This window comes from Symphodus melops (assembly GCF_947650265.1).
Source record: "Symphodus melops genome assembly, chromosome: 12".
Lineage (NCBI taxonomy): Eukaryota > Metazoa > Chordata > Actinopteri > Labriformes > Labridae > Symphodus > Symphodus melops.
In genome coordinates, this window is record NC_136702.1 from 18644488 (window position 1) to 18788666 (window position 144179).

The 144179-nt window shown below is 39.7% G+C and overlaps 3 protein-coding genes across 3 annotated transcripts; all 3 read left to right on the forward strand.

Annotated features, from left to right (window-relative positions):
• Window positions 1-11836: 11836 nt before the first annotated feature.
• Window positions 11837-38509, forward strand: wnt6b (wingless-type MMTV integration site family, member 6b). The gene is made up of 4 exons (XM_079358104.1): window positions 11837-12519; window positions 23102-23322; window positions 34189-34496; window positions 35681-38509. Exons 1-4 carry the CDS (start codon window positions 12440-12442, stop codon window positions 36140-36142), a joined length of 1071 nt encoding a protein of 356 aa, XP_079214230.1. The 5' UTR covers window positions 11837-12439; the 3' UTR covers window positions 36143-38509.
• Window positions 38510-51941: 13432 nt separating this feature from the next.
• Window positions 51942-77831, forward strand: wnt10a (wingless-type MMTV integration site family, member 10a). Its single transcript, XM_079358103.1, has 4 exons — window positions 51942-52317; window positions 54189-54454; window positions 60411-60784; window positions 76994-77831. Exons 1-4 carry the CDS (start codon window positions 52256-52258, stop codon window positions 77540-77542), a joined length of 1251 nt encoding a protein of 416 aa, XP_079214229.1. The 5' UTR covers window positions 51942-52255; the 3' UTR covers window positions 77543-77831.
• Window positions 77832-140547: 62716 nt separating this feature from the next.
• cdk5r2b (cyclin dependent kinase 5, regulatory subunit 2b (p39)) lies at window positions 140548-143809 on the forward strand. Its single transcript, XM_079357395.1, has one exon. The coding sequence runs from the start codon at window positions 141153-141155 to the stop codon at window positions 142050-142052; it is 900 nt and encodes a 299-aa protein (XP_079213521.1). The 5' UTR covers window positions 140548-141152; the 3' UTR covers window positions 142053-143809.
• The last annotated feature ends 370 nt before the right edge of the window (window positions 143810-144179 follow it).

The window sequence follows — 144179 nt, forward strand, 5'->3', positions numbered from 1 at the left end:
CTTGGTTTTCCACGCATGGATGCATTCAACGTTGTAGAAATCTAGCACTTCGAAGTTCAAGCTGTCTTAATTAAATGTAGAAGACTTACCTTCAGTGAGAGCGACATGTAATGAAGAGGGGCTGCTACATGTAACAGAGGTGGCCTTCAGCGTTTGGTAACATGTTGTGTAAGATTACATGTGTTTACATGTGCTGCTACGCTGTGGTCACCACGTGAACTGCATGCCGGCTGCACGTGCTGGCTGGATGTTGAAAGAGGAAGTAGTGCAGTAAAGCTACATAATTCTCCTCAAATGTCATCTTTAGTAAAATAATAATAATAATTTTAAATAGCCAGACATAGGGACCACAGACATTAGTCTGTGGGGGTTATGTAATGTGAGCCTCCTGACTCCTGACCCATCCTACGGAACAGAAGGTGGCGCTAATGCGCTAATGACTGGTCGCCAACCGCCGAACAAATAGAAGAAGAAGAAGCATAAATATATATGGAACACTTTTAAATATCTATGAACACAACAGTATCATAATCTTACCATGTTAACATCTCCCACATGTGCAGCACAGCAAAGAGTACAGCATGAAAGAGTACACAACACGAGACTCCAGATATTCACTGAAAACAAGAGGTGGATTGAGAAACACAATGCAGGAAACCATTCCTTCTTAAGTAGGAAAAGCCTATTTTTTTAAATTATGTTTTGTGAGAACTTGCATGTCTTCCCACAGTGGGGCTGAACAAGTTTTCAGACATGACATAATTTCAAAAGGCTTTTCTCTGGTCTGAGCCACAGGTACTGTACATTTGATCCATTCAGAGCAGCCAATAAATAGAAAAGCTGTTTTTTTTCTGGACAGATACTTTTTTATGCAACCTTCTTTAGAACTGCTCTGCTACAAAGGGGAACTACCTCTAAAGCAACAGACCTTATGCTGACTCCACCGACTGGAGAAAGGAAGGGAAGACACCTTTCAAAAAATGGTATCAAGATAAAGCACAACATTTAGACTTTACAGAATACATTTATCAAAGTTGGAAAAGCCCGCTCTTGCAAGTCATAACAGTGGGCAGCCTGCACTAGTCCAGGAATAACTAAATACTATATGGCTGTTAATTATTTATCAGATGCCTAATGAAAAGCCATTTGTGACAGGTATTTTTTGTATTTTAATTAAAATTTGCCATTTTGAATAATGTTATTGATGATATTATTTATACATATTCCTCTAAAAGTGTGTATCAGAACAAATTTTGATTTTTTTTCAACTACTCCATGAAGTGTTTTGACATTATTGGCCCACTAGATGGTGCCATATACAAACAAACTGCCTTGCAATATGTTTGAAATTTCCTTATTACAATTACTCAAAGCTTGTTATGATATCCACATTCTCTGAGTAAGCAAGCTTTAAGTGGGAATATGTCAGAAACTTGAGCACGCAGTCAGAAAGATTTCATCTGTTAAAGAGACTTTTTTTGTTCTTATTTTATAAATATAATATGTTTCAAGGTACTTACTGTAGCTTTGATAATATCACTTCTGTTCAAAATAATCATTTTACTTTGCTTGCACAACATGTTTAGCTTGGAATTCTTTGCACATTCGCTTTAAATTCATGAAGCTCCTCTTTTACAGTCATGTTTAGTTTTATTATGTGCAACAATCTTCATGAAATCAAACCCCTTGTTTTTCATATTTCAAAGATTCCTGAAGTATGAAAAACGGAATTTATGTTAACTTGAATTCTAATTTTGGAATCTGGGGTCAGAACCAGACTGTGCTTCTGTTAGAAAAGAAGTGTGTCTGTGTGGGCATCTGTGTGGCCAATGAGACACAGAGTAGCTTATGAAAGTTGATCCACAAGTCATCTGCACTCCATATCTCCAAGAACAATCTGTGTGTGTGTGTGTGTGTGTGTGTGTCTGTGTGTGTGCATGTGTGTGTTTGTGTGTATTTTACCCATCTGGCTGGTTACCTCTCTATCTTTTTTTGCAGCACTACAAGCCCTCTGGATACGAGCTGGACAAAGAAGAAAGAGTCAAAAACCTAGAGCTTTAAACTCGTGAGCCGGGCAGACTAGATAAGATCTGTTATAATAAAGTTACTGCTCTGCCAGTAATGCTGATGAATCACACCGAAAAGTCATTTGAGCTGTGTGTGTCCCTGAGTGTGCTGGGAGAGAGAAGTGGAGGACTAAACATGAGTCAATTTCTTGAGAAAAGAATTTTAACCAAAAACATGTTAACAAACAACGCAAACTCAAAGAATATTTTTTTTAAAGTTAAATTGACCCTGTCTGTCATCTTGAATTTAAAAAAGGCTCATAACCTAATGGTTGTACAAGCTTGCTTGAACAGAACTACAGTTCATGAGTTTTTTTGTTTTGTTTTTTTTAACACTGGAAATAAGATAAAATATATTTAATGATGTAAAGATTTCCCTGTGCTGATGAGAACATATGACAAGGTTTGGAATTTTTTGAAACACAATGGGGAAAAAAAGGGAGTAAACACAGCTATCTAGGAACACACAAACACACTGCACAGGAATAACATCACACCCTGCTTTGGCAAAATCAAATCTAATAATCAAAAGTTCACTGGTCATGTTATCATTACTCACAAATAGATGTGACGCAATTGGAGAACATGTCTCCCCCATCCCCGTCCTGCTTAAATTATTTCTGATATTGGATTAAGAATAACAAATTATTAACTTTATAGAGAAATTAGGAAAGCAGTCGTTTTTTTTATCGCATGCAGGCTCATGTGTTCGGAAACTCGAAAGATGTTAAAGTTGCATCATCAGGACACCAGCAGTCAACGTAACACTTCAGTCAAGCACCTGAAGATAAGCTGAGTATCATGAATCCATTTGTGGATGAAAGTGGTCTCACCACTGTGACTGTGCACAAAACAAACAAAAAGGGCGATCCAATTAATAAACATTGCTACCTTCTGCTATGTTAGCCCAGAAATTCCACGGTCCCCATTAACTCTATTAGTTTAAAAATAAGAAGAAATGTCAGGCTTTCGAAGCTTGTCACATCTTTTTTTAATGATTTTTTAAAGGTGTTTTATCCTCCCTCAATCAATAAAATAATCCTCTAAGAATTGCAAATACAAATATGGTGCTGCAGAGGGATAAAGCTGAAATCCCTCTGGTAATCGAATTGAAATGCCACATCAAATGTAAGGGTTTGTGTCCATTGATGGCACTCTTTGAGCTAGCAGTGGTCATTTCAATACAAAACTATAGCTCAGTGTCCCACTCACAAAAACGCCCTCAGCTTCAGCTGTTTGTCTTTTTTTGCTGCTCTCATAAAGCTTCCAGTGGAAGCTGTTTTCTAAATTTTTAATTCCACCGCCCTTGTCAGTTTCACTTCTCCCTCCCCTAAGGGACTGGAAAATGCAGGTTGGTCTTGATCAGAAACTTAAGTTTCCACCCGAGATCTTAAGCACCAATATTACAGAAATGAAAAAAAGCGGAAGTACACCAATTAGGCTTTTGAGGCACAACAACAAGGCTGGCATACATGGGTGGAGGTTGGGTGCAGAGGATCCACAACCACGCTCCTGAAGGGGGTGGAAGTTAGGGAGTGACAGGCTCTCAGGAAAGCCATCAGATCATTGTCAGAGGCAGCAGAGCGAAGCAGCAGGTGGATTTGGATAAAAAGAAAGGACGCCAACTGGGCTACAAAGAACTGTAAAGACGGGTAAAAGCAGAGGGCGGCTCACCTGGGACGCCAAGTGTTGCCATTGAGCTCTCTGGAGGTGTAGTGGGCCGAGCAATGAAACATCGGGGAAGGAGGGTGCCCAGCTGATGACCCTGATGATGTCATTACCCCTCTCCCCACTTGAATCCAGGATCCTTTCACCAACTTTCCTCCTCCTTTACCTCTTCCCGTCTTCCTTCACCTCCTCGACTCCTCCTTTACCTCCTCCCCTCTTTTTTCCCCTTCTCCCCTCTTCCTTCTTCTTCTACTCTCTTCCCTCTCCCTACTCAAATCCAGGAAGTGCTGATTACTAAGGTTATTAACATCAATTCCTATGAGCTCCCCAACCAATTGAAATGAAGACAAAGCTACAAAAGGCGGAGGAGAAACTTATGTGATTCGTCTTTTCAAAGGTACAATAGCTAGTGCTGCTCCTAAAGCCAGGACAGGATTCCTTTACATTGCTTTTCTTTTTGTTTTTCAGAATATTTCATTGAATAAAAGCAAATACTAAGCATACTGAGCGTTTTAAAACAAACCAAAAGATCACTACCCAGAAAGGTGGAAGTTGAATTTTGTATATAAGTGCACACAGGCCCTAACTCTTTAGCATTGCTTGTACAATCAAAATGTATTCTTTCAGTAAACAGAAAGAACTGGTCACTTCATGCAGGTTGTTATGATCCAAATAATGTGTGTCCAATTACAACGGGGTCACTGGGCCAATGCTGGACCAGCCCTATGAGAGAGAAAAAGCAGGATATATCTGAGTCACACCAAATTATGATGGTATTTTGACAGACTGCAGTTGTTTTCAGTGAGAGGTAGGACCATGGAAGAAGGCTTTATTTTCATTACTTGCTGTAACAAGACAATCGTTTTGCATAACCTCAATTCCTTACTGTCCAAAAATACACTTTCTGCTTCTGGACATGTAAAATCATGTGGCAACGAGAGGTATCAATATTTTATAATACAACCTTTGTCACTCTTTCGGCGTGTGTGTGTGTGTAGGTGTGTGTGTGTGCGTGTAATGTGTCTGTGCCAGTTATGAAGGAATTTTATGAACATGCCTTTCTCCTGGGGATTCCAGGGATGACTGTGGTTTGTTTTAAAAATGCCAAGGCTGTCATGTGTTTCTGATTTGGTTCCGATTCAAGTTGTCACATAAAATACTCGCTCCGACAGGATTTCAAATCAATTTCAAATCAGAACCGCTCAGGGAATGTGTTTTGCGGACTCTGCAGTGCAGGGCGAGGCATTTTTCTGTGGAAACAAAAGGGCACACGTGTGGCACACTGAGAGAGAGAGAGAGAAAGGGGAAAGAGAAGGAGGGTGAAAGGGAATCACATCCAGAGATAGGTGGTGCATTCTGGCAGACAGTAGGAATCCATTTCACGCCCAGATGAAAGCAGTGTGATAGGGGGAATGTGTGTGTAGCTTGTGTATGATAGGTGTGGCAGGACAGGGGTTAGGTCTGTTAGCTTTTCCTGGGAGGAGGAGGGAGGGAGGGAACACTTCATAACACAGACTAATGCTCTTTCAGTTCAATCAGCGACAGATCACAAATAATTGCAAGTGATTGTTTATGTAACTTTTTCTGTATAATTATCATCCATAATCCATTACAGTTTGACAAAGTATACAGTATTTCATAAAGATACATGGTGACACTGTGACTAATGTGATATGAAAGTGGATTGGAGATGGTTTTGTAGTGCAGGTGGGACTACTCTGTGTGTAGTATAATCATTGCTTTTTATGATAAATTTCACCACGGCTTTATGAAGACTTCCAGCTTGAATCTGTTTTCTTGAATATCCAGATTGTAATCAGACCTATTTGACAAAGTCTTGACTGCTAAACGCACATGCTGTCTTTTTCAAAAATAGATTCCAAGCCAGATTTTGAGGGATTTTTTATTTTTTTTTAAATGGAATTTCAATCTGATTTCTACAAACAACTCAAATTGGATTTCAAACGTTCTTGTTTGCGTATATCTTACAATACAACACAGTGCATCATTAAATCGAGTGATGGAGTAACATTAGAATGAATTACAATAACTGGGCAAAAAAAAAGTTTCCTTGTGAGAGATGCATCACATAACTTAATTTCGCCGGCCAAGAAGATGTATATTTCTCATGCTACTGAAGTGTAAAGCTGTCCTATCAGCACTCATAGTTACAGACGCCTACATCGTTGCCACTGTTACACATGGACATACAACTCTGACTCAACCCTGCTGTCACTTCCAATGTTGGGCTTCAGGGGGGGTGATTTCTCACAGATGGGCCACAGTTAGCCATGTCAGCACAGTCATCCTAACTTAAAATATAAAGTGAAATAGTTTGTTTGATTAAAAAAATTATGAGATATTTTCACATCATCTACAGTCGTGTTATTGGTCAAAAGATAGTTGCCTGTGAGCTGAATGGATTAAGTCAAAGTGATCAGCATCAAGCCGGTGTGCAGGACACCCTTATTTACTAATGGAAATTAATGGAAGATTATTCTAAATTGTTGTTTATGGAGATTTATCATGTTTTCCAGTAACTACCAGGTGCAGTTGCTACTTCCACCAAAGTTTAAAATAATCTTAGTTATTTGAAAATCTTTATTATATAAGAAAGGAAGGGCTTAGTGCTGCTTTAGCCAATACTAGCTGTCCTTGGCAAATATTAAACTTTAGAGATACAGAGAAAGTTTATTGTCTTAGTTAAGCTTATTAGCATTTACCTATAAGCAAACAGTACAGCTCAGATGTAAAAGACTTGACATTTTGTAAGGCTGTCAGTGTGAACAGGCTAATCGTGATTCGATCAAGGTTGGAAATAAACGCATCCATTTTTTAAAATCATATAAATTGATGGTATCGTTCGATCTATCGGGATGTTTTGGTGCCATTTATTATTTGTTTTGTTTTCCCTCATCTTCAGTACAATCCAGACAATCCTTGACCTTTTAATAGTTTTCTGATGTAACCTTAAAATGGACACATACTTTGTTCGGCCTTTTGCTGCTTTGTTAGTTTAAGTATTTGCTCGTGCCTAGCATTAACTCGGCCCAAGTAAATGTGTCACGAGAGCGGGATATCTACATCTACCAAAAGACTGAGTAAGATATGGCACACCAGCATGGATAACCTGTACTGTATGTGCCACCTATACCCTTAAGAACAAGGCTGGGTGGGTACCATGTCTTTTAAAAAATGCATTTGCAATCCAGGAAACAGTTGTTTCTATTTCATTCTGGACCCTGCAACAGTATGCAGTGATATCAAGTTCAACCTTTGTTATGTCACTAGTAAATCCCTGTTTTTCCCCTGATATTTTTCTTTGTCTGTTATACAACCAGACATAGTTCATCTCTGTTGTTCTGCAAAATATCCTACAGAACAAAAATGATGTTAGAATTTCAATGTAATGACAGAAAAATGCACTGTTGGCAGCTCCCAGTGAAGCTCCTATATCTATTAGGGCGTTCTCTGCAACACTGAATCAAGTCCCTACGGATGGATATTACATGCTAGAAGGACACGTCACATATCTCCACTCTGAGCTGTGTGATTAAGAGGACACAGTCAGGGAATGAACAAGTAAGGGGACTTCATTTGATCACAAAGCTGTTTAAGGTCAACATGGCGTCATGGGAAGGGATGGAGGGAGGGTACAGAGACTTCAGTTAAACCAGAGAAATCTGGTTGCTGCTCCTGTGTTGGCCAGCATTGCAGAGACCAAGCGTCTTTGAGCAGGGGACTAAATCCCTTGTATTCGAAGCTGTTGAAGAAACACTAAAGGAACCATAATAATTTCCTAGCCAATTAACAGAAGCTGTTTCTCATTTTGGGGGTAGCACCCTTCAAGGACTCAGCCTAGAAAGAACCCTGCCTTCGAAGCCAGCGTTCGTAGTCTACCACAATGGAATGAAATGGTCAGGTCTGCAGAGAAGACTAGCCTGGCTTACCAGCAGTCCCAGCCCTTTGTTTCTTACCATTTCTACTGTTGCCAAGGAACCTCAACAACTTAACTGGAACAGAGGAATGATCTTACCTTTTCAAAAAAAGTGAAGCCATCCCTGGGTCAGTTTTCAATCCCCAAAACTGAAGCTCCCCTCCATGTATGACAAGTTCTCCTGTGTTCACTCTAGTTTTTGCGCGACACCAGGTCAGATTCTATTTGAGCTTGACACACTTCTACAGAGAAAATCTTTTTTTGTTTCTTGTGCTTTAAGTGGAGTCTGCGAATGAGTGTGTTGTGCTATAGGTCAGTTCTTTATTTGTAACAGCAGATTCAATCTCCATTCAGTCAGGTACAACTGTTGCTCACCATAAGTAGATCTGTGTAAGGAGGACGTCGAGAACGTCAATGCCTGCGGCTTTCGCGGAAAATCGAACACGGGTTTGCAAAAAACGAAAACGTTATACAGGCAACCCAGAGAGACAGTGAAAGTCTCATTTTTACATCAGTTAACCATTCTTTTACTATTAAGAACTAAAACACAATTTAATTATGTGACAAAGTTACATAATAGTATTCAAAGCACATTCACATTCCAGTATAGGTAGAGACAAGAAGCAGACATTTTTGATGGCACAGCAGGATATCAAGGTCATCAGCTTATTATTGTTCATGTTGTCCCATTTTTTCTCTCTGCATGTGCACTAAAATACAAATGTAAACTCCAGTGTCATGGACCACAACAAGTTAAACTATTTAAACTTTGCACTGCACTGCCATGCCATGTTATTGTTGACAGCCTTAAGAAACTAATGTAATCAGCCTGCTCTCTCCCAACAAAATGATTTCAGGTTCACAGTCTACCGTCTGCCAGACTCCATGTAAATTCAGCTGTATATTGAGTTTAGTTATTGACAAGATGACAGGATAATCACTAACCACCTCAGGAACAAATCTTCATCTGCAATGTCTTTTCCCTGTTTAACACATTGCTTATAAGAGCAATGCTTTTTGCTTTCAGTACTAGAGTGGGTACAATACAACAAGTATTTAAACAGTGATGCTAACAGTTTGAACAACATACATAATGTACATGAATCTACTGTATGTGGGCTGATCGCCATCTGGTCAGGGGCTGAGCAGCGTCTCCACCCAGCAGGCAACCAAAGCTGTGAGCCAAGACCCCATTCCCAACACCCTGCCGGACTTTGAAATCAGATCTTTATTGTCCATAAAGCCTCAGCCAAGTATGAAGAATCAGCCCTCCCTAACAAAACACACTCAGAGAGGGACAAGACGAGAAAAGAAAATTGGTGGTGAGCGAGAAACAGACAGGCTCTCAGGAAAGCCCTCAGAGATAAATTAGGCACAAAAGAGGGATCAATGTGTGACAAACAGAAAGAACAGGCAGTCCAAAGCATAGAACAATGTTCATGTGTTTACATCTGTGCCACAGTTATTTATAGGTTGCAGAGAGATAACTCAATTTTCATAACTTTCTAGTTTTGTTGATCTGGGTTATATATACAGCACTCTGTATTAACGCTTTGACAGTATGTTCATAATTTACACCCTATTTAAGACCTCATACCAAATTGGACACATGATGTAATAGGTCAACATGATAATGTTCTTTGAAATAGAGTAAATGTATATATATATATATATGGGGAAAAAGAACCTTATTGTTTCTAGTGACAGATCTACAGGAGCATGGACACCTTGAGGAATAGCAGGCACTGCAAACACTACTTCTCTGGAGGCGAGACAACAAAAGGGTAGATTCAGAAAACCCCGATCAGATGATAAACAGAGGCTGACTTTCCTGCGGGCCCAAGCTGTAATTAATGAATTATGAGAGAAGAAAAATACAAGTCTGTTCATATGACACCAAAGCTGCACAGACAAATCAATGAACTACTGGTTACAAGATGCAGAACGTACCACTTTTTTGTTGAAGACTTTGTCTTAAGCCAAAACATGTGGTAAGCGTACAAAATATGTTGAATTCATTTATAACATCTTGAATCTTGAAGAAAAGCCTACATATTTAACATTGTCATTAAGTGATCTTACTATACAGTCTGCAATGGCCTAGAATAACCAGGAATAACACAGGGAAAGTTCCCTCTGTGAAAAACAGCTTCGAGAGATCAGCACTCACTGAAGTCATATTACTGGAGACCTAACAAACGTGAGCTCAAAGCTTTTAATCCTGTATATTTTAGGTCTTAAAAACCACATAAAAATGAGAGACTTTAACCAGTTTGATTTGTAATTACAAAGTGTAATAACATTGAAAAACATCTTCGAGGTAAAAGAAATAGTGTCACTCTTTATTACAGACTGTGGCTCAGAGTGGAGTTAGAGTGGGGCGTCTCTCAGCTAGCAGGTCAGGGGTTCGATCCCCAGCTCCTGCAGCTACATGTCCGATGTGTCCTTAGGCAGGATATTTAACACCAAGTTGCTTCCACTGCATTGTCAGCAACTTCATGACAAAGCAGCCTCTGTCATCAGCGTTGGCGTGAATGAGTATAACCTGTGGTGTAAAAGTTCTTACTCTCTCTCTTTGAAATAGAAAGAAAACATGACTCGGGGAAAACAACAGTTTAGCCTTCAGTAAACCTCTAAAGTGAGGCGTTCAGGAGGCATCCAAATCAGATGGCTAAACCACTTCAACTGGGCTGCCCACTAGGGGCACTATAGCCTCTGTTAATAGGGCACACATAACCGCTTGGCCATCTACGCACCGTGTTGCAGGGTTGTAAACTGTAATCCTGCAGGGCTTCTGCGGGGACATGTGTAAAACGTTTTTGACCACAGGCTCTTTCTGGATCAGAGGATACCAGAGGCCACATTGAACCCTGGTGATTTACAGACCTCCTTTAAATATTTCAAAATTAATTTGGAAAACCAGAGAAGCAGAATGGAAATGAGTCTTTAGTTCAATTTTTGGGCATGCAATGAACTTTAAGTGCATGTAGATACAATCCAAGGTCCGCACAATATGTTTTCCTTACTATTCAGTATAACGGCCATTGCATTCTGACTCTTTTGCAGTCCACCATGACTGTTTTCCTGCATAAGGCTTTCCTGCTTAGTTGGACATAGTTCAGCAAAAACCGTTAATTCAACATATTTATATTATATTCAATTTATATCCTTTGTTTCAAAATGATTGATAGATTTCAATGCTTGAAAACAAGTCTATGAATGCTGAACCACTCATTATTCGTATTGCATTGCAATAATGAGCCTCGCCCTGCATTGCATATATTATCATTGACAATATATGAATGTTTATTTTAAAAAATAAATGCTGTCATTGTATCGACTTTTTAAAAAGTACATGTCAAAACCTAAAAGCCAGGACCTTTCATTGAGAAGATAAGTTAGAGGGCTTGGGTTTAGGTATGTTATAGAAGAGAGTAAATGCCATGGTTATGATTTGCGCATTAGTGAGTGTACCCAAGGCCCTTATGAAAGACAGTGGAACCTGACTGGATGCGTTGCCTTGTGTTACACTTGTGATTGATTGCATCACTGCAGTGGAACGAAGTTGGGTGTCAGGGCTTTTATGGGCGACTACAGTACTGTGGTGTTAGATTTCAATGGATATGCCCTTGGCCAGATAGGCGATATAATACCCAGTCCCTTTACACACACACTTTAACTCTAACTCATGACACACACACTCACCAACACATACTTTTTGTTATAAAGGTCATGCAAAATTATTTAACTTGAACTGTTTCATTCTATAGAGCACACAGTGATCATGCAAAACAGCAGTAGGCTAATTTCTCTCTACATGTGTGAAAGACACCAAACGATACCCAGCCACATGGCTTTAGAAAGTGCCAGTCTGTTGGCACGAGCCTCAAAAAGGTGCAACCACACCTGTGCTGACATCATCTCATTCCATAAGCTCTGATTTCGGGTCCACCATAAACACACTTTATGTCAGTGTGTGTGTGTGTGTGGGGGGGGGGGTTTTATCCCGTGCTAGCCTCAGCCGGGTCCTTCTAAAACTAATTGCAGTTTCTTTCTTTCTCCCTCTCTGAGTGACAGCGAGGATTTCTCTTCGCCCGAAGCAACGTCACAGCAAGGTAGAAGAAGAAGAAGACGAAGAAGAAGAGCGCATTTTTCCTCTCTGTATCATCCAAGGAAAACACAGCAGCAGAGTGTGGCACACAGACTGTACCTGCAGCCGGTGCGCACACTAATACTTCACGGGCTCATCTTCGCGTCATTTCACAGCGTGTAAAGAACTGCCATCATCCATCCATCCAATACATTTGTTGGACCGTTTATCCTTCTTGCTTAAAAAAAAGGAAACATTTCCCATAGACTCACACTACAGGACTGTTACATGCACCTTTTTGCGGTCAGAGGAGACCTCACTGCTTGGAGCAACTTTTTGTTCCTCCCGGAATCGTTTAGAGAACATGTAATGTGCTGCGACTAATAGAGCAGAAAGACAATGCAGAGGTTAACCACACCTTTGAAAGCGGACATCTCTTCTGTAGCCTCTTGACCAATTTTGTTGCGCATTAAAATGCGCCCGACAGAAGAGGAGTTAGACGATGAACTTTTTGCGCTCTTGTTGACAGACAGTTTCCAGTGAGCTTTTCCCCGAGTGCACCACCAGAAAACAAGGACCTCCTATGTATTTAAGAAATAATCCAACTCCGAGTCGGCTGAGCTCGTCAGTCTTTTAAACTTTGTTGGTGAATCTCCTGGAGGATTTGGTGCGTTCACCATGACGGCTCGTCTCTCGCGGATCCAGCTGGCCCTGTTCTTTATTTTGCTCTGCCCGGTCAATATCATCGGACTCTGGTGGTAAGTGCCCAGTTATTTACCACGTGTTTACGCTTTCACCGTCTCGTGACCATGACAGTTTTATTTATTCTCATTCAGTTAAAGCTTTTTGATTTATTCGCACAAGCATAAGTCGTCATACTTCTCTTTCTATATTTATCCTCAGCACGAGCTTACCCGGCTCTTCACCTAAATACTAGGGATAGCCTGAGAGTCCGTGTCATAGACAGATAATTGTATAAATGTAATACAGTTATAGCAATGTGTAAATCTGTAGCCTTCTTCTTAAAATGGACAAAATAGTAGCAAAAATATGGAATAAGAGACTGTATCTGTTGCTTATTTATTTTAAACAGTTTAAGGGTAGCAAAATAGTTCACATCATCTTCTTTAAAAATACCCATAGAGGTAAATTAATCTATATTTCACTTAAAACTTAAAATAGTGACAAATATCACCAAGTCAAAATATTGCTCAAAGAAGGTGGGAAATATGGGTCCCAAGGGTGAAGGACAAAGAGACAGAAACAGGATGATGAAAGAGGAGTCTGCTGCTCATTGCCTGCAGTAATACATGGAGGAGAGAGGAGAGGGAGTTAGGTGGAGTTGGTGTGTATGTGTGTGGTGTGGTGTGGGGGTTTGGAGTTAGGAATGTCAGGTGGCCCTTTAGGCGCAATGGATATGTCATCATAAAACAATCCATATAGGCTCAACTCTGTGAGGTGTGTGACAGTCGTACAGACAGACGGACAGCCCCTGCAGATCTGCTGATAACACACTATCTACCCATGTGGGCCTCTGTCTTTCTGTCTGTGCTCTGTGTCATTAGACAACATCGTTTTTTTTTTTCATGCTCTCTTGTTCTCTCTCTCTTACACACACAGACACACACTTGCTGTGAATCTTTGAGATTTTTTTTCCCAGGGAATCCTCCCACTGTACAGTCACAGTCAAGGTCAGTGAGTGTTGTAGTGTCACAGTGGCTGTGAAAGACTTCTCAACTTCCTTGTTTGACTGTCTGATGGTCAAGCAGCTTCGGAGGATGTGTCTTGAGTTTCAGCATGTGAGTTTCAGCATGCAATCACTCTAAATGTGAATACTTGGTAATGACCATTGCAAGGAAACAATTATCAGTTTTTGGCATTAGCTAAATGGAGTGGACATGGAACAGAAAACATATAAACTATGCCTTGTTTAATTTTACATTTGATAAGTTGGAAGCATCTGCAAACCAAATACATACGGTTAGAAGTCTCCTCAGCGTTAGCCCCGCTAGGACATTCAATGGTGCTAGCCACTTTACCCATACAGTGGTATGGGTGCCATTGTATCTGTGTAGTTTTACGAGTGCGAGCACAAGTAATTACAGATGGTATCGGACCAAATACGGTATCAGTATCTGGACATCCCTACTGCAATGATTCACATCCAGACTAAAATACTTAAATAGCTAGCACAACCAAATGCACACTTGATCTTCTCTACATTTTATTTCTTTTGACTTCACAAAATTACTCATTGGGTTTTGGCTCAGGTGTTAATTATTAATTGGACAATCTCTTTGCTGCAATATACTAAATAAAAATCCATATGGGTAAGTCAAGGTCTGTGTACGTTATTTAAAACAAATGATGATATTGTAGGTGTTCACAGAAAGAGGAAAATAACTTTGTTGTGTGTTGGACTTTTATGATGATTATCCTAAACCTCATTTTTTTTTGCTAAAAAACAAACAAACATAGGACTATACAAAGCAGTATTTCTGACAAAGCTTGAGGAGTTATCGCCTCTTCTGGAAGATGTTGCCTCTTCCCATTCCTCCACGACCCAGACCTGTTTTTTGTAGCTTTTTCTAAAACTGTGGGAGGGATTAAGAAAAAAACAACAACATAGATTTGACGTGAAATTTAGTCACCTTAAAATTGACAAAGACAAAGTGACTTTTAGCCAGAGGGGTGCTGGTCTGTTGCTGAACTCTGGTGTGACCCAGCTGTGGAGGGAAAGCGGGAGAAACACTGTCCCCCCAGGGGTCAGTCATATACATGCCCTCATGTCAACTAAAAGAGAAGGTTTCCCAAATAAGAAAGAGAATTTTAAGAGTATAGAACAACAAATGTGGCCTACATATCTTACATGTGAAACCTTCAAAGTCTGACTGATAAAATGTAAAAGTGTAACCATCCGTTGAGATGAATCCAAGTCAGTTGCACTTGGCAACTGAACTATCTGAATAATTTTGTTGGCAACCTCCCAGTTACTCAGATCAATGAACAGCAGTGGGTTGTGAACCTTTAGTGAAGAGTTCTCTTTCTCTCCTGAATAAAAGCAGTACTAATACCAAAAGCAAAGTCATGGTGAAAATCTACGTCTCCAGTTAGTGTTTGGCATGTTGAATATCAGAATGGACTGAGCCGAGCTGGTGCTTGCATCTTTATAAGCAGAATTTTGTTTTTTTAATTGGACAGGACAGCTGAACAGTGACTGGAAATATTTTGAGGTGAGAGTCGGGGATGACATGCAGCAAAAGGGTTGAGGCTGAATCCAAACCCATGGTCCATGCGACTGTAGGACCATAGCCTCTGTATTGTACATGACCTGTGCAGAATGTTACTTGTAGGCTACGATTCCTTAAGTGTTCATGATGTGAAAAGTTTTAACCTAAATCTGATTACCTCGAGAGATTCTGTGCATTTCACACATGGACATTGAATTAAAACTGTCAAGGATACTCCTGTCAGGCCTCAACCATAATGAGGGATTCTGAGCCTGCAAGCTGAGATGCTGCCAACCTCTTTCTCAGCCTCTGTTTTCAACATCAGAAAACTACCACAATCATTTACCCTAAGCAAAGTTAAAAATAAGAGTGATGTGACTTTGAACATTCGGGTATCTTTGAGAGCCAGGCTTATTAAAGACTGACAAATGTTCCTTATGCAATGCATGACTATTCTGATTTGTTGTGCGATTAATTGCAGGAGGAGAGAACAAACAAAAATAAAAAGAGTAAATAATTGGTGTGCCATTATTTATGGGGCTGATTTTGTTACAGAGAGAAAAACTACTTGGGCTAAAAAGAAGCCCCATGTGTAAAGATGTGTTCCAACTCTGTAATATTCATCTCAGCATTCAACTGGCAGCACATTCACCAGGACTCAGGACATTCATTTTAAAATAAAGCTTTCCTGGATTAAGGGAATCAACACTAAGAAATCAGCTACTTCCTTTTTATCCCCATAGACATTCGTTGTCATCTTCTTTCACTCACTCGCGTCTCTACTGGCTCACTTACACACTGACTCATGGAGACACACAAGAGCACACAATGGCGCACAGATTCACATACTCATACACACACTGTGGTTGAGTGTGTGGTGCAGCTATGGGTGAAGCCACACCTGCGGATAGCTCTGCAATCTTCCAGGACAATGATGTTCTCTGTTGAAAGCTGCTGGACATACCATCATACGTCTCTCTTTCTTTGTCTCAGGCTCGCTCCTCTTCGATTTCTCTATCTCTCATTGAAGCCAAGCTTGAAGCCATAGCCATACTCGCCTGTTGAAGGAGAATACTTATCTCATAGATAGGCTGTCGTTGAAGGAAAAGAGAGAGCTGCAGTGATAGACAGAGTGAAAGAGACGAAATGTGGTGAGATAAATGTCCTTTCAAAGCCTCTGCTGATTAGAGCACTTTAATCATTTGGCCTGGGACCACAGAGCACTGCTCAAAGACTCGGGGAGGAATGCCTTTGCTCTCTTATTCTGCTTTTGACTGCAGTGCGTAGCAGGGCCTACTTTGTTCAATGTGTGTGTGTGTGTGTGTGTGTGTGTGTGTGAGTGTTGAGCAGGCCTCAGTTTGGTGGGCAGCTGTCTCTGGATTTACCACCAGCCTGCAGGTGCACACACATTTTGTACGCGTGTGTGTTTTAGTTTTTTCCTTTGTGTGTTAATGTGTATGCCAGTCCAAATACAGTACATCTCTGATCCTGGTTAATTTGTTTAACATGCAGTCAGAGATGTACAAATGCACTCAGTCAGTCCTACAGTTATGGAAATATATCCACCTTCTGTACAGTCTAACCACCATCATCACTAGTGAGTTTCATTGTAACAGATCTTATCATGTCCACTCCACTGCTGCTCTGAAAAGCTAGATTAGTAATCAGGACCAGGGAGATGGGTACAGATAAAGATTGAATGACGATGTGGGTTTGGCATTAGGTAGTGAACCGAATTAAATTAAAATTGTGTGTTTGCATGACTGTCTGCACTTGCGTGCATTTATGCCTCCTACTTCAAGATGGTTCAAGTGTCAAAAATATACAGTGAAAAAGTAACAATTGTTCAAAGAAATGCCAAAATGTCTTTAACTTGATAAAGAGGATGCATCATAGTTTTCACAGTTTTGGAGTTGCCAAAATTCAGTAAAAGAAATATAAATGAAAGCTAACGTGGCCTTAACTTAGCTTGTATTGCATTGTTGTTAGCTTCATTTCCTTTTTTTCAAACCTCTGCAGCTCTTTCCTTTTTGTTCATGTCACTACACAAGTTCTGATCTGCTCGTGTCTGTTTCCTGTACAAATAAATGCAAGACAAATGAACTGGACACATTTTTTTATATAAGTCCAGCACATCCATCTGCCCGCCACGTCAGCTACTTTTTACTTCAATTATTTTCATGTTGTAGACTTTAGTTAACTTGTAAATATAGCCTTAAATTCAAATTAAAAAACATCTTCATTACAGAGAAATACCTGCAATGTAACCTGCCTCTAGATGCCAACGCAAAAGGCATTTGAAGTAATACTTGAAATAGCAGGAGACTAACGATAAAAAGAAGGGTTTGTGACGTTGACTCACTTACTTGAGTTACGTTGTTTGAGACCTGATTTTACACCATTCAAGACAAGGATGGACAGTGTCGGAAAAAATCTTGTATTTTCTGGACATGTCTTTGGCAAAGTTTACAGAGCATGTTACTCTGTTACTCTGCTTTTTGTCAGACTACAAATAGCAAAATGTCCCCCAAGTTCTTGCGTCAAGTGGCCTTTCTTGTCGACAATGTTTTCTCCTTGCTTTTTTGCTGGTAGGTTCAGCGTTTTCTTCTCTGTCGCTATCATTCGTTCTAGCTTTGTTTCCATTCTGCTCCAAACGCCTGCCTGTAAACCTGCTTACCCATGTCCCTGTGACATGATTTTCTTCAATGTGCCTTGGCAGCTAACATTTACTGAGCATTAGTTCATGGTGTAATAACAGCTTTAAATCTATCTATCTAACATTTATTGAATATTTGTCATATTTCAATAATTATCATTTTATCACTCAGGCCTAATTGGGCATGAAGATAAACTTTGACACTGGGGTATAGATTTTGAGTTTATCTATTTCTATCTTTGTTCCTTTTTAGTGCAAATCAGAAAAAAAACATTATATTTAAAATCACCTGCATATCTCTTCCACTTGATGATCAATTATTTATTTATAATATGTTTATACACCAATTCCCCGACTACCTCTGTCTCCAGAAACCAATCTTCAGCTTTCTCTCTTTGACCCTTACTATTTTCCTCTCACTCTCCGGCGTCTCAGACTAACTCTTGTCGTGACTGTCTTCATCTCCAGCATACTTGAGGGATTAAGGAGGGATGAAATTCACTCATTCGTGGGCGGAGAGAAAAAAAAGAAAAAGAAAGGCCCCGTACAGTACAGCACTTTATCTATGGTGGCGTGAGATTCTTAATGAAACCTGAGGTCACTCTGAGCACACATTTTTAATCTCTCTGATGCGCATGTCTAATAACATTGAATTCTTATTTCCAATATCATCACTTGAAACATTCATTACAGGTTGATTGAATATATAGGTCTAATATATTCTTCAAGAAACACTATGAGATTAAAGTGCAGTTGCAGTGGTAAAACAGCATTGACAGTACTGATATCATCATTTAGTTATGCTTGTTACTTTTAATGATTTTATCTCTGAATGTGCCCGCCCTACCCACCTCCCATTTCCGTTTTAGTATTTTATCTGAAGGAAAAACTGTTCATGCATAACAATGTTTCCTCACAGCCCCTGATGCTTTGAATGACTGTATGTTTCATCTGAGCTACCTGTTCTGTCAAATGACAGGCAGAAGAACAGCAGCACTTTCATAAGAAGGATCTGATTACTTCCTCTGCCTTTGTAGTTCCCTCTTAAAGTGTACTTCTGCTTTATCTCTGTGCATGCCTGCACAGATGCTTCTGCTTGGATAAATGTACATCAGGGATGAACTATATTGAAAAAAAGAAGTGTCATTGTCATATGTTTGCTTTCTTCTTTCTCCTTGAATTGCGATATAAAGGGTTAAAATCCAGGCTCAGGGAGCTGCACACACAGGAAGATCGCTCAGTTTTAAAATTGTTGTCTGCAAATCAGTGGTGATTGCAATGGTGAATGTGTGTTGTTGAGGCCAAAAAAAACCCAAAACACATTACAAGAAAGAGAGAGATGAGACTTATGCTGCATTCATGCTCTGCTCGGGTGGTCAAAGTTTCTAATTTGGGAAGTCTTTCTTCGTACTTTCATTGGCTTCACGTGATTTCAATTCGGAAAGTTGGAATGTTGTAGCAACAGCAAAAAACAACATTGAAGCCACAAAGACATTGTTTGGAAAGTATCTGTTAAAAGTTATATTTGATTTTCAATGCGCAAATTAATAAAAAAGTATGTTAACATTAACAAAATGTATTTTGCCCCTTATGTGATGACGATTCTAACGCCACGTTAATTCTTGTCAGAATTTCTCAATTGTTGTTTCGACTAGAACAGGCGTTCAGGTGCTTTTTACAACCCGGAAACTTGTTTTCTGATGTAGCCGAACCACATGAATGCACCAATAGAAGCTATCAGCCTGCCCACGTTCAGAACATCAAATTAAGTGGTTCAGCCCCTATTCTATGAAGGCAACCTGAGTGAGGAGAGATACAAGGCAACAGGAGGAGCACTGACACAGTCAGGGGTTGTCACAGAAAAAAAATATAGGAAGTTATTTCAGACAAATGCAGTGAGTTTCTATGCTTCAATATGTCCAATTCAAATCTGAATCTACTTTTTTTTTAACTATAAATCTGTAGGCTTGTATATTTAGTAAATGTGTGATTTCCACAATGTGCGATAATGATATCAAGTGTGACAAATAAGCTAATAATAATAATAAACTGATACATAAACACATTTGTCTTAAACTCAAAGTGCTGCCAAACATTCAGCTGCTTCTACCAGAATTAATAAATAGAAAACAATAGAAAAAACACATGCACACATTAAACAGCAAGGCACACACCAATGTTAAACATAACACTTTAACCATTGCACAGGATCTGCAAAAACACAGCATTAGAGGTAAGATAGCAAAGGTAAGAAAATATGATAACGTATAAACACCATGACACTATTTGCACAACCAACATAGCCTTACGAAGCAGTATTCAGAATTGGTAGCTGTTTGCAACATGTTTCTCGTGAATCCAAAATTGAATTTTTACCACTTAATCTGATCTGATAGTTTTTAGCTTGATTTTCATCGATTTTCACTGATTTTCACTTATTTATGGCAAAACATGCAGACCTTTTAGAAGTGTCTATTGCAAAAGATTATTTTCTAATAATGATCAAAATAAGTTTTTTTTCTGCAGCCCACATGAATTAAGTGTATACAGGGTACATGTGTTGGTATCAGTTAATTTTAAAAGTTAACCTTTAAGGATAAAGGTTATTGTCACAGTGGAGATACAATGTCACGTATTTATTCATCTATTTTTTTTCATTAAGGCAAAAGAAGAGGAGAAAAACCAGTGACAGCGGATGCTGCAGGGATTTTTTTTACAGAGATCTCCAAACAAGGGCAAGAAAGCTAGCTGCCTGCAGCCATCCTATTATCCAATTAATGCACCCCATTTTTGGGTATATCACCAGCAACGCGCTTTTCCAACTCAGTTCACTCCACTCTCCGATTCAGACCACATTCCCATCCTCCTTTCATCATGCCCTGTTTTAAACTTACAATAAATCATCAAGTGGAGATGATTACTTTTCTACCAAATTTCCCTATCAAAAGGGATACGTAATCCCTCCCATTTTTCCTGCAAAAGTTTATTCCACTACTCACAATGTCTTTGTCTTTTGTTGTCAGCATCACATTATTTACAGTATATAGGCTAAGGCATATACAATTGAAATGAATTCACTGGAATTATACGTTAGAATATGAAGTTAATATGTTGTATGTTGAAAGAAGTAAGTGAGCAAGGAAAGCAGATATTTCTTACACCAAGGTATGTGTCCAATCTAGATTTAATTGTTATAACAAAAAAAACAAAAACAAACATGGAATCAGTGAGTTTTAAACACAACACTCAGGGAAAGATATTTAAAACAAAGTTGATGCAAAATATCACTCGTCCTTAAAAATGTATCAGTACACACACTTTAATTGTGTTGCATCTGATCTCAGCCTAGTTTACTTTGTTTGGTGCAAACAGGCATTGGAGGGACAATTTTCTTGTCAAAGCCCTTAAACTGTCTCTCTCTGTTGCTTCCAGGACTTCATCCAAAACTTCTCCAGTATATTCACAAGTTTTACAACTCTACACCTCCCATTGTAAAAACCAAGCAAGCTATTGTAAGCTGCTGACAGAGCTAACTTCCCAGAGCACGAGAACACTCACAGATGCACAAACAAATACAGGTTCTATTTTTGACACCTATAAAAAGTCTACATTAACTGTATAAAAATACACTAGAACCCATGTAGATCAGTTTTATTTTCTTTCTTTCTTTGTTTTGTTCTCTCTCAGACATAAATACACACACTCACGCAAAAACACACACAAGTACACAAACAGCCCGATAGCATTGGGTAGATAATGATTGGTTGTTGAGAGGGAGTGTGTGTTGCTAAGTACTGTATATGTACCTGCTAATTAACACATACAGACTGTCTGAGCAATTTCATTATCTGTGCGAATACCCCACACACGCAAACATGCACACATTGTATTCTCATGCACAAATCGTACAGACACAACACCTGTATTGAAAATACAGAATGTTTCCATAGCGATGTTTTCAGTGTACTCTCAATAATCAAACAAGGAATGCAACAGTGGGTGTCCTTGGAGTCTGCAAACAGATTGTGTTTTTTGTGTCAGTATCATTGTTTTTATTATGTCTCTATGAGGCTAATGCGAGATTCACCATGAATAGTCGATTCATTAATTACACATTGACTTTGTTATAGCCTTACATTTTGTGTAAATTGTTACAAAGAAAACACACAGTATGTGTGTGTGTGTGTGTGTGTGTAAAGATGGATGTTCATCAATATCTTAGTGTGTGTTCAAAAGTCACTGTGTCAGACTGCCAGGAGAGGGGATGAGTGGAAAGAGCGTTTGCTCATTTTGAAAAAAAAAAAACCCTTAAAGAGGAAAGATATCAGACAGTGAAATTTAGAGGAAATAGGCTGATTAAAAATCTGCAATGATGAGTCACTGTTTTTTTTTTTTCTCCATCATTTGAACACTCCTATTTCGTGGTCAAAGTTATGACAATTATAACTCACTGAGATCTGGTGACTGAACTGTTGAGTAGTCAAGACAGAGAGAGAGAGAGAGATATGAAGTAAGCAAGAAAGTGGTATGTGAGTAAATGAATGCTCCAAAAGTAAAAAAAAAAAAACATAGAGGTTCAGTTGGTGCTTGGGTAACAAGAGGTGAAAAGAATGGAAATCCTAAAGCCACTTTGCTGTGATGCCAATGAAGTGGCCACAAGCGCTGGCAGCATCTCTGAGTAACAGAGCCAGGCCTTTCTTTCCCATTAGGAGGCTGAATAAACCATTTGATATACTTATCTGTCCATGTATTGTATTCATCAAAACAACACGTGTTTAATGTTTTAAATACATTTGAAGTACATTAGGCATGGGCATCCTTGATCTTGCCACACGTTAATGCCACATGCTCATTCTTCACTTTCCTTTTGGTAATATCATACGTATGTTTTTCTTTATTTAGATTGGCTAAATCTTGAATTTTTCTTTTTGTGCTGATTCTAAGTGTGGTTTAAGCGGTGAAGCTCCTCACTGATGCAAAATCTCCAGAAAAGCCTTATCACCAGGGAAATCTAGAAAGTCTGCCATATGGTTTACTGAAATCAACTCAGCATTAAGATCAAGTGACAGCCTGTCTGTTGAGAGACTTCCAACTGTTTCACGTCCAACTTTGTGAGGACCACACAGTTCTCTCTAGGAAGGTCCAAGAGCAAAATACAGACTTGGGAATCTGACATCGGAGCCGAGATTCCTCTGGGAAACTCAGTGCTCTGTTGTCTCTCACGTGTCTATTCAAGTAGCCTATTTACGCCACAGCTGAGACGAGGTGGGCAGAGTTGGCAAGCTTCGCAGCCACAGCAAGTAAACGTATACATAGTTTTTGACTGCAGATGACTTTAGGCAAATGATTTAGTTAACAGGTGTTGCACACCAAAGAAAAACTGTGAACTTTCAATTTTTCAGTTGCAAGCAAGTTTGCTGTCTTCGCTCGTTAACATTGTCGAAACTTTCGCAGGGCAGTTGGCAGTCCGCTTGTGATGGACCCCAACAGCATTTGCAGGAAGGCGAAGCGACTGGCGGGGAAGCAGGCCGAGCTGTGTCAGACTCAGCCAGAGATCGTCAGTGAGGTGGCCAAAGGTGCCAGGCTGGGAGTGAGGGAGTGCCAGTACCAGTTCAGGTACCGCCGGTGGAACTGCACTAGCCACAACAAGTACTTTGGCAAAATACTACAGCAAGGTGGGTTTTGGAGAAGGTTTTTTTGGTGTTTTTTTACAACTACTATGTGTGTCTCTTTTTTAAAAATACATACTTGATACTCGTCAAAAGTTAGATTTTTCAGTCTTCAGTATTAGTCTCTTCAGTATAGAGCTATAACCTCAGCAAGCTCAGCTAGCCAAATACTGAAACTCAGGGGAAACCGCTGGCATAGTGAGAAAATCATCTGAAAGCTATTCTACAGCACATTATCTTTTCTGTTTAGTCAATTCAGAAACGTATGTGTAAAAAACTGTATACCTGTTTTTTACTGGAGGCTATTTGTGGAACTATTCATTGACTATGTACAATAAAAACAGTTTGGATCAAGGCAACATGCCTCTGAGATGTTATGAATAAACACTGAATTGTTATCTATTTGGTAAATGGATTTGGGCTGGTAGAGCGCCTTTACACCACAGGTCACACCCTGATGGCAGTGCCTGCTATGTATCCGCCAGTATTAAGTACTCCCAGTCTTACACATTCAAACGCTGACAATGAAGCAGCTGGAACTACTTTGGGTCTTTATTGCGAGGCTTAGCTATCTGTTCCCTGGTTCTCCAAGATTACTTTGATTGACGTATCAGAGACTAATCTGGATCTTCTAATCCAGCTCTTGTAAAGAGTTTAAAAAAGGAATGATTCCCGAAATATTCAACTGTTTTATCGATGCCTATTTAATACAGTCAAACAGAAACTTTACCAAAAATGTCTTAACATTTTCCCAAAGGCATCGACTGAGTATGTGCATTGACAATAAGGATATAGTACTGAACAGATCACACCCGTTGATTGGATTAGATCAAGTGCTTGTTCAAAAATGCACAATGGATCTTTGACTCTTGAGTTAGATGTACAAAGCAGATGGAAACTTCCCATAATTATCTTTACAGCTTTGCATCAGTCCCTTTAAAAGCCTTACGCAGAGTTTTGAATCCTTGCATGAACAAATGGCTGTTTAAAAATACTGTCATGTCTCATTTCTCAGCCCAGAGTACCTTCAGCTCTGAACCCCTGACCTCATGAGCACAGCCAATGGCCTTACATCAACTTGAGGTCAGAAGCCTGTCTGATGGCACTCCAACAGACAAGGGCAGCCGTTGTATTTCAGACCAGACACAGTTGACTGACTCTCCTCTTCATCAGATTTGGGCACGCTTGAAATGATCAGCTTAAATTGCCTTTTCTCTTAACATCTCTCTTAAGATCTCTTAACATCTTCCTCTGACGCTTTGAAGTCTGTAATATAACTGCTGTAAGGTCAGTGCACGCTCTTCTCAAATTACTGTGTTATTTTTCCTCCGTATGATTAAATTCATAGAGAGCTGCCTGTTTTTTATACTTGTACCACAGAAAGTCTTTATATCAGTGTTTAGCCGACAAACAGGGAATAAGCGACACAACAAACAACACGTCAAACGTGTTATTAAACCCATTTTCAGTCTCAATGCTCAAAGATGTGTAAACAGTGTTTTATGCCTGTCATTAACTTCGCAAAGAAATTACAATTTGGTGATATTAAAGTCAATACTGAATTGAAATTCCCCAACTTTCATCAAAGTGTACTCATTTTGGAAAAGTTGTGATTGCTTCTGCCTAACAAGATCAAGTCTTTTGCAGTAAATACAAAATGTTAACTTTCAACATTTGTCTGTAACTTTAGACAAACTGTAACTTTAAGTTATGAAGTGACATTTTAGTGGTGCTTTTTAATTTTCCTTCAAGAGACAGGCAGAAGGAAATAGAGAGAGAGGACAGCTCCTTGTGGTTGTTACCCATGCAATTCCCACAATGTGTTCTATGTACAATACATAGAAACGCATGTACAGATGTACAAAATGCACATTAGCTGATGTGGGGTAGCAACAAGTAGGCAACTTTTCAAAAATCTAGTTTAAATCAAGTTGAAGACCAGTTGTGTTTGCACATCCAAATGAATGATTTAATACTCATAAAGGAAGAATTTGTAGTTGCTTGTTACTGCTAACTAATGTATGCAGCTTGAAGAACTGTTGCATGAAAGCAATTTCAAACTACCTGTTAAACAGAATATTGGCAAGCTGTCTTTTTGACAGAATCACATTAATAGAATAAGAGTGCTCCCAGTGGTAATAGTCAAGTAGATCCTGCAGACTGACCATCTATCTCATTTGAATGAATGACAATATTTCTATAATCTTTACTGAAAGAAAAAAAAGACAGAAAAACACAGAGAGGAAGGGAAGGGCAAGAATCTACCAGTACAAGACAGAGAAGCAATTAATCTTAAATTCCTGCCTGTCTTTAAGGGAAGCCAAAGTGCTCCTCTGTTTTGAAGCCTTTGTCCTCAATTACCTGGATCTGCTTGTAATAACTGTTAAACACAAGCAACCACAGGTACATGTCAATATTAAAGAGGGTTTTTGTTGCATTGCTCGCTCTCTCGAAGTGGTTCACTTAACCCCATTGGCCTTTAGAGTTTCATGTAAGAAAAAGGACTGTGAAATGATAATGACATAGACTTATATCATATTGAAATAAATCCAGGGGGTGATTTTCTTTTACCGTACATGTGATTTTTATCTGCTTTTTCTATGGAAACAGTGACTTAAAGGCTGGATGTCTGCGTCTTCTGAACTGTGAGCTACAGCCTAATAAACAAATGATTGCAGAGAATAAGAAACAACACGTAAATATTACTGGGTTTCATAATCTAGTTTTGGAATATGTCACTCTTAGCCACTTTTACATCTAATGGGGTTTCAATTTAATGTCAGCTCTACAAAAAATGTATTGGCTGCTGAAAATAAAATGTGTAAAATTGCTGGTAATGCTGCCAATTACCCTTCACCTGTCAGCTCAGACAGTGTAAACAGACTTGTTCATTCCTGTAAGACCCATATTCTTCTTTTTCCCTTTTTGGCCACTTTGAAAAAAAAAAGAAAAAGGGAGGGATATTTTATTTGTCACCGTAACGTTAATGTTATTTATAAGGTTACGGATGGGCTGTTGATGCATCAGTCTGATATGAATTTGAGTGCCGGTAGTTTATTTTTCATTATTATGGGCAGAAGAGAATTTTTAAAAGTTTTAAAAAGGTTCTTATATATACTCATTTAAAAGCTTTGGAAAGCTGCATGATGATAATATGATGGTTGTTTTGCTCCCTGGTTTATTTTCTAGAGCTATGAATAGTCTTTCTTTAATTTGTATTCCCTCTCTGTTTGTCAAGCCTGTTCTGCGCAATCGCAATGTTTCTTTTGGTCACTCTCTGTGCCTTGACCAGCATAATAATTGTCTAGTTCACTCTTCTTTAATCAGCTAAGCAATATAGCTAGTCTTAAACCCATTGTTCCCACAGCTCAGGTAGAGATGATACCTTTCTTGTCCAAAACATCTCTTAATTGTCTACAATTGGTTCAAAATGCTGCAGCCAGACTATTACCAGGTTCTCCAAAAGGTCACTTATCGCTCCAATTCTGTTTTATTTGGCTTGCCATCAATTTTAGAATACAATTCAAGATTCTTGTTATTTCTGTTTAAGCTCTATGTCGCAGAAATGTTGCACCCTTACACTCCGAGCAGATCTCTTAGGTCTTCTGATCAGAGTTTGCCAAACTGAAGACCAAGGGAGACTGTGCTTTTGAGGTTGTACACTTAGCAACACTTTGGAAAGCTGTACCTCTGAGTTTAAGATCTGTGGGCACTTAAAATCAAATTAAGACACATTTCTTTGGACATATATATATATACATCTGTATATTGTTGATTTATTTTCTGTTTGCTCATCTCATCACCTTTAGTAAATCACTTTGTGACCCTCTGTTCTTGAAAGGTGCTGCGTAAATAAAATTATTTTTATTCTAATAGGATTGCGCAGTTGGGCAGCTCTTCAATTTGTGAGTCTTGTTAAGAAACAGAAATTTGGCAGTCTTTATAATTCCACAATCAGTTAGCATGCTTACACACGTGTGTGTTGATGTTATTGTATTTTTGATTATGAAAATGATGTTGCATACATCACACGTCAAGCTTTAATCTGGTTAGAATCTCCTGAAGGCTATGTCTTCTTTTTGACCTCAACATGTTGTTATTAAGCAGATCGAATACACTGACAAGCTGGGGGGGGGGGTGTAAGCGTGTGTGTGTATGCGTGTGCATTACTTACGTAGGGGTTTTCGTTGATTTCACAACATAACTGAAACGCAAATCAAAATTGCAAGAAGTGAACATGTCGACACAGGAAATCAACTTATTTTGTATCAGGATTGAAATGTTTTCTCTCCTCCGTATAAACCTTTGATGTACAGTCAATGTCAAAAACATGCCAAATCTCTAGTTTCCTATCATTAATTGTTGGTAATTATGTTCTTTTCTAAATCTCTGCGGTGTCTAAATAACACACAGACCCTGGAGCGACCATTAGGGAGCCCATCAACATGTACTGATGCTAGTTATCACATTAGGGATGCTGCGGCTCTTCTTTGAAGTCTCAATAGACTGCAGTGTGAGTTTATGTTTGTATGGATACCGTACAGCTCTAGAATAAACAAGGACTCTTGCTCTGGGCTCTTAAATGCTTGGATAGTAATTAGAGCTATCATCACAATTGTCAAGTATTTAATTAATTTAATGAAATAAAATAATCTTCACTTTTACAGGTATACATAGTTTATCTCTTTGCACTCTATGTGATTTATTGTTTTCAGCTGGTGCTTGATTTTTTTCCAAACTGGTAGAGTTGTTTAAGGAAATAAACAGGCAAGTAAACAGCATGTATCAAAGGCAACATGGAAAGCTATAGGTTTAAGAATGAGTTAATGAATATTTGACTCTTCTGTTTTCCACATCCGTAATTTGGCATCAGTTGAATTATGGAAAGCCAATGGTATGACGATGACCAAAATGCATACATTCATTTATACACTCATAAAATATAAAAATAGATATGTGATTACATTTTAATCAAAAGACAGTTTGGCATGATTCATACAGACCTTTGGATTATTAGAGCCATTCCAAACATTGACAGGATTTGTTGCTAACAGACACCAATGCTAGCAGCGACACGATGACACAATTATCCTCTCCAAACGAAAAGATGGAAAATATTTTAGACCTGATCAGACCCCCCTTTCTAGGAATTATCTGGACAGTTGATGGGAGTATGACTGGTTGTATTTGTCAACCTTCTGATAGCCTGTTGACCCTTCCCTCCACCAGTGCCAAGTGGGCTCGGCTACAACCCCCTGTTGATCTGAACATGGAAACAGATGTTACAGTATGGAAAAGGTTTGCAAGTTAAACAATCCTGCCCTTTAAGGATACAAAAACAGATGTGTTTTCTTATCTGGCTAGAGGAGTATGACATTATAATTTGTCAGTAAAGTGACAAATTGCTGTTGAAAAATTAGGTTAATGAGGTTGCTCTTAAACACTGCATATTGCAGAAATATGCAGTGTCAAATAGCCCTCAGCTTGGCACTTTAAATGTGCTATACTGGATTGCAATAGCAATACCAAATGGACTTGGTAATGGTAAAGGGACTGGAGGCTGCTGTGGCTCACTTGAGTTCGTGGTTCCTCAGTTGGAAGATTGGGGTTTTAGTCTCAGCTCCTGCAGCCACATGTTTGATGTGTCCTTGAGCAAGGCACTTGTCCCTAAGAGCGCACTCAAACTAGCAAAGTTGTTTCGTACGGATTGCACTCATTCTGCTTCAGGACTAACCGGCCTGAGCACATTTGAATATTTTACATAACGTTGCAATACAAGACATGAATAGATTTACTTAATTATGAAGACTGCTTAGTTAACAAGACAGGAGGACTCGAGAAAATGAAAGGGACACTTGCCGGCAAGTCTGCATCCTACACCTAAGAACTACACAGAAAACATAACAGCTACTTTACTTACTTTGTAGTTTATTTTGAGTCATTTAAATCAGATACAGTCATAATCCAGGATTTCTCGATAATGAAGGTTGTCAACGGTGTGTACCCATGCTTGTGCTTATGCATGAACTGTATTGTGCAGGAGCAAACCTCTTCCAAGTTTGCCAGGGCCAAGAATGTATGGCTAGTCTTCTGATTACTCAAAGCATTTTTACTCGGTATGTCACATGTACCCATTTAAGCCAGATTTACACACTGACCTCATTGGCAGACTTGGCCTTTACGTAACAAGACTTAGCCATCGTTGTATAAATGCAAGCAAAGTTTGTGTAGTGAAGTAGTGAAAAATGCTTTCTGTAGGCTATAGTGCCATCCATTTAGCATTTATGCTACTCTTAACAGCAATCTTGCACCTCACTTCCCAGTCTCTGCTCTGCATTCCTCTACTGACTGGAAATATTAAAATGATGACCATGGACAGAAATGTTCTAGTAATTATGGACATGGCTGTATGTTTGTGTTATAGCAATGCTAGATTAAGGGGAAATGGAAATGCAAAACATATCCAGATCTTACACTGCTGCATTGTATTAGTCTTGGTTTAGTTTTTTGGAATATTAATTTTTAAGAAGTCATGTTGGAACTTTGTTTGTGAGAAAAGGGAGTGTAACATCCCTATTCCTGTCCTAAAGCCCAAATCCTTAGGCACGGGTGAGTGAAATGACCCCCATGTTAATCAACTTCCTTTTGAGGTTGCCATGACAGTGGGAGGGTCACCAGTTGATGAGGGCCTGGTATGAAAACAATCAAGTTGCAGTGCTTGCGGTCACCCTCAAAGAACACTTTTTTGTAATAACTCTTTGTGAAGAATGCCCTCAGGGTGAATAACCACCTACATACTCTGATCTTTGGATTCATTTGGAAACAGCACATGATGTGACAAACAGTCACTTTCGGTGTCAAAAATGCCTGATTAACAGTTGATCCACCTACCCATTTGACAAAGCACATTTTTATTAAACTATGCTTACCTTGACTTTGAGCTCTAACTTCCCAGTCTCCACTTGTATCATTCCCTAAAAGTAGGGTATTAAAGGAATATCTGCTAATTCCTGCAGGGCCTTCATGGAATTAGAAGCAGACATAGACAGGCCCAGACACCCACCATGGCAGAGAATTTGTTTGGAATTCATGTCTGCGAGGAAAATATGAAACAGGGTGCTTAAATCATTCAATTTTTGATAGCTTCTGTTACTAATAACAATACACTTCATTCTGTATTCACTTTTCAAGCCACTTCTCTGCCACTTTCTCTTGCTATAAACCAAACAAACCATGTCTATGATAAAGTCCAGGGGATATTTTTCCTGTGTCTAACTAAATCAAGACATGTTTCAGGGATAACACATCTTGATTTGAGACTGTCTGAGAACTATACGCTGCTGAAGAGCAGGATCTCTTTGGTGTGGTCTTAACTGAGCTGTAAGAGGGAGCTAGCAAGTGCAGAAATAATCTTCATGTACCACAATGCATATAGTCCCAAATACAAAAAAAAAGAGAGGCATCAATCACAGACAATGGAAAAGGAAAACTATGGCATAACGAATCAACAGAACATTTTTCATTTAACATGCATCCGAGGGATGTATCTAACAATACTTAACCACATACAGTTGACACAAAAAACATTGGTTTTCCTGCACTCAGGTTTACAGCTGGAATTGATAACACAGCGTTCCCGGGTGTGCAGGTTTCATTGCACGCCACCAATTCCATGTGTGTGTGTGTGTGTGTGTGTGTGTGTGTGTGTGTGTGTGTGTGTGTTACCACTCCTAATGAATCCCATTCACTGAATCATGGGATATGGAGTTGGCAGTGATGGCGGTGGTGACGGCACGCTCACCGCCTTCAAGCTCTTAGGAATAAAAGTCCCTACACACAAACAGTGGCTCACTTAGTGGCCTTTATTTTCCTTCCTCTCGTTCTCTCTAACACATACAAATTGACTTTGTCTCTTGTATCTCATCTGTCATGGCAGAGGTCTGCCCTTTAAATAACCAATGTTCCTTTCCCGCTGCATGCAGGATTAACACTCTCCTACTGTCAACAAAATACAGGAAAAAGATGTTGAACACAACATAAATCTGTCTGGCACACCTTTGTCAAACAGGAGGGACTGAGTACAGCAGTGGATTAACACATTATGTAATGCTTCTTTATGAAGCAGCAAGACAAGGGTATAGGGATTTGACTTAATACAGTGCCCATGTTCAATAGAATAACACAGCAGACATGTTGTGCAATGATGTTTTGTTATTAAACACTACTGGACAAAAATAATCTGCTCTATTACAAAAAGGAATACGATTTTCAGCAAACAAATAATTACCTTTAGCTGCCATTCTGTTTTTATTTTTTTATTTTGTCTTTCTTAAATTTTTTATAGTAGTGTAGCCAAATTTACAGGGGCACTGTTGGCCGAGTGGTTAGGCCGTACACCCTCTGTAGGCTGTTGTCCTTGAGGCAGGTGGCCCCGGTTCGAATTCTACCTGTGGCTCCTTATCCATGTCATTCCCCACTCCGACTCTATCCACTGCCTGGTCTTTCCAATAAAGGCACTAAAAATCACCAGATTTTTTTATTTAAAAAATAGGAGGTAAGTAAGTAAGTAGTAATCTAAATGTATATACTGTAGGTATATTTTGTATAATTATATTTTTACTTGGTTATAACAAAACACAACACCACAAATTAAAGTAATGTAAGCTATAGGTATGGGTGGATAAAAATGGATGGTAAAAATGTATTCATCAAATAAGACTTCATAAGAAGTGTTTTAACCACGCGGAAGAAAGAGTAATTTAAGTGAAGAAAACACTCACACTTCAGTGAGAAAACAAAAGCAAGAAAGATTAAAATATTTACTGTTATTTCTACCCCTGCCTTTGAGATTCTTTCATAGCTGCTCTTTTGATGTAGCATGAATGGATATAGCTGCAATAACTGAGGATAAAGACGTGTTGACCCCAGGGTGAGCATCTCGCCACCAGCGAAGACAGACGATCAATTTGCAGTTGTGGTTTTACATGCCTTTAGTCAGGAGTGTTAAGTCCTGCACCCGAAATAGACCAGCAGCTGTGTGGGCCTGTGTGTGACAGTGCATGTAAGAGGGACGAATAGACAACCTCTCAGCACTACAAAGCCAATGACGCCTGAGATTGTAGTAATGGATCAGGACTAAGAGAAAGATGCTTTCATCCTGTTCCATGTAGCTGCTAAATTGACTGACTGGATGGAGGGAAGGATGAAATGACATATAGATAAATGGATGGAAAACCACTGACTGTTGTTGCCCTTTCTCTTTTTCCAGTTGTTGCTCTGTAACTGATTGGCGAGAACTTGGTATGATTAACATGATGACAGACTGCTGAATGACAAAAAATAATGTTGGAATGTTGTGACGTAACAGATGTCTTTAAATGTCTAGATGTGCGCATGCGGTTTATGCAGTGCTGTCATTCATGTGAGCTGTGGGCGCACCGATGCTGTTTTTACACAACCTAAGCTCCTAACAGACAAATAAAGTTATATGAAATCTGAATTACATTTTTAATGTAATGAATGTGGTGTCGTTTTAATGGTTTAATGTGTGCAATTATTTCCCCGTGGTCTAACTAATCAGTCCAGGATGTGAAATGAAATTAAGACCAAATACCTGCATACCAACATTTTTTGGAAACTCAGTCTATTTTCCAAAACCAAACCATTATAATTAAAGGACTTGTTTTCAACCTCCTTGGTGAATTTTGGTTTCAACATTATTTTGGGAATATGCAAATTTTCTGTGCCTTTAACTTAAAAAGGCCCTATTTCATAGTTGATTTGTTATTTTGGTACACACTTTTCTTATGGGTGTTTGGGATCAATCCCTACTTCAGAGTTGTCTCAATTACATGATTTTGATTTAGAAAATTATTTTTCTCTTTTATGATACAATAGAGATGGAGGAACATTTGCTCAGTTGGTAGAACAGGCACCCCATGTATAGCAATCTCTCTTCCAACATTGTCACTATTGCTTTCCTTTCAAATACTGACCAAAGACCCCCCTGAAAAAAGTGGTCTTAAAATTCAACCTCAGGATTACAATAGAGACTTTACCACTGTTGTCCTACTATGGTCACTAGTTTGACCAAAAGGAAGATGTTGGCAAGTGCCATTCTGCTGAAATTAAAACTTTTCTAAGGGAGTTCACAAACAGATAGGAGATGATTTTGTGTTTACATTTGCTGCTTCTATATTCTGTTCTCCATCCTGGCCATTGTGGCGCTTCAAAAACATCTGTCTTTTTTCTCAGCTGTCATGTGTTTCTTTGATGTAATTTGATGGTTTGATTTACAACTATGACAGTAGCATCATAATCCTCAAAGTCAGGTGAATTTTAGGCATGGGGAAATCATAAAAGATCTCAGTGTGGCCCTTTAAACATCTTCCATTGTATCCCTCCTGAGTAATTGAACCACAAGGGCGGAGTAAAAGCTAAAGCCGTTTACTCAGGTCACATACCGGGGAGGTCTGGGATGCATTTGTCCACGTTGGTTTGCGAATGATTGTGTGTCCTATAGGATAAGGAAGTACTACCGCTGTAAACTGCAGCAGCACTATTGAATTTGGAGAACAACGCTGCCTCCCACCTGGAAAAAAAACGTCACATTTGGTATTTTCAAGCATATAAAATGTGCAGGTGCTTTTATATATTTTCAGCAGACAAGTGAGATCGTTCATTCAAAGTGTGAACGGTCTTATACCGAACTGTGATCAGATCATTGACTACAGGTATTTGTTGATACCAGGTGTGAACAGAGTCAATGGGACTTTGTGAACAAATGCTCCTGCACTGTAATTAAAACTACTGACTTGCATTTAAAATAACATCAGCCTGAAAGTCCTCTTTGCATGTTTTTTTGTTCTGTAGATATCCGGGAGACAGCGTTTGTGTATGCCATCACAGCAGCTGGTGTGACCCACGCTGTGACCCAGGCCTGCAGCATGGGAGACCTGCTACAGTGTGGCTGTGAGGCGACCAGGAACAGGGCACCTCCGAGGCCACCTTCATCCTCCTCCTCTTCTGGGGATGGAGTCAAGTGGGAGTGGGGGGGATGCGGAGATGATGTGGAGTTTGGATATGACAAGTCGAAACAGTTTATGGATGCCAAGAGGAGAAGGGGCAAAAGCGACATCAGGACACTTATTGACCTGCACAACAACGAGGCTGGGCGGCTGGTAAGAAGTAATATCAGAGTTACCATCATAGTATGTCGGTGCAGTCTGTGTTCAGAAAATAGCTGGAACGAAATTGCACTACACTTCAAAACACGCATTTTAACTGCTATTGTACGAAAGCCAAATCTGGTATTTCACTCCACTCTCAAAGATGTGGCAGCAAAGGTGTTGCTTGTCCTGTGGAATGTTCCATCATTCCATGAACATGCAAAAGAGAAAGACATTGCCTGCAGCCATATTTGTGTAGCGGGGTAAGCTGATATTCTAACAAGAATCAGGTTTCTGAAACACAAAAACAAGAGCGTGCCACACATTTTGTTTTCAAGCCTCCGAGGCAAGTAGCTTCTTAAATTTCCACAGCCCTTGTAGGAGTTTAAAGTTCCTCTTTGTTGTTCATTTGAAGCATGGCCTTGACAAGTCAACATGCTACTGAATGGAGATAAGTAGCATCTTTAGAAGTCGTTCATTATATCAATTTATGTTAGAGCTCACTAGATCTTGAGGATAACATTTCCTTTTCTTTTCTGTCTGTTACGTTGGTTTGTTTGGTACACCTACTTGCAAAAATGTTGGCACATGTACAAGAAAAACACAGGATTGCAAAGTTCAATTCAGTTGGGGTCAAAGACAGGTAGAGGGAGAGGAGGATTTTGGGATAAATTCTGACTGTAGCATTTAGCGCACAAACCATTTGAACAAAAGACGAGACTTGCACACAGATGCTCGGAGGTTATGAAATAAATGTATTGTGTGTGCAAATGTCTGTTTTTGTGCATGCATGCATGCATGCAGCCTACATGTATATAGGATTTGCAACTGTGTATGTGTGTCTGAGGTGGCAGGTGTGTGTGTTTGTGTGTGTGTGTGTGTGTGTGTGTGTGTCTGTGATGGGTTAATTATGTGCAGTATAAGTGAATGATCTGTTGTCAAGGCTTGTTAGATGTACGAAGGCCAGAGGCAACATGGAGGTAGAGGGGGGTTGTGGAGTTAAATTCCTTCTGAGTACCGTCTGCTTTATCTTACTTATCAGTGTGTGTATTCGTGCCTGTGTGACAGTGTGTGTATGATCCATTGACTTTATTTATCCCTTTTCTTCTGTTTTATTAATCTTTTTTTCTCCTTTTCTTTTGCTTATTTACCATTCTCTCCTTTGGCACCCCCCCAACCATGCTGTCTCCTCCCAGGCAGTGAAGCTCTACATGCGGACAGAGTGCAAGTGCCATGGACTGTCAGGCTCTTGCACCTTGCGCACATGCTGGAAAAAGATGCCTCATTTCCGGGAGGTGGGCGACCGCCTTCTAGAGCGCTTCAACGGCGCTTCCAAGGTGATGGGGGGCAACGACGGCAAGACTCTGATCCCTGTCGGTCAGAACATAAAGCCCCCAGATAAACAGGATCTGATTTACTCTGACGAGTCGCCTGATTTCTGTGTTGCAAATAGAAAAACTGGTTCTCTGGGAACACGTGGTCGCATGTGCAACAGCACAGCTATGGACATCAGTGGCTGCGACCTGCTGTGCTGTGAGCGTGGCTATCGGGAGGAATCAGTAGTGCTTGAGGAGAACTGTCTGTGTCGTTTCCACTGGTGTTGTGTGGTCCAGTGCAAGACATGCTTGGTCCGAAAAGAGCTTAGTCTCTGTCACTGATGACGTTCTGAACTGAGGCTGAGAGCTGTCAGTATGACTTGGTTAACATAGTAACTTCTGTTTTTTTTGTGGTTTGTGATGTAGTTAGGCGAGAGTGAGAGAAAGGCTTTGACTTTTGTGTTCCATGTGTTTCTGTTTTTTTTTTTCCTTTTTTTTTGCACCAGTAACACTAAGATGATGTCCAACATTTCAAACTCTTGTGTGTCCCTGTTGATGCTGGCCAAAGTTTTAAAAGGTGTAAAACGTGGAATCAATCACCTTGGAGTAAAAAAAGCATGAGGGACTAGAAGAAGAAAAATAAAAAGTGAAATACATCCTTTTTTTGACCGACCTATTTTTTTTTTCTTGCATGTGAAAAAGGACCAAAGACGTTTTCCAACATCGGTAAAATTAGAGGGCAGCACATGATTTTTGCATAATTTCAACTACAACAGTTCAACAGCCTATTAACAACAACCTATTAAACTTGCTATCGAACCAAATCAGAGTTTGTGACAGCGGAAAGGGTTACGCAATAACCTTATTTGGCTGTTTGCGAAGCCGCCCCCGTTGAAGATTTCCTGAAAAGACACCTCCCAAGCTTCCCATTCTCACATGGAGAATACGCAGCATACAATAAGAATGTGGCAAATGCCAATCAAAACAATGGGTCTTTTGCAGACAGAGCAAAAATGTTATGTGTGTTGATGTGGGTGTTTTTCATCTGTCTTTTTTAGCCATAGCTAGCTGATAATGCTGAGTGTGTTGAAGATAAAGTTATTCTGTTTGTGTATTCCTGTTTCTATTTGGCTGGGCATGCTAATAATTTCAGCTTTCATAAGAGTGGACCTTAGTTTATTCAATACAGATGCATACAGATTACATTTGTTTTGTTGTATTGCCGGCTCTAGCATACAGAGGGGTCACACCCCATGAACATCTTCATCGCCCTTGGAGAAACACAAAGCTAAACAGAAGCTAAATCATGTTTCGACAAAAACTGATGGACTAAAGGATTTAGCAAAAAGTCAGATATAAATGGCTCTAGGCTACAATGGCCACACTGACTATTATGAATTGACTGTCATTATTATGTTTGAGCCTTTAATGATTCTCTCCATCTGTTACTGCAATTATGCTGGAAGTTGTTAGAAAGATTAAGGATCCAACTATAAGTCTCAATTCAGTCCTTTAATTAACTTTGACGTCTTTTCATAAAAAAACACTGTAACATTGCAACACCACCATAGACTGTATATGCAAATGGGCGAGTGTGTCTCGGCCTCTTCCAACTGAACAAAATGAAGCCATACCATCAAATTTAACAGACAGAGAAGACAGCCAAAACCCCTTTAGGTGGGTACACAGCAGGACAGGAGGAGAGATTTTTATGTCGGTTCTGAAGTAGACGTTCACGATTACAGAAAATTCAGTGACTCTTTTGCTGGCGTTTTTTTTTTACTATTTCTCTCACCATTTCTGCTGTACTCTGCTTATTCAGTGCACGTAAGAGCCGTGAGCTGTCAATCATGCCATTCTGTAGTGTCTGATAGCAAACCAAAAACTAATCAAAGTGGAACGGTGCCTTAAAATGAAACGGCATGGTAATAACAGTCATGAGGAAACTAGGGTTGAGTAAACAGATTATCTTTTGGTGCAGTTTGATTTTAGAGTTTAAAACCCATGTCCTACCTGTTTACATAGAGGAGGCAGGGTTAATGACCTATACTGCAGCCAGTCAGCAGGGGGAGCTCTAAATCTGTAAACTTCACTCCCAGGCAGTTGTTGCTCTGTCCATCTAAATATACAGTCTATGCACAACACTCTTATTATGTTTTGTATTGATATTAATTGAAGCTTCTTCATACAGCCCAATATTTTTTACAACATGGACATGTCTGTCTTTGCTCACTGCTTCCCTGCTTTTGATAGCGACAAGCACAACAAATAGTGATGCTGGTCCTGAAAATTAAAAAAAGGGAAATGGTATTACATAATCTGTTTTACTGAAGAATTCTGCCAACACACTATTTTGTTGGTGTGAACTTAACCTGCCAGCAAAGACTTTTATTTATGAATAAAGATATGATGACAAGACTACTCACTTCCAACTCTCTCAAAAGCACTTTGGATAGGATGGCTGCAGTGGACCTCCTCTGTAGCTCTGCAATAGAACCTTCATGGTTGTCTGTTTCTATCTACAGATATTGTTTGGTTTCAAGAAAATGTAAATAATGTTTTTGATTTGTTTTATCTGTAATGTTTATACAGGGCTAATGTTATAATGCACTTTGGATGTTAGCTTCCACATGATACTGTATGAGTGTGTGTGCGTGTGTGTGTGTGCGCGCGTGTGTGTGTGTGTGTGTGTGTAAGAAAGTAAATGTTTAGCAATTGTTTGTGCAGGTTGGCCAGTTATCACAGGATCACCATGTTATATATATATATATATATATATATATATATATATATATATAAAATTTCCAGTTGGAGTCTGATGTTAAACGTCTTTTTATTGGTTATCAAAAGCACAGTTCTTTTCGACCCTCTGTCTTAGTGTGAGGCAGACACGATCTAAAATTTGTTTCTTTTTTTTAGAGAAAGAATGTTTCCCATAAACTATAAATCACGTCATCTTATTTTCTCTTAAAGTTCATTCGCAGAAAAAGTATCCTTTCCTATAAACCTCATTGCTTCCACTTGTCCTGTTGAGGCTGATAGTCTTTGAGGATCTTATCTGTAATATAAGGGTTTAAAATGATCCTCTTCTGTTTAAAGAGCTAATCACAAAGTAGTGGTTATCTCCTCTAAAATAGTTTAAAAATGTGTTTAACTAAAAGCTCTGTGTGTGGCTTTGTTTTTTAACAATCCAACTTTATAAACCTTTCTAATTTCCTTCCTCATTTAAAAACAATGGTGTACACAACTTTGGGTTCTTTCAGTCATTGTCCATACATCTAATACATACATACGTCTGATATGTAACACCTAGACTCTACTGCCTGTTATTGAAGCCCTCCATAACAACTGTGCTCTATTTTAATTAACACAGGGTAACAAACCCCAATGTAATACTTCATGCTATATTAATATGGTCATTTTTAATCTCATGATTTTTGCAGCAGTTGAGGAACTCGGAGTATTTCTGTGGTAAAAGTGGATTTGATACTAGAACCGGATTTGACTGCACGGTACAATTCACTATAAAAGTATGCTAAAAAAAACTTCATCTTATCACTGCATTTGCATTTGCCTACAAATGAGTATTAGACTTAGTGACTGCAGTTTTGGTCATTAAAGGCAGGGTAGGTTTCAAAAACTAGCATGATTTTAAAAGTAGCATCCCCTCCGTGCTCTGTCTTCAACCACCACCCCCCTCTGTGCTCCCTCAGTTGCATGCACCAGCAACATTGGTCCAAAAGTGGATTTCAGCTCATGCTTTGAGTGTGGGTTCATGCATCCATAGGGTAGAGAACAAACAGAGAGGCATGATTGGTTCATAAAACTCAGAGGGCAGACATTTGTCAAAGTTTTTACTTACTTACAACTGCTACATATGATAGATCTTCTTTTCAGAGCAATTTCTGTCAGGACCTAAAGACAATTTCAACCAAAATCTTAAAAAGTGTATCTGGAGAAAATTACCTACCCTGCCTCTAATAGAAAAGAAAACAATAGTCCAAAATCTTGGGCAAAAGCGACTCATGATGAAACAGCCATCGGTTAAAACTGCATCTGGCTTGAAAAATGGGATGATGGGATAAGATGCAGGAAGAAGGATTGGGACAAACGGGTGTGAGGGGTCCACGAACGATCCCTTGCAGTGTGTGTACATATTTATCTGACCAATTAGGTTAGGTAATGTTGACCTTCCAATTTGTACATGTATCAAGTAGTATCAATTACAGTATCATTACATTTTCTACACATACTATGTTTTGTGTGTGTGTGTGTGTGTTTTTTTTTTTGGGGGGGGGGGCGGAGTAGTGTAATGCAGAATGATATACTCCTTTTTTTCTTTTAAAATTTAAAAATGGTTCTTGAACAATTATAAAATTAAAGAGTACTTTTTGAATTCCTTGTCAGCTACAGCAGATCTTTGGCCAACCTGCTTGTGTAATTGTCAAACATCAACAGTACATTATTTTTTCATTTATTTAAAGGTATTTTTGTGTTGATTCTTTTGTTATGCTCTTTATCTTTAGTATTTTTCAGAAATCATTTCATATCTGGATGTTATGTTGGTATTTCATTTAGTGTTAAACTTTGTGACCCACATTCAAAACACTATGCAAATAAAAAAAAACTGCCATTGTCTTTGGTTATCAAATCCTTTTCATTTACAGTTTCAGATTTATATAACCTGAGAGTCGATGAGAATCTTGTGATGCGGTTTTACAGTTTATTTTGACAACTTCCTAAAATGTATCTGCTGTCCATATCATTTTCTGTATGCAGGAAAAAAATCAGCAAGCAATCTTTCTGAAGCATGTTATAGTTTTTGATGCCACAGCAAGTGTTTGTTTGTTTGTTCTTTCATTTAAATGAAGAGTTGAATAATGAAGCTAATGCTGAAGTGCAAATATCTGCAGTCAATCAAATGTCCACTTCAGGCGGGATGCAGAAGCACAAAGGATTCACATACTCATCCATTCAAAATTGCAGGTCTTACAGCAGAAATGAATAAAACTGAAATTGGTCTGATTCGCTCACATCTTTATTGGCAAACACTATACTGTACGTTAGGGGAAATATTCATATCACTTATCCGTTTTGATTTTACTGTACAATGGATGAGATTTCTTCATATTTGGAGATTTAGCTGATCGGATTGATGAGCCGGTGCGACGTAGATTAAGACCCACTCCAGCTCTCTACCTGTCATTAGGCTGACTGAAAGTAAGGCGGACACAGCATTTCCAATAGCGACAGCCATCCATGGGCTTCAACAGCCCTCCTACTAGGTGACATCATTCAGGTTTGGAAGATTAAAATGTACAGTCTATGCTTATGGCCCATACTGATGTCCTAACTTATGTAAACAGCAACAAAAAAAACCTCCCAAAAACAAACATATTTAAAGTAAATTTACATCTCTACATGTCATATCATTTTTGTCATGGAGTTGTTTGAGACATTTCGTGGTTTTGATATGTTTTTATGATTTTTTTTCAGATACGGGGTCAAGTGTGGTTTTCTCTCCGTGAGGATTTTTGATAAACTAAGTAACTCAGTAATGCTGCTTGTACCCATTCTTTATGCCACTCAGCAAAAAGAGGTGTTTTTTTTAAGGTATTTAGCTGTACAAATGAGCAGAGGAGGGTGGGAAAAAAAGGAAAGCGGGCCTGTATTAGTTTGAGTTGTACAAGTTGACACAAGTTCATATTTTCCTGGAATTTCTAGCACAGTGGTGTGCAGCAGAGTCGGGCCAGAAGTTGTGTTTAAGACATGGAAAGGTAGGCCAAAGAGCAGGAAAATGCCATGGGGCACTCATCTTCTCCTGTCTCCCTTACTCCAGCGTCTCTAGCCTTGTCCTCTCTTCTTCTCTGTTTTTAAACTGTGCAGATTTTCAGTGCTGCATGGGAACAGCCAGAGAAAATAGACAAGTGAGCAGATAGATTTATTAGAGCATTGGTATAAATACGGTTGCCTGTCGACATCTGTGTGCATGTGGCTGCATGTGTCTGTATTTGCCAGTCAGTATATTTGTGTGTGTGTGTGTGTGTGTGTGTAGGTGTGTAGGTGTGTAGGTGTGTGTGTGTGTGTGTGTGTCCGTGGGAGTGCACAGCCAGGTTAAAATTTTTCCATGTGTCCCTTTGAAAGACAAATAGTGCCTGAGGTATGCAACATCGTTCCCAACTGCAGATGAGCTTTGTCTCCACCTACAATCACTGTTAAGTGCATGCACACACACAAACACAACCGCACACAAGGCATTAATGAGGGGTTGCCACTGTAAATGGATGTATAGTGTTTCACTGCAGACAGTCATTTCCGTCACACTGTTTCTCAACTCCTACACAAGATTCCTGGTGGTCTGTTGCATTTATATACCATGCATTTCCAGTACATGAATGTGCATGTTCATTTGCAGGAATACAAAGAGAGTATAATCCGCTGAATACGGATTAAAACGTATATAAAATGAAAACAAAAAACTAGTGCAACCGGACACTTTAATGCTCTTCCATTTGTGTGAACTCTCCTCCAATCCTCCATCAATCCAACAGTTGCTTACACAAAGTGTACAACTAGAGATCAACTCTGTGTGGGGTTTCATCTGATACCAATGACTGTAATTAAAGGAGTGGGAGAGACAGACACATGCAGAGAGAAACATGTTTAACACAAACCGAGAAATGGAGGAATCTTACTTCTTGTGCTCTTAAAGTATAGTTTATACAGGTTTTCAAACAAGAGACATGCATATCGTCATCTACGCACACACACACACACACACACACACACACACACACACACACACACACACACATAACCTCCACTGTGGCAGTGTGTGTTTGAAAGAGACAGTGATCTTTATGAGTTAATGCAGGCCCTGAAGGTGATGGCTCAGCTGCTGCCTCAGTTCCAAAGCCCACCCATTGCGACTGCATTTACTAAGAGATTTAATAGTTCGTTTTGTGCTTGACATCTTAGGCACAACTTGCCTCAGGTCCCTTGAATTACATATACCCTCATACAGCAAAACACATCAGGAATAGGTCTTAACTTATCACGCAAAGGGTTGTTCCTGAGTATTTTGGCAAAATGACCCTACATGAGGAGGTTATAGGAGAAAATCTGAGTTAAATCCGAAAGTAAACTGTCATCATTGCAACATCCTGAAACAACACTTGCTGCCTCGGGATACACGTTGACCCACATCATTATCGTGGGTGGATAAACATTAATATGACCTTGTAATGTATCTAACTCATCCTTTACATCCCCACCCCTCAAATCTCCCCGTAAACACTCTCACGTCCCCCCTCTCACTCTGTCTCTCTTCCATCATTTCTCATGAATGTGTCATTTATCAAACTCCACAACTGTCTCCTCCCAACCCCTCCTCTTCTTCTCTGTCTTTCCTGTTTTGAGAAAACATGGCCGCCAGGAGACAGAGGGGATCTGCTGCCTTTTTGTGGCTGATTTGGCTCAGTGTCTGTTCCTGTGTGAAGACAGGGCAGGTCTCTCTTTATTTAGCACAGAGACAATAAACATGGCGGTTTATACAACAACAGCCATGCAAAGCCCTGATGTGAAGCAGACAAGTAGCCCGCTAATGTGTGCGCGGCAAACCTTTGACCAGTGCAAGAAGCATCCTTGTCAAGGGGAACCTACGTGAGCATTTATGAATTGATCTCATCCTCACGAGACACGCAGGCATTTTATCCTTCATCCTCTTGGAGTAGTAAGGGACTTGTTGAGTGTTTAGGTTATCCATGTTATCATTTAGAGTTAGACTGACGCCTTTAAATGAATGCAATGTTGTTATAACTAATTTCTAACTCTGTTTTGCAAGAGCTAACACTTTACATGCATAGATTGTAAAACAGATGTTAAATGCACTTTGTATTTTGAACACAAGATGGCGCCCTTGCAGCAGAAAGCAGCTCATCTATGACAGCGCTTCTATTCTACTCTGTATTGCAGGCTGTGCAGAGAAAATATCATAAGAGCAAGTCATAATAAAATAAGTCATCATAAAAATTATATAGGACAACAACGCGATCGAGACTGAATTATATCAAGTTATATCAAGTTAGCTGTCCATCAATGGTCTTGATTTTAGTCAGCGTTACTTCCTGCCTTTTACACTTAAACTAAATGTGTTTTTATGGGTGGATTTGGGTTTGCTTGTAAGTTAGCATTACCTTTAAAGTAGGCCAAAGAAAGAAAAAGGTTTTTTTTCCTTTCTTTTCTTTTAGCTCAGTAATCTACTATGTATTGTACTTAACTGGTCTTCATACGGCTCTTGTGCTCAGCTTTGATAAGGCTTTGTAAACACATTCTTGGATCGTCTGCGTCTGCTACCTTGCATGCCTTCCTAGTTAAATTACATGCACATATGCAAAAACGCATAAACAAGAAGCATCCACACACACACACACACACACACACACACACACACACACACACACACACACACACACACACACACACACAAACGACAACGATTTGAGACAACAGCAGCATGCAAACATGTTGTAATCATCCCCAATTAGGGATACCCAGGAGTAAGTGAGGCAGTAAGGAAAGCAAGCACTGCTTATCCCTCCACAGAAGAACAATGACGGAGTCACTGTGTGCACGTGCGTGTGTGTGCAGACATTAGATACACACAATTTCATTCTGAATGTTCATTTTTCAAAGCCTGTATGTTTGGCCTGTGTGTACTCCTGCTTTGTTTACACAGTCAAAGGGACATCCTACCAAACTTCTCGCTTCCAAAAACAAAACACAATAAATGGAACCCTTTGGTTGGTTGTCCTGCAGGGAGAGTTAGATAACTAGTTGACTTTAAACTAAAGGTGGTGGTTTAAACTCTATAAGTGTCCCCTTTGGCTTCAGTAAGTATATTATAGTGAAGAAAAAGAAGGTTTAGGACTGAAGGGGCTCCAGAAAGGTCCTGTACTGGGCTCATATTTAGGACATCAATGTCCCGCACACACCTCAGACCATCAGCACACCTCATTACAGTGTTTTTGTGAAAGATACAGAACCCCTACTGACTGTCTGGTTCCAATAATATTGAATTGTGGAAATAAAATGTCAATAAACACTTAAATTTAGTGCTTATCAACACTAAATACATAATTCATAAACTGGACTTATGAAAAGTCTGTATTTCCTGTTTTTTTTTCTTATATTTAAAAACCTCTGATAGAAAAATGTTCTTGACACCTAGTTGAAAGATAAGTTATTTTTTTTTACCAGTCTAACAATTACTGAAGTATCTTTGGTTCAGAAGTTCTTGAAGATGACTCTTTCACTTTCCCCCTCTCCAAAGACTTACAAAATATTTTCTTTTCCACTCACCAGAGGGAGAGAAAAAAAATATCGCGGAAGTTTAGGATCCCACTTTGGTGCCTGTTTTGCTAAAGGATCCTTCACAAAGTCTAACCTCCCCTCAGGCATGTGTTCTCTGGACGGTCTGTGACTCGTCAGGACCATCCAAAATAAAGTCAGCTCTCACAACCCTGGGATATTTTCGTTCTCCACAGTGATGGTTTAATTGATTAGAGCCACACCGGAGTCACAGCATGGGGATTGCAACACAGATTCAATACGTTAACAATAAGATACAACTTTGTGAATGCTCTAATAACATGCAAGTGTTACTGGCACAACCTGAGCATTGCATTGCACAGTAGGAATGGGTGTATGTTTTCTAGATTATTGGGATAAATTGAGATAAAGTAAGATTATGCAGCTGCACACTGAATGAGAGCGTTAGAGATATCATGTTGAATAAAATCAGAGCCTTTCTGATTTAGATAATGATGTAAAATAGGACTTTTTCATAGAAGTACTCTTGTTTTTAACTTTCTTTTTTTTCCAAATCTTATACCACAGATACTTTCTGCATAAACATACAAACAGCCATTCTTATGACAACATTGTAAAACCACTCTCTTTTGCTCTCTCCCTCTCTCTCTCCTTCACTCACAAACAGACATGCACGGAGCCAAGAGTTTGCTTGTTAGAAGTTTGTTACTAGAGTCGAGCCTTGTAATTGACTAACCTCTGCTCTGCCGCGCTCCCCTCTGCTTTGCTCATTTTCGTCAGCCCGCTCCAAAAATCTCCAAGAAACATGAACTTCGCCTGAACTCCCTTCTCATACAGACACAGAGCGAGGGTGTGACAAACATTATTTCTGTCAGTTAATGTACAGCTCATTTGGCTGCAGTACTGCCACAGGTCCATATGTGACAGACAGTAAGGGAAAGAAAGGTCAAAACATGCCAGAGACAGAGGGAGAAGCTCAGGGATTTTTAAAAATGGCCACAATCTATCTTTAAATTCCTGTACGTTATTATTTAACATCCATTATACATCCTAGCACAGTAAACAAAGTCAACTACTTGTTGCGATTTATGAGATCCATGGTTGACAGTAACCATGGTCTGGGTTCATGATAGTCTTGTGCATGCATTTAACAGTTTAAGTAACCATGACAATAGCTTTGCCATGTCTGCAACAATAAAGTCAGCCTTGAAAAGGTCATGGCAGTAAAGAAGGAATCCTGCAAGCTAATTAAAGTCCATTAATGTACTTTTTAAAATACACAAAAGTAGAGACACAATGGAAACCCTGAACAGTGTAAAAATAAGTAATAAACTACATCACCCTCCTTCTGAGTTTACAAGTTTGTCAAAGGTCAACTGACCAAACGTGTCTTTAAGCAGCAATGTGGTTGAACTTTGAATTAAAGAGGACACAAAATGATTATAATCATACTGCTGAAACCCACTTTTGATGAAACAAAATGAAAGCAAAAGTTTCACATTGAATCACTCGATAATTGGGAAATAAATTGAAGCCATGCCCAAAATAAGCCGTTGACCTGTTTCCTCTTGCTTTCACTCATTATGCTTAGTTAAATAAAAGGCTACTGGTAATAGCTATATGTTAAGCAGGGGAATAGTACTAAGCTAGTTGTGATTGATGTCTCAAAGACCTGTGGTATCAAATATGGGATTCCTCAAGGCAGCATTGTTGAACCAGTTTTGTTCTAATGTATATGATCAAACATCTTTATGAGCATGTGACAAATAAAAATCTTGAATCTTGATTTGGACGGATTAGCTCACATCAAAACGTCAAAAAAACTATTTATATGCTGATGATATTTGATTGAACGTATCTGTCTCGAAAAATTACCCACATGCACTGCAAGCTCTCCTTACATTTCACAGAAGTTAAAAGAGGGGTATAAAAAGAGTGAAAGACTCATATGAGCAAACAACTGAAATACTTTTTGTAGGATCCAAAATAGCCAGAGAAAAACTGCACTCGGTGGTAAGAATACAGTCCCCAGGAGGTGCTCCATAGTTGCCAAACTGAAAAATTACAACTTCCAAGTCCTTCATTTTAGGCAAACTTGCTGAAAAAGACGTATCCCCATACTTTACTTAAATATAAAGTAAAATAATAAGTTAACATGTACTAAACTGGAATAAAGATAGATTTCTGTGAGTCAATACATCACTGTCCAGTTTTTCTCTCAAATAAAGTTCTTTATCATTTTCAATGTAGAATTAGGGAAACGTAAATGATCTTATGTCATAGGTGTTTGTACAACAGGTACAATGGGATTTGTTCAATTTCAACAACTTCACAAAAATTTGCATTGTAGTAGTGTTATATTAAGAAGTGGTGTAAGTGACTTTATGTTGAGCCTGCTGTAAAGACCACCATGTTCAATGCAGTCCTAAACTTACTGTACTTACGTTATGAGGCTAACATGGACTAATGATTAACAGGATCTGTCTGACAAAAGACAAACATAAAGAAGGTAAAGGATAAAACCTAATATTTACATGTTCTGCAGTAAATCACTGCTGTTCCATGAAACTTCAATACCAAAAGTTAACTGTCTTATTACACAAGAGCAGAAACTATATATTCCTAAATTCTGTGTGACCTCATCTGTTTACATGGCACTCGCCACCAGACTGTGAAAACTTAGCTCGGCCGTGTCTCTCCCTGCAGGACAATAAAGTTTCAATTGAACCAGACTCTGCGACTCGATAAAAATATTGGGGCTGTTGGGAAAACCCTGTGTTTTAGTTTATTATTAAATTAAATGTTCAGCAGGGTCCTATTTCATATAGCTGAGTGAGTGAGAGCGAGCGGTGCAAGATAAATTTAATAAATGTTTTCAATAGCTGCAGGAAAATCATGTTAAAACAGAATAGATTAGGCACAAAACAGGGAACTCTGAAATGAACCTGGCATGAGCGTTTGACAAACATAAAGTTTGTGTCTCCAGACACGGGAGTTAAGTTGAGCTGAGACTAGCACTGAAAAGTTTCCCACATCATTTTTAATGAATGTAACTGAACAGAAACAAGTTCTCCAGTGAAGAATGGGAAACAATTAAAGGTGTGTATGTGTGTACGCGCACGTGTGTCAGATAGAGAGAATGGGAAAGAGAATGTGCAAGAGAGAAACACACTAAAAGAGAGTGAACGAGTAATACAGCACACCAAACCCCTTGGCAGAGGACTCCAGTCCAGATGTGGAAATTGTGTGTGTGTGTGTGTGTGTGTGTATTATGAGTTTTTTCTGTGTACAAGTGTGTGTGTGTGTGTGTGTGTGTGTGTGTGTGTGTATTATGAGTTTTTTCTGTGTACAAGTGTGTGTGTGTGTGTGTTTGTGTGTACAATACCCTTTCATTATGAATAATGTGGTAAAGGTTCATAGATTGAAAATGCAACATATGTGATTAAAAAAGTGCCAGTTGCCTGATGAGAACTATATGTGTCATTCAAAAACACGTGGGGCTCAAAGTCATCACGCCTGACACATTTTGAGAGAAACGCTTAAATAGAAACAGCTGGTGTTACGAGCTTGTACCAAGATTTGCTCAAGACATAGAAAGTGAGACATCTGAAATTTCAGACTTTGAATATCATGATCACGGCCTTTATAGTTTTGACATGACATAGACGAAGTTGGATTCAAAAGCAAGAAGCTGTTTTTAATTTTGATCTCCTTTCCTTGTTTTTCATTCAGTCACAAAGTTTGAATTAAACAATCTAAAACGTGGTCATGCTAATTGGATTAAACTGCCACCAGAAAATACTTATCATTTGACTTGTCATACTTTATAACTTTATGACATTATAAATTCATAAACAGTTCGTGCATGTGACATTTTGAAGAACATCTACCATTTCTCTAAAGTAAAAACAAAAGAGACAACATTTATCAGTACAACAAGAGGTGGCAGCTATTGTTTGTAATTTGGCCCAGAGATGTGATCTGTTTTTTTGGGTTTTTTTTGTGAAGCATCACTATAAGGTTCCGGGCAATGTTCTGGATCAAATACATCACAGATAACAATTTAAGTAACTTTTGAAAAAATCAACAATTCCATGGAGATATACGGTAAAATGCAGACTCTTAAATATTCTGCAATTTGGCCCCAAAAAAATCATTCTGTAACCTTTAAACCTTTAAATTGTATCATAAAGATGTTAAAAACCATAGCTTTTTTAACCTTGGGTCTAGACCCTGGACTCTCTAAGGCATAGAAATACTCCCAAACCGCTCTGAAAGCTGGTTCTACACGAAAAAAAAGTTACACTGTTCATGATTTGATCCAAAAACTTCCAAAGTGGGACACAAAAGAGTCACAATAAGTTCCTCTCTGCTGCTCTTTTTGATTCTCTAAGTGGTGACAGGAAAGAAATGCATGACTCCTGCTTCTAAGGAACTGCTCGACGGTAAATCGCGACGATGGCTAAGATCTTTAGTTTTGATGTGTGAAAAAGGGACAGACTGATCAGGATGACGGCATGAAACACATCCTGCTGGAGAACAAAGCTCAAAGTCACAAAAACCACCATGTCGACTAACCACGTTTGATACACGCTTTAAAATAAGCACAAAATTGCTGTCGCTGACAGATTTCCCAGATCGGGGTGCTGTGGGAGAAAGCTTCATGTGGTATTGTTTCCCTGATCTTCTGAATTGGTGTATGGCAACTTAATAAGGTCTGAATGCTAAACCCGTGTAGTGTTTTACTGCTCTAGTGACTCCATGCTGGCAGAATGTTTGCTTCTCTTCACTGGTGGGGGGAAGCCTTTTTATTTGTGGTCTCTGAATCTTTATTCTGTGCTACTCATAAAGCACTGAGATGAGTGGTATCGTGTGGTCTTCATCAACAAGGGAGCTTTCTGTGATATTTCATAGCCATTTACATTGACAGGTGAAGTTTAAATGGCTATAAAGATGAAGGCTGTGACACACAGGTGATTTAGACCAATTCAGCCAACACTTCTAACATGTTCTCATTTATCTTTATACTTTTTCTTTACTCGCAGAGCCCCAAATTCCTTGCATAGACAAAACTCGGACTTTAAGACCCCCCCCAAAAAAAACAACAAAAAAAACAACAACATTATAATAAGTTTTGGAAATAAAAGTGCATTTATTAAAATATACACCTTGATCATTTAAAACACTGCAAAACTCTTATCATTCATTTCTCAAACTGACACCAAAAAGTTAGTTCATGCATTTCAAATGCTCCATTTGTTCTAGAATCACTACTATTATTAGTCCTTAAAGCTCTTATTGGTTCAACTCTCAACTATCTTGTTGACAGACAACAACCCCACCCGCCCCTCAGTTCATCAGGTGGAGGTCTTTTAGCCGTACTCTGAACTACTGTAGCTCAAAGGACGGAGAGGGGACCTTTAATTACTGTGGTCCTTCTCTCTGGAACAAGCTACCTGTTGACCTGCAGTCCATCACAACTGTCTCTTCTTTAAAAGCTGAACTCAAAACCTGTGTGTGTGTGTGTGTGTGTGTGTGTGTGTGTGTGTGTGTGTGTTATGTGGTGTTTTTGATGATTGGATGCATGTCTTATTGATGAGATTTTTGTGTCCTGCCTTTTCACCCTCGATGTAAAGCACATTGAGCTGTATGTGCTTTTTATATCAAATTGATCTCAAATTGCGACTTTACTGCAACTTACTTGTGCTGCATGTGACAATAAGCTACCGTTTCATAATCTGTTGCTTTAATTTACATTTTTATCTCATTTTAACACCTCATTGTATTCAATCTTAAAGAGTTGTATCCTGTGTTTTATTGTTCCTTTCTAAATATGTAAGTCCAATGATTTTCTTTGCCTTTCTAAAGCGTTATAAAAAATCCTGGGCTGTACTTTGCAGAAAACTCTGATTTTATAAATCAAAGTCACAGAGCATCCAGAGTTTGGGTTTTTAATTATAGAAGAAGAAGAAGATCTAAAACTGCAAAGTTGAGGACACAGGGATAAACCAAATGTTTCTCTACCTGGTGAGCCAGAGCCATTCTATATTGGTCAGTTATGGAAGTTATATGCTATTTTTATAGAAGTCACAATGGTGGCCTTGCACATTGCTGTATAAACTGAGCATAATTGAACCACTCAAAAAGATCTGACTAACTTAAGATTTTAAGTAGCCTATAAAGAAAGAAATGCTGCTTTTTTATTGTAGGAAAAAAAGTGTGTAATGCTGAGATAAACATTCACTTTGTATAATAATCGTTTGACAAGAAGATGAAACAGATTATAATTCCACAGTCCTTTTCCCTTTTTCCTTATATGTCACAATAAAACGTGTCCCTGTTGTACTGGCTTCTCTTGTAACTCAAAAGAAGTTGAATATCCTCTGCCCTCTCTTCCTCCTGATCATCTTCACCATGAGCTTCTTCCTGTAGCTGATATAAATACAAAAGGTACAATTATCTAAAGTTTGGCAACTTAAAGTCCAGCTCATCCTCCTCATCCTCAGCATCTGTACAGTGAACACAAATGTCCTCCCTTGTGGAGGGCGCAGGCTAAGTGTTTCTGCTCCCCTTATCTAAAAGGATCTCTATCCTGCTTTAACGAGCCACTTGACCTCCCTCGGCGCTCCCCTACTCCCTGGGTGACGCAAAAAAAGTGGGCTGGCGAAGCGCTAAGTGCACTAGTTTAGAGGACTATCGGTGCGCACTGAAACATCACAGGCAGGCGGACTTCATTTAGAGCCTTATGGTGCTTCAGCTTCTCTCACTCATGTTCTATCAATACAAAGACCTTGGCGGAGATATCGGGATGTGCACGGATGTGTTAGACAAAGCAAACAGTGACTTTTCCTCCAACTTGTAGCAACCTCCTCCATTCACTAACTTGACGGGGCTGATGAAACTTTTTTTTTTTTCTGAATGAGTATCCCGCCGCTGGCTGCCACATCTGGACTCGAGATTCTCCGAGCTGTCAAGTCCCGAGCCAACGCTAAACCGGACCTGACCTGACCCTGCTCTTCTCTTTTGTCCTTTGCAAACTTTGAGGCGGAATATTGGACTTTTTTTTTTTTTATCTTCATCTTTATCTTTTCATTTCATTTCCTCCTCGTCAATTTAACGCTCAAAATGGAACATTCAGTCTTCAGGATAACCTGCGTCTTGGTGGTTATCTGTCTCTTGGATAAAAGGTGAGTTGAATTTAATAAAACAATGACAGAATTCTAAGTAAAGTTCAGTTTGTTTTATATTTAAAAGGTGAAGCAACAGCTTTCGTTTAAATTTCAACCTTTTGTTGTAAATAATTTTAACAATCATAAGCAATACATATAAGTTAGTAACGTAGGTTTATAACATTAAAGTTTGCTTTCTTTCATGTAAATAAAGTTATGTAACTCACACTCTTCTTAACTTGTCCTGAAAACTAAAACATAAAACTAAAAAATAAGAATATAACATTACTTTTTAAATACTTTAGAGTGTTTTTCTAGTAGCCTGCTCTCTACGCATTGTTTTTTTCCAAAACAATGTTGCCAATCAGCAGAAAGTTACCCTTTGGAAAGACAGTTGTTGGAACAGGTTTACTCTAAAAGCAGGAACACAACAGGTAGCAACAGAAGCCGTCCTGGAAATTACAGAAGCACACATGTAGGCTAATGCCACCTGGAAAGTAGAGTACAACCATGCAAATCCACAGTCATTATTGTCATGGCACGTTTTATTTTGGTGGTTACTAAGGTAAAAAGCTACTCTCTGCTTTCCTGAAGTGATCACAAGGTACTTGAGTGTGAACTTTAGGATGTGTTTTTGATTAAATAAAGAGACATGCAAAAGAAAAACTTTCAAGATCCTACACATCTTGATAACGCTTCTGCAGCTTTGTGTGTGTGTAGGTGCGTGTGTTACTGTACACTCTTTCCTACACCTGGTATTTGTGTGTGCATGTCAGTGTGTGCTTCAGCATGCGTGCATACAGATGTGCATGTGCCAACAGCCATGCATTTTCCTGGCATGTGCGTTTCAGTCACACTGAGACAACTTGTGTTTGAGTTGTAACGATATTGAAAAGAGCGCAGCCTGTGTTTTCCTTGTTACTGCTGTTACTGTTAAGCTATGACCGCCGTCAGCTGAATGACAGTTGTTCACGTGATTGATTTGCAACAGAAGCAGCAGACAGTTGAGTTCTGCGACACACCTTGCAGCAAAAGAGTCAGTGACTTTACATGTGGATTCCCTGAGGGGGTTTTTCTGTAAAACTGTTACTAAATGTATTGGAACCTTGCCAACAAAGTGGAAGCTGTTGCTCCAACCCCCACTGCAGTTCACCCTTTTTACTGTACAACTATTATCTAGTCACCATCAAAGGCAAGATCAAACAAAAGTTGTCTACACTAAATCCAAAATCAGCACATGAACATAAAGTCACATATATTGTTAGATATATTTTAAGACCCACATTCCTTTAGAATTACCCGAAGGATTGTCTTCCATTACGCTGTGTCAGTAAAAATGTGCTTTCTTCACAGCACAGTGTGAGTTTTTTTTTTAGCATCACAAAAGTTGAGACATTTCAGAATCGAAACATAAAGAAAATTAATTGAGACTGCTCTTACCTCTTGCCACCAAATAATCTACATTGCCACCATCAATTTGGATCATCAAGTCAGACTACGTGGATCCCAAAAAGTTGGTGTGACTCTCAACTTAACATAACTAAATGTTTTCACAGAAGGAGAAAGGTCTAAAGATACTTTATTGTCTCTGTATGCAACAAAACAAACTAAGAGAGAGATCAGCAGTAACAGAAGAGATTAAATAAAAGAAAATGTGAATAAATTAAAGACAAGGGTGTAGAAACAAGAGCAAACAACTCTCAACAAAATGAAAAGTGACTTTTGCACATAATTGTCCATGTTGCAGCATATATAAAGTGCACAGTGTCATCCTATATGAAAGAATATAGAGCAGCTGTTTAAAGATGAGCCATGTCTAAAAAGAGCAAAAAAAACGCCTGACTTGTATGTTTGTCTCCTCAATAACCTGATCTGTGCGCTCCATGCAGGGTAGACTCCAACGAGATCTTGGGCCTGAAGCTCCCCAACATTGACCCCATCCTGAATGCCAACACAGTGTGTCTAACTCTGCCGGGTTTGACGCGCCGCCAGCTGGAGGTGTGCATGCGTAACCCGGACGTGACCGCTTCAGCGATCCAGGGAATCCAGATCGCCATCCACGAGTGCCAGCACCAGTTCAGAGGGCACCGCTGGAACTGTTCCAGCCTGGAGACCAGGAACAAAATACCCTATGACAGCATCGTCTTCAAAAGAGGTTGGTATTTTGGTCAGAAATAAGCCGTATTGGTGCACAAAAAGCCACGTCATATCGACTTTTTTTGTAACAGTGCTGCATCTTTTCAATTCGTGGATGCAAATTTAGCAAATGCTGCTAAATGTTAACTTCAATAATGGGAAAATGACTAAACACCTTTCGGAAGTGAGGGTTGGGAGATCTTCTGATCAGTTCAAAAGTTCTGTCTTCAAACACGCTGTGGTTTCATCCTCAAGCACACTTTGATAGAATACCTTGAAAGGAAAAGCTTAGTAAGATTAGTTAGCACAAAGATACCTAAACATCCTGAACAAGCATTGGTATGATTTTCTTCTCCAAACACAGTCAAAAGATTATCAAAAGGGATTATTTCATCCCTTGGATTCAGCTCCTGTCTGATGTGAATGAAGTCGTCCAAATGGTTCGGTGATAGTTAGTAGCAGACTCTAGCTCCCTTACTGTATCTTCTCAATAGTCTGACAATAGAGCAGGTAACTTCAGAAGTGGTTAGTCACCTCAAGATTACCAAGACTCATGCAGATCATTTTCCTCTGACGCTTTGTAGTGCTAGGCTATTCCCAAGCCAGTCACAAAAGGTTGAAAGAAGATCTTTCTTCGTTAGCAAGCCTGTAAATGGAGTCATCCCAGGTTAATGACTGAAACAGGAATCTATTCATGACTAGCCAGAGTGCCTGAATGGAAGAGCAGCGCAAAATGTAATGCGCAGTTTGCATCTTGACCTTAGGTTTAATGTAACTATAAACTGCATGTAGAACTCTATGAAAATGGGATGACGCAAATGAATGAAGGTCCTAAATGTAAGAAAGCTAATTTTACTCAAATGACATCAGCATGTTGGATTGAATCCCTTCAAAGGGTTCTGAGGATACTTCTTGAATTTCAGATGTATGTGTGGCCCTGCAGTGCAATGGCTTGGCGACATCTTTCTCCTAAATTAATCAAAAGGTCTTGATTATTAGCGCATACAAAAGTGCACAAAGTTTTTAATAGTGTAGAAAATATTCAGTATCCTTAACTGCTTGCAGTTAACTGGAAAGAGAATTAAACACACTGATTAAATGTGTAAGATCGTATTTAATCATCGGAACAACAACTGATGCCATGATTTTTTTAATCTTTATCTTATCTTTGTACAATCCAATAATGAATCTCTCATTATGTTCCTTATCTCCTATATCTCTAAGTATTTGCTTACACACCTCTGGTCTTACTTTCACTCCTCACTGACTCATTGAAAGGCTGTTTGTCTTTATTAGTAGAGGCAGTTGCTGGTTGTCTGGCATCCCCGGTTTCCCTCGGGTGCAGAAACTCCAAACCACTGATATAAACAACCTCTTTAACTCAGTGATTCATCTGTTTAACGTTGATATGTTCCGCTTGATGAGAAAAAATTGACACAAGTTGACGTGCTGGGGCTATTATCGCATGCAGCTACTGGAAAAGGGCAGTGTTTTACTGAAGACACGTTTACAGTCATGGATTACGTGGAATTGTGAAGATTAGCCCCTGCTTGATGCAATAAAAGTAAACAATGGAGTCTCACACAATTGGCTTACATTGGCTGTACCAAACCGGTCAATTTTTCTTCATATTTCATCAACCATAACCAAGTATATTGCCTTGAAGTAACGTTTCCTTTGTGACACAAGACCAATGGAGAAAAACTGGTTCAGATGAATGACTTCTTTAGCATTAAAACTCCTGTTCAATAATCTGACAGACTTTCTCTAATCTTTGGATTTTGTTTTTTTGAGCTCAGTATCAGGGGCTTTACATCAAGTCAAGTCGAGTCAGTTCTGTTTACACAAATCATATCATAAGTTACCTTAGGGCTCTTCTCATGTACAAGTCTAGACGGAACTCTTTATAACATTATTAACAGAAACCAAATGTTTGTTTTTGGTGTTTATTTGCTACATTACAGCTTGCAGCTTGTCCTGCTCTGCCACGTTATCACTCTGCTGATGGATGCTGACAAATGTAATGGGCCCTTGTTCAGCTTGCATTAAAAACTGGGCTAAAGAGGACATCAGGCAAGACATGAATAGACAGAAATAGGAGAATCTCTCCCTCCTTTTTCCCTCTTTCTCCGTCACTGTGTCCTCCCTCGCTGGGCTTCTCCTAATGCTTTTACTTCCCTTGCCACAGTGAGTACTTGTGAATTTGCTCTCAGCACTTTCCCAACTCTCAGAGGCAAAAGCATAAACCTGTTTAGTTGGTTTCTGTAACACAAAGTGACAGTTTCCTTTCAATCTTTAATTCATTTTGTCACTTCCTCTGCCATCAGTTCAGCGGGGCGTGCCACAGCCGGTGAATTATTTCTTAGATTGATTTGTACCCGGTCTTCCGGGGGCCTGTGTGCGGAGCTCGGCTCAGAAGAGGGAAAGAGCTAAAACGGGCTTTCTATGTATAAAGATGTTCTAAGTGGGCCTAAGTGCCATCCCTTTTGATTCCCCAAGCTTGTGTGGGACAAGGTGGTTCTGGTTTTTTTTGTTTTTTTTGTTAAGGCATATTGATCTCTTGCATGTTCCCCTTACAACAGATATTGCTAACAGTGACAAACCAACTGAGAATAATATGACTCTGCAGTTTCCCCTTAGCTCTGCGGTGTGTTTTATAATCTCCCCATAGAGCTAAGGGCTCATTGTTTCATTTTATGGCCAAACAGCTTTATTGTTTTGATTCAGTCTTACTAGGGCTGTGTTTCCAAATGCATCATGAAGCTCTTATAAGCAAATAAAGATACTGTGATAAACGCAGTAAACACTACTTCTCCTGCACAAAACAAAATTAACAGACAAAACAAGTGAATAGATGTTGTTTATAGTGGGAACCTAGAGAACTCAAGTGTAGGCAAATATTGGACATTCAACAGGTAGGCATATTAAGGACCCAATGTAGATTTGCATTCACCATCAATCTGTTGGTTGTACCAAGTTTACCAAGGTTACACCTCAGATGTCTATGTCAAGTTTATAGTTTGTGCAGCTTTCATGCTGACTTTAAGCTGGCTCGACTAACAGGAGACCAGGTACCAGGATCCTAAGTCATGCATTTAAAAGGTCCTTTAAGAGGATGTCTTTCTGATAGTTTAAAGGAAGAGCTCAGTATTTTTGCAGGAGGGCTATATGAGGTACTCTTCAAAAGTAGATCTATTAGCCTCAGGAGATCTATGCTACTATACTACACTATAGAATCTATGCTTTATTGTAGGTAAACTTTTTCTTTTCTGCTAGCATGCTGAGGTACACCACAAGTGTTCCTCAGCCTGAAGCGCACCAATCAGCTATTTGGGTCTGTAGTATAAGAACTAAACATGAATGTTGCCAGGGAGACTAACTGTATAATTATGTTTTTAATTCTGATATTACTGCTAAGACCTGTTAGGGTTCACGTTTCCATGGGACGTTGCCTTGCATTTTCTTGAATTTCCCCCAGGGGATAAATAAAGGATTCATGTAATTAAAAGCTGAGTGTGGTTTATCTCTTTGTCACAACAAGAGTAGACCATCAGGTAAGAGCACCTGCGGAAGTCACCACTGGCATGCTATCTTTGTTTCAAATTAAGGGGGCTGCAGGTTTTCTACGAGGGCAAAGGTTGCATATTGTTCTGACTGCAACTTCTAGCCCACAGTAACATTGTTGGTGAATACATTTTTCATGTAGGTGTTCTGATAATTGTAGCTAGATATAGTTATGTTACAATGATTATAGGGTGACTAACTGTTATTTGAAAATGTGCAGCACAATTGCATGGTTCAGAGCATCGCCTCAGACCGTGTAAGTGTTCAGGGAAGTAAGCACACAGGTTCAGCATGACAGCAACTGTATCAAACTTTACAACATATCTTCGTAAAACTAAATAACATCAAGTTTACCAAAATATATAAATGAGAAAAGGGACATCAAACAGTGCTAAAAGTGGCAGTTCAAGTTAATAGCATTTTTATTTGACTCCAACGAGCAGCCTGAAACATTTCCCCTTAAAGCTGTGTGCTATAAACTCCTAAGTGGTTTCTTTTCATGTTTTCTTTACAAGTTTCCATTATAACCTTCAGGTTTTCTACAACAGTACATGACTGCCAGTGGGGCTACTTTTATAGACCCTGAGGGCACCATGCTCACAGAGATCTCACAACAAATGAAGTACAGGCTACGAGTGCAAGTGCCGCTGTCACACTCTCTCCGTCAAAATTCACAGATTCCACAATTAGACATGGATTTTTGTACACCAATATAAATCATATTAGCATGGATAGAGTGAATGTGTTTGTGTGTTTAAGCGTGTATATACATAGAGAAATGCTACAGTAACATTAGTCTGCAGAATTACAGATCCGTTGCGGTAGAGTTGTACTCATTACATGTGCTGCACACAAGTAGGACTTACTGTCTAGGAGAAAGGGATGTGTTTAGCCAAAAAGGCAAACGCAGTCACACATCGTATAGAGAGATTAAATTCACACAGGCATTTAACCATCTCCTCTATATGCAGAAGTCTGCCTGGGCCACTTTCAAGTGATCACAAGGCAAACAAGGCTTAATTAGCCTGTTTAAGCTAAAAACACGCACTTACAGTAACACATATTTTGGCTCTAAAATTTCATTGCAAGACAAAGACTGATAATATCATGTCTATGAGCATGAGGGCTGAGGGAGAGTCGGCTTGTGTGGAGTGCGAGTCCTCTGTGAGTTCTCTGTGTGATGGGAGTGGTGGGAGTCTGTTCATGTTCAGCTGGCCCAGTGACGAAATACGCAAGTGTTTGGAACACTTAATTGCTATTGTCCCAGATGTTTCCTTAGGTGATATGAGTCTCAGCATGTGTGTTTATAAAAAAAAAAAGTGTGAATAAATTCTCATGTGCGGCTTAATCAAAATAGACAAAGCTTCTATACTAGAACACAGCTTTGTCCAAACTCTCCATGTGTTTTACACATTTGGCCTACAGTTAGATTTTCAAGACACTTTTGTTTAAAGTTTTTAGCTGGATAAAAGCTTTTTTATCATTAGTATCCAAGATGAATCCAAAAGTTTTACAACATAACTTTAAGTGGGAGTGAATGCTGATTCGATTAACAAATATAACACTGAAACTGAAAGATGTCTTAAGATCTAATACAATTACTAAAGCTGTACACAGGAACAATATTAAGGATTAGATGTGTTGTAATCATCTCAATATTGATTGTGAGCTGCTTCATGTCATTCTTCATCCTCTATGTACATGGTTGTCTCCTGGCAGGTTTATATCACATGCATATTATTCTGCCCTCAGGTTATAGAAAATATATCAATCAATCAATCTTTATTTGTATAGCATTCCATTAATAACAAGTGTTATCTCGAGACACTTTACAAAAAAAAATGAGACACAAGCTCTGAACTTCAAACTACAATAAACAACGCACATTGATAAAATAAAAAATAACAAAATAACAATAACTGGATTTGTTACCGCTTTTCCACTCCAGGCTAGGGCTGTAAAAAGCAGGTAAAGGACCTTACTTTTTGCTATGTTACAAGAGCCCAGCTTAATTCATCATAGCGTGGCGAGAAAACAACTTCGCTTTAACAGGCAGAAATCCTCAGCAGACCCTGGCTCATGACGGAACAGCCATCTGCTAAACTGTGCTGGGCTTGAAAATGTGATGGAAGAGATGGGACAAAATATATGTGCATCTCATAAGCATTGGGGAATCAATATATTTTAAAGCCTACTCTTGCTTCTTTAAGAAACATGGTACTTGCAGAACTTTGACACATCCACGCAGGTGTATGTTTCAAACATTCTGTCATTTTGAGCTAAGCTGTGATATACTGTACAGTGACACTTTAAAGAGTTAACATCCTTTTGTCAGAAATTGCCTTTTTTAAAACATCCTTCTTGTCACTATCAACACAACAGTCCAACTATCATGTACTCTAATCCAACAGGTTTCAGAGAGAGCGCCTTTGCATATGCCATCGCAGCAGCGGGCGTGGTGCATGCGGTGGCCAACGCCTGCTCCATGGGCAAACTGAAAGCGTGCAGCTGTGATGAGAAGCGGCGTGGGGACGAGGAGGCCTTTCGCATTAAACTGCACCGTTTGCAGCTGGAGGCCATCCACAGAGGGAAGGGGATGGTACACGGCGTCATGGAGCACTTCCCGGCTGAGCTGCCGGGACCCCAAGACTCCTGGGAGTGGGGTGGCTGCAGCCCCGATGTGGAATTCGGAGAGAAGTTCTCGAGGGACTTCTTGGATGCCCGAGAAACCTACAAGGACATCCACGCTCGTATGAGGCTGCATAATAACAGAGTTGGGAGACAGGTGAGTGTGGATCCAAAGTGTGAAGTTATGGATATTTGAATGCATATGTATGTGTACCTCCTAGTTTGTGTCTTTGTATCTCTATTTTTTCGATCGCAATCTTCCCCTTTCGGTCAAAGTGAATCCTTTCAAACTACACACATTCAAAGGGCCAACATTTGACATACTAATGTTCTTCATTGGGTTTCTTTCTGCTCCAGCTTCTATATCTAATGGCTTTGATTTCATTTTTGAAAAAACTAAAAAATCCTCCTGCCATTTTTTTTGTGGCTCTACTCCCAAATTTAAGAGAAACTTCATCTCGAACTTTTGTGAGGTGTCATTTTTGGTTTTTTTGTGAAGAATTAATGATGTGATCAACTTGGAGTTGGAATTGAAGTTGATTGCTAACTGCAGTTGGAGCAAAAACTGAAAGTAATCCCTCATTATAATTGTTTTTTAAACACATCAAGAAGTATGTTTGCATCGAAAGGCCTACTTTAATTAAGTCAAAATACACGAAGAGACTTGTACAATGAACATAAATATGTTTTACTATTGTTAATATAATTTAGAAAAGAAAAACACTCAACACCATAACACAGGTGGAGGGTTGGGTGGGTCGAGTGCTGCTGGGCCAATAATAATGCTGCAGTGCAGAACCCAATCTGGTTGTAGTGGTGAGGTCAACACTGCTGTTTATTTATGCTGCAAAAGTCTGTGCGTGCGTGCGTGCATGCATGTGCGCGCGAGTGTGAGAGAGTTTCTCCTTTAGTAATGGTTTCTCTGAGTTTCACAGAGTTATATTAGGATTAGTTTTTCAATTGTCAAAGAAGTTGTATGGTACAAGATCTAACTCCTCATACCACTGAGCCTCCTTTTGACACTGGGAGTCAGTTGTTTATGAAGTCATTACAACTATTATATATACTGTTTTTATCTAATAACAGTTCTCCTACTTGGTTTCAAATCAGAATTTGAAAACTACTTCTATTATGTGTTCTGTCAGAACACATGAACTACTGCAGAGATTGGAAGCACTTTATTTTTGTTGCAGGGCAAAGAAGATATTCTTTCTTAAGAGGAAGTATTTAAAAAGTAATTCAGTGTAGTAAAGGCAGCCAATAAAAAAGCTGTTTGGTTTTGTATTTAATTCTGGTTTTCATGTAAAAGGAGGAAGACTGATATGTGGTCATTCCAGGAGTCAGCAGCTCTATTAAATATGTTTTACTATGTCTAACATAGTTTTGTTGCTAGGCTTTTGTCACAAGTTATGTATGGACTCCAAACCTGAAAAAACTGAATATATATAAATATTAAGAAAGTAGGTTTTGATGGGGTAAAAGTTATTTGTATTTAAACATATTCTAAAATCATTATTAGCTTAGTTTTCAAACAATCAATGTTACATGCTCAATTTAATTTCCTGTATTTTAATGTTGAGATAAAACCTTCACAATGTAACCTCTCTCAGTACACACCACAGAGAGGAACAATGTGTATTTGTTCCTGCCACCACAGAGGGAATTCCCATTATGATTCACCTTTTTGCATTGTGGTTACCTTAATAAACAACCTTTAGGAAACAGTAATAGATACTGGTGTCTGGAGTAGCTTTCAACTTCATTTAACTTTGATTTTCTGTATAATGTATTCATGATCTCAAGTTACGAGTGATGTTTTGATTGTTGATAAAGAAGAAGAACAAAGCTCTGGTGCAAGTGGATCTTTTGATGATTTATAAGTTATTTTTGTGATTTTGTCAGATTCACAGGTGTGGTAGGTACATTGCTTGATCTATTTTCTGTCAGCCTGTTACTTGTGTTACATCTTGTATTGTTTTGCTTTTGTCTTATTGTTTCTTCTGGGAAACTTCAGTAACTTCCCCATCTCTCGAGACATAAATAACTTTCAGATCAGTCAATATCTCCTTAAGGGATCGGGAAAGTTTGTACCTGTTGTGTTGTTAGGATGATGGTTCATTTGCTCACTGTGTCCCGTCATTTATTGATATGTCAGATCAGTCTCGATGTTCGAGTAGAGGAACTGTACTTCCAAGCTACATGTTGAATTCTCCTGTTTATTTGGAAGGTTCTCGTATTTTAAGGACATTGTAAGTAGTACAAAGCGGCATCATTGATGGTTGTTGCTGTTTTATTTTGGGTTGACTGTGAAAGTGGCAAACAGTATTTCAGGTTGATGTTAATTCAAATCAACCAAACCAATCCTTTTGTAAGTCAAATTAAGCATAATAACTTGTGTTGTTTTCTTAGTCATAATCTCTGTATCATATCTAACTTCTTTTTGACTTTCTTCTCCCTTCAAAGTTTGCTGCCTGGGGCAATGGGAGAGAAAGATGTAAATGACAGTGATAAGCCATTACGATATCCAGCTCTGTGGTGGAACAGAGACAAGAAGCGGCCGTAAATTACTCATTGTTCCCCGTTTCCTCTTGAGTAATTTGGGACTGTATCTTTCCATCAGTTTGCTTCTGGTTTCCTTGATTATGCAGTCAAAACACAAATGTGGAGCACGTCAGCTGGACTCTACAACAGCTGGACTCCCTGCAGTAGCTGTAATGGCAGAAGAAGTCATAGAACTCAGTAGAATTGATGACATAAATTCCGATCAGTGATGTGGATTTGGGAGTACACTTTGGGTGGGGGGCTGATACGACATGTGTAGCAATCCAAGTGATAGAAATCTATTGGGTCCTCTGCTTTTTGTTTGGATGTACAAAGTGAGGTCTTCAGCCTTGGTCAATAGGCAGGGTCCCACTGTGGCGTCATGCATGCTGTCTTTACTCTGTGTACTGTTCCTCCTGAGGCCACATGCAGCCAAAATGTTGAAACCTTAGAGGTCATTATAGCACATTTAAAGCATCCAAGGTTTCAACATGTTTGAGTACTTTCTTGATCACAAAAACACTGAAACCTCAGCACTTGTGAATACAGGTCTTTGTAAATAATATTGCACAGAGGGACCGTGTTGAATTAATAACTGTAGTGAAGGTAAAAGCTTGTCAACTTGTTTTGTTTTGCCTTCTTGTCCTGGTTGATATTGGCCATTTTGTTTATATAGTTTTGTCATCAAGGTCCAAAATATTTTCAGGCCTTCCTAATAACAAAGAAAAAGCTAAATGAGTGTCAACATGAATGTCCACTGTAAGTGTCCATCCTAATACCTAATCCCATTCATATGCCACCTGGAGCTGGGAATCCAACCCCCAACCTTCTGTTTGAGAGATGACTACTCTACCCGTGATCCACAGTCGCCCCTGTTCTAATCATGAACTTTTTATCTGTGTTGATCCTGGAGTTTTAATTATGCTAACATACCCACTCAATGAGGGAAGTTAATTGACTCTTCTGGCCTATCTGCAAAATATTTGCTTTGTTGGAATCAAGTCCAATTTATGCAGTGACATGCATTCATTAAACATTGTTATATAGAAGAAACAATCCTCACTCTGATGGTCTGGTTTGTTTTTATAGGTCATTTGGGGACACCTTTAATCAATTTAGACAATTTTATGGAAAAAAAAAAAATCCAAACCTAAAACTTTGAGAAGAACAAAAGCTAAACTAATTTCAAAAACTCAAAGTGGCACTTCTGAGATGTAATTAAATTGACAGTTTGATCATTTTTTGAAAGTTTTATGAAAAAGGATCAATAGTGTCTCTCAGGTTTCATAAAGAAAAAATGTTTTTACTTTACCAGGCTGCAAAGTTCAAGCCAAGCATCAAACAAGAGAAACTTTGACTCATAGCCATCATTATTTAAGAGATCAGAGCTATTACTGGAGATGATTGCTGTTGCCATCAATCAGGACTGGTGAATTTGATAACTAAAATCTTTATAGCGTTATCATTTATCTGGGTATCAAGATTAAGGGACTTTTTGAGCTATCTGCACAATAACATACCATTGTTTATATGAACAGGCTTAGAGGGATGTGGTTGACAATGGTTGCAAAGTACAGACGCTATCAATGGATGGAGGGGCGAACAGAGAGAGGACACCGGAGAGGAGAGAAAAACGAGGGAGAGACAAAAGGTAGAATGAGTCATCACATAGCTGTTGTACTGTAAAATACCACGTGCCTTGATGACTTCAAATAGTATAAAAAACCGCAACAAACCCCTTCTAAGACCTTGAGTTAAACACACACAAATGAACACACATACAAACACATGCACACTCACGGCCCCCAGAATCAAACAAAAAACATTGACAGGTGGGGCCTCAAAATAATGCCTACCCTTCCCGTATCTTTTTCCTCCCACTGATATGTTCACCGCCTCTGCCCCCCCCCCCTCACAGAGAAGTAGTCTTTAAGCAGAGGAATGCAGTGGTTTTTTAGCGGGTGTGCATGTCGCCTCATGCCCACCCCAGGGTTCTCACGGCGTCCCGTCTTGTTTTTAGCCCTAATTAGTGGCTGCTGGCAGTTTGGAAACAGATGTTTAAAACCCTGCAAAAGATTTTAGACTTCAAACGCAGAGGCGGAAAGTAGAAAGAGATTCGCCCTTCCTTCCCTCCCCTCTTTCCCCTCTGCTACTATGCCTCCACCAACTTCTCTCCAGTGGGGCTGATTACAGAAATAATACCGTACATGAAGGATGCACACGGATAGAAAGCACACGGGGGGTTAATTTACACAGAAAACTTCATATCACTCACACATTGCATATGTTAAATGCAAGCATGCCCAACACATACATACATTTGAAAACCTTAACTTCTTGATTAGTGTAAATTAGGAAGATTATAATTAAACAATGTTTATTAATTGAAAACCTTTGAATTGATTAAAAGTTTTAATTCAATATATTTAGACTTACAAATCAGTTCATTAGACTTCTGCATCACTTTTAATGTGCCAGTGATAAGTTCAGCCCCCTGTGTTGTTTTTGCAATGATCCAAAACACACTACTGTTCAGTAGCTATTAATGCCCGTTTAATTGGCTGTCTACATGTTTAAAGTTGCAGCTCGTGAAATGGAAACACTGCGCCGCTGCAGCCAATTTCTTGGCCAAGTTTTTTTTTTTTTTCTTTCTTTTCTCTCTGAGCGTTCCTCTCAATCGTTTGAAAAGCACACCTCAAAACAAATGCTTGGCACGCTTTCCTGTGTTCATGCTGCAGAGCTTACTTACTTACTTGCAGAGGTTCTGTTGAATCCTGTCTGTTTATTAGGTAAGTGGTGACGGTGTTGGCTTTGCAACAGATTGCCATAGTACTGGCAAGCGTCTTCTGCTAATTACAATTTACCATCAGAGCATGACTTCGGGGTAGAAAGGTGAGATCCCCCCTTTAAGGAATGAAACAATACTTTTCAACTTCTTTTGACCCAGCTTCTAGTGATGTTATGCAGCCAATGTGCGGTCTAGCTCTGCAAAACAATTCAATCCTTTGTTTAATAGTTTTATGTATCATTCAACATTGTCAGTGCAAAAACTAATTTCCTGTTATTTTATGTTATCTTGACACTTTTCTTTTTTACATCCTTTACATGAGATCCTCTGGATACAGACAGTCTGATTGGCTCACTGAAAAGAAATGTTGCCATGCTAGCTTTTTTACAACCCAGTAGCGCTTAAAGGGACTGAAACATGAACGTGAAATACATTTTGAAGTTGGTGTCTTTTTGGCTCATGTGGATGAAAGACAAAAACTCCCAGGATGCACAACACTGCAAGCCACTGAAGCTTGGGTGCATACAGCCGTTTTCTCAAATGATTCTGAGATGTCTTCCAGAGGGAATTGGGATCTTGGAAATTCCTGGCAGCAAAAGAAATCTATGTCTGTGCAAACGGTGACAGCGCCGACACCACCAGTCTGCCCCAGCTCGAGCCGGCCCAGGCTCCTTGTCCTCATCACTGCCAAAAGGCAGGTCTTGTTCCTTGGCTACTGCGGCTCCCATTCCTCCACCACTACTCCTCGCTATATTGTGGCTCATAGAGATAACCACATTCGATTCGAGCCAGAGACATTCAAAATCCCCTTCATCTATATCAGTTTGAAGTTAAAACTTCAAACCTTTTTCGCCATTCTCGGTTCTTCTTTGTTGTCTCCACAGAGCCTGTTAGCGTAGCTTCCAAGCAAGATGGCGGACGTTGCTTTCAGATTCTGGGAGTGAGGTCCGCCCGCTGCTCTGTAATAGGCCTGTAGCTTCAGTGGGTCGAAAACATGAGGAACAATGTATTTTCACCCCGCCTCACCAAAACAGCCTAATGTTACGTGTAATGTGTATGTCATTGGTGGCTCCTTTTCTGACAAGAAATAGAGAGCTTTCTTGTCTCAGGGGAAAATGAGGGTGGGATGCACAACAACTCAAAACTACTACCAGATTTCTAATGTTACAAAGCTTAATACAAATAGGTGAAGTATCCCATTAGGTGTGGTCCTGTATGTTGAGTATAGTAAGTCAGTCAGAAATTGCATTCAAGAACAATAATTTAAAGAGAAATAAGAGGTTTGGACGAGTACTTCTTTATTTTGGTTTTATGAGTTATCACATTGGCACTCTTGAGTGTCATCTGCAATTTAAATACTGCCATGAACATATCAACAACCTTTCAAGCAGCTGCATTTTCAGCTCAATATGTCAAGAAATGTCAGTCTACTGTGGCACATGGAAAAAATTGAAGAGGAAGTTGAATCTTCCCCAGCCTGTACCTTTACTCATGATGGACTGATTTATTTATAACTAAATGCCCTAAAAGTCCCAGAAAGGTGCCAGCTTTTATACAACACTTCATCTACTTGCTGACTCCTTTCATACATTTGGCATTTGTTTTGTTTCAGTCCTCATGAGCAAGCAAACGGCAACAAAATACTTTAACCCTCAAGAAGCTTATCTAGTTTAAGATGATGAGGATTCTTTTGTAGTTAAGCTGGACGTCTTGCACAAGATCTCCAGCCTGCTCTTCAAACAGGTTCATTCACTTGTGTCTTCACCATCTGATGTATTGTAATGTACTTTATGTAATGCTTTGGCGCAAAGAAAATGGCAAAACAAAAAGATTAATGGATTATTGGTCCATGAAACTATCACCTGAAAGAATTGTGACATAAACAAAAAACCCTTTGTAATACTCGCGAAGCTTGTGTTAATAGACAATTGAAGAGTTCTTTGTGCATTTAAAAGCACAGCGTTGCTTCATTAGAGTACTGAATCTAGAACAGCACTCCTCTATCTTGATCAAAATAGTGTAATAGTGGAACTTCTAAGATCCTTCCATGCCCAATTTAACCCTTGAGCGATGATGAACTCTCTGGAGAGTCCATTCAAGTTAATTCTTTGACTCAGAAGAACCCACACGAAAAGCAAAGTGTGTTTGATCAAAAATAGCAGCATTAATGGGGGGGTTAGTCCTGTGCTCTTCAGAGGCCATTTCATATCATCAGTGGTGTGCCGAGCATTCCAGAGTCCTGACAGTACAGGGGCAGAGCATTTGATCTGACCCACCACAAACTGTACACACACCATTGCACGTGCATGTATACACACACACACACACACACACACACACACTGAGTCATTACCACACAACTTTGCTCCTTAACTCAAACGCTTTCACATACACGTAAATATACAGAGGTGAAGGTTTCATAGTAAAAGCTGCAGCAGGTGGAAGTGCTTATGCTGGTAATGACATTTTATTAGAGTCTTTAAATGAGAGTGGTGGCCATTTAACAGTGAGTAAATGCTACATACACACAAACACTCACGTCTATGTAGTTCTCTCACTGTGTACTGTAGAAATGCATGTGCCCTGTAATTGCATGTCATCGTGTTTTGTGTGCCTGTGTATTTGTCTGCTGCCCTTAACTGTTCTTTTGAAGCGAGGCGTTTGATTTGTTTAAAGTGATGTCTGGGCTTAATGCGCTGCTCTTGGATTTTGTTTGTGTGCTTTGATATTGCCTTGGATTTCTGCTCGGCTTTAAAGGTCCTTTAGCAGATTTTCTTTGAACTGACAAACTTTAGGCAGCATGCAGACTAGTCTGCTGTTTAACTCAGACATGGGTTGCTTGCAGGACACATTAGATTAGGGTTTTCTCAAAAGCGTCTAATGGTGATGACACAGGGATTGGCCAATTAATTCATTCAATGTGTTCCACGAAAGGGAGGATGGAAAGACATAAATTATACCTGCACAGATTCAGTGTTGCTAGTTTAAACAAGCAGTAAAGCCTTTAAGTGGTTGTGTCTCCACCTAACAATGTCTAACGTTGTAGCCATACCGAAAAGTATTGATTACTGATGAGAATTAAAATAAAAACATAAAACTAATACATTTTAAAATGGTATCAGACTTCAAATGATCTCCTCTACCTTAACACTTTTAAAAGCAGGTTAGGTCATTTTTTCAAAATTTGGTTGAGATGTTCTTTAGGGCCTGACAGTAATTAATAATTAATGCGCTCTGCAAAAAGAAACAAAAAATCTGTCCTCTGTAGCAGTTGTAAATACCTAAAAAACTTTTAGGTGTCGGCACATGACCACGTTTTTTAAACCAATAAAGCCTCTCTACCCCATGCATGCACGAGCCCACACTCAAAACATGAGCTGAAATCTGCTCCTGGACCAATGGCGCTAGTGCATGTAAGTTAGGGGCGGGGCTTTTTAGGGAGCAATGAGGGGGAGGGGGTGAGTGAATACGGAGAGGATGCCGCTTTCAAAATCATGCTAGTTTTCAAAAATTATCTACCCTACCTTTAAAATAAAAAACAATAATAAAATAATTTAATTTAATTTAAATGAAAGTCCTCTACCGTAACACATTAAAGTTATTCGTAATATGATGTTTGACCCACACAAGCATGATATTACAATACACAACACTTCTTTTGTGGGATCCCTTGTATGTCATAGGACTTTCCCCCTCTAAAAAAAGCTCCACTGTCAGTCATCACCAACTCCTTCATTACAACTGAGTCATGGCTGACTCATGATATCATGAAATGTTGTTGAGGATGACAGAGTCATGTGTAACTTTAGGCTAACAGGAGTGTGGTAACCCTTTACCTTTGGCATACTGAAGACGTGGATCACTGCAACATGCACTCACATGCAGTGAATGAATAATTAGATGAATTAGATTTATATCTTTTTTTTAGATCATGATCTTTATCATTTGTGACTAAGGCTAAATGTCTTTTCTTCACCTCTAATGAGCTGTTAAAATGAGCTTGTCAAGTTTGTGTTGGAATTGTACCTATTTTCTGTTTACCCTAATGAATTTACGTCATCACATGGTGGAAACAAGGCCAGACGCCAGCTGTGATCTCCAGTTTACTTACACTCCTCTTCATAAAACACTTGTCTGTTCTGCTTCAGTATGCTTTTTCCTGGTCTACTGTATAATGTAGCCTGCAGTCCTAATCTGCCACCAACATGTTGTATTTGATCTCAGTCTGGGGTTATTTTATAGGCGCCCCTGTCTCACTCTTTAGGCCAATTAAAACTTGCCAGATGTTTCTTTCTAACTGTGGTACGCCATTGACTTGAAAGCAATTACATCTTTCAATTGTAAGTGCAAAGTAGGCCAATTAATATTACATGTATCATTGTATGAATACATGTCAGCAAATACAAGCAGGTTTAAGTTTGCTACCCCATTGCATATTCTCAGTAGACATAACTTAAGATCTAATCTCTAAAACTTGCAAGTTCTTGCAGTCTTAGAGATCGGACTGGGACATCTAGCGAATTATCGCATGCTTCATTTATAAAACATCACCTCTTTTCCTCGTTTAACATGGTAACCTATTTTACTGTCCTCAAATCTATTCAGCCCACTGCTTCAGAAGTCTCTGCACACATCAATGTACACTAACGATACGTGACAGTAAGTGAGTTATGCAAAGTGTTCTCTCCAAGCAAGCTTTTTATAGCTCAAATGAGGCAAGGTAAGTTGGGCAACATGTACAATATTTGTATATTTCCCTGTCCACATTGCCAAGACAATCACAGCTGGTGACAGCTTAAACTGAGTGTTTGATTCCAATCTAATCTATTAGGTCAATAAAAGCAGGCCATGATGACGAAGCCTCAGAATAGTATCAGGATGATGAACAGGTCTATCACAATAACAGCCACATACGCTCAGAGACAAAAAAACCCCCGCTGCTTTCCACCAAGAGATAGAGGAGCAGCAAAGATATTATCTAAGGATCATCTCTCCCTTCTGTCATCGTCCTTTTCTCTCTCACATCCCCTGCACCACATTTACAGTACTCCCCCCCCCTGCTGCTGTGCCAAGCTGTACCTCCTCCATCAGCTTTGAGGGATCAGTTTTCTTCCTCTTTTAAGTAGTCAAGTTGGGTATCATAAATACACATAAAGAGACAAACACAGAGCAGTTTATCTGTTGTCAGCCTTTCTTGTCTTTGTTACATGCAGCCGTAGCCCTGGGACAAATAGGAGGAACAAGAAATAATCAGATAGTTCCCACCTTTTATCTGATCAGACAGGATCTCAAAGTGGTTTAGATAAAAAAAATAAAAAATAAAAAAAAGGTCATTATTTTTGATCAGCAAAGGCTTAACATAATTTCTGACTTTTTAAAATAAACTATTTCCCCCCCCTCTTGTACAAAATGTTGTCTGCATGTGTTTCGCCTCAATCCTTTGTCAGATGGAAGAGTACGTTCCATCATTCATGTCCTACTGACAGACCACTTCCTATTTAGCAAGCTTAGACAGCTTCCCTTTTTCCTGGATTTGGATGTAGCTGTTTGCCTTTCAACCTCAAGTTAAAAGAATATTGAACATATCCCCCACCCCCACAAAGTACTCCTCACCTGGAGATATATTCCTTTGTTGCGGGTTGAGGAGTCTGAAAAGCTTGCAAACCCTCTGCAACATGTTTTATGAGATAAGTGGATAAATCCACTCTCACCCAGGTGTTGGTCCTCTGATGTTGAATAGGCAGATGTTCATTTTGAAAAGGCTGTTTGGCTCTCAAACCTGAAGGGCTGTTTCAATTCTTCTCATTTCGAACTGCAGCTGAGTTGCAACCAGTTGTTGGCCCATTTGGCTGTGTCTTGGATGCAACATTATCCAATTAAAGTTATTTAAAGCATTACCACACAACTAGACAGCCAACACATACTTGCTAAGCCCCGCATCCTCTAGTTAGTCCAATTTGATGTGTCTGCTGAAGTAACCAAACCACTCCAAACTCATTTGAAACAACAGCTCTCTAATTTTAACTTGTCATTTTTAGTGGATAACTAAAGCTGACATGATAATTGTGTTTTGCATTATTAGCAGTAGCTATCTTGGCTCACCAGCAATGATTAGCTCGGTTGGTCGGAAAAAAAAAACTTTTCAGCTACTCATTTAGGATGACAATCTTGAGCATGATTTTGAAGGTCGGAATAGGGCTAGACAATTAATTTAGTTTCAATTTCAGTTACTTTTTGTCTTCCAACAATCATGGAAACAAGATAATCAAGATTGAATAATTTCTGTGCTTCATGCGTGTTTCTTATCATATGTGGAAAATGTTTTAAACGGTTCTTGTAACATTTTTGCCACAAAAGCTTATCACAACTACCATAAGTTAATTTATTTTCATGTATTTATTATTGTATATACCGTAAATTCCGTACTATTGAGCGCACCTGGATATAAGCCGCACCGGCTAAAAATAAGTAAATAAATGTATTTGTACATATATAAGCCGCACTTGATTATAAGCCGCAGGTGTCCACGCTATAACAAGAGCTATTTACACAGACGTAGGCTACCGGTAACATCCGCAAATACTGTAGCGTCCGTACGGACGTTAAAGGACGACGAGAGCGTTCAAATAATAATTTTTAATAACCCGATCACTGTCGGCCGTGACCACGCCGTTTACAGCAGAGAGCAACACATAACTTGCCGTAACAATCCAACTCTCTCCCCCAGCGTTCTCTCATACAGCCACTCAACACGTTCTCGGTGGTGCATTCACTGACTCTCCACATAATCGGAATTATGAACACATTATCAACTACTGACTTTACAACATGAACCGTTACAATACGAAGCCTAGCCGACGGTGTCTGTAACACGGCTGATGAAAAAGATGACCGTAATATATTTCACAAGAAAAAGTCCATCCATTCACTGCCTCAGAATGACTTCATTACTCACTTCCTCAGTCTCTGTTGTCGCTGTCAGTGTCATCTTAACGTGCAGCAGCTCTGTTAGCTTTTTTGACAGCCAGGTCGATCGCCTTTAACTTGAAAGCTGCATCATATGTATTTCTCCGTGTGTTTTCCATCATGAGGGTGCGTGCATGAAGCGCAAAATGACTGATATTAAGATCCGACGTGACGAAGTCAAATGTTTTTGCGGCAGAAGCTCATTGTCCCCCATAAAAAATCCATGCATTAGCCGCACCGGAGTAGAAGCCGCAGTGCTCGAAGTGTGAGAAAAAAGTAGCGGCTTATAGTCCGGAATTTACGGTAGATTATTTATCTTTTGTTCAGAATGGTAAAGTGTTTAGAATTCACGTTTGATTTATTGCATGTGATGCAGATGTTTTTTAATCAAAGAGGGATGGTGTTAAATATCTGGAATCTCAATATCAATCAAAATAATCAGGCAGAGATATGAGTCATAACTTTGGTCTTCTAAAATTGATTAGCATCGAAGAATATAGTCTACACAAGGGGGGGAGAGAGGAAGAGAGGGGAGATCACAAATATGCCGGATTTTTAAAGTTTGTTTTTTCATGATTTGTGGCTTCAGAGAAGACAGTATAAGGACTCGCTGTCTTTCATTGCTGTAGGTATTTAAGCAAGTTAGCAAGAAACACTATCAATTTAATCCTATTTTTTGACTCTTAACTCTTCATAAACAGAGTTTTGTTTTGTTCTCACTATGGCCTTAATTTTCATGTAGAGAATACACCGCTGTGGACCATGTTGTACTTTGATACATAGACATAGATCAAAGATATATGTCACTGTACTTTATGATCCCCCACACACATACACACTAAATCATATAAAAGACAACACACACAACACAATTACTTAAGCTAATTTCATTACAAATACAACGAAAAAAACACATTTCAGCTGTTTTTGGAGTTTTACCATCCTTTGAAACCTCTATCCTGCTGGGAATGAATCTTCAAACAGTAGCAATGTGGATGCAGTCATGACTCCTAGGTCAGTTTGTGTCTTTAAGGTTTAAGTGGGTTTGAGAGTTTTATGATTACAGACTCTGCTGTGTGTTCTAGGCCAGCACATTTGTGATTCTGGGGTTGCAGCTGCCCCTATGTAAAAACAGAACCAAATGCTGCATTTTAAACTCAGTGCAAGAGCTTCTTCAACTTTTACATTGTAGTTTTAAAAGGCTTATAGCTCATCTCTTCAAAACGAATCTAAGCGACTTTAAAAATGTGTTTTCATTACTAATAATATCAGCAGAAATAGTTGGCTATATTAAAATGATGCACAAACAGGATGTTTTTAGAAGCAGCATCAATTTTCCTCACATTTAAATCTAAGATCATTTACATTTGGATTTGATGATGGAATCCATACAGATCATGTAATGAAGATCTTATTAATACAATGAAGATCTTATAAATGGTTTTATGTGTATATAGTAAACACACCTGAAATTACACAATTTAACTACATAGTTTTTAAAAAAATTTTGAGGCCCCAAATAGATTTGTCATCATCCTAGCATCGGTTTTGCAACAGGAACCATATTTGTTTTTTTTTTGTTTTTTTCACATCATTACTTTTTTTTAAGACTGTGACTGATGCCTATTAACATTGGCAAACACAACTGTTTTCTTTTGCTGCCCTTTTCACTTATTCATTCCTTACAGATGAGTCAAGTGGCTCAGTTTATCTCTATTTCATTCCCTCGTCCACCCTTCTGCTCATTCATGTCCCAGAACAAGGAAACGTGTTCTTTTTTTTTTCTCTCCTTCTTTTATCGGCATGGTTTGCTTAGTTGTGAAACCCCACTGCACAGCATGAAGTAGCTGAGAGCACGCAAACCAGAACCCTCTGAGGAATTGAATAACTTTTTCTTGGTCCTTTTTTTTTTTTACAATGTCCTGAAGCAAAAGAACAGCAAAAGTGAAGGATTGAATTTTGTCACTAATGCAAATCGACATTGGCTTTGGAAAAGTTAAGAACCGGATCATCATACCTAAAAAGGCACATGAGAGATCTCTCTTGTGTTTAGTTTTTCCCTGTATGTTTCTGTTCGTACTGCTGTTTTTTTAATGAACGAGATCCCTCTTAAATAATGGATGGGTTCTGTAATTTCGTAAAAAGGAAAGTACTTGATGCTTTTCTTGGGAGACTTTCATCTTCTGAATTAAAATAAGAAGAGACTACAGCGTTACTTCTGCCAAACACACACCCTAGTGCTCATTAAAACCTACATGCAGTACCTCAATATACACACATGCATTACCTTAAGCCCCGTGATCCACACAGTGATCTGATATGGATCAGTACAGTTTCTGTACGGTATGGTTCGGCAAAGCCTGATCCATTTGCATTTCCACAGCCAACCATGCCCTATTTGGTAGGCAGCGTGTAGTTCAGATGCCGATAGCAGCTTTAGCTACGTAATATTGTCACAAGATAGCAGCTAATCGCTAACAGCTATCTCACTAATACATTCAACAAAGGAGAAAAACGTGACACCGAAAACAAAACCAACGATGGAAGACATCCAGCGGTCCATCTACTTTGTCACTGACATGTGGATCTTTATTACGAAATTCAATCAAGCTTTGTTTTAGAGAAGGCTGTGTGCCGCCAGGAGAAATACAGACAAATAAACAATCGACTGTGTATTCAAACATGACGTGGTTGTGGTTACTGCTCTCACGTGGGAAGTGGCGATTCTTCGACCAGTCAACCGACTGCAGTGTTTAGCTCCACCTTTTAGGGTCAGATCGATATTCTTGGCACCTCAACGGAAGGGTCCCGTTCATTGGAAATGGGGGTTGATAGATTACATTTTACACATGCACACTAACCAACATGCACAAATGTGTCAATAAACTCCTGTCCCTAAAACAGCTAAACACTCACAATTTATCCCTCATTTGGTGTGGGCGACACTGTGTGAGTGGGTGTGTGTAGAGATTAGTATTATTGATAGCACATGTGTGGAATCTGTTTCATTGTGCAAGTGCCCAGCATGTGTGTGTGTGTATGTTGATAGGGGTTGCAACAGCAGCAGAATCTGTCAGTACTCTGGGTGGCCTGGTGTTCCTTTTGGTAATTGGATCCCAAAGTTTAGGGCAGGTGATGACTGATAAACACATGCACACAGGCACACGCGCATACTCAAATTTATTTACATGCATGGCTATATGAAGCCTATAAGAACCTATTACTTGGTTGGAATGGGAATATGTTAGAAGTTATATACATCATACTGTAGAATGTTTGTACATGGATGTGTGCTTTTGAAACCCCTTACTTTCGTTTTGCAGCGTTGGCCATGTGCTTGTGAAACTCCAATGTCTCTTTGTTCACACTTTAATTTACATTCAGATTAGAAAAAAGTTGCATCTGGGTCCATGAGTCTAGTTAGTCATGATTTTCCTTATCCTTTTTTAAGAGGTGACTTTTTGTGACCTTGAATTTCCCTCGGGATCAATAAAGTATCTATCTATCTATCTATCTATCTATCTATCTATCTATCTATCTATCTATCTATCTATCTATCTATCTATCTATCTATCTATCTATCTATCTATCTATCTATCTGTCATGCAATATTTGGCATTTGGTTCCTCTAGCCAGCATTAAACCATCAAAGTAAAATTCATAAATATTACAATGTTCTGATGCCTTATGCTTAAGGGTCTAGCTTGAAGGAATTACTTGACACCATAAGATTACTATTGGAACTACCCTATGTTCGGGTAATGCCTGCATATGTATGTGTGTTCTTTGATCGTATGTTTGACAACAGACTCCAAGTCAGACTGCCTGGCTTTGAAAATGCAGGTCCAGTGTACCTCAAGGATATTATGTGTCATTCACTATGCAGTTAAATATCCAAAGTTTAGAGGAGCAAAAAGTAAGACCAGTTTGATGTGGTAGTGTAAATGTAACCTGTAATTGAAAAAAGTCATTAATCCTTTGCATCATTTTCTTATTTCCGTCCCTCCTCTCACTTCCTCACTACATCCCCCTCTTTCTCTTTTGTCTGACTCCAATCTGTCTCTTCTGCAGGTGGTGCTGGACCACATGAGACGGAAATGCAAGTGCCACGGGACGTCCGGGAGCTGCCAGCTGAAGACCTGTTGGCAGGTCACCCCAGAGTTCCGGGTGGTGGGTTCAATCCTCAAAGAGCGCTTCCAGATTGCCACGCTTATCAAAGCTCACAACCGAAACACCGGACAGCTTGACCACTCCCACCACAACAACCACCACAACCATCACAACCACCACCATCACCATCATCACCATCATCAAAACAACCACCACAGTCACCACCATCATTCACACCGACGGCGGCCAAACATCAATGAACTGGTCTATTTCGAAAAGTCACCAGATTTCTGCGAGCGAGACCTGGGGTCGGACTCAGCAGGCACACAGGGCCGGATCTGCAACAAGACCAGCCATGGCATGGACAACTGTGAGAGTCTGTGCTGCGGGAGAGGCCACAACATCCTGCAGCAGACACGGAGCGAACGCTGCAACTGCAAGTTTCACTGGTGCTGCTATGTGGTGTGCGAAGAGTGCAGGATAACAGAGTGGGTCAGCGTATGTAAATGAAGAAACACACACTAAAAGACACAATCAAGAAAAAGACGTTTTTGAATAAACTTTTAATTTGAAAGGGGAATATGACTGTTATACGTGTGCCCCACATCTTTTTGCGGTGGACTGCTGTATTTCAGGAGTGCGGCGCAGTTGAGCCAGCAGAAAGATGGAAGTGCATGGTCGTAATGTGTATGCACGTACGGCATGTCTAAAGCTGCCATCAGTCAAAGAGCTGGATGGACTGCCCTCCTCTTGGAAAAAGGAACATAGTTCTATCAGATGGATGTCTGGGAGCTTCTAATAGGAAATCTTAGCTCTGAACAAAGCAAACTTCTGTTATTTCGAAAACATTATGCAGCATGACTTACTGCTGCACAACATTCAGGTGAGCTAAGAGGAAGTCAAGAGTAAGGAGTAGATTGCATGCAGAAAGAAAATAATATTGCTCAATACTTATAGTAATATATAAACTGAAAAGACTGATGCCGCTCATGAAAAAATATTTTCTTTCCAAACTAATCATGCATTTGACAGTAGTTCCTCCTTCCACTATATGATGTCATCTGTCTTACAGCATACAAACAGCCATGTTACACAGTACTTGCCATAACCCTTTTTGCTACTACATGCCATTCAAATATTCACCTCTCCGGATTCATAAAGCACAGGAGTAGATAGATCAGAGCACATCTCATCTTCAGATGGTAAGGATTCAGTGATTGGTTTAATTTGAGTTAATGTTCATAGTAATAATCTAAAACGCAAGGACATTGTCTGGCAAAACTAACACTCTATAAAGATGTATCAGATGATAATACTACGTCGTCTGCGTAATGTGCAACTTTGCTAACATTAGTATCTCAAAGGAAATCTATCACACACTTTGAATAAAATATGCATTGTGGGGTTCAAAAGTCCTATGGCAGATAGGAATATTTCAGTTTGAATGTTGCATTACAGGGGCAAAATTTTAAATAGATATCAGCAACTGGAAAGGATACCGCTTCATACTGAGGGACCGAAGCTGTACAGTCCGAAGACCGATCCAAAAGTCTGACTGCTCGTGCTGCTTCCTGGGAGTTCCCCGTCAGACCCTTAAAAACAGAATTTCTGTTGTTAGAAAAGAGTGTGCTGAAACAAAATCCACAATAAGATTATGTGAATCCATTTGAATATTGCTGTTTAATACCATTGTGACAAGTGTTTGTGCAGCTGCATCGTCCCGAGTTATCGTATCCGAAAAAATCTGTGTTGTCTGTGATATGTGATGTATGATGACTGTCAGAGTACAATGCACAGTACCCCATTAGGTAACAAGTACATGTCATCTTCGGCATTATCTGAACAGCATTGTAAATAAAACAGATTAATGCTGCACAAATAACATTGATTCATTTAAAAGTGCCACAAGAAGCTGAGTGCTCCTGAACAGGCTTCAGTTTCTCACCCTATAAACATCCTAAGCTGTCATCAAAGTATTCTGTGATGCAATGTACTGTGTGCAGCACTTTTAGCTTTCTTGTGATATATCAACACACTTCTTCACACACTTTCAACATGTGCAAATAGGGATATTCTGATTTCAAGTATTTAAATAAGAAAACTATGATTGATTTCTGCCTATGCACATTTTGAAGGTCAAATTTGATCTCAAGAAACTTGTATGAGTGAGGCTCCTTATCAGATAGTGTAATTTATTTTAAGCAAATGTGTTTATGTGTTGACAGTAGGGGGAAAATAAATGTGGAACTAAGTTTCTGGTGTAACAAGTTGTTTTGGTTCTGATAAGTAGTTTGCACATAAGGAACAGTGTCCAGGGAAACTCTGGGAGCTATCAGCAATATGCATTTTGTCATAAATGTTGTGTATGTATGTTTATGTTTTAATATGGTTATAATCTAAGTTATTTTATTTTTGTGGATAACTTAATATTTGTAAGACAATAAAGAAAGACGATGATGATAGAAGGGGCTTTAATGTGATGAACAATAAAAACAACAACATGAAAGCAGTGTCTTTGGCAAAAGAGAAGTTGTATGTGTTTTTGTTGTTGGTAAGCTGTCATCGGCACTCTTAAAGATAAACTCCTCATATTAATCAATCAATCATTTTTTGTATAGTGCCAATTCATAACACCTGTTATCTCGAAACGCTTTAAAAAAGAGCATTTGGGATAATATGCAGGAAGGATTTCTCCTTTGTATTCCTCACGCTCCTGTTGTCCACACTGCCATAGTTGGAGATCGGAGCAAGCCATGCATGGATAAGGGCGGCGGTAGTTGTGGGGACAACACAGTCTGATTAACAGTAATGTTACTTCAAATGGTCACTAGTTCCCCATCATGTTCCAATTGTCTTAGAACAGCTGTTTTACAAGTTTATTTCTCATGTTTTTTTAGGTAGAGAAGTAAAGTTACTTCAAAGTTTTATCATAAAATCCAAAATGGCCTACTCTTAGAAAACTCACATCTTAACGATACTACATTGAGAACAAGTACAATACTAATCTAAAATGATCTTGTATCACATTTATTAAATATGTTGTCTAATGCATTTTTTGACAGTGTAAGAAAATGAACTGGAGAAAGTCTGAAACGACAAAAGTATAGTTTGATATTGTGGTCCTGCATTCCTTTATTTATTTACAAGTAACATCACCGGCAAAGCACTAAGGTTTGCGGCTACGAAGAGCAAAACTAGATAGAGGCCCCCTTAATGAACCAACAATGTATATATTTTAACATTGACATCCAGGTTTTTAATGACACCAGGTAAGCATAGCTAAGCAGAGCCAGCAACACTCTGAAGGCAAAGGACTTTGCTAGTTAGCACGTGTGGGTGTTATGTGGGTGCCAAGGGATGGGCATGGCACAAAGGTTGTATTGAGTTGCTTGATTGTACATGGGTGTGTTTCAGGAGTTACACTTATCAATAAGGTTGTCGTCTCTCAGCCCTCCAAATCCTATTAAAAACACCATTTTAATGCATCAGAAAATGCACTTAGATTAAACTGTGTATTAGGTGCGCAGCAGGAAAATGAAGCTCAGTGGAAGTGTGTTATGAGCTGGCCCATCTTCCTTATACAACTTTTAAATAGGAAGAACCCTCAGTGCCAAAGTCTTTAGATGCTAGACCAGGTTTTTAACAGCATGCACCACAAAATAAGGCACAGTCGTTTTCTATCTTCTCAAAAATGGAAGCTCCACCTTAGAACCTGACCATATCTCCTTTTAAAACAAACACACATTGTAACTGGGAACTAACTTGGAAACAAATTAATTTGCCCAGGCACTGGGTTTTAAAATGGCAACCATGTTAGGTGGAAAATAGGACAGACTTGAGACTATAGGCTAGACTAGACACCCTGGAGTGTGTTAACACCCATTGTCTGTCTTAACAGAGTTATGCACCTGCTGCAGTTTGATCACTGTGACATTTTGTGAAAAAAGCTAAACAATCATTACTTTGTGGGAACATAATCACTATTCTATTTCAGGAACGAAAAAGCATCAACACTTGATTTAATCCACAGCTATATGCTAGCTTCCAATGCCAACTCCTACAGTTATTACAGACACATCTGAGCAATCTGTGCTCCCAGACTTGTAATGTATTTTTCTCTTAAGTAACCATAAGCCAAAATGATAGACATTAAAAAACATATATGGTACACTAAATACAGTCAAAGCATTGCCAAACAGTTGAGAAAGGTTATGTTCAGATGATTCATGTTTTTTTTTTTTGGGGGGGGGGGGGGGGGGGGGGTTTGCCTTGTTGTGAAGATTGCTGTAGTTCATTATGGCACCAATAGCCTAGCGGTTATGTTACAGGCCCATAATGCAGAGGCTGTAGTGCTTGTTTCGGTTCTAAGACTAGAATCTGACCTCAGCCCTTCACTGCGTGTCACCCCCCTTTCCTCCTAACATTTCCTGTCTTTCTTCAGCTGTCCTATCCAATAAAAACCTAAAACATTTTGTAAACAAAGTGTGATGGTTGTAGTCAAAAGATTAAGTGATTTAAATCAATTTGTATCAACTAAAGTAAAAAGGGGGTGTTTTCTGTTCTTACAACTTAAGCCATTTTTTGAAAGCATTATTTTTTTTACAAGAGCTGAAAAAAAATTAAAAAAAAGAGAACCTTCATTGGAATTGGTCACCACCATAATGCACTTCATTGATTTTCACTCTCAGCATAAATGCTGTGTTAGGGACATTGAGGTACATCCAGACAGGATAAGACCACAAGTCTTTGGTGGAGTTTAGACCTTCCTTTACCAGTTGCTGCTTGCGTGCAGAGAGAAATCCTGTTGAGCGTTCTGACTCACTTAAATATTCTGTGCCCCAAGGGAAGTGATGAAGTCACCAAGTCAAGTGTAAGAATGCAAGAGATACACTTTTAAAGTAAACAGATGTGCAGCAAAAAAAAAAAAAGGTGCTATTTCAGAGTCATGCGGTTCTATTCTTATCCAAACATTCAGGGAGGAAAAAAGGAAAGCTCTCCTGGGTCTCCCCTTGGTGCTCTAGCTGTATCTTAAGCTGAGCAAGTGTAGTGCATCTTTTAGTGTGCTGATTTAAGTGAACATGCTCTTCATCTCCCTCTCCACAAGTATAAATTATTGATGTGTGGACATGTTCTTGTGGTGACAACCCTTGTGTGAATTGCATGTGGGTGTATATTTATGCAAGCATGTGTATTTCTTTGCACAGGCACATGCATTGAAGTGTTTTTATGCATGCTTTTACTATTATGTGATGACAAGTAGCTGAGGAAAACATTTAGATCCCTGCTGGTTTATTTCTTTTGTACATTTCAATGGATGCAAATCAAAGTTCAGCTGATCCCCTCTATTGTATAATAAAAAAGTAATTGTGCTGAAGTCAATCAAATGGCCCAGGTCTCATTTTTCAGTTTTAATGATTTAATCTTGCATGGGAAAAAATATATGCCAATGATCACATAACTATTCAGAAGTTGAATAGATATTAAAATCCTTGATAAATGCTTGCTTAATATCAGATTACTCGAAAGAAAAAAACAAAACAAAACATGAAAATCTTCATGAGAATCGCTCTTGCATGTAAAGAAACACCAGGCCTGGACTTGTGCATTGAGTTTAATTTTGAACAGTGGCTGTTATTTTGATAGGGAGCAGGTCCCAAAGTGACTGGAGGTTTGAGCTGTAACAACAATATGCTGGTGAATGAGATTTATTATGTTATGATCCCTTGGCATGACCTAGCAGGTCTGCATCACTTGTTAAACATTCTCTAGTGTTTTCAAGGACAAGGTCAGTTAGTTTTTTGCTATGATGCCTACATGGACACTCACTATGCATGTAAATATCAAGTAGTGACATGTGTGCTCTCACTTTTCACGGCAGAACGGCTTGTTAAACAAATACATTGCCTTGTAAATCAACATCTAGACTACACTCTTTTCTCAGTTTTTCTGAAAATCAAAAATTTCCAATACTTGGCAAATGTGGTCCTTTGGCACAGAAAGATATTGAGGTGTCTTGGCAAAACAACTCTTAATTTGTTTTCATTATCTTCATATCTTAACCTGATATTAATTCAATAGTTGGCTTTGTTTTTGAGGCGACTTTTAAAGATTGTCCTAATAACTCAATTGTCAGCCAACTAATATAAGGCTTAACATGTAAGAGTTTTCCTAGAAACTACACCATGGAGTGCAAACTGTGATCACTGTTTATGTAACTGCTGGGAATGTCAGTGTAGAGGATGTGTAGAAACAACAGAGAGCATCCCTGTCTTTGTAGCATGTAGTCTGTTGTTTGAGCATTTGATGGAATTGTTTTGACATTTTTAGATATCCATGTGTGCATCCCTTTTTGAATAATCCTAGATTTATACCTAAAAAAGATCCACTGTCTGTTGTTTGGTCTGTTTAAGTATTGTTGTGGAATTTTTTCCATTACCAAAGAGTGAAAATAAAGAGTGAGAAGATCTATTCAAAAAGGAACCCCAAGATTGATCTGGTCTCAGTGAACATTTATTCGAAGGCAAGATAAGCGTTCGAAGACCCCTCTCTCACACGGTGAGGAGAGAAAGAGGCCCCGAGAAAAGGCAAACATGAAAACTTATACATTTCCATCACATTACACAGAGCACTTCCCCATCACTCCACATAGAGACACTGCCCACCTGGCAGGGCACAATCTATCCCCTCGTGTGAGAAAAGAGACTACATGACTATTTACCATCTCCCAAGGCTGAGAAGGAGATGGAGTCCAGTGAGAAAGAGCCTGGGTGACTCTTCCCACATGTACAGAGTGTGAGAAACAGAATAAAGGGAACAAAATGATGGGAAACAAAACACCCAATATGCTGTGCATGTAGTATTCTAAGACATTTCAGATACATTTCATATGACAGATTCTGTGAGACCTTCGTACAACACATATAGTACACATGGAGTAAAATTTTCCATAACAGTATCAATGAAACCTGCAGGTGCAGATCTAACTAAAAAACTAGGAAGTTGCATTCCCCTACTGAATGTTGTCAAAGCTCTTCAACAAAGAGTTGTAGAGGCAAAAAGTTTCAATAGTAGTAACAGTAAGAGCAACCAAGCAATTATAAAAATAAAAAGATGCGAAGATAAAAAAAGACATTTTGACGATAAGGAGACAGCCAGGCTGCTAGCTAGTACAAGCTTGATGAGGGATTATTGTTCCTACACATTTTTTGCTCAAGGGTGAATTGGAAAGAACAAATGTGAGGGACCAGTCCCTGCAAGTAATCTGAGGAGAAAGAACATTGGAAAAACTGCATTTTAAAATTAAATCAAATATTTTGTAGGTACATGCGGTATATGCAGTCACTCAGCAAGTTATGCAAAACATCAAGAGTAGTATAAATGCTCATAATGTGAGCCTCAGCTCAGGTGAAAGTTACGCAAGGTTTGGAAAGTTTGAGCAAGTTTCCTATGCAGTTATAGTTTAACCAGAGAATTGAACACATTTTATTGAAGTCCAACAAAACAGCTTTTTCAGTTTTTGTTTGAAATGATTGCTCTTTGTCAAAATGTGAAATTGCAAGTTCAGACATAGATCTTGTTTTTGAGTCTTAAAGAATTAAACAAAAAAAATGTTAATGTTGGTGTTATTTTTACTTTCTAAAGTTAAAAAGCAAAAAATATTGTATACTTGAACGTATAAGTAGATTTTATTTGTGATGAAAGTATAGGAAAATAAGTGATGATCCTTCATGTGTATTAGGGCTGGGACGAGATGTTTTCGTGCTGATCCAATTTGTTTTTTTATCACGATTCTAATAATCCAAGAAACTCTGAAAAACAAATAATTTATTGTCTGCTTTTTTTCAAGACAATAACGTGTATAAATTTGGTTAATAAATTAAATCCATGAAATATGCTGTAGCCATCACAAAGTAACATTGTATTGAAAACATTGACTTCCCTGAGGTGGAAGTAACAGGGGTTGTGTGACGCCTGTATTTGCTAACATGTTAGCAGTTGAGCAGTTTCCACAGTAAACCCCGAAAAAACTAGCTGATGAGATTTCTTGAAATGGTGGGAAATTATATCAGTTCTTGTACACTTTTACCACTCTTTAACACTGTCAGTGAGCGTTAAGTAAAATTTCTGTTGAGCATTTATTCTAGAGGAGCTGTGTCGATGTCGGCAGATCAAGAGGAAGTTAATAATCGAGTAAGTTTCTCTTGAAAGAAAATCAAATGTTGTACGTACGTTGGAATTGCAAGATTTTTGGGTGGAACGGGTTTTAGTTAAAATAGACCACACCCCTTGACCCTTACACCCAGTGACCTTCAAACACAACCAGGATTGCTCAAAGGCTGAATTCACATCATAATAAATAATAAGCTAGAGGTTGATGTCCAGATGTTGCTATAGAGGGATAGTTACTGGCATCACATATTAAAAAGATGGGCCAGGCTGCTGTTTCTGATAACTTTGGACTAGAACCAGTCTAAAGAAATCCCTGTAAAGGGAGCATATGCAACATAAATATAGCAAAATGAGTGGGACATCCAAGCCCTGCTATCTGTGATGTTGTCTGAGTCGTATTTACATTGTGTTTAAAGGGACAAGACAGTCGGCCAGCTCATCCCCTCGTGTATAAAAGTTGTTTAAGAGAGGGACTATTGAAAAGAAGAATGACACACTGTACTCATGCTTATTTAAGTGTCACATAAGCTTGTTTAGATCAATATCCTTTTGTGTAAACTTACAAGCAATGTAAGGCTGTGAGCGAACATTAACCTGCTTATGCAACAACAATGCAATGAAGCTCAAGTTATTTTCGTTTCATGCTGGTGCTCAAGGGTGACATCTACTGGATAGAAAAAGTTGCATATTTGTCCTTTATGAATCAATTGGCACAGATGTGATTTGTACATTTTTACCAGCTTAAGCCACAAATATCTGATATTGCTGTTTGAAAAGCAAGAATCTTGTAAATTGGTATGAAATGACGGGCTACACGTTTTGTAAACTGTCCAAAAGTTGTGGATTTCTGGATTATAAAACACACCAAAGGGGAGCCTGTGGCATGGCTCAATTTACCCCTAAGAGATTGCTCATGATCACTAATAGGGACTGCCTAAAATGCCTGTTTCCATAAAGTTTGACTGTCATTTCAGACATACCTTGTCAGCATGGATGGCTTTTTTGGGGCTTGATCAGAGAAGACCACACAAGTGTTGAGGTAAATCCAATTAGCTGAAGCCGACCAACTATCTGAGGTTGAATAAGTTCGAGGTTATCTGCTCTCAAGTGATTAGCTCACTGACTTGAATGATGTGAACAAACATTCTCCAGCAAAACGATGACTACTTTTTCTTTCCTTTTTCTTGTTGAAAGGAAGTTTGACACAGAATGAAACAGCTTTTTAAAACTTTTTTCCTCAGGCCGTTCCTGTCTAAAGATAGGTCTTGTGTTTCAATTACTTATTCATCATTCGTATACCTTGTAGAATTGCTCCATTCCATATGAAAATTAAATGTGACAGGAAGGTGGAACATGCAAGGCACATTCACATTATCTCATAGGACATCTCTTGTATACAGTCCTTTCAGCTTCTTTACAAATACTTGATCTGTGCTAACACTGCAGTTTGATCCATGTTACTAATTCATGTACTTCATGCACAAGGGAAGGATCGAAGACGAAAGAGGGATCATTTTTGTGCGCTCTCTCTCTCATGAATTATTAAGACCTGAGGCCAACGAGTACATGCTTTTAACACCACTTGGAACATGTTCCGCTCGACCTAAGCTGGCACTTGCTCGACAAGATTTGAGTTCCACTTTCTTGAAGCCTTGCAGGAAACGAGAATTGTGGGCCTTCTGCTGTATGCCTGCTGATGGATCCACTTTAACTCAAGCCTCTTACACACATGCTGTGATCACATCCTCACCATTCTGTAAGATGGGGAGTGACATGAGGAGCAATTTCCTAAAATATTGATCACTGAAGGTCAATCATTTCTTCACTAGAAGGGCTATATGTGGAAGACGGTTAACCGCTCTAGGCCAGCAGCTTTCCTCAATAAGCCTACTAAATTACTTTGAACTGGTTGAGATTGTGTATGAGCTCATCAAAGAAGTAAAGTTGAACCTGCAGCACAACAACAGAGGTTTTTCATGATTGCAAGGATTAATCAATGGACAGTTGGAAGATACAGAAAAACCAAGGCATGGCTCGATAATTATTGCCCTTTCAACAAGGGATGTGTGTGAACAAGTTGACTAAATGGTTAAATGATGTCACCCCGGCTCGTCGGCACCAGAATGACTAGTAGGTTAAGCAATATATTAGACTTAGACTTTTTTGTGCCCAAGAGTAAATTTGTCTTTCCAGCATTTTGCAGGTTTAACAGCAAGTTAGCCCTCTATACCAGTCAAATTCTATACTTGAGCTACAGCGCAGCCACCTGCCAAGCTTGGGCTGTATCTATAGACTGGCTCTAACCCAGGTTAATGGGCCTTCTCCTCTGGCTCATGTGCCCACATGTTAACAAGAACACAGCATCTTGTAGGAGCAGCGAGTCTGATATTGATCAAGACAACTTAATTAAAAATGTTTGGCCATTTTGGTCAGGTCAGGTCACCACCCTCCCTTCAGAACCCCAAACACACTCAGAAATAGGCTCCGGACATCTTCCCCGGAGCTGTGGATGTTTTACACCCACCCACCCACACATACACACAGTTAGAACTCACCCCTGGACTCGATACAATTAATTGGTCTTGGTACAATGATGGACTCTGTGCAATAATTGTGTTTTAACTAAAGTTATTTACCCCAAATAAATAAAATTCCAAATAAAACTTCTGAGAGAGTATAATTAGTAATTTCAGCTTTCATAATGACACATGGGAATAGCAGTGGTTGTCTTTAATCTTAAACTCTTCATTGAGATGTTTTATGTCCCTTCTCCCTTCCAATTCCTACCTTCATCTGTGCTTCCACTGATCTATGATAGACTTAAACCCACGGTTTTACAACCAACCACCAATTAATGCTGAAAGCAAGGGTGTGTATGTTTCTCAATACAGATCTGAAACCTAGTAGTTAGTTACAGTAAGGGTCAGAAAATTATCAACATGGTTTAGTCAGCACTTCTTTCAATCACATACCATTAACAACCTCATCAGACTTTTTTTTTATTATTTCTTCCTAGCATGTTTTATTTTGGGGCAACGGGGCAACGGATTTTAATGAATCATTAAAATGATTCTGAAATGAAAGATTTTAATGAATCATTAAAGGGAATGATGATGCAATTTTGCCTTGGAGGATAACGGCAACATACAAATGCTTTTTATTTTGCATTGTTCTATCACAGGGAGGGATGGAGGACGATTTAAAAAAAAAGGTGTAATTGTAGACCTTTGAAAAATATCTCCAGCTGTTGTTAATCTTCTGTGTTGTGTTACCATGGCAATACGAGCTTTAAATGACGAGATTTAGATGTTGGACAAAAAAAGTAACATGTTTTGTTGAGTTAGAGAATGTTGTAGAATTATGACAGCACAGAATTGTAGTCTGTTCGGAAGACTGGAGCTTTTACCCTGTTGGTCTACTTCAGAGTTTTGTGGGTTGAGATAGTGGTGAGAAATAGTTGTCAAAGAGAGTGGTGAGAGATTAGTGTATTCAAAGCGTTCTGTAGTTGTTTTGTCTTGTTTGTTTGTTGTTTTGTCTGTGTTGTTCCGTTTTACCTTTTTCTGTATTTTAATACAGAAACTGACTTATCATGGACTTCATGGAGGGAGGTAGAGGAGTCTACAAGTCAATTAGGGTGTTGTTCGAGACACCAATTTATGAACCGCCCAGCAGATCTGTTGGCACATTCAATCCTTCAAAGTGAAGGATGCAGTGGTGGCTGAACGTTTAAACCTCCTCCAGAAGAAGCAGCTCTCTTCTGAGCTTACTGTTGAAGCGATGACTGACCTGCTGATGGAAGAAAGTAAGAAGTCCCTGCGAGTCCAGCTCTGGGAATTTGAAATGGATGATTTTGACGAAGAGGAAGTGAAGCCTCTTCTCAAGCTGGTGTGGGAGGTAAACACCAGCATGCAGAGGAGAGATGTCGAGTTTCAAGCAAAATGACTGCTTGACACTACGGAGGACATTCCTCCCTCCTATAAACATCCGAAGATCCTCAGTCAGGCACACGAATACGCCAGGATCCTGGTGGAGCAGCAGGATCCTTCCATCTCCAATCTGTTGAGCCCACAGGAAGTGGTGCTGGATTTGGTACCTAGAGTCCTGCAGTGCCTAAAAAACCCCCACATCTAACAACATGCCCTCCCAGAAGCTCTCTGAAATATCTGTAAGCGTCACTAAAGCCGTTCTGGATGGAGTCTCCACCACCTTACTGTCTAGCAAATTCCTTCATGTCACCTATTCCCGACCAGGAATAGACTACATTATGCTCTCAATTGAGGGAAAGATCAAGCAGATGTACCCTCCGAATACTCTGAGGAGGAAGTTAAACAACTTTGAGGCAAAGGTGTTGAAAGTCATCACAAGTGTTGCAGTGGAACACATCTGTTTGCTATTCGAGCCTCAGACTTACTCAGACATGCCATCTGACGAACCTCCAGACATCGCTTCTGTCCAGGAGTCGTTAAACAGAGGCCAGGCTACACAAAGCCCAGTTCTGCCTGTAACCCTGCCATCTAATATCACATATTCAGTTCTGGAGGGTAAGGTAATGGATGTCAAACCTCTCAGAGAATCATCCTCTTTTTAGACTTCTTGAGAAAAAACTGCTCTTCCTCTGAGTAATGCTGGACTTCCTGGCATCATCAGCATTGATGAACAAGCACCACAGAAAATGCCTGGTCCTGAACCAGAGCATGCAATTGTGCAACCTCAGTCACTTCCTCATGTTACCGTGCCCACTGAAGCATTTGTTACTGCTTTAGTCCTGGGTAGTGACACTGTTGATGTCGAGCACCCTAATCAAGAACCAGAACCAATTATGACACTTTCTCCACCACTTCCTTCAGCTAATGCTGATAAACCTTCTGCCTTAAGTCAGGCCATTCAAGACGAGTCGCTACTAGGCCAGAAATCAAACTCTGCTGCAACACGTTTGCCACTACCTCCGGATATCCTGCCAGCTGAACCTCCAGCTATGATTTCAGTCTTGGGATGTTAGGTTGATGATAATCAGCCCAGTCAAGATCAAGGACCTGTTATTGCGCAAGCTCCAGCACTTATTGTAGAGGATAATGATGAACTTTGTGTTATTGCTGAGGCTAACCTTCAAGATCCTTTAACAGGCAATGAACCATACTGTGCTGCTGTGCAGTGGTCACTACTACCTCCTCCTGATACCCAACCAGTCATGGTGTCAGTCCTGGGGGGTCAGGTTTGGATAAAGCAACCTAGCCAAAAAGATGGCAGTTTCTCAGCCCTGCCACCAAAAGTAAGCTATGCTGATGCTGACAAAACCTTTGCTGTCACCCAGGCTACACAAGAAGAGCCTCTCCAAGTCCCTACTGAGATTCAAACTCAGTCACAGCATGTAACCCCACCAGCTGAACCTCCAGTAATGGTGTCAGTCTTGAGGGATGAGGTGATAAATAAGCAGCCCAGCAGAAGACCAGCTCTTCGAAACACCTATGATGTAGTGCAGGGAGAGATCCCGAAGTCCGGAATTCAAAGCTGGTTTGAATGGTTTGAAAAGCTTTCTACTGCTGCATCCAGCCTGAAAAACAAGACTGACAATTATTCTGTTCGACAGTAACTGTTGTTATATAGGAATAAATGTTACTGTCAAAAAAAAATTATGATTCCATTGCAGCCAATTTGCATCAACCAGTCTCATTTGTAGTGATTGTGATGTTCCTTAGACAAAGTGTTAAGAGTGGATGATGATCATATAACATTTATTGACAGCTAATATCTAATGTCAGGTTACCTGGTATGCTAGTGTAAGCTATTTTATGATGTTATTTGAGTTACCTGGTAAAGCAGGGTATAGCCTATATCGGCAGCTCTTATTTTGAAAGGTTCAATGAACGGGAGAGTGTGGTTCAGGACCCGTGCGGGGTTCTCCCGCCGTGTGCGGCAATAAAGGAGCAGACGTGCAACGTTCAACTCTATGAAGACTCCGTACTTTATTTTATATTTTCCCAAGTATATGAGTCATAAACACCCTCGGTTACACTAGCTCTGGAGTAAAGTACATTTCTTTATGTTACTTTTTTTTGTGTTATTTACTCCTAATCCTCCACTTGACAAAAAAACTATGTTTCATACAAACTGCTTTGTGTAAGATGTCACAGATACGTAGGTAATTTGGGTGTGAAAAGGTCAAGGAGACACTTTGCTGTAAGTGATGACTTTTGCTTTGGAAAGCCAGGGGGATCAGAAAAGTTACATACAACGTTTCTTTCTCTGTAGACATGAATGTTGACAAATATTTATTGCCATCCATCCATTGAGGGCAAAAAAAAGGAGACATTGAAAACAAGACAGTGAACGTCTTGGTCAAACTAAAAAAAAGTATTTTTTATGGCCATACATGTCTCTACAACATGTTTACATTTTGTTGTCGGGGTGAAGAGTAAGTATTGCACAGTATTCTTTGGTCACAACTAAATTTGTCACTATATGGTATGTCTTGAAATGTAAAAGTAAAGTAAACTAAATAAACTAAACACCAATTGACTGGATGTCTTTGGTTTTTTGAATAAATTACAGAAAATGTTGAAACCCTCTTTGTCTACATCCTGTAGTACAACAGGTTAAAAAAGGTGAGACCCCGCCGATGTGCGAATAACAGAAAATTATATGAAAGCCATAGAAAGATAACCAAGAATCAACAGAAGTAAAATATTCCTATTGAGTCTTGTGTCACAAGTATGAGACAATACAATCCAAACTAATATCAATTAATGAACTAGACAACGAGCAGCCAAACATAGAAATACAAAATACATCACAAATATATTGTGTAATTTGGTCCTGAAGTAAACTCGCCTGTCACTGCCTTTGCCTTTTTTACCTGATTCAGATGGTTTGTAGTGATCAGTAATTCTGTTTGAATGCTGGGAACTACACTATCCCACCTGCTCAACCTCCAACTCAAAAACTTCTCCTGTTCCTTGGATTTACATTTATCCAGCTCCAGAGAAATCCTGAAACACCTTCATGCTTCATTTCTGAGTCAGCAAATTATAGAAGTGGAAAAACTGCACAATTTCCGTCAAATTCTATACTTAAAGCAAAAATAAAGCAGATTTAGCTTTGAATGTGTTAATTAATTTAAAAAGAAAGTCTAAGAAATATTGCACAACATCCAAACCTCTGTCAAACGCAATCTCTGTCTTTTCACTTGAAACTATCTAATTTGTGGGTAACTGGTCACTTGTAATGCTTGTAATGCTTCAGACATAAACTTGTGACCTGTGTGCGTCAAAGGATTATAACTGAATCTAAAGATCAAAGGGGAGTTAGGATCTGCGGACCTGATTCTGTTGTGCTGGTGGTCTGGTAGTTTGATTTAATTGCTTAATATGTACAGTTAAGCTCACATTAGTCAGGTACTCTGATTTTAGAACTTGAAAAAATAAAATAAAATATGTCAAAAAGAGTCAAAGGTCTTTATCACACACAGAAAAGTGTTGCTTGTCAAAACATTGTTTTCCTATGGTACAGCACGCTTGCTTCTCTGCTGCCACACAACGCAGAGTTGCAGTGCTTGTCAATGTCACTTTGGCCAAAGCAGCCATTCAAATCAAATAGGAGGCCTTTTCGCCCACTTATTTGGTCACCCAGCCATACTTCACAGGCTCTGCAGGATTTTTTCCCCTGGTTGCCTGGTGCAACAGGTGTGATCAGGCCCAAAGCAGGTTGCATGATAACATTAGATAGTTTAGCATCTCATACCAGAAACTTTAGAAACTCATACCAATGTAAAACTGCACTCAAAGTGTGTACTAACACAGTAGCGATGTGCCATGCGCAAAATATGCTCTCTTTTTTCCTTTTGCTGTTCAGCTTTGACAGTGGGTTAACTACAGCTCTGCTCATTGGAGAACTTTGTTTTGATTGGCCAGCAAGGTGGCATGTGAGTTAGACAGCAGGTGATTGATTAAAGAGTTCTGGTTCTGTTCTGTGGATTTGTTCACAGTTTTTTGTATTTGCATTTTTGTATTTGCGCAATTCAAAAGTTTGATTGAAATATTTCACAAGAGTAAGGATGCTTTTGCAACAAAATCAATGCAAGGAATGAGGCAATTAAAGGGCTTCTCATAAAAACACTGAACGCCAAAGGGTTTTGAACACACAAACCATTAATTTTTGCAAAGTTAACCTACAAAATTAGGCTACAAGAGACCCTGTATTAAGAGCCGTTTGGAAGTGGAAAGAGCCGGCTCTATTTTGGGGGCTGAGCCAAAAGAGCCGAACTTCCCATCATTCTATCACTGAGCGCTGATGCTTCTGCCACTTTGCAAATGTGCCACTCAAACTACAGCTCCTTTTATGGCAGACTATCCAAACAGCCTGTGAGCAACTGTAATCATTTCTGCTCAAGGGCAAAAAAAGTGCAACACCACCTCTTTTTTACTTAGCTTTTCTTCCAGTAGGCTACATTATGAATTGGTTAAGACAGATGCCGTAAATGCCTTAAAAAGGAAAATCCAAGGGCAATGGATGGAGACAGTTTCAAAGAATGGGTGAGCATTGATTAGATGTAGGTTAATCAGTAGCAAGTTCTTTGTGCAGAGGCAGAGGCAAAAGATGTGTCCTAAGGCCATTTCTAGTACCTTATTTAGAGTTCACTGCGCATGCTGTCTCTGCACAGACCTGCCGGGCTGAGCTCACCCATCATTCCTCACATTCTTCCCTCCTTCTTTCCCTCCTGTCCATCCCTACTTGTTCCCCCCATGATCCCGTAGGGCAGCTCTTTCTGTAGACAGCGCGGTATAGTGAGTATACTTGATCACCTGGCCTTATTTTACTCCCTAAATCTGTCATGCTTTCGCAGTCACACAAAACAAAATGTAGTTGTATGCATTTTTTTTGAAAAGTACTTCATTCATGAGGAACAATAGGGAATGCAATTAGTTGTTATGTCTGAAAGCAGTTTGACACAGTTTTTATTTGATAAGCTCTGTGACCTTGTTTTTGCCGTCAGAAACAAACACGATCTTTGGGGTACAATTTACATGTCGATCCCAATAATTGCTACTCTTGAAAACACGTTATTGGACTCTTTTGCTCGCACAGAGGATATACAGTACATTCCATGGGTTTAACTAAAGGGAAGACTGTAAGGAATGTACTCTTAACTTTCACCTTCTGTTTCATACAGGTGTGACTGAAGCTCACAACTCCTGTTTCATGTCCCCCATTATACCATCCCTCTTACAAATCTGCAAATGTTGTTCCTCACGCTTCCAGTTTAGCTAGAAAATTGCTCTGGTATTAAATTATAGAAGGAAATTACACAAGGACACCTCCCTTTTCTTTTTGATGTGACAGACAGAGGTGATCAGGTTGCAGATTAAGTGGAGAATCAGTGATGAGGACAGATTTGAACATGTCAACAGGGAGTGCCAAGGCTTCGCTGCTACCATGGTGTTCAAACCTGCCCCATGCTTTAGGCAGGTGTGTGAGTGCACATTAATATGTGCATGTACATACATATACAACCTTTTCCAAGTATGTATTTCTGCAGACCAGAGACTTCCAAGTAGAATCATAAGTAACAGCTAGTCTCCCTATCCTTTTCTACATTGAATGACATTAAGTGATGGTCATTAAGGGTGGTCGGTGATGACGCCAAATGGCTGAATTCAAAAGGTATTTCCTGTAGCAGGATGTTTAGACTTATTTCTTTGGTCATTTCAAAATTTCTAAAGTAATTTGAAGTGTAGTGACCAGAAATTAAGTGTACTTGCGACATGAACTAATGTGTTAGCAATTTTCTGCAGAATATATGTTAAATTGTTCTTCAGCAAGAAACGGAACTCCAAGATGCTGTAAAAGGGTTTTTGATGATGTTAGAAAATAGTTGTCTGAGGTATGTGAAAACAGTATGACAGTTGTGTGCCAGGTAATATCTGTGGTAATCTGCAGTCATACTTTGTAAGTGTTATTAGTACAGCCAAAAAATGATGAAGTTACAAGAACAATTAAAATTCAGATTAATTTTATTTTCAACAACTGAAGAATTACAAAAGGATTAATGCCATTTTTTTTAAATGAATATAAACACAACACCAGTTTGATTGATGTTTCCTGAAAAAAATCACATAAATAAAGTTGTGGTGTGATGTGGGTGCATCAGTAACCTACAGTATGTGTTCTATGTGCACCCCATGAAAAGAGTATGTGGCCTTCCAGGCGAGTGAGCTGGGTTCATATACGACCTGCGGTTCCTTCCACTTATGTCATTCTCTGCTCTCTTTCTCTTATTTCTGACATCATGTCCTTTTTTACATAAAGGAATAAAAAGCTCCAAAACAACCTTTAAAAACAATGGTGTGACGTTTATAGAATGTAAATGTAAGGGAGCCAAGTCTCATACTGTAAGTCAGCTATGACTTTCTAGCCATGCTAGCAGCATTAAGCAGTCTTTAAGGTCAAATCAGGTCAAAACCTGATTATTTGTGGTAGTCTATATAGTTTTAGAAGTGTGTTTGATATTACTTTTAGCTGACCTTTTTTGTCCGTGCCAATGGTACAACAGATCACAGTTAATCTGTCACTCATGTTTTGCAACAAACAATCCTTGAGTCCAAATGCACAAAAGGTCTGGAAAAGATTAAAAGTCATTAACATAAATTCATAATCATGATTAAACACCTTCTGAGTTGGAGAAAAAGAGACGAGCTATGGCAGTCTATGCCATGCAGTTTAAATATAAGCTGGTCAAAGGTAAGCCTGAGCGAGCATTTAATATAAGCTTTCTGACAAATGGATGGTTTTAAGTAGAGAGGATGTCTTTGTCTCCAAATCAAACTGATACGACTGGAGAGGGGACTTATAAATAAAAGGTGTCCTCCAATACTTCTTCCAAGACTGTAGGAAGCAAAAGTAGGTCTACATCATGAGGGTGATGTTCTAGAGGGGCACTATTAAACGACTACAATCACTCTAATGTTTGATAGTACCTGCCTATTAAGGGTATTGTCAACACTGTAACTGCAAACCAATGTAAATGGAAAACAGGACTGCTTCTGTAGAGTGCTTTTCTATAGTCTTCCAACAATTCAACGTACAAATTCACACAAAGACGACAGAGGTTACAACTTCAAGAGGTTAACTTGTTCCTGTTATTGGATCACCGAAGGGCTTGCATACTGACAATGAATGAGGCAATGCATGTCATTGTGTGGTAAGTACTATGAGGTGTACTAAACATCCCCCTTCTACATCACCTGCACCTGAACACGATGACATAATATTCTGTAATATTACATCCCTACCATCACCAGATGTCTCTGTAACAGCATTCCTCTTTGTATGAGGCAACCACTGCGTGCACCTAACAACCAATCCAACACTGACATGATCACATCTCCTGGCTGGATATGTGTGAGTCTGTGTGTGAATATGTGTGTCAGATGTAGTGAGTGGCATTCATCTTAGGTGATCTATCCAACACAACAATACACACATCAGACGTCTGGAGGGCTGGCCTTTTATGGGGGCGATGACATAAAGAGTATTCTCTTACATGGATCAACAACGACATGTGCGTGTGTATGCGTGTGTTCTTGGAGTGTGTGTTCTGGCAGGTACTTGCATGTATTCATGTGAGCGCGTGCCAGTCTGCAAGGAACAAAGAGATCAGACTCTGAGAAGGAGCATTTAAGAGTGCGCCTACCTCCCAGTGTCACAGCAATAGCCTTCATCTCACCCAAAGAAACCACAACAGAGGACCAGGAAGGATACCTCACTGGCACATGACTGATAGCTCTAACCTAAAGGGAAATTCCACCCTAAAACAGATTTTGTGAACAGGTGGGATATATGACAGGCACCTTTTCTTTCCTTTTGGCCGTTGTGCAGCTGGCAACAAACTTGAATTCGGTTTCAGTGAATGAAAACACCATTGCAGTGGGGCAGCTGATGATGATTTGTCTTTAAATGCTGTTAGTCCCTTTACTTCAGCTAGTCTAAATATTTGCTACACAATTAGAGTTTTAACTCCTGGGTGGAGTGAAATACGCTTTTTAGACATCAACAAAAACAGAAAATGTAAGGTGCAGCTTTAAATTACGTGCATTCAGCCTGTTTGAGTTTACACAAGACTCTGCTGTACCAAGTCATCAAGGGAAAATGAGTGAGAATGGGTTTTTTGTGTATGGTTAACTTAAGTTGTTTTTGTGATGATTTCTTGACAGTCATAGTGTCTCAATAATTTTGCAAAAACCAAAACAAGATTAAATGTATGGGGAAAAGATCAAACACGTCTTTCCACGGGGCCTGTACCCTTTTGAACTAAAATAGTGAAAATCAATAGTATCTTAGTAATAAAGGCAGACAAGTCGTGAAGCTACATTTCAAACTGTATCGACATTCAAATACACAAAACTAATACAACATAATGTGAAAGTTTAAAGAAAATAATCTCTAAATAATCATGTTCAAGATGGAATTCCATTTACAACATAACAAATTTCTGACTACGGAAATGTTGGGACCTCCAATAGTATGATTTGAGCATAGAGTTTTGTTTTTGTATTGTAATTTAATTTTTGAAAACTGAAAGCATGATTTTTAAAGTAGCATCCTCTCCGTGCTCTGTCTTCCCCCCTGTGCTCCCTCAAAAGCCGCGTCCCTCACTTACACCAAGATTGGTCCAGAAAAGGATTTCAGCTCACGCTTTAAGTGAGGGCTTGTGCATGCATTGGGTAGAGAACGAGCAGGAAGACAGAGAAGCTTGGTTGGTTCATAAAACGGGTACAAAGTGCAGACGGTCTAAGTTTTTACAGGCTTACAGCAGTTACAGATGACAGATTTTTTTTTTTTCAGTTCTTTTTCAGAGCACATGAGTTATTAATTACTGTCAGGACCTAAAGACAATTTTAACCAAAAACTTAAAAACTGTATGTGGAGAAAATTAACAACCCTGCCTTTACATCTTGTTCTGTGAAATATTGCAAGTGAAAAAGAATCTTCTTTGTTATAGGTGATTTTAGCAGTCTGATGAGCTACCCTTATAATGTATCAATAAAACTACATGTGTTATGTTAGGAAAGTTCATGGCTAGAAAGCACTTGTTGCCACGTTAGTCTGCATACCATGTAACTAAAAAGCCAAAGCGCTTTCTCTTTCTTTTGTGTGCCTTTAGACTTCCAAATGAAGCTTCACTCAAACATTTAAAAATGATGACTCAGGGTCTAATTTTTTTTCTTCATCTTCTTCAATTTACAAATTGTGGTTTCGCACTCTGTTATTTTAGAAACAGCTTCTTAAACAAACAGGCCTGAATCACACACATGCTCAAGGAGAACCTGTGGACATGCATTGATGGAGAGATGTCTGACCCCCGTGCACAGGAAGCACCCCTTGAGCTGAAGGTGGTTCGGTGCCTTGCTCAAGTGCACCTAGGCAGTGCTCGAGAAGTGGTCTGGCACCTATCCAGCTACCGGACCAACTTCCATATTTTTGGTCGTCATTGGGACTCAGAGACCCTCCGGTTCCCAACCCAAGTCCCTACGGAATAAGCTACTGCTGCAAATCCTGCAATGTCTGATTCACACAGTTTCACGGTTTCAAAGCGAAAGTTTGGTCCATGGATATTTATCACAGATTAAATGAAATAAATAACTTCACACCACACTTACTTGGCCAAATTCATAACTTATTTCTCTGTTTTTTATGACATGAAATAACGGTTCCTGTCTAAACTGCTGAAATAATATGGTTTAGAGCCGTAATGTGTGTCATTGTCACATTAATAGTTAAATTAATTACAATGGATGGCCGACAGTTTATCAGTCTATTGTCTGGACTTTACATTTATTCTGGAATTTATATTCATTTTATTAGACACACTTTATTGCACCTTTTGTATATTTTGTGTTTTTTTTAATTATTCTCTATGTTTGAAATGTTTGAAATTCTATTTTATATATTGGTAATTACTTCTTATATTTTACTTTAACTTCTTGCTATTTTGGCTTTATTTCCCATGCTAACTGTTTTTGCACCAAGACACATTCCTTGTATGTGTGAATGTACTTGGCAATAAAAATATATATATATATTTTGATCAGGTGTTAAAATTGAGTTATAACTCAAAGAATGCTGTGGTACATGAAAACTGCAACCCCTCTGTTGTGTGATTGACCGGAGTGATCCTTTTAAAGACCAGTGAAAGATTAAGTAAAAGCAAGTAAATGGATCTTCAAGTATGGAGAAAGAACTGAATCTCTACACTCTATTAACTTTATTTAGTTTCACAGTCATCACTGATCAAACCGAGCTCACTGTGTTTTCATGCTCTGCTGTGTGTAGATAAATAGATAAATGTCCACAGTCCACTGTGCCTTTCGGAAATAATCTCCATGTCTCCTAAATTTAAGAGGATATTGGTCTGTTTTTACCCGGTTTATGCCATGTCCTGTATAATGCAGCTGTGTCTTGGAATTTTTGCCAACCGAGGAGGCATGGTCAGGAGGAAAAGTGGTACCCTCTATTTGGGAAATTGGAATAAAAAGTCTAAAATATGCCTGCGAAAATTCTCTTGAATTGTATATTGAAAGCTTTTGAGTGTTACATTTCCTACATTTATGATTGCATAGATGCCCTGCTAGAAAGCAAAGCTCTTAGAAAATGATCAGTTCCCAACTTCTCAACACTATTCATTCATCCATCTATCCATCCATTCATCCATCTGTTTATTCATCCATCCATCTAACCACTCACTCAGGGCATCCAGAGAAACGCAAGCCTCTAATCTGTGGCCCTGAGCAGCTGCTGCCTTGTGGCTGACAGGCATGCTTATTATTGCACACACATGCACTCACACACATGCAAACACACACATATATGCACATACACACATACATCTACCAAAGTCTTATAATGTGGTAGGCAAGTTGCCAGTGGCGTGCCTTCCCCTCACCAGTGTGACCCAAACATTGCTGCTGCAGCTCCTGGTGCCGCTGCTAAACTCAGGGGACTTTCCAGCAGAGCTGTAGAAGAGAAAGGGAGCGGTGGGATCAAGAGATGTGAGAAGATAAAGAGAGGAAAGCCACTTCTGAGAAATTACAAGGTGCCTTACAGACAAATACAATTAGGAAGAGCAAAGGTGAGTAACAAGAGCAGAAGATGAAACTGGAGGAAAAGTTCTGAAGCATAGAGATACATTTAAATCTACTCCAAATAATAGATAATATAACAAAAATTGAAAAAAGAAATGTCAGCCTTGTCAAAAAGGAAGGACCAGTTGCGTTATTTCATGAGTTGTAGATGTGATATGAGTACACTTGTTTTGTTAAACGCTATACAAAATGGACCACTACTTCATATTGATGTAGCCTCAACTGTGTTGTTCTGTATGCAGTACACAGCAAAGGACATTCCCATGAATCTCCTGCCTATTCCCAGATGTTCTGCATCTGGATCTCTGTCCTGCAGGAGATGCAGCCTCTCTACATCTCTCTCTCCCCTTATATAAAGTGTATGTCATGGTTGTCTGTCTTCACTCCATGTTTGTTTCCTTTCTCTCATATTAATTTATGATGTGCAGAATGTTTACCTTTTTGGAAGTTTGTTTATACTGTGTCCAATTTTTGGAGAGAGAAAATCTGGCTGGGATGGGAATATCAGTGTAAATTAATTAAGCCCAACCCTTCTCTGCCCATCCCTGGCGAGCCCAGCCCAGCCAGCAGGCTGCACATCTGTTGGTGAGGTCAGCAATCTCTTCCCATCGCAGTAACACGAGGATGATGGATGATTTGGAGACAGAGGTTTTCTTTGTGGTTTCCTCCTCTTTAAAGCTCTCATCTAGACTCACTCTGTCCTCTGATCTCGCTTTCTGTTATCATCCCGCTTGCCGTCTTTAGCGACTATGTCATTCTCGTTTATTAGTTACTGCATCTCCAAAAGCAATTCTCTCCCTACAGTATCTATGAGTGACTCAATCCTTTTTTCTTGTTTGGGTTTGGGACCATGAGGAAAGCTCAGGTCAGGTCCTGGCAGGGTTAGGTCTATATAAAGAAAGCATGGTAATACATGTTATGTGTTCTACCTTACCATAGTTTATCAATGACAGCTAAATGTTTTTAAACAGAGGGCTAAGCATTTTATTTGGAGCTGAAGTGTAACTGACAGTTAATCCAATTAAAGATAAATCAGCTAATATCAAATAATGGTTTAGTCCCTACTCTGCAAATATAGTCCTGAAATGTTCAATGCCCCAGAAATCATGTTTTTGTTGTCCAATTAGCAGTCCAAAAACTAATTCAAACATAAAAAGGAAAGGCATTATGCCTTCAATTGAGAAAGTCAGAGCTGATGTTTTATTGAAACTGTAAAGACTAATTAATTATCAAAACTTTTATTATTTAAGTTATTAATGCTGCTCTACAGTAGACTTCCACAATAAGAAATCTATTAATACTGATCTTAAATTACTTACCTTCTGTACGTATATATATATATATATATTCTCCTTTGTTGAGTTTATTAGTTAGCGGTTAGCTGCTGTCATATGATGCTATAGCAGCTATCGTCATCTGGCTTACACGGCGCCTAGCAAGTAGGGCACGGGTGGCTGTGGAAACGCAAACGGGATCAGGCTTAATCGAACCAAACCTTACCAAACTGTACCGATCCGTACTGGACTGCTGTGTGGAAACGGGGCTGATGAAAGGTGTAAATTGATTAATAGGCTATCTAGCTAGGTAAACTTAAGTTGTTTACAACCATAAGGTATTTGAGCTGGATCATGGCGTGGTGGCCACTAGTGGTGTGTTAATGGACTCTAAAACAAGCCTGTCCAATGCAATAATCAACTGATTTCCGTGCATCTGAGAAAGATGTTTTTGTAAGTCACATTATATTAAGATCTCAGTAGTTTATAACGTAGGTAATCTGTGTGGTTAGTTTTATTTCTCTCCTGCAGTGATGTGTTAAGCTGCTGCTGAAAACACCACATTTCATGATATGACTCTTCGACAATAAAAGCATTTCAGCAACATAATAGCTGAGGGTTTAATCTCTTTACAGCCACTCCTTTTACCACCACTTCCGGACCTTCAGGCATACGGCCTAAAAGCAGCGCAAACTGCCCCAACAGTTTGGGAGGACGGCCTGTAGGCCACCCAGACACAGGGATCAGTTCCGGAGGATGGTGATCGACTAGTGAAGGGCAGGACCTACATCCAACAAAAAGGAGCCGAAGGAACTTTTGAATGAGACACCAGAGTGGACAGATCCTCCCAAGGATGCACAAGAGTGGGCTGAACCTTCCACAGAGAGACAGGAGCCAGGCAGACTGCCAACCAGGAAACAGGAATCAACCACACCGTGAGGGGACGTCATGGAATCGGCTGGAACACCGACGAAGAAACAGGATTGACCTTTCAATCCAAAACAGGAGGTTGAAGGTGCAGCAGTCTACCACCAGTAGACTGCTGCACCAGTGTTCTGCAGGAACAGGATGCAGTCGGCGTTCCGCTGGGACTGGTAGCAGGCAGTCCTCTGCAGGAACAAGAACAGGATGCAGTCGGCGCTCCTCCGGAACTGGTGGCAGACGGCGCTCTGCAGGAGCAGGAACAGGATTCATTCAGCGTTCCACCAGGACTGGTGATAGACAGCGTTCTGCAGAGACAGGAACAGGATGCAGTCGGTGCTCCATTGGAACTTGTGGACGATGGAGCTCTACAGGAACAGGATGGAATCTGCGCTCTGCCGGGACTGGTGGAAGACAGTGTTCTGCAGGAACAGGAACAGGAAGCAAATGGCACTCCGTTGAAAGTGGTGGCAGACAGCACTGTGCAGGAACAGCAACTGGAAGCAGGGGACGCTCTGCGGGACCAGGAACAGGAAGCAGGAGGCGCTCTGTGGGAACAGGAACAAAGAGTAGGGGGCGCTCTGCTGGATCGGGAACTAATGGCTGACAGCGCTCTGCTGGGAATAGGAACAGGAAGCAGACAGCCCCCAGCCGGAACAGGTGGCAGAGGGCTCTGAGGCACAGGGAGGCTGAGACTTGAGTTGAGGCTTGAGCTGAGTACAGAGCAACAAGGTAATCCACAGGAACAGGGAGAGAAACAACATACCACGCCAACAGACTACAAACAACAATGAAGGGAAAAACAGAGGGTAAGAAACACTGAGAATAAAAAGAAATGGATAATCAGATACAGGTGAGACTAATGACACACACACACAAACACAGAGAGGCAGGAAAAGAGACACTAAAGACCAGAACTAAAACTTAAAACAGGAAACACTAAAGACTGATCTAAGAAACACACAAGAGAAAACACCATGGTAAAAGATGAGAAAATAAAGGCTCAACAGGAACATTAACACACACAGTAAAACTGGCAGCACTGTGGAATAATAAAACAACAGAACTCAAAACTCTGAATAACAACATTTGCGGAAACTTGGACAGCTGAGAATAAAAATTCAACTGATTGCTGTGAAACACTGTCATTATAAACACTTTCACCAGCTGACATGAGGAGAAGAGCTCCTTGGTCAGTGAGTATTTGAGAACGTCAAAAATCACTATGTAAATCTACTTTTATATACCGGGCGCTGTGACTGTTAAACTGATCGATAGGTGTTGCCTAATGTGTGCACCACAACCATGTTAAAATAGCTTATTTCTAGCTGTATCTTTAGTTTTCTAACTAAAGAAGCCATTGGTGAAGAGGTAAACGTTCTCTAAGATCCTCCACCAAGTCCAGCTGCCTTTGGATCAAGCTTTGATATAGACTTTAATTCTTAGCTAAATCACATTCATGTGCGTTTGTAGCCTGTTGGAGGTCAGCCAGGTAGGTCAGAGGTAGTGTTGGATGTGCAAGCTGTCAATCAGCTCTACTGGAGACAGACTTCAGTGCACTTTCTCCATGCTTTAATACTTTCCTTAAACTATGGAAGTTTGAGGAAATCCTCAGAAACTCTGTCAGAATACATATTTAGAAAGCAAGAGCAAGAGGCCCAAATTTGAAGCCAGTTTCAATTTTCTCATGCATTCACATTTGTAACTTTATGACTAAAATGTGCAAGCATTTCTTTTTGCAATCTTTCTACACAGTTACCAAACTGTTTATATGGAACCCTGATGTTGATCTAATTGAATTAAAATGGATATCCTTTGGATGTCATACCAATAAACAGACTTGATTTCTTCTTTTTGAGAAAATGTGAAAACAAATCTTTTTCTCCCTCTCCTTCTCGCTCCCTCTGTCACTTCATTCCCTTCGTGTATCCTTTTTTATGTATTTCATATACAGTTTTGTAATGTCTTTGATGGTTGTAGACAGTTGAAGTGTCTGTTGATGTCTAAGCATTTTGCTCTCTTTATTTTATATCATTGTATTTTGTCTTCGCTGTCCTCCTACACTGTTTTCATTTTTTTTTGTATCGTATGTGTCTTTTTGTGCCTCTTATGTCATGTATGTTTGTCACACTATTGCACCAAATAAAAGTAATAATAATTTTACATGTAGATCTCCACTGTTGTTTACAGTCTGGGTTGTGGCAGCAAATTGTTTGCATCGCCACAGTGTTAGTGAAGAATGTAGACTAAAACAAATAAAAATTGAGAATAAAACTGAGGGTCTGATACAACAAATGTCTCTGCACAACAATTTCGCAATGCCAATTTAGAGAGAGAGAGAGAGAGAGAGAGAGAGAGTTGGTTTATACCCGGTATTGAGGATGGGGTTGTTACTGATTAGATCACATGGTCGTTTTTTCCCCCATCTGTGATCAATGATCTCCAAATGCGTCCCCAGTGACCACTTGTGTTCGGATGCCACTTTCCCACATCATATCCTCCATTATATGCAAAGAAGTTTTAATGACAAACAATACTGAAAAATAGTGATGGTGAGGTGATAATGGAATTGGAATACTTTGTTGAAGCAAACAGAACTGTAACAGAACTGTACAGAGTCTGTAACAAACAAATGCCTCCAATGTGTAACACATTGACTCTGGAAGATTGGATAAAGTCACCCAAATTTGTCTGCCATCAGAGACATTAATAGAGGCAGTAAAGGTCTGACCCAGAACCATTACTAGATATGTGTTCGTCGCGTGTCAGCTCTGCCCCGATAGGGCTCCGTACTCCCTCTTCCACCAACACCCACAAGCTGCTTTCTCAGAGCGCATCTGGTGGAACTTAGGGGTCAGTGTGTGTGTGTGTGTGCATTAGCTCCTGCTGTGTGCTCACACACAGTATCACAATGCAATGTGAATCCACACACTGGGACACCCATATCACACAGTTTTGTATGCAATGTCAACGTAAAAGGGCTAAATGTCAGCAGAACTTTGTGAAGATGTATACTACAATCTTTAAAAGGCTTACTTTGCAACGTGAACAACTATGATGCCTTACAAGTGGACTGTAGTTGGAGAAACCTTTTTTTATTTTTAAGACAATCATATATAATATACCAATTCTAATAAGGTTAACCCATTTGAATTTGCAGGGTTCATTTGAAGGTGTAATGACCTGATAATGCAGCATTTGAGCACTGATGTGCTAACTTTGTGGTGGATAAAAATATATATATATATACTGTAAGAGTGCATGAAGCCTAAATTGAAGTTTAAAGTAATTGAATGTCTATGGACTGAACAAAACTTTTGACTTAAAGGGAAAACAAGGAATCTAAAGAGCTTTAGCACGTGTTTTTTTTAAATTTTGTATGTATTTCACATTCCAACAGCTAAATGCTTCAGCTATGATATTGTTGATAATGCAACAGACACCTCTGTATCTGTTTTCAGAATCATCACTAGGAGAGCAATGCACATTATAGAAGTAGGAATCACCAAGTGCAAGCTGACCAGAACAAAACTGATTTGAGTGGTAAACCTAAAACAACAGACCCATGATCATGAGCAAGAGAAATCAAACATACGTGCATACCGTTTGGACTTCATTCTCATGAAGAGGAACACATGAGTCAGTCCAGCTTCTTTTTTTATGACATTGTGAAGGGTCAATGGGTGTATGGGTAATGGGTACGTTTACTGTGAAGATGTCATACGCATTTTGCATGATACAAAAAAATAAACACATGGTACACAAATTATAAACCATCTGTGTCTGCTCATTGGAGGTGATGATTAGATCAAAGCAGTCATCTTGTCAACCCCCCCCCCCCACCACACACACACATCAGGATGTTGTTAATCTGTAGCAGTCGGAGCTATACTGGGTAGAGGAAGGAAAACTAAAGAAAAAAAGACTTTTTTTCACAGTGATGGGGGCCTTACAAAGTCTGCTGTTGTCTCAATGACTTTATTTGACTGACTATGACTATACACCAGGGGTGTCCAAAGTGCGGCCCGGGGGCCATTTGTGGCCCTTGAGTGGATTTTTTGTGGCCCTTGACTTTGTCAATGCCAGGAACCACAGGGACTCAAAAATGCAGACTCCAAAGACAGTTTCCAAAAAGGGTTAATTTATTCCAGTCCAGGTCGGTACACAGGGTCAATCCAAACAAGCAAACAAATCCGATAAGGGGCAGGCAGGGAATCAAAAACGAGAAACAGGCAGAAGGTCAAAAACACTAAGCACTAATCAGGAACAAGAAACGCTGGAACGAGGGTCACGAAAACACACTACGAACTGGCAACATGAGGAATGAAACACCAGGGATATATAGACAGACAATCAGGGAATGACGAGACACAAGTGCGGGTAATTAGGGCGGAGTTGACACACAAGGCAGGAACATGAGGAGCAGGATCTGAAAGACAGAGACAAGGGTAAGTATCAAAATAAAACAGGAACAAGAACAATAATGCAAAATAGCAAAATAAACATAACTTAAGACTACACAGACGTGACAGTACCCCCCCCTCTAGGGACGGCACCGGACGGCCCAGGCTGATCCGGATGAAGATGATGATAGTCCTGGATAAGGGAGGGGTCACAAATATTACTGGCCGAGATCCAGGATCTTTCTTCAGGACCGTATCCCTCCCAATCGACCAAGTACTGCCGACCTCGTCCTCGACGACGCACCCCCAACAGTCTATTAACGTTGTAGACAGGACCGCCATCAATAAACCGCGGAGGAGGTGGGGGTTTGGCGGCAGGAACCAACCTACTCTCTTTGACAGGCTTAATCCGGGAAACATGGAACGTGGGATGGACCCTCATCGTGCGAGGGAGTTGAAGTCGGACAGCCACGGGGTTGATCACCTTGGACACTGGAAATGGGCCGACAAAACGTGGAGCCAATTTCTGGGATTCCACTGGCAGAGACAAGTCTCGTGTGGAGAGCCAAACTTTCTGTCCAGGTGAGTAGGTCGGTGCCGGGGTTCTTCTGCAGTCAGCAGCAGTCTTGTAGCGGGCAGAGGAACGGAGTAGCATCTGTCTGGCCCCCATCCAGATCTTCCGGCAGCGGCGAATGAGGGCATGGGCCGAAGGGACATTAGCCTCCACCTCCAATGCAGGGAACATAGGAGGTTGGTACCCATAGGCGCACTGGAATGGCGAAAGGCCTGAGGACGAGCAAGGGAGAGTATTGTGAGCATACTCTACCCAGATGATATGTTTGCTCCAGGTGGAGGGGTTCTGGGCCACCAGGCAGCGAAGACCAGTCTCCAGCTCTTGATTGAGACGTTCTGACTGTCCATTAGATTGAGGATGGTGGCCGGACGACAGGCTAACATTGGCCCCCAGCAGAGAGCAAAACTCCTTCCAGAACTTTGACACAAACTGTGGACCCCGGTCCGACACTACATCCTTGGGAAAACCATGGAGACGGAACACATGAGATAACATAACCTCCGCCGTTCCCTTGGCGGAGGGCAACTTAGGCAGAGGAATAAAGTGGGCCATTTTGGAAAATCTATCCACCACCGTAAGGACGGTGGTGTTACCTTCAGAGGGGGGCAGTCCCGTGACAAAGTCCAGGGAGATGTCGGACCAAGGGCGCAGAGGAACTGGAAGAGGGCACAGATGACCAGAAGGAGCCCGACAGGAGGATTTACTGCAGGCACATACAACACAGGCTGCAACGTATTCCTTGATGTCCTTTAGCATAGCAGGCCACCAGAAGCGTTGTTTTATGACGAACATTGTTCTTTGAGCTCCAGGATGGCAGGAAATCCGAGCCGTATGTGCCCAGTGGATGACCTGAGAGCGAAGAGATACTGGGACAAACAAACGATTAGGGGGGCAACCAGACGGTGTCTGTATGCCAACAATGGCGTCTCTTACTTTCTTCTCCACTGCCCAGGTGACAGCTCCCACAAAGCAGGAGGTCGGAAGAATAGAGGTGGGTGTCTTAAGGACAGAGTCAGAGTCAAACTGCCTAGAAAGGGCATCTGGTTTAATGTTTTTAGAACCAGGACGGTAGGACAAAACAAAATTAAAGCGGGTAAAAAAGAGAGCCCACCTGGCTTGCCTGGAGTTGAGGCGTTTGGCGGTCTTGATGTACTCCAAATTCTTGTGATCCGTCCAGACTAAAAATGGTTGTTCTGCCCCTTCCAACCAGTGTCTCCACTCCTCCAGCGCCACTTTCACAGCTAGCAATTCTCGATTTCCAATATCATAGTTTGTCTCAGCTGCAGAGAGTTTCCTGGAGAGGAAGGCACAGGGATGGAGCTTGCCATCAACAGGAGAGCGTTGGGAGAGCACAGCTCCCACGCCCACATCTGACGCATCCACTTCTACTACAAACTGAAGTATAGGGTCAGGCAGGATCAGAATGGGGGCCGAAGAAAAACTTTTCTTCAGCTTGGAAAAAGCACAGTCAGCTTGGGAGTTCCACTGAAACTTGACATTAGAAGAGGTTAACTTATGCAGAGGTGCAGCTATCTGACTAAAATTTCTAATGAATCTCCTATAGAAATTAGCAAAGCCTAGGAACCTCTGAACTGACTTACGGCTGTTGGGTGTGGGCCAATCAGCAACAGCACTGACCTTAGACGGGTCCATTTGAATGCCCGCAGGAGAAACCACAAATCCTAGAAAGGACACGGTGGTAACGTGAAACTCACATTTTTCTGCTTTGACGAACAGGTTGACGAACAAGCAGCCGCTTCAGAACCTGACGAACATGTTGAATGTGCGTCTTCTCGTCAGGAGAGAAAATCAAAATATCGTCAAGATAAACAAACACAAAAATGTTCAACATATCCCGAAGAACCTCGTTCACTAGAGCCTGGAACACAGCAGGTGCATTAGTTAGTCCAAAAGGCATTACCAAGTACTCATAGTGACCACTGGGGGTATTAAAAGCAGTCTTCCATTCGTCCCCCTCCCTTATCCTCACTAAATGGTAAGCATTTCTTAAGTCAAGTTTAGAAAAGACTTTGGCACCCTTTAACAGTTCGAATGCTGAGGAAATTAGAGGAAGGGGGTACCTGTTCTTAATGGTGATGTCATTGAGTCCGCGGTAATCTATACAGGGTCGAAGGGTCTTGTCCTTCTTGTCAACAAAGAAAAACCCTGCTCCAGCAGGAGATGAGGAGGGCCGAATAATCCCTGCTGCCAGAGAATCATCAATATACCTCTGCATGGCCTGGCGTTCAGGTGGAGACAGAGAGTAAAGGCATCCTCTCGGTGGGGCTGCTCCAGGTAGAAGGTCGATGACACAGTCACGAGGTCGATGAGGTGGCAACGAGGTAGCCTTGGATTTGTTGAAAACCTCCTTTAAATCCAGATAACAGGAGGGAATCGTGGAGAGGTCAGGAAAATCAGAAGCCGATGAACCAGGGGATGAGTAGATGGCCGTGTAGGCGAAGCCACCCTCTGCAGGTCCATGAGGGGCTCGGGAGTGAAACCAGAGGAGCAACAGGTTAAAACACACTTGTCACTCCAAGACAATACTTCCCCAGTGGCCCAGTTCATGTGGGGATTGTGCAGAATAAGCCAGGGAAGGCCCAGGATGAGAGGGTGAAACGGAGAGTCATACAGGAAAAAACTAATAGTCTGTGTGATTACCTGTTGCTCTGAGCTGAACTGGTTGAGAACGATGAGTCACTCTGCAAAGAAGCCGACCATCCAGCTTCCAGAGGCTTGAGAAGTGACACTTTACTTATTCCCAGCCGATCAGCTAGTCTCCAATCCATAAAACTCTCATCCGATCCGGAATCGATCAAGGCCTGCAGAGAATGCCACTGGGAGAACACAGAAATCTCCACCGGAGTGAGACGTCGAGAGGAATAGTCTTGAGCAGAGGTTCGGCTCACCAGTGTCCTCTCCTTCACTGATGAGCCCGTTCTTTTAGCGGGCACCTATTAACAAAGTGTCCCAATTGTCCACAGTACATGCACCGTCCCTCTCTCATGCGGCGCTGACGCTCCTCCGGAGACAACCTGGCTCGACCCACCTGCATGGGTTCTTCCGAGCTGACCCAGGGTGCTGAAGGGGGGGCGGAGATGCTCCGAAGAGTCGTTCCGATGACTTGAGTTGCGGGGCGGCAGCCACTGCTGGTTGGAAAGACGCAAAGCAGAGAGCCTCCTCTCTCTCTCTCTCTCAGACGGGCGTCAATCCGTGAAGCCAAGGAAATCAGGGAATCTAGGTCTGATGGAAGAGTTAGTGGAGCCAACTGATCCTTGATGGAGTCAGAAAGTCCATTGCGAAAAGCGTCCATTAATGCGGTGGTGTTCCAGCCACTGTCCGCTGCTAGCGTCCGAAACTTAATGACGTAATCCATCACAGTCTGTTTGTCTTGTCGCAGAGTTACAAGATTCTGGGCGGCCTCTCGACCGTGGTTAGATAAATCAAAAATCCGGGAAAGAGCCTCACTGAACAGGACAGAAGTCTGACACACCGGAGAATCACGGGACCACTCTGCCGTAGCCCAAGCCTCTGCTCTCCCGGTCAGATGAGTGATTATAAACGCCACCTTTGCTCGCTCTGTGGGAAAAGAGGCTGCTTGTAATTCGAAATGCAAGCCACATTGCACTAAAAACGAGCGGCAGTTCTCCGAGTCACCGGAGAAGCGCTCCGGTTTAGCCAGGTGAGGAGTGTAGCCTGACGAGGACAGGGGAGCTACCGGTGGAGCAGCAGGTGACAATGCAGGAGGAGAGTCAGGAGGAATCATAGTGTCCAAACGAGTCATAAGGTGTTGGAATTGGGAGTTCAGTAAGCTCACCTGAGAACCGATAGCAGACTGAAAGCTCTCATGACGATCCGTGAGCTCCTTAATTCCTCCATACACCGTGTGCAGCTGAGTCTCATGGCGTTTGATGTGCTCCTCCTGCTCGTGGAACGCAGCACGAACTGAATCCGAGCCTGCCGAGTCCATTCTCTGGCCAGTTCGTACTGTCAATGCCAGGAACCACAGGGACTCAAAAATGCAGACTCCAAAGACAGTTTCCAAAAAGGGTTAATTTATTCCAGTCCAGGTCGGTAAACAGGGTCAATCCAAACAAGCAAACAAATCCGATAAGGGGCAGGCAGGGAATCAAAAACGAGAAACAGGCAGAAGGTCAAAAACACTAAGCACTAATCAGGAACAAGAAACGCTAGAACGAGGGTCACGAAAACACACTACGAACTGGCAACATGAGGAATGAAACACCAGGGATATATAGACAGACAATCAGGGAATGACGAGACACAGGTGCGGGTAATTAGGGCGGAGTTGACACACAAGGCAGGAACATGAGGAGCAGGATCTGAAAGACAGAGACAAGGGTAAGTATCAAAATAAAACAGGAACAAGAACAATAATGCAAAATAGCAAAATAAACATAACTTAAGACTACACAGACGTGACAGACTTCAAATCGAAGAATCAGAAGATTTTGGCCCCAGGCCTCATCAGATGGCACATTTCGTTCTTTTTTTCTTTTTCATGTTAGCGAGGGAGACCTATAAAAGCCTGACTATTCTTTCCAAAAAATTAGAACACAACAGTTTCCCACTGGAATTAGTTATTGTGTATTTACATTATTTTTTGAAGAGGTCAAAATACAAAAAGTTCCTTCCAATATTTAAAAAAAACAAAAAAAAAAACCCTGTGGCCCATGAGCGATTCTAACGCCACAATTTTGGCCCACAAGAAAAAAAGTTTGGACACCACTGCTATACACTTGTTCCCGCATGAGCTGGGGGTCAAACCTACACCTTATGGTTGATAGACGACCAACAACTAGGCCACATCTGAAACAAGAACAGCAGCCCTACATAAGTGATTGAAAACAGGTCTGTTATGTACAGATGTATATTTCAATCACAAAAGCAAACCATTGTAACAGAAAAATACAGAAATTGAAGTTTAAAATTCAAAAGCCTTTAATATATGTGTTTAGACAAACAATAATTAGCCAATTATTATCCAAGATGAGTGACAGGTTTGTGTCTGTGTGGTTGACATGAACATGAACAGTACAATTAAACATGCCTGTGTCCATGAATGAGACTGTCATGCCCAAATACATGCAAGTTAAAAACAATGTAAGGAAACCTTTAACCCCTTGACGCCTGAATTTGTTTCCAAGTATGTGTTTCTGCTTTCAAGTCGGTGCTTAATTAATTTGAGAACGTTTATTTGAAAACAGCACATGAATAGATATTATATAAAAATAGTACATATATAGCACATCAAACAGATGTTGTTCTTTCTCCGACTGGTCCTGTGAAAATTTAACGCTTGCAAAAGTTTCCTAGGTATGTATTGAAAGTGCATCAACCAGCTGCAGTGGAGGAATACGGACGCTATTTTGGCTGCATTTGATGCAAATACGCAACAAAAGACGTCAAGGGGTAAATGGCAAAACTGAGTGTCATTTATTTAATTCAGGATACTGATTGACTGACCTATCTTTGTTCTTAAAAACTCCTATATTGGAGTACATCAATATTCATCTTTAGATGTCCGATATACCCTTAAATTGTGCTGCATGTGGGTTTTAGTCTTTGATTTTTGGGGCACTCTAAGTAATGACTGTGGAGTTATTAGACGAAGAAGTTAAAAGTGACCCGCTTTGAAGGGGGAGGCTCTTTGCTGTAGCCAAATAATAGGGTTAGGCCGTCTCTCAGATCAGGTGAATGAGTGGTTGCCACTTGGCACTCCAAAGAAGATTATTTGTTAAATGACCTACACTTACACAGATGTGCCCACATGGTCAACACTTGAAGCACACAGACATAACATGCTGAAGCAAAATGAGCAAATCTCTGTAGTCAGGTTGATTTAGTTATTTTCTGTGCTGAAATGACCAATCTGGTATAAAGATAATAGCCTCTCACTCGTCGCTGCAGAGACAATTACACACATTTTGTTGAACTGTAAACTTTTTTCAAAAGCTGTTCTCAAAGAGTTACAATGTTGCAGTCCTGGAAAGATCCAGCTGTGTTTTCACATTGTTCATGACATACAGTATAGATATTTAAAATCATGTGATTTACACACACATTCATTAGTCTTTCCAGTAAAACTCCTGCAGCTGCTCTATGACATCCGGCACTTAAAGTAGCTATACGCAGATGCAAACCATTTCAGTTGTTTGAAAATGTTACGGGAATAGGACCTCTAAGTTTCCGTAAGTGTTTGTGTGTGCATGTTGAGTCACCTCGCATAGGCGAGTCACAAAGGTCAGAGGGCAAATAAGGTCTTACTTGTCTCGACACAGAGCGCCCTTATTTCCTTTAACTAGCTTCTTGTGTGGCTCCTGAGATTGAATACAGTAGATGAAAGGAGGACGAGCGAGGAATTGATTGAGAAAATAAAGGTTCATTTGGAGGTCTTATCATAAGGGTATTTAAAGTGCTCTCACTTGCAGACAGCTTTGGCTGTAATGACACAATTGTCTCCAGATGATGGTGATGGAAGGACAATTTCTTTGGAAAGGAGGGAGGATTTCTTGTTTTGCACATGAAGACTTGATAAATTGACCAGGACCTTTTGACTTAGATAGACATCATGACTAAGTCCTCATTTTGTGTTTACCACACACAGTAAACCCTTATACCAGTAGCCTAAGGGTGGTCAGATAGCCTTATATGGTGAACACTCTCCATACTGCAGTCGTATTCAAGCTGCACACGATTTGTACTATCGTTAAATGAGAATCCATTGATGTAATGCAAAAACTCTTGTCTGGCCTATTTCCCTACAGCTTAATATTGTTTATTTGGTAAATTATTAAGATGCATTAAAATTCTGATTATTTATCCAAAACACAAAAATTATAAATTAAGCTTGTAAAAGATAATATGTTCGACCAGTTGGCTAATATCTTATATAGCAATAGCAATATAGCCTCTGGGACTAATGGTCAAGTGGACAAAAACTAATCATCTCCTAAACAGCTGATGAAAACCAAAAAAACAGTGACTGTTCTTCTGCATCAAAATAAATCCTGCTAAAATGCAATCAGTAAACAAAGTGAAACCAGAATTCTTCAGATAAAAAGATCCCATCCCTTGCCAACAGATATATTTATTTTAATTAATCACTGAGAAAAAAAAGAGGGTGGATGCTGTGCAAAATATTTAAATTCATTATTTTAAAACATGAGGGACAGTAAGGCTTTAAAATCATTGCACATGTTTTTTTTTAGTTTGCTTAAACCTTCACATTGTTTTTTTGGGTTTTTTTTTTATGAGGTTGTTACATTTTCAGAGTATATCCAACCTCAGCCTTTACCAACATGTTTACTTTTTGGCCTCAGCTTCCCAACTATAATCAAATCATTAAGCAAAGTGGTTTCAATTCCCTAAATAGAGCCTTCACACATAATGAAGAGGTGAAAAGGGCCTTCTAATAACATAATCCTGACATGGTGTTCATGGGAGGCCAGTATAACCATGAGTATTTTTTTCAGGTCCACGTTTGCCGTTTATTTTAACAACATCTCATCTAGTCCTGCAAATGGTAAATATGTTTTTCACAGACCAGAGCTTGCCATATGTTCTCATTAGCTCATGTAGTTTTGAATCTGAAATAACCAGACTTGAAGGAAGAACAAAGCTTACTGTCTGTAAAATATACAGTCTCTGGTTATCATGATTTGTTTTTGGTCTTGGAGGTCTGAAGGTTTAGTTACGGTTGAAATCAGGGCCATTCGTTGCCATAGTAACCATTCAAGACAGAGACGCTGATGAAAATGTGATCATAGCTGTGTTAGTGAGTGTGTGCACATGTGGTATCATGGGAAGTTTTTATGGAGCGGATAGAGGTCCAGACTGAGGATTGAGATGTTGACAACTTGGTCAATTTTTCCATTAAGTCAAACGGTTACTTCACTCCACACAGGCCTGACAAGCTACCATCAGTGCAGTGTGGCTTTGTCAAGAAGTGCTGCCAGCTTACACAGACATCAATATGTTGAAGCACTTTGTGATATTTACAACTTAACAACTGAACTATTCAACAAAAATGTGAACATAGAGATATAAAGTTTTTAAGATGTGGTTTATAAAGAGATGTTTTGTTATTAAGGATGCCTGCTTCATGTATTGAGTGTTACAGTAGATATTTTATATTTATTTCAACATATTTCAAAATTTACTTCACAATCAAAAAATTATATATATTTTTTTTTAAATAAAAAGCAACACTAAATAACTACTTATCTAAGGTATAGACTTGTGGGTTCAATGCAGCTCATTTATTTCTAAATAATCTGCTTTACACTTTGCATTAAAGTCTGTGGTCTAAGTAGTAATATTACCTATTAAGTTTTTAATCGGAATTTATTGATTATCCTAAATAGGTTGCCATGTCTGGACATTGATAACTAAATTGAAAAAATTAAAGAAATTGTCCCAGAAATTTAAAGTCTCTGAATAAAAGCAGTTTTCCAAAATATATCTACATCTGCCCCAAAGGCAACCCTACATGTTATTGGCCCCATAAAGTCACCATTAACACCCTGCCACCATCAGCAGGTAATTTATTGCTTTAATTACAGACAGACAGAATACCAGACAGAGTTTATAACCACTCTAATTGGTATGACCCCTGCAGGTCCTAAACAAGGTCGAATAGGGTCATCATCACTCTTCACAAAATCAGTTCAGGGCCTGGGAATCTAAAGCGAACCCTAGGCTGCAGAGTTGAGTTGGAGTTGCTTTAAATGTTTGCAAATGCTAAATGTGCTGGTTAATCATTTTTCTCAAATGAGGACAAATGAAGATACCCAGGCTCCTTAATACCAACATTTTGTATGTGATATTGACACCGAGGTTAGTATCACAATACTGAAAACAGAACCAATATTGGTCTGATTCTCTTTCCCAATAGATCGGGAAAGGTGAATCTATCAACATTTATTTACACATACATAATTATTGACCTGCTCTGTAGACCCATTTATCAGTCTAAATCTATAAACAGGCCATTTCCACTAAAACATTGCTCTTGCAAATCCAATCACAGTCATTTGTATTTATCTAGGAGCATCATGTTCACATGGGCATGACACTATCAAGCCATCAAAAAAGAACAAACTTGTAAAATTGTCTAGTGGTCTTTTGCTATTAAGCTATTCTGTTACAAGTGTTTTAAAAAGCACACCACCCAAATACTTGTTCTACTGGGGCTCCATGTGATAAAACAGCATACTGTAGTTTTTCAAAAAAACCATCTTATCAGCTTTAAACTGTGATTTTCAAAGGAACATGTTTTGTTGATATTGGTATGATATACAATAGCCTAAGTCAAATTACTTAATGGGGGGAAATCTGAGTTAATTCTGTCATCTAGCAAAAGACAACTACTGTAGTTATTCAAATAAACTAAACACATGCAGCTGCAGAAATCAGACACACAAACACATGCATTAAACATTTTTTTAAACAGAATTTAATCCTTTTCTTTGATGATGATTCAAATTCTTGCTGCATTCCTTTCCCACAGCAGTTTTTTTAGATTTCCGAACATTTCTTAAACTAACCAAAACCACAGTTAAATCTACCAGCTTCAACCAGCAAAATTTCCAAGTGAAAAACATTATTGGTTTAAACCGGAGCATGGTTCCATATGGTTATGGTGAGCATGAGCATGCATCTGTTGGTGTTTGTGTTGGCGTGGTTTGGAGGAGGATTTGCATAAACGCTGAAGAATTATCTGTATGTTGGACTTATATGAGTTTTTGTTTATTTTAAATTTTTGGTCACAAACAGTCATATGTCACATGAGCAGATTTTGTGCCTGTGTGTGTGCTTAGGATGCTGTGTGTTTAAGCAGGGTGTGGCAGACGACCCTGATGTGGTTGCCTCTACTTCAACACATGTTGACGGGGGCTTGAGGCTCCACACATCACCAAGAATGTCTGGGAACTTTCCGCGAGTGTTAATGTGCATATGTGTGAGTGTGTAAAATATGATTTTCTGAAGGGTCGATGTGGCTGTACTAATCATTATGTATTTTGGTTTCATGATGATGGCCTGGGAATATTTGCTTCAGATACTAGGAACAGCTGCCTTGCTAACCCCCAATGGTATACCGCCATCACCATCAATCTCCTGAGGAAAGCAGCGCTTTTTCACATATGGATTTCCCTTTATGTGAATGATATCATGTTTTTCTCAGATGTTCTTATCATACACATTTACATTTTACATTTTCACATCTTATTTACTTGGTAAAAAAGCATTATGAGTGTTCTAAGTAGACACTGGATGTAACTAAATTGGAGGATCTCTACATATTTCGAAAACCATTTCACTTTCCTCACTTTCTGTTTACGGTAATTCTTTATATCCTGTAGACACTGCTTTTGCTGTCAGGAAATTTGTTTCAAAAAAAGTTTCCTCAGACCGAATGGCAACAAAATGTAATCGATCATAAGCGATTTGATTTGAGTGGTTATGATTTAAATTGATTCTTCCTTTTTTGCTTGTTGTGTAAATGGTGTTTTTTTTTCATGTAGCAAAATAATATACCTGATTGTGTTTATTGTTACAGAGGGGGCTTTAACATTCATGTCACAATCTCTTGACGATTGCTTCTTTTTATGTCAATGAAACACTTAAAAAAAAAACTTGCAATATGGAATATCTTAGTAAGCCTTTATTTTTTAATTTACCAGCAAACACTGATACAACACTTAAAACTGAATTAATGTACTCACAAAACTAAGAAATAAAGAATCATACAATTGAAATATTAAAATTCAAATGTTTTGCCCTCAATCTAAATTACACGTCATCTCAGTTTTGTTAAAATACGACATTACCAGTGGGGCTTTCTGATAGTAGCATGGCTGATCCACTGTAAATGGGAACTTAGTACCAATACATTCAAAATCGTGCTCAGTATAAACACAACTTCTAGTTATGCATCTGATTTGCTCTTAAACAAGCAATGGAGTCCATTGGTGCACAAAACATTGTGATAGACTTGCACAGATCAGTGCCATGCTTGTCTCAGTATAGCCACATATTTCTGCATATACTGCATGACAGTATGATGTGAAGGAAAATGTGAATTTATATTTCTGCAACTACACTTGAGGAAAAGCAGAAGCTTTGCTTTAATGAGAAACTCCACATGACTGCCGGAAAGCTCGTAGCTGGTCGGACTTATATACCATTTCCAAAATAACATTGTTAAGTGTCGTGGTATCATATATCTGTTTCACAACACACAACTCAGTAAATTGTGGCTATGACACATGTCGAGGTACTCCACGCGGTCCTGTGGCGGTTCTCCGAGCGGTTCCTTGCGCGGTTCTCGTGGTGTTCACTCTCCGAGCAGCTGCAAAGAATCGGGGCCAGTACGTTGCTTACTTGACTGTTCTTCTTCCAGAAGTCAACCAACCGAGGCAAATGGAGTTCAGCTTTTCCAGGGATCTTGGGCTCCCGGGATCAAACATTGTTGCTAACAGGCGGCCCCCGGCAGGCAGGCAGCAGTCACCACAGCAGCGGGCCCCTGGGCCAGAGGGAAACACCCTCCCTGTGGCTTCCCTCTCCTGACAAATATTAAAGACCTGGCCTTCCCCCTTGGCCATTTTGTCTGTCCTTTATTTGCGTGCCATTTGGAGGGAGTATAAATACATGAAAAATTAATCCTGCTCTTCACTATTTGTGTTTTACAATCTGTGGAATTAGGAAACATACAACAACACTGAACACACACCTGAAACTACAACAACTGTGAAAAGACTTTCAGTGGCTCACTTTTTATTGATTTTCTTACATTTTAAAATAAGTACTTTAAAAACTTTTTTTTTAAATGAATTCACTTGAGTGATTTCCATCATCATTGTATATCTGCAAGTTTCTCCTCCCTTTGCCTTACTATCTATGTCCCCCTTCCCTCACACTCTTTCTCTGACAGGGTGAGGGGATTAGTAGCCGAGTCTTCAAAGGCAGAGTCGTATGCCTGCAGATTTACTACAAACACATGGGGGATAATTGCACAGAGGCCAGAGGATCTACACTCCAAAGACCTAGCATCATAAGACACCCCACTGACTGCTGTTCAGCTTTCATAGTTGCTTTTTGCTGTCTTGACAAAAACCCACAGGTCGCTCAATCATTGTTCAAGTTAAGACTAATTTTAATTCTGAATCATTATGTGAGTCATATAACATTCATCATAACATTTGCGTGTGGAAACTCCTTCAGTTTATCTCCAAAGAAAATATACTAATTACACAATTCAGCCACAGTACACTTAGGTACTGAGGTGTATAAAAGAGGCATTAAAAGCAAATACCTCATCATTGTTGGTTTATGGGGCTATATTGAGTGTGGAGAAAGCATAGGAAGGAGTGGCGTAATGGAGTGATGTGAAGAAGTTCCCTTGTCTCTCCTGCATTCTAAAAGCATGTGACGTTTCCATTTTTTTTTCACTTCACCTTCACTTCCAGTAGCATGGGTATAATAAAGACTTGTGTAAACAGTCATAGCATGGAAAAGAAGAGCCAACGGAGAAAAGAAAGAAAGAGGTGAGAAAGAGGCGAGAAGAGAGAGGTGAGGAGGGTTCATGAAGAAGGTCAACCCAGTGAAAGCGTTTTCATTAACAGATTGTTAGATATGGTGAAGGAGAGAGGGGCTGACTGAAAAAAAATAGTGCAAAGTTTGAAGCTGGAGCACATTTCTCCTCTTGCAGCAGAAGACATATGGAGAGCAGGTGTTAGAGCCAGCTGGAGTGGAAAGAAGAGAAGAGCAAAGGGAACTGCTCCCTCTACAGGTCATGAATATGCATTACAGTTTAGGTTTAAGGCTGAGACATGCCCAGGCAAGAACCATTCAATCCAGGCACTCATTACCCCCCACTTTGAAACAAGAGATAATGTGTCCAACACCAGTCCTCAACCAGAGTATGAATGGAAATCCAAGATTTAAAAGATCTTACTAAGGTTACCCTGACTGGGCTTTTGTTTTTTAGTATAACACTGGTCTGGCAGCCCGGTCCCATGAAGAGTGCAACACTCAATTTTATTTTATCATTCTATGATGACAGACAATGTGCCAAATAAATGATGTAATGCAATGCTTTCCTACCAAAGGAACATTGGATGTTAAATGGAGTGCAATGTTATAAAACACACTGGAGCATTTTTATGGCAGAGGGAACAATACCTATATTTTATGGACATGTCTTCTCTGCGCCTCAAGCACAGAGGTGCAGTCAATAGAAAATCAACCATGTTGGGTCCTTACAAATTAAAACACTTTAGTTTTCTCTTCACATTTCCCCAATTTTGTGTCTTATTTAATGGCCACGCCTTGTTGCCCTGGCAGCAATACGGAGACAAGAGCAATTCACATTAAAGACCTGGTGAAAAACCATCTCAGCATGAGACCGAATGCCAAGGGTAAGTGATTGTATCCTTGTGCATCCATTTGAGCAGCACACAGTATCACAACGCACAAAAAATGGGTTATGTGTGAATAAGCTATATTTACTGACCATATATAGAGAAAACTTTGTTATAATGACACTAAGTTAGATGTGACTGTAATCCTTGACATTTTTGGTACTCAATGGTTTTGTGCAGTGTAATGTGGTATACAATTTTGTGTCAATTTCCTACAGTTGGGCTCTTACAGATAAAGCAATTATTTTCTGTTAAGGCTCCCTTTTCGCCTTTTAAATAAGCTTTTGAACACTCAAAACCAGATTGACTGTGTCAGTGTTTCACAGGAAAAAGTCTAAAGAAAAGTTGGATGGCAAAAAGAAATGTCTCTCATGTGCAAATGCCTGTCAACACGGGTAGTACTGATAAAAAGCACAAGAGTCATTCCATTATTCTTTTGGTGATAAAGGTCACAGGTCAGATGTCACTTTGAATTGTTTTGAAGGAGATAAAGAATGAAGATTTATGCACCAAGTGAAGTTAGTCTTTCGGGCTTTAAAGTAACTGTCATTGTTGGTTTATGGAGTGAAAGTAGGCCCTTTGAAAAACTGTTCAATCCAGCCATCCATTTGTTCCTTTTAATCACAGTTTCATCATGTTGGTTTCAGGTGAAACAAACAAGGTAAACATTTAGCAATTTCATAAGATAATGTATGAGCAGAATGCAAAGCTGAGAACAAGACTGTGAAACAAAGAGAGCAACTTTGTTTTTATGAATTCTTACTATAACTTGTTTTTTGAAAGTGAAGATTCCCAGCGAACAGAGAAATGATCATAACCGATTTCCTCATTACAAAGTTTTAATTACAAAATACCACACAGACAGAGGAAATGAAACATGTGATTGCACATCCCGTGTTATGATCAGTAATCTATGAGCCAAGTGTCCTACAGTCATAGAGGTCTAAACCTGACTTTCTCTCTGTACAGCAGAGATAATCTCCAGCTGAAGATGTCTTATCAGTAATTATCCTTAATCCTTTTTCAGTATGTGCGGATAATAAGCCTGACAGTTCAGCTGTTATGACAAAGTGCAGAATGTGTGTGTTTGTGTGCGTGTGCATCTGTATGTTTAAGAACAGGCAAAAACACTTGAGGGTATATGTTTTTAATTCATCTGCACTTTTATGTGCACTATAATCTGTGTGCCTCCACGTGTGTTTACCTGAGTGAGTGTTTTTGCACATTCCTTGCCCTCCAAACCCATGAATAATAAGCTTTACTTTGACATGCCCTAAAGATGAACTTGAGAATCATCATCGTTTGACTTCTTAGCTTTTGACATGGCTGCCAGTCAGCATCAGTGGTTGGATGAAACCAGAGCCGCTGCTGCCCTCAGAGGATCTTCTCTAACCCTTTTCTTCCTCCCTCCCTTTCCCTATTTTAGCGTTCTGTCTTGTTCTTTCCATTCCTTTCTCTGCAGTTCTACTCTCCCTGTCCCAACCAGGTAAATCTGTTTCATATGACTTTGCAAAGGGGCCCTGAACAAAGGTTAACATGAAGGGTAACACACCATGCTCTAGAAAAAGAATCTCGCCTTTTCAAATTGATCATCGATGAACAAGTTTGGAGTACGAGAAAATGCTCTTTAACTAAATATTGAAATATATAAAGTAACAAAGGCTGGGCATAATTTTTGAGGTCAGTATTTGTCAACTTGACTTCAGGGATTTGACTGATTACGCAACTAAACACTCTGGCCTCATCTACACGTAGGTGGATATTTTTGAAAACAGAGATTTTGGGTGCATTTTGGCCTTTCATGTACAGCATTTTAGGTGACTGAAAACACATTCTGTAAATCATATTTCATTGGGAGCTCCTAAGTTCTTTCATCTCATACATTCGTTTGGATCGTTGGTATAGATGGCGTGCTGCTATATGGACCCCCACTCCTGACTTCAACCGCAATAACAATTATTATCAGCCATACATCTATAATCATTATGTTAACTATTAAAGTGAATCTGCTGTTTAACTTCAACCTCTACAATTAACATAAGTCCGGCCTGACTGTCATCATTACAGTTGTCAATCTTAAAGAGGATATATTATAGCCCTTTTCACCTTTTGAAACATTCTCCTGTGGTCTAAATGTTTCTGAGCCTGTACAAAACACTTCTCTCTGTTGAATGCTCTGTTTTGGTGTCTGTCTCATTAAATGCAATGAGAATCATGAGACCCCCCTGAGTTTTCCCAGTAGAAATCACTTCTCTGTTGCAAAGAATACAACGTTTTTCTCAAGGGGTGGAGTATTGATATTTGTAGATAATATAACAGAGTAAGGTACATTTTACCTGCTCTTTGGTAGAAATAAGATTTGCTTTTCTTTATGACAGTGGAAAGAGCAGGAAATTTAGAGAAGGCGGGGAATGACATGAGGGAAAGGAGCCACAGGGCTACCCACCTGGAGGACTATAGCCTTCTTACAGGCATAGTGAGCTAAACATAAGGCCATCTGCCCCTTAAATAACTTTATGCAAGAACTGGATTATTTTTTATCCTTGACAGTTTTAGAAAATAAGTAAAGTCATGTCCATACAATAAATGCACAGCTACAACCTTCGTCCTTTTTTGCTTTAGCTTGGCTTTAAGATTGAAAACCACATTGTTGTAGTTTTCCCATTGGAACCCAAACAAGAGTGCAATATTTCATCCATCCATAAGTGTGCTCTTAAAAAGGTCATATTCTCCTGTATGGATAAAAATGTTTTTAATTTCCTGGAGTTGTGTTGATACTACACATGTCCTCAATGTGTGTTCTTAAAATATTTTCCTTGTTTGAGCACACTGTATGCACGTGTAGCCTGAGCATATGTTTGCAGGAGTTCATAGCCGACTGCGAGACCTAATGCTGTACTGTTTCTTGGATAAAGTACAACTTAATCATTCACATAACATATAACCTGTGTACGTCTGACCTGTACACATTTAGCTGTTCAAGCAAGCCTCTTAATCTAAACCCAAACAGATTAGTTTAGACTCCCTGTATCCAGAGGTTTGACTTTACTCAGCCACAATTTGTCAAATTGGACATGATAGTTGGCTATAGCCAAGATACAAAAGGGGAAAGTTTAAGAAATGCTTCTCCCTGTGATGATGTTCTCAGAGAAGGCCAATGAAAGGAGTGGCAACTGTTGGACAATAAGAACATGCTTGTCAAGGATCAACAAAGATTTTACTCTTGAACCACAATCTGTCTTTACTTTCTCTCTCAAGATTTTGATCTCATTGCTCGATAGTTTTTCCTGACTCTCCCGTTTGCTGCAACAGTTATAAAATTCAAATCTAATTTTCAATTTAAAGTAGTGCACAACTTTTTAATGATATATTACCTGAACGTATGCAGAGTAACTCACACGTTCAGGTCAGTCAAACATCTGAATTCAAACATGATCAGAGGGCCCAAAGGTCACAGTGTATTTTATACTTCGTTTTAATATGTAATGATAAGTCTGAGCTCCCCACACTCCGATCCTGTATTGCTCATTACAGGCTGTTTCTGTGTCTTAGCTTTAAATACAAACTGGCTGTGTGACCATGACAATGCCCCTCTCAAAGGATCTGGTGGCTTGGGCGTTCTTGCACCATGCCAAATTGTTTCTAAGAAGGCAACCCCAAAGGACAGAAAACACACCTAGCTGTGGGAGTGTCACCCACCTGTGAAATGGATTACTGTGCTTTGTTGGGTCACAAAGAGAAAACATCCAAAGTGGTTTGAGAACAGATTTTCTAGAGAAAAAATGGTGTTGTTTGTAGGCAGGCTAGGAACACACAATGATGCAGGGGAGTGGCATGCAATTGCGGACCTCAGGAATCTTTAAGTTTTGCCACAGAGATAACCATTAAAATAGAAAGCAATTAAATAAATATAAGGGGAGAAAATTAACCAATTAACCATCTACTTCTAATTAGCCCTGAGATAAGGTTAAACTAAATCAGCGCTGCCGAGCAGCTGCTAAAAAACTAGATTAAAGGGAAGAACAAAGAACCACCAGGCCTTTTTTAAAAATAAAGAAACCAAAAAGGCTGGTCAAAATTCCCAATACTGACAAACTATACTTCTAGAGCTGCGGGAAATATCAAGCCAGGCAAGTGGTGCTTACGAACAATCACACACTTTAAAAAGCCCAAGACCCTCAAAGAGAACCACTCACTATCCCTGAAGGTGAGACAATGATTGAGCACCTGGTCCAAATCAGGGCCAATCAACACACACACCTGGCTCTGCACAGAGAGATGATTACTCTGCCAACACTGAGTGCCTTTTTCAAACCAACCCCTATACTCCCTCTCCGTGACAGAGTGCACTCTGTCAGAAGTCACACTTGCACCTGAATGAAGTCCCCCTATATTGTAATTTCAAATAATAGGTTGTCTTGAATGAATGCACAAACAAGGATGCTATAAATGAAAATCACAGCAGCAAAACGTTTATTTTTTTGTGTGCAAAGACATCAAAAGTAGAACAATGATAAATAAATAACAGTGAAACGTTGTCTGCAACATGATTTAATATTCTTTAGTCAACAGTCCCTTTAAATTTAAAACACAATCAAATACGCACCTCAACAGAAGAAAGAAAAGAAGAGTGCTGTAGGCTTTTATTTGATCCTCAAAACAATAAATGTTAACAACTTCACGTCTGTGTGGCAATATTTAATGTTAATAGGTTTGGGACGGACTTAATATGGCGGGCCCTCCGTGTGGATGCGCAAACGGGGGAGATAGTGGGTAAGGGTAGGGTTTAGTGGATGGTTTGAAAAAGGCCCTGATTTGGAGACCAGAGTGATTTCGCTCAATGGGCATCCTTCACTAACAGTGTGTATGCACAAATGTGTGCTTAAACCGTGCATACAAACATTTAAAAACGCAAATCTGACATTCATCCATATATACTTACTTGAATTTATTCTACTCTGCAAATAAATTTAGAACCTCATTAGACCATGCGTACGCACAGTTGATTGACCGCAGCTTTCTGGTAAAATAGTAACACTCTTTTAACTAAATAAATAAATTAAATATTGAATGAGGCCCAATATTAGGGTTCAGAAAACCATGGTAAAGTGTATTTTTCATAAAGTGTGACCATTTAGACCATTTGACCTGGTCTAAGAGGAAAGAGACAAAGAACGTTAAAACTGAAAAGCAAATCTATAACAACCAGAGCTTAATGCCCCAGAACCAAAAATGATCAATGGCAGCTTTAGTTTGACCAAAAAAATGAAATTTAGTTCCTACTTTGTATCTGGCATCATCCACATCCATTAAACAGTCCATGTTATCCTGAAGCTAATCTGTGCCTCACAAATAAAACCTCTTCCTCCGACTGTCATTCCCCCTCTCTCTCTCTCTCTCTCTCTCTCTCTCTCTCTCTCTCTCTCTCCATCTTTCTTACCCACAGAGAGCCAAGGTGATTATAGAGAGCCACTGAGCCAAAGTCAGAGAAAACAAGGCAGCTTAACTCGAAAACCCCAAAGAGCATGATCAGTAGCCTTTTACATGCCCTGATATTATCATATGCATGCCTCATTCATAACAGACAAACTGATCAAAAACCCTGAGTTGTTCCAAAAGGTCATCTTTGGGTTCACTGTAGGTCAACCTAGCCCATGAAAGCTGAGGGTCATGGGAAGCTGCAGCTCTTGGCTTGCCTGGATAGGAACTTCAGTGACAGGTTCTCTTTGGAGAATGTTTGTAAAATGGCCGACCACTGATACCACAGCAAAGAGCAGCACTCTGTGAATACATCCTAGGCCAAGGACATGGCGAGCACATCATGACCAATGATCTGAACCAGGAAGGAGGCACTGAGAAAGGGGTGGAAGAGGGTAGCCTTTACACTGGCTTTGAAAGAGGAGAGGATATGAGAACATGTGCGCAAATCTTTGTGTGCGAGGGAGAGCAGACTGTGCCTGCATTTTAGAGGGTTGAATTGGTTTGATTACATTTGGAGATAACAATCAGCTCCATTCCACTTACTGCTTTATTGTGTTTGATGTCTAATGAGCATCCAGACGGAGCAACTCAACACGCATAGCCTGCTAATGTACACAGAGACACAAACACACATGGTGGAAGGGGAATCTCAGATAAGGCACATCTAAGTGAAGTATTCTGAATGTAATCTTGTCTTTTCTCTCTGCAATCCAAACACATTTTATGCATCAAAGGTAAGTATAGGTGGAAAACTGGCCCAATACCATCTGCTAGAACCCTTTGAAAATACACCATCCATCATCTTTTCCCTTGCTTTATATCCTCTCTGTGTCTGTCTATCTACATCAGTCCCTATATCTCCTTTTCTGGTGGCAAGTGGTTTGCTTTGTAAGTAAACACATTTGGAAATGCTTTGTCACTGTTTAGGGTGGGAAAGAAATGTGTGTGTTAGTCTGTCTATGAGTGATTGTGGTGGGGAGATACAGCTCACATACACACACAAATGCGCACATGAAAATGCTTGACTCAATGCTGTGGAAACGGGGCGATGTTTGGTCCTGATAGTTTCTCTCCCTCTTTAATTGTGGGGAAATGGGTTTCAGATGTTACTGCACAACAGATCACTTTGGGCCCAGCTCGGCCCCGTCATGTCCTCCCAAACCACATCAAGCAGCCCAGGCCTGATGTGGGACGATAGCAGCCGAGCGAGGGAGGCCCACTGTGGGGCTAAATACTCCTCTGGGTGCCCTTGCAATAACAGGATCCACATAAGCAGTAGCTGTGTGATCTGTCAGCTAGGAGAGGCTGCCTACCGTGTGATATGTGATGCTTTTACCAAAAAAAACAACAAACAAAATGACAGATGAATATTTTCAATTCTGTGTGTAAGATGGGCCATATTGTAGATGTCATTTTCAGTATGAGCATATTCAATACATCATACAAATACATTTTAAGGTCAAATTTGATGCCGTCTTTGGACTGTTATGTGATTGCAGCTGGGGTCAGAGGTCAGGGTATCTACTGAGGCACGTGGAAGGCATTAAGTGCTTTAAAAAATGCCATCTGTGCAGGTCCAATACTCGACCAAACTTTACTACCTCAGAGTTATGTGTACATTTTACCATTAGGCTGTTCAATCAATGTATTATTTCTGGTGATGGTCAATACAGAAACATTAAAGCTAAAGAAAAAACTGAGTGTATAATCAAACCAATGAAAACTGTGCACATATTTCAAGCACCTGTTGAGGAGATGGTGGATCACTGTGGGTGTAACAAACCCACATTCCAGTAATAGAGACTTTTGGTTGCTTTGGTTTGTTTTCCTTGGATGACTCCTTACCCCTGGGTGAGGACTCTGGTAATTCACATGGGAGAATGTAGGGGTTGATGTCATGTGTTCCAGCTTTAAGAGAGGGAGACAGACACAAACACAAAGGACTGGGATGTGGTGCTGCCCTCTCCTGGTGAGTGCTGTCTGACCTCTGGGCTGAGATGCAGCCTTTTTACAAGACAATGACAGGCTCATCGCCTAAGCTTACCTCCCCGAGAACATACAGAAACGGAATTCATTTGTGATGACGAACCTTCAACAATATAGTAGAAGGAAACTAAATATATTTACTTGGAATACTTAGTTTTAAAAAGTGTACTGGGTCATTATTTTTTCTCTTTGACTATAGTACAGTGACTCTGGGTCCCCAGACAATTTGAACATCTCTAAGAGCTGTTGGCAGACCTTTAACAAATATTGCTTTTACCATATGATTTTGATAATATATTGATTCAAAAAGAAGAACATCCCTCCAATAGTTCACGTCTGTATTTCTTCTTGCATAAAGGTTTTTGACTGCAAAGATCGAATGTGTCCTTGAATTCAGGATGTAACAGTACCTCACAACACACGTTATAAATGGATAAAAATATTGGCTTCACTTATAGAGCATTTCGTTTGTTTATATTAAATAAATATTCAAAAAAGGAATTGGCCATCAGTCTCTGTAATTGAAAAAATATATATGCATAGTTTTGTGTTTGTAATGATACAACCTCAACATTAAATGTATGACTTAGCTTTGTAAAGACAAATAAAGAAAATGGATATCATTAATAGAAATAAAGCAATCTCTTTTTTTTATAAAAAAAAAAAAACACATTTTAAAGATTTTATTTTATTTTTTTAAAATCAGCAACCCAGTATTGCAAAATGCAGGTGTTAAAAATGCGATTTACTTCTGTCAGATATTTTTTGGGGGTACAATTGCAATGGGAAGGTGTTCTTTTCCCCATTATCTCCCTTATTCATCTCCAGTTATTCCCTGGCTGAGCACCTGGGAGATGTCGTCTCTCAGAGTGTCTTCTTTGCCTGTCTTTTGGTCTCCTCTTTCCCCTTCAGGGAATGTTTTGGCTCTCGTGAGTTACCTTGTGTTATCTCTCAAAAGATTTCTTCTCACGCATTGTCATGAGTTCATCTGCCATTCATCACTTTTTTTCTATCTGATCAAATGCAATCTCCCAAAAAAAACATCAAAACACAAAATTTAATTCAATATTAATTATATTTGGCTGAATTTGGAGGTTATCTCTATCATTCTCATGCACATACATTTTTTCTGTCTGTGTGTAAATGTGTATTGTGTGTTTTTGTCTTGATGTGATAGTCAGATGGAGAGAAAACAGGGGGGGGGGAGGATGTGGGAGGGGGAGTCAGATAGCCACCAGTTGATAGAACTGAATCAGCCAGCTGGCCAGCAGCCGCAGAACTGTGGAGCTCTCCCTGATCTCTGGCTCAATGAAAATACAACAGCCAGAGGCTAAAGGGGGGGCTGAAAAGGGTCTGTTTGCATTGAAGCTCACAGTGTTGTTGCTGTTGAAACAGATATAACAATAAGAAACGTTTAGGTTTTTATCTTTGCCCGTATTTTATTTGACTTGAACAACAGAAGTGCAAACTCTTTCTATGCTTTGTGCATAAGACATGCATGGGACCCACACCTGCCACCTGCAAGCACATTAGTTAGTTTGGCAAGCTTTTAATAAAGATCTGAAATGGAACCTTATTCCCTAAGATATATTTAATGCAAAATCGAAAGTTTCTGCTTGCTTTAATTCAACTTTACACAGAAATTCACAAAAAGCAGAGAAGATCTCAGTGCGTCTGCCTCGTGGGCACGGTAAGCCCACAGACAAAAACATAAAACATCTGTTACCCATATTTTGTGAACCTTCCAAGAGGAGCAATTCGAGGTTACTCCAAAAAGGTCATCATCCCTTCAATCTCTTTCTCCCTCCAACCCATCTCTCTCTCTCTGCTCTCCTTCAGTAGCTCCTATTGAGCATCAAAGCCTCAACATGCTGGTCCTACAGAGCAGGAATCTCCCGTCTGTGTAAACAGCACTCCAGTCCTTCCCAACTGTGCAACAGATTGGATTTGAACCTGCGTGTGAACCTTAACAGTTATACTGTACTACTCAGCAAAGGGATATTAGGGTGTGGGCTGACAAAGGTTTATCTTGTTCGCATCTAATTGACCTTAAGTACAAATAAAGTTTGAAGGAGATGATCGTTGGTCGAGATGCTCAGAAGTAATAGTATATGGCTCTGCTATAAGGGGTGTCTGTGTGCAAAGATACAGTAGTTTGTTTATGTGTACATATTGGTGCTGTCTGGTAGATGACCATTTTGGGAAGTGTGGGGGTTATTTTGTTATAAGGTAATTGGTAATAAGGATCAGCACAGTTAATATATTTTAAACACACAGTTAATGCTCATGTATACACACTCAAAAACACACTGACCAGGGCTACTTTCTTGGCAAATAGAAATACCGCTTGGAGATAACAACAGCGAGACAAGGGCACAGCCTGGTGGGTAAAAAGGGTAGCGTCGCTGAATGTGTTCCTTTATGTATCTTAGCGTTTCAAAAACAAGAGTTAAAACAATGTGCATGGAGACCAGTTTTATAATTTATTCAAACATAACGCTCAAACTGTGAAGAAGTAGTTGCAGTTTGTTACTCAAGGAATCTGGCCTGGATAGTATGTGTTTGGTTCGGCGCACAATGGCTCAAAATAAATAAAAAATAATCATAATGGGATTTTCATCTAAAATACACTTATTAAAAATTTGGAAATGAATGCAATAGTTTAGTTAAAGATGTATACCATCATAACAAACCTAAGAAACGTCATCAGGACACATTGTATAGCACGCCTATTTAATGTTCCTTCTTTTCTTTACCTAATGATAACACATGACAGGCCACTTGTATGAGTGAGAGATAGTGCCTGTGTCAGTGTGTCCCCATGCACCTTTAGGACGCTCAAGATATGTGCTTCAAAGCATTAAATATCATCGCTGTTCTAATAATAGAAGTGAGGCACAACAGTACAGTACAGAGCAGCATGGCTGGTTTAATGTGAGAGGAAAGACCTGCAGACCCCTGTGATTGTGTGTGTGTATGTGTGTGTGTGTGTGTGTGTGTGTGTGTGTGTGTGTGTGTGTGTGTGTGTGTGTGTGTGTGTGTGTGTGAGAGAGAGAGAGAGAGAGAGACGGCAAAGGACAAAGAGATAATAGCCTTTGATCACCTGGCTGTCTTTGTCTGAAGTGGTTCGGTGGTGAAGCCTTGAATTGATATAGCTCTTTTCCTCTTTTGTTACACACTTCAATAGAAGCAGCAGGTGGGCTTGTATAACACCAGATGTAGCTTTTGTATTGATACATGTTACATGTTGCTGAGCAGGGTGGCCACATTCAGTTTTTTCCGCTCCTGCTCAAATGCTGGTATTCATATATATATATAAAAAATGTTACATTCATCAAGTTGTAAAGGCCACTATCTTGGCAGGTTGAATAAGGGCATAGCCAACATAATTTGGAAGAATTTAAAGGAGCAGTATGTATACATTAAAAAGTGTATACTGTATGTATACTTTTAAGGTGGTAAGAATCAGTTAAATCAGAAACCTGTTCTTTTGTCTCCTTTATCGCTGCAACAAAACTTAGGAGTACATGGCTGCTGCACAGAGAAGCCAGCACTTCCCCATAGCACTTTTCCTTAAAGTCTGATGATATAGAAGGTCATTTTATGATTTAATTTTGTAAATGTTGAGTCATAGTGCCAACCATCAGGTCACAGGTATGCTCACTAATCATTTCAATTGATCTTTAGCATAAAACAGTACAGCAACTTCATTTTCTGTCACCAAAATCTTAGACGTAATATACAGCCTAAAGGGCCGACTGTAAAACGGCAAAAAAGTGTAAAACAATCAATTGCAGCAGGAAATGTAGAGGCACTATGTACTTCATTGTGGTATTGACTCTAAATTGTCTGCCTAAACACGACTGCTGTTCAGTAACTCGGAGGAGGCATTGATGAACATGACATTTTGCTAAAAAGTTTGTCATGCGGTCTTTAACGAAAAGACCAAACACAGAATACAATTTTTTCATTTTAGCAGAGTTAAGTATAGTGGATATGCTTTATACTGTACTTGTGTTTTTGGTTCTGATACGGTTATAATTAATACTGAAGCTGAGTGGAGGACTGAACACTGAAGTGGAAGAAAATATGCATTTGAGGGTTTGTTTTAAAAGAATCAAATTTTTGAGCTCATGATAGTCCTCAAGCAAATATAGGCCACCATTTGCACTTGGTTCCATGATATATTGTAGACAGGTTGATGCACATAGTTGATGAATCTCAGCCATGCTATAAACCATCAAAGATCAGTAGAGACATATCATACATTTACTCTCCAAACCCAGCCTATACACAAATGTTTCTTCTCAGTTCTAAAGTGAATTTTAACGTTTAATTTAATGTTAGCTGCTTGAACAAAGCTGTGCTGGCGACTTGCACATTTCCTAATGAGAGGAGTACTCCTTATGACGTGTAAACTGCCCCATTCAGTGGTGGATACAATCCTGCTTTGTCATTGATGGGAAAATAGTTTAAATACCTGAAGGTATTGTGTGTTCATTTTTGTGTACACCATTATCAGTGATCCCCATGGCCATGCAGCTGCAGAGGCAAAGAGGGGAGGCAGCTCCTTCACAAGTTAGTGACCCACCTGTTTGTATGTGCGTGTGTGTGTGTGTGTGTCTTTCCGTCTTTGTGTGTTTGTATGATCCCACCTGCCTCCCTCTCACTCGTCCGTCTCTCAATTGTATTTTGTCCTCACCTGCCTGTGTCAGCCATCCTAATCCTCCCACTGCCTTGACAGACGCCTCTGCGATAAGACACGACACCCAATCCCCTTTCTACCTTTTGATGTGCGCACACAGACAGACAGACAGACAGACAGACAGACAGACAGACAGACAGACAGACAGACAGACAGACAGACAGACACACACACACACACACACACACACACACACACACACACACACACACACACACACACACACACACACACACAAACAAAGATGGTGAATTCCTTCTCAATGCTATCAGGAGTCAAATCCATTTTCAAAAAAGGCAGAGAAATAGCTTGATCCTATATCCGTTTCATAATCAGTTTTTAATTCACTTGTATGAATGAAGCCTTCACTAGAAAGTTAATGTCAAGTTAGGGCTGTGACTTAGTTGGTGGAGTCGGTCGTTTCTCAACCAGAAGGTCAGAGGTTAGATCCCCTGCTCCTGCAGCAACATGTCTGATGTGACCTTGGGCAAGATCCTTAACTTCAAGTTGCACTCTCTGCTTTGTTGGTGGGGTATGAATGGGAGTTTATTGGATTAGTTACTTCTGCTGGTCACTTTACATCCCAGCCTCTGCCATCAGTGTGTGAATGGGGGTGGATGGGTAGCTGTGACATGCTGTGTAAAAGCACTCTGAGTATTCCGAGGACTAGAAAAGTGCTATTTAAGCTAAAGTCCATTCACCATCGGGTGTACATTGAAGGAAAATTAAGCTTTACTTTTGATTTGATGTATGTGGATCACAGTCTAATATTCAGGCTGTAACGTTTCACCGAGAAGCTGCCTCTGTGAATGCTAAGTAAACATTTACTATCCCTTTGTTCACTTCTCACAAGCTACATTTTAAGGGCTACAATTATCCCATTTTTAATTTATTTTCTTTGTCTTACTTACCATTTCTTTTCAAAACCAATATTTTTCTACATGTCATAAAATTGTTCACAATTTATATATAGAGCAATAAAACATAAAGCAATAAAAGCTTTGCATTATCTCTTCTTGTCAGTGTTGTGGATTGATTGTTTCCACCATGTCTCTCCCTGCTCACTCCCACTGTCCTGCTGGCAGGCTTTGAGCTGGCTGATGGGAGAATTCTGTCACTAAAGCTAATATTAGTCAGAGGTCTGAGAAACCTTTACTCCCCCTCTCTTCAATCATTCGGCCCGATATGTCATCCCACAGTTTCACTGCAGCTAATTAAATGTTTGGGGGAGGTGCTGAAGATGTCTGCTGAGAGCAGATGTCACCAAAGTGCTCTGTCACAAATATTTCCACCCTGTCTGGGTTTCTTTGGACTCAATGGGATGTCACTGCCCCCAAGTGGCTAACTTGTAAATTGTCCATGAAAAAGATTGTGATAGTTTAGATTTTACAGATGGGCAAAACATTGGATTCTGAAGGAGTTTGACCCACCGGGGTTAATGTGGTAAGATTGAAATATTCTTGATTATTAAAAAAAACAAAAAAAAACACGTTTGATATCTATTTACTTTTCAGTTTCATCAACAAGATGGAATTTCTGCATTTCTTTTTTTTTTTTTGTCTAATCAGGCTCTGGGATCCATGATGGAAGCTTGAAATGTCAAAGGTTTTCAAGTGGATTTAAAGCTAAACGAAACATACCCTAACTACCCTAAATGTCTAAGTCATAAAGGCCTCAATGTATTTAATCAGAACTTCATATATTCCATGCTTATGTTCTATCAATGATCCCCATCTTTGTGCCATGTAATGTAATTGTTAAATCAAAGCTAAATCCCTTCTATGCTGTCTAGATTGACTTAATAAAAATAACAAGTCAAGCATTGTGAATGAAATCTTTTTCCATATACACCAAACCATGAAAGCCTAGGGTCCTCTAAGACAGTATTACAAGTTACTGTTATTATAATCATAAATAAAACTGGTACTGATCATTTTTGGTGGTGGTGATGTTTATTATACAAAGATCGATGAAAATTGAATAAAGAATCTTGGAAGTGCTTCAGCTGAAATCACCACCAGGTGGCAGACTAAACACAGGAAATGGAGAGAGAGAGAGAGAGAGAGAGAGAGAGAGAGAGAGAGAGGGTTCAAAATAGTCTGCCTTTAGGTTATATGTTGCATAATACAGAATTTGCACACTGTAGCTGAAATTTGTGTATAATGCTCTGCTCTATTTTTTCTTCCATCTCTTTTTAGCAGGACACTTTGATAACAAAGGCAATGCTTATTGCATAGTGGGTTTGATTTGTCTGTTCTGCAATATGCAAATATTCTTTCAGTGAAGACATCTTGTCTAAAAAGCATGGGTAGTATGTTTATGAAAAGTGACACTAAACAATGCTGTGCAGTTGGTTTAAAAGAACAAGCAATAACATATATATATTGTTGAGATGATTCCTGTCTGCCTTTGTTTCCCTGAGCTCAAAGAGGCGCAGCATGCACACCTGTGCAGGCAGCAGCAATCAGCCACATGTGAATCCACTCAAGTCCATCAAGACTCTCATAAAGAGTCTGGAAGCCCACGCCTCAGTTTGCTCCTCCGATAACCAGACCTGTGTCCCCCTTTCTTTGTTGATGTGTCACATTAATACATTTGTGATGCAGCAAATGTGTCATTCTGTTGTACATAAAACAACATTTGGCAAAGTAGAAGGTGCCATTGTAAGGATGAAAGAAAATCCTTTCAGTGGATTCTTCATATCATGCCAGCTACATCCAAACCATTTATAGTATAGCATACCGTTTTATACACTGACTGACCACATATCGAAGGTGTTTTGTGTAGAAAATGACATTTTAAATTGTTTTTTTTTGATCCTTTAAATATTGGGTAATACAGAAACAACTGTTGTTTTCATATGCTGACGGCAGTGAATGTTCTGGGTGACTTACACATGGTCCCTTCATCCTGACATGAATAATATGAGTTAACATCTGAAAAGGAAAAAAACTCCATAACAAGTGGTTTATGTAGGGATTGTAATACGTAGGCTCCTCTACTTGAATGCATTCATAATCATTCAGCTATTTAATGTAGTTTTTTACATTGATTTCATTGTTTCTTTGACATTTCTGGATTTGTTGCTGGACTTGTAAGATGGCTTCTGTAACAGCCCCTGTTTCTAAAGATTACAAAACTCTTTCAAACTTGGACTCTGTGTGCACAGCTCCGTCACTCCTGATATCCTGGTGCAGGAGATTACAGGAAACATCCTGCCAGTAAATGAGAATATTATTTAATGAAAAAAAGCAAAAAAAACAATGTTACACCCACAGGGTTGGGTTTTTTTAGGTTCAAAAACCTGATTAAGCACTGAATCTTATTAGAAAAGTAATATTCATCAGTCCACTCTCCTTTCTCTCTGTTTCTCATTTTTCAGATATTTTTTAAACCCACATGAATGTGTATTTCCTCCCCCTTTCTTTCCTTCACACATCCTCTCTTGATGCTCTCATTCCTCCTCTGTAATTTTGATCTAAGCATAAACGCATCAAGTAGGGCTTCAAATACGTAACGTTACTTCCTGAAGAGTAACCTCATTAATGCACAGTTGTCACATGTCGTAGTGTTGTGTGTGTGGTTGTGTTTTTCTCTCTCTCACTCTCTCTCCTTTGTGCTCCCTAGGTGTTGCTCTTCAGCCTGATCGTGCCCAGCCACACCTGTGGCAACTTGGCAATCAGGAGCTGAGCTCCAAAGAGCAGGAGAGGAGGTTGCCGGTGGTTCTTTCGGTTGTGTGTTTGTGACTTTGATGTTGAGAAACTTTAGTCCGCTTCTGTGGAATACATTTATTGTGATGGAGCTCTTATTGTCAGTTATTTTTGCTTGTTAGTTTCTGACTTCAATTAAGGATTAGATAATTGTTACTTTGTCATGCTTTACTGCATTATCTATACCACAGTCAGGGAGGAACTAGCACCAACCAAAGACTTTTACAACAATGACCTGATACAGGGCAGGCTCTCTTCTTCACCTGTACATGCATGCATAATGCACTAAAATCATTTTTTAACACATGGTGCATGGCCTAATTCTATATAAGGAGCTCAGAGTCATTTGAAACTGTGCTGTTGTTGATAACAAAGTGTAGAATTTAGCCTCTAAAGATTAAGATCTTATCTTACTAAAGCTTTATGCTATTTATAAAGGGAATTTTTTTAATTAAAAAATTGTTTAGAAAGCCCACTTTCTTAATACTCATCTGCAAAATGTTACTTTATAATAAAATTGTGTTAAGGTTTTAAGAAACTGGGTGCTGGTAACCTAGTCATTGCGAACACGATGTACAGAGACTAAATTCCTTTGAAATCTGACCTGTGCCCCACTTTCTCTTTCCCAGATTTCTGTCTGTATCCACTGTCCTCTCTCTCCAATAAAGGCACAAAAAGCTCAACAATGAATATGTAAGAGGTTTCCGGAAACAGCATGGAATGATTATTTAAACCCACAAAGTAAAGAAACCCAGGAATGTTACAAAAATGTAGGTCCCTATATGTTGACATTTTCTTCAGGACTTATCTCATCCACATAATAATCCTTATTTCAGTTTAGTGTGCCTTTCTCACATGAGGGTCCTTTGTAGTTAGTCCCTCTTTAACCCCCATGCCTGATGCTGCTGATCAAACTATTGAACTTCCTATCGTTGTACTGCTCTCTCCTTTCTTTTTACCCTCTTATTATCCATCCTTGTAATTCTGAAAGACTTCTCATTTGGTATCGTAATGGACTGTATATTATAATTCCAGACAACCTAGATGTTTCATGTCACGTGTAATACATTGAGATTATTCCTCTCCCACATCCTGTTGGGTTTTGTTTGATTTGTGATGAAAGCATGTCTTTTGATCATCCTCTTATTTTTGATGCGATGGATCAAACGTTGACGTGATCAAAAGAGTTTGTGTGAAATGAATGGGAAGCACTTTGCAGTTTGAGGATGTTATTGTCTTCCATATTAATTCTCTTAGTTTTACTTAGTCCAAATTCTACTTCTGCCCTTCACAATGCTCAATCGATCAGATGTGTTGATGATAATGAGATTAAGCTGAGAGGTCTATTGACGATGTTTTGTAATAATAACAAGTAAGGGAAAGTGGAGAAGTATGTACCGTAATGACTTAACTCTCCTCTGATTCATATGTTTTCATCTACACCTATTTATCACTGTACCTCATAAACATAAAGTGTTGTAAAATTCTAGAATCGAACAAACAATTAAGTTAAAATTGGCCCAAGTTAAGTCTTCTTTAAGAGTGTTTTAATCTTTTGTAGTAAATGTTGGGAGAAAATTAGAACAAACTGGACAAGTTTGTAATAGGTTGGAAGATAAAGGTGATTGTATCGTGCTTTTCTCGCATTCTGACCTCTCAAAGTGTTTAAGCACTGCATCACACCTACCAATTTACACACTGATCGCAGACACTTTGCAAAGAGTCAATTGGTATTAACTAATCCTATTAATACACATTCATTCGCTGCCAACAAATCAGCAGCAGCAACTTAGAGTTAAGTGTCTTGCCAAAGAACACATTGGACATGTTGCTGCAGGAGCTGGGGATCAAACCACCAACCCTCGGGTTGAGAGACGACCGGCTCTAGCAAGTGAGCCACAGCAACCCCAGATAAGCTAGGACACTAATATGTGATATTTCATACATGACAGACCAGATCACAATGAATGTAGTTTTGACCCATTGCATCCCCATTGGGTGTGAACCTTTGACTTCAGGGTGCAGGTACAGAATGTCCAGGAGGAGGACTGAAAAAGCTATCATATCCATTCCACTATTTAACAAGCTCTTTCAATACAGTATGGATTTACAGCACACAGCCTGTATGTATGTTTTCATGTATGTTTTTATGCCCTTGGTGTGAGGCAAATTGCCGGAGGAGTGACAAAGATTTCATTCATTCAATCATTCATTCTTTCATTCACTCTGCACATAGCATCACAGTTCCTAACTGTTTTCCTAATCTTCTTAAATGCAAATTCAGTCTATTCAGTCAAACTTTTAGGATGGGTGTTGTGTCAATCACTGAGATTTAATATAGTTGAACGTTGTTTGCTTTGGGATTCATCAAAAGCACTTTAGAATGTGAATATGGAAATGTAGCTCATTTTTAAATTAAATGTTGTTATATGGAACTATGGGAAGAATGGCATGTCAAAACCAAGTTTACAGCTATTTGTTGTATTATCCTTTACATTCAGCTGAACAGTAAATCCCTTTTTGAGAACTCCTTAGACTTTCAGTGCTATTTTTACCTCTTTCCATTTCAGGGTGAATGTAAGACAGCAGTCATGTAACTCGACTGAGCAGTGCCAATTCTACGGGAGTTAATTGGATCACTCTTTGAGTTTCCAGAGACATTCATGCACTCGTGGTGGCTGGATGTCAGATTAAGACTGTATCGCTGACAACAAGGTATTACATCTATGCCAAGCAATATCATCAGAGTACAAATCAATGATGGTTTTTCAAACTTTAGAAGTTATGCCCTGTCTCAAACAAATTACATATTAAAGACATAAGGCAAGAAAAATTTAAATAAATCCAATCTGACTTTTTATTGTGTCTTCATTAAAAGATTTTGAAGCTTGGCATGAAACATGTTCTGTGATCACAAGATCACACTTTTTCTGTACTATTTTAAAAGTCCAGGTAAATCAAAGGTTGCAAAGCCAAGGGTGAAACAGTGTGTATTTTATGTCAAACACATGAAGGTTATGCTTCTTCCTTTGAAAAACAACTCTCCCCTGGCACCAGGCGTTCCATGCATTGCTTAGATTCAAGGTTGAAGTTTGCCCAGAACTGGCACTAACATTTTGTACAGATAACCCTCCAAAAGCTCTCCAGGGAACATTCTTGCATTGACTTTTAAGAGAATATCATTATGTGCTTTCAAATAAACAAGATTAAAATTGCAAACTTTCACAGCTTATTATTGTGTGTTTTTGAAGGATTTCAATTCTGAGACTATACAGATATTGTGTATTATCCACTTTTACTAAAATCAGCAATTGAGCTCTTCAGTTTGATCAAGGGCTGTTGTGTTGAGCCATAAATCAGGAGCTAGTTAATCCTTTCATGATGATGAGGTACTCATTGCAGAAGTCACTTGGTTAGGGGTCTCTGTTTGATTTTTATGTAAGAATGAATTTGAAATGTGAGTAAGGCAAACAAAATAGACAGACAGAGGGTAAACTGGTGAGATAGATCGCACTGAGGCTTTATAGACCTGAAAATGAATTGTTGACTTAGAAGAGAAGGGCAATGATTTAGGGCACATAGCATGGAGTCACTTCTTGATGCACAATACACAGCGTAATGTCATCTTTGAAGATGTATATTTATTTTGAATCAAAGCAATAATAATTGATTATGGTTTAATCACCAGAAGGATAAGTAAATGCATTAAATAAGGGCCTATAAATAGTGCTCATGTATTCTTTATGTAAATCTCCAGTTAGAGGGACAGATCCAAACATACCACTAGTGCTCTTTCAATCTGTTGATTTTAGAGTTATGTACACATGATTTACTGCGAATTATTTATTCATGTTTGGATGTGGGGGAAAAAACACTGAGACCAGAACGAAGCTTGGTACCTGAAAAGCAGTGCTATCAATGGCAACCTACGGCTAAAAACAACAGCCACACTGATTGGATCATTGATTGGCTTTCTCATTGGCTGGTTCGTCTGTCAGTCAGGCACTGCAGTCTGTGGTTTGTTTAAACCCATAATTTACGCAAGGCGACTAATCTTCGTTGAGGGTAAGCTTTAGGATTGTGTCGCAGCGTCTCCCCCCCTCTGGTGCTGACAGAGCATCCATTGGAATAAGTTCACGTTGGAAAGAAGCTCCATCTTCGTCCCCTTCTTACCCAGGGGCGACCACACGGAGCATCTAAACGTGTAAATGGAGTTTCAACCGCGGTCGTGACTGTCCTTCACCGCCTCTCATCCCGCAGCAGACTGCGTTGAAGTTGCAGCAGCATCCTTGCCACCGCGGCTCTCTCCTTTGCAGCCATGGGCACCGTCCTCTCCATATCCCCGGCGTCGAAGAGGGCGTCGATTATGGACGCAGGAGAGGGCGCAGGAGATGGATTCAAACCTGATAAGAGCCTCAAGCGGCACTCGATGTTCGTCGCTCTCTCCTGGAAGAAGCTGGTGGCCAGTTCGGCCAAGAAGAGTGCCAAGAAAGTGACCCCGAACCCGATGCCCACGCGTGATCTCCCATACACCCAGATCTCACAGCTCAACAGCGTGAACAACAGGAAAACGCATCAAAATGAGGAGAAAAAACCCAAAGCGCCGATCCCTGTCCCGGTGCCCACGGTACCCACAGTTCCCAAACAAAACAACGAGATAGTCGTTCAAAACGGTAGGCTTTCTTCGGTGCAGAAGCAACCCAGCAGCCAGTCTCTGGCGTCACCGAGGCGGGTTATTATCCAGGCTTCAACCGGGGAGCTGCTGCGTTGTTTGGGGAACTTCATGTGCCGCAGGTGTTTTAAACTGAAAGAGTTAAACAGCGGAGAGGTGATCCTGTGGTTCCGCAACATTGATCGGACTCTCTTGCTCCAGGGCTGGCAGGATCAAGGCTTTATCACGCCGGCTAACCTTGTGTTCGTGTACCTGTTGTGCGAAGACACGATAGAGGACAGTATCGCCAGCGCAGCCGAGCTGCAAGGCACCTTTCAGACTTGCCTTTACCTCGCCTACTCCTATATGGGCAACGAGATCTCCTACCCACTCAAGCCGTTCATGATCGAGGCGAACAAGGACGTTTTCTGGGAGAACTCGCTCCGGATCATCAGCAGGCTGAGTGCCAAAATGCTGCAGCTCAATGCAGACCCGCACTTTTTCACCGAGGTCTTCCAGGACCTCAAAAACCAGCGAGAAAGCAGCGAGTCAAACCTTGACCGCTGACATTGAAACAAATAAAGATACTGGTGTTTTATAAAACAACGTGACCACATAAGGTGGTTTTGAATGTAAAGGCCAGCGTTGAAGGCTTCACATGTCTGGGCTGATTCCCTCTTTCTCATGTTATAACTTCAGTATGGTGTATAGGCTACAAGTATGAGATTTCTTAAATGCATGCAAATGGTGTATTGTCCTCTTTTGTGTCGTCCACCGAGTGGCAGGGGGATTTCATTCATTCATGCCCTATTTGTGGGTCAGATAGTGGATGTCGCAGTGAGGTGAGCTCCCAGGCAAGATCAGAATAGATGTGTGCGTATGTGTGTTAGTGAAAAAAGGAGAGGTGGAGCTGTCCGAGGTGCTGACCTGTGCAGCCATTTCCTCTACCTTCACTGCTATTTGTGTCACTTCGCCACAACAGAGTCAAGCATGGCTTAAGAGGACAGAAATAAGCCCAGTACACTTTCAGGACATAAGCCTAAGCCTCCTATACAGGTACAGGTTCACGCTAAAGGCCTTTATTGTGCTTTTAAGATCTTTGCATGTCCGTAAACATGCAACAGCTATCACGAAACATGGTTATTTATGAGAACAAAACATTCTCCTTGGTATAAATGTTGGTATTTTAGGATGACTATAGATCAAAAGGGTATATTTCATGCTGTATCTTTGCACCTGGATGGAAGATTATGTTTTTTGAGATCCGTTGTGTAATGAAAACTGCACATTTTTTCCACAAAAAAACCTCATTATGAATTAAAATGAGTTTTTTTTTTTTTTGGCTGTAAACATGATTTTGCAGAGGTACGGTATCTGTAGGTTGACAATTGTATGTAGGGGGCAGAAATGCAAATTTCGTAAAGGGAGTACCTTCCCCCTGGAATGTGATCATCTGCACTAAATGTAATCTAAAGCCTCGGTTGTGTTCTGATTGCAAACACATTGCAGTGACCATCATAACTAGAGACTAAATGGAATGTAAAGGGGTTTTCTTATGTGATATGTGCCAACTATTAAATACTTTTGGCCTGGAAATGTATGGTTTACATGTAAATATTCCAAATTTGAAATAAGCTTTTTATTTGCCTGTTTTTAAGAGGTGGCTGTAGTTCCTACACAACACAAAAAAGATGGAGCTTTTTTTTTTGGTTTGCCCTGCTCTGAGAATGTGCTGTTGTATACAGGGTTCAGTTGCTGGGTTCAGTTGTCTTTGAATCAATGAAGAAAGAATGTTTCCTCACAATGTATATATTGAATGTGTATGTCTCATCACTAAGAGACAGAAAACAATCATTTGCACACATCTTCTATAAGCGAACAAAACCCCTGGAGACAAGCTTATAGGACAAACCTGGCAGATATTATTCAGTATTTATCGATCATTGTGACGTGTTGTGCTACCATCGCTTGGAAAATGGAATATAATGCTGCTATTTTGCACAGCTGTGAACAAATCTTTGATGTTTTGCACAGTGATATGACATAAAGCTCGTGTCCCAGTGTTTCCTCTACGGCACTGGAGTGTTTACCGTTACGTTTGCAGTAAGTGTCAGCAAGTCTCTCTAGGATGATCATATGTGGATTAAATCTTTTGTACAGTTCGTTTTTTCATGAATGTCAACTATGAACTGTGATATTTCGACGTGTGTGTTGTCTGTGGTAATGCACCGCAGTTGCATTCACTCTCCTCTACATGTTTAATAAAAGACCAATACAGTAATTGTTAATGGTGACCCTGATGAAATAAATCCAAACTCACGTAGGATCGCTTATTTCTTGACTTGTTTTCTTCATCTCACACTTAGTGTCAGTCTTTCGGTGTTTGTTTGGTTAGCTATACCTACCTACATACCTACCGTGTGTCTCTTCATGAATGAGTGATCGTGTTTGTACAACCCTTCCAGGTAGCTGTAGCAGTAATTACCTTGGACAGCCTCTTATCTACACACACCACACACTAATCCTGTGATTTGTGGGGAAACCTTGGGACATGGTTATGCAATAGAAATAAGCCCATGACAAATATGCTTACAGTGTTGATGCTATAGGTTGCCATGAGGCTAAGACTCAAGAGATTTCCTTGTGTTGCCTTGAAACCTAAACTAATCAGGAGGAAGTATTCCAACGTTAAAA

Excerpts from the sequence above, each read along its gene's own strand:
- wnt6b (XM_079358104.1), top strand. The coding sequence starts at position 12,440 with ATGACGGCTCGTCTCTCGCGGATCCAGCTGGCCCTGTTCTTTATTTTG. Across the intron at positions 12,520-23,101 it reads AATATCATCGGACTCTGGTG|GGCAGTTGGCAGTCCGCTTG; the intron begins GTAAGTGCCCAG and ends AAACTTTCGCAG. Across the intron at positions 34,497-35,680 it reads ACAACGAGGCTGGGCGGCTG|GCAGTGAAGCTCTACATGCG; the intron begins GTAAGAAGTAAT and ends GTCTCCTCCCAG.
- wnt10a (XM_079358103.1), top strand. The coding sequence starts at position 52,256 with ATGGAACATTCAGTCTTCAGGATAACCTGCGTCTTGGTGGTTATCTGT. Across the intron at positions 52,318-54,188 it reads ATCTGTCTCTTGGATAAAAG|GGTAGACTCCAACGAGATCT; the intron begins GTGAGTTGAATT and ends CGCTCCATGCAG. Across the intron at positions 54,455-60,410 it reads CAGCATCGTCTTCAAAAGAG|GTTTCAGAGAGAGCGCCTTT; the intron begins GTTGGTATTTTG and ends CTAATCCAACAG.
- cdk5r2b (XM_079357395.1), top strand. The coding sequence starts at position 141,153 with ATGGGCACCGTCCTCTCCATATCCCCGGCGTCGAAGAGGGCGTCGATT.